The 124029-nt window shown below is 32.5% G+C and overlaps 11 protein-coding genes across 19 annotated transcripts; 4 read left to right on the top strand and 7 right to left on the bottom strand.

Annotated features, from left to right (window-relative positions):
* Nucleotides 1–20839: 20839 nt before the first annotated feature.
* Nucleotides 20840–22514, bottom strand: LOC101262614 (uncharacterized). The gene has a single exon (XM_004238135.4). The coding sequence runs from the start codon at nt 22267–22269 to the stop codon at nt 21316–21318; it is 954 nt and encodes a 317-aa protein (XP_004238183.2). The 5' UTR covers nt 22270–22514; the 3' UTR covers nt 20840–21315.
* An 8144-nt stretch (nt 22515–30658) lies between these two features.
* On the bottom strand, nt 30659–34475 carry LOC101262306 (uncharacterized). 3 transcript variants are annotated; one of them, XM_004238134.5, is made up of 11 exons: nt 33949–34475; nt 33469–33570; nt 33261–33377; nt 32867–33122; nt 32589–32743; nt 32145–32506; nt 31953–32052; nt 31779–31838; nt 31557–31640; nt 31347–31463; nt 30659–31132 (listed from the first exon to the last, which is right to left on the bottom strand). In XM_004238134.5, the coding sequence occupies exons 1-11, from the start codon at nt 34006–34008 to the stop codon at nt 30827–30829; spliced, it is 1719 nt and encodes a 572-aa protein (XP_004238182.2). In that variant the 5' UTR covers nt 34009–34475; the 3' UTR covers nt 30659–30826. The 3 variants fall into 3 exon arrangements, with proteins under 3 accessions (XP_004238182.2, XP_010320356.2, XP_025886640.2); XM_010322054.4 differs by having other exon boundaries at nt 33469–33567; XM_026030855.2 differs by having other exon boundaries at nt 33469–33563.
* Nucleotides 34476–46019: 11544 nt separating this feature from the next.
* Nucleotides 46020–50891, bottom strand: LOC101262716 (putative serine carboxypeptidase-like 23). Of its 2 annotated transcripts, XM_069296476.1 has the most exons (9): nt 50792–50891; nt 48669–50268; nt 48372–48476; nt 47997–48277; nt 47652–47897; nt 47427–47545; nt 47217–47312; nt 46866–46971; nt 46020–46451 (listed from the first exon to the last, which is right to left on the bottom strand). In XM_069296476.1, the coding sequence occupies exons 2-9, from the start codon at nt 49021–49023 to the stop codon at nt 46308–46310; spliced, it is 1452 nt and encodes a 483-aa protein (XP_069152577.1). In that variant the 5' UTR covers nt 49024–50268; nt 50792–50891; the 3' UTR covers nt 46020–46307. The 2 variants fall into 2 exon arrangements, with proteins under 2 accessions (XP_069152577.1, XP_004238587.2); XM_004238539.5 differs by lacking the exon at nt 50792–50891 and having other exon boundaries at nt 48669–50383.
* LOC101262008 (uroporphyrinogen-III synthase, chloroplastic) lies at nt 50524–64279 on the bottom strand. 4 transcript variants are annotated; one of them, XM_010322052.4, is made up of 10 exons: nt 63957–64279; nt 62660–62747; nt 55922–55988; nt 54492–54610; nt 54201–54296; nt 53760–53815; nt 53442–53527; nt 53032–53163; nt 51149–51238; nt 50524–51031 (listed from the first exon to the last, which is right to left on the bottom strand). In XM_010322052.4, exons 1-9 carry the CDS (start codon nt 64161–64163, stop codon nt 51181–51183), a joined length of 909 nt encoding a protein of 302 aa, XP_010320354.2. In that variant the 5' UTR covers nt 64164–64279; the 3' UTR covers nt 50524–51031; nt 51149–51180. The 4 variants fall into 4 exon arrangements, with proteins under 4 accessions (XP_010320354.2, XP_010320355.2, XP_069152579.1 ...); XM_010322053.4 differs by having other exon boundaries at nt 51159–51238; XM_069296478.1 differs by having other exon boundaries at nt 51149–51251; nt 63957–64264.
* A 5987-nt stretch (nt 64280–70266) lies between these two features.
* On the bottom strand, nt 70267–75630 carry LOC101261707 (polyadenylate-binding protein RBP47). The gene is made up of 6 exons (XM_004238132.4): nt 75056–75630; nt 73239–73719; nt 71964–72028; nt 71755–71885; nt 71569–71665; nt 70267–70715 (listed from the first exon to the last, which is right to left on the bottom strand). Exons 1-6 carry the CDS (start codon nt 75473–75475, stop codon nt 70554–70556), a joined length of 1356 nt encoding a protein of 451 aa, XP_004238180.2. The 5' UTR covers nt 75476–75630; the 3' UTR covers nt 70267–70553.
* An 8271-nt stretch (nt 75631–83901) lies between these two features.
* Nucleotides 83902–93066, top strand: LOC101261408 (uncharacterized). Its single transcript, XM_004238131.5, has 16 exons — nt 83902–84317; nt 85039–85417; nt 85509–85734; nt 85813–86058; nt 86160–86275; nt 86907–87005; nt 87121–87208; nt 87534–87763; nt 88211–88395; nt 88521–88720; nt 90519–90851; nt 90969–91070; nt 91244–91541; nt 91953–92101; nt 92198–92482; nt 92674–93066. The coding sequence occupies exons 2-16, from the start codon at nt 85119–85121 to the stop codon at nt 92848–92850; spliced, it is 3033 nt and encodes a 1010-aa protein (XP_004238179.2). The 5' UTR covers nt 83902–84317; nt 85039–85118; the 3' UTR covers nt 92851–93066.
* A 256-nt stretch (nt 93067–93322) lies between these two features.
* On the bottom strand, nt 93323–97026 carry HO2 (heme oxygenase 2). Of its 2 annotated transcripts, none has more exon segments than NM_001247602.2 (5): nt 93323–93821; nt 94419–94551; nt 94635–94742; nt 95548–95771; nt 96157–96825. In NM_001247602.2, coding segments are annotated over 4 exon segments (1083 nt in total). In that variant the 5' UTR covers nt 96815–96825; the 3' UTR covers nt 93323–93821; nt 94419–94458.
* Nucleotides 97027–97432: 406 nt separating this feature from the next.
* LOC101262413 (uncharacterized) lies at nt 97433–104358 on the bottom strand. 2 transcript variants are annotated; one of them, XR_011220919.1, is made up of 10 exons: nt 103390–104358; nt 101819–102967; nt 100544–101692; nt 100412–100448; nt 99669–99745; nt 99099–99183; nt 98914–98997; nt 98627–98728; nt 98437–98535; nt 97433–97911 (listed from the first exon to the last, which is right to left on the bottom strand). XR_011220919.1 is itself a non-coding variant. In XM_004238538.5 (10 exons), the coding sequence occupies exons 1-10, from the start codon at nt 104119–104121 to the stop codon at nt 97798–97800; spliced, it is 3633 nt and encodes a 1210-aa protein (XP_004238586.2). In that variant the 5' UTR covers nt 104122–104358; the 3' UTR covers nt 97433–97797. The 2 variants fall into 2 exon arrangements, 1 of the variants encoding a protein (XP_004238586.2); XM_004238538.5 differs by having other exon boundaries at nt 100412–100453.
* A 1884-nt stretch (nt 104359–106242) lies between these two features.
* LOC101261115 (uncharacterized) lies at nt 106243–111566 on the top strand. Its single transcript, XM_004238130.5, has 4 exons — nt 106243–106844; nt 109517–110002; nt 110352–110867; nt 111255–111566. Exons 1-4 carry the CDS (start codon nt 106353–106355, stop codon nt 111336–111338), a joined length of 1578 nt encoding a protein of 525 aa, XP_004238178.2. The 5' UTR covers nt 106243–106352; the 3' UTR covers nt 111339–111566.
* A 3285-nt stretch (nt 111567–114851) lies between these two features.
* Nucleotides 114852–117439, top strand: LOC101260814 (patatin-like protein 2). The gene is made up of 7 exons (XM_004238129.5): nt 114852–115105; nt 115324–115508; nt 115598–115784; nt 115888–116049; nt 116131–116433; nt 116592–116767; nt 117136–117439. The coding sequence occupies exons 1-7, from the start codon at nt 114974–114976 to the stop codon at nt 117209–117211; spliced, it is 1221 nt and encodes a 406-aa protein (XP_004238177.2). The 5' UTR covers nt 114852–114973; the 3' UTR covers nt 117212–117439.
* A 2688-nt stretch (nt 117440–120127) lies between these two features.
* On the top strand, nt 120128–122287 carry LOC101260531 (patatin-like protein 2). The gene is made up of 7 exons (XM_004238128.5): nt 120128–120368; nt 120485–120669; nt 120772–120958; nt 121043–121204; nt 121279–121581; nt 121722–121897; nt 122017–122287. Exons 1-7 carry the CDS (start codon nt 120237–120239, stop codon nt 122087–122089), a joined length of 1218 nt encoding a protein of 405 aa, XP_004238176.2. The 5' UTR covers nt 120128–120236; the 3' UTR covers nt 122090–122287.
* The last annotated feature ends 1742 nt before the right edge of the window (nt 122288–124029 follow it).

Below are 124029 nucleotides of genomic sequence, written 5' to 3'. Positions count from 1 at the left end.
GCTATATAAAGGTGCCACATCACCTCCTTTATGGTCCTCATTTATATATATACTAGTAAACTTAGCCGCGCTACACGCGGTGTCTAAAAGTTTTCATTTTTATTTAATTTTTAAATTCAAATAGATTAGTTAATAAATTTTATCATTTAGCTTTGTAATTTCAACTCAATACATGAATTAATTTTATCAAAAAATAAATATCTGTACGGTCAAATATCTATACTTTTTTTTGGTTGAATAGTACCTATTATTTTATGTTAGTTATAATATATAATTAAGAATTTATGACTTCATTATCCATTTGAATGAGTTCTCAAAATTAAATATGGTTGACTTTGATGTTTTGTTAAAAATTTAAAGTGAGATTTTTAGTCTTTTAAATTTTTTAAAAAATATCAAAAGAATTAAAATAGTAATAAATTCAAAAACAGACTTAGAAATATGAAAAATTATTCGTAATAGATAAGCTGCCTATAATTTGAAGACTTAAAAAAGTAATTCAATATTTATATACTAAGATATAAAGTTCTCTGTATATTGATTCTTTGAAAGAAAATGGGTGATACATAATTTTAGTTCGATAAAATAATTTTTAGTGATATAGAATTAACATAAAAATAATATATTATTGTTAAAATGCATAGTAAAATAAGTAATAAATGAACAATTATAGATGAATGATAAAAGGTTTTATGTTAAGATTAAAAAAGAACTTATATATCTACTAAAAACTTATAATTAGAGTCTTGAATTTTTTCTGAATAAAGTAAACATAAAAAAACTGTTCACAAATAATATGAATATTTATAATTATTAACGATAAATAATATTTTCTTATAATTTATCTGTATTAACGATGAATGGTTAAGTAATAAGTATATTTGAAATGATTATCTGTATTAATTTTTTCCTTGATAAATTTTCTTCAATAATTCTAAGTTTTTTAAAAAAAATTATTTCAACGCTATTTTTAGTCTCCCTTTTTTCTTTTTTTCTTTTTTATTTTTTAGTCTTTGCTTATTTAATTCTATTAAGAAAACATAAACAATTAGCATCGTAATTAAGAGAATGAAGTTTGCTCGTCTTTAGTATTTTTACTAATTTATATATATTTTTGTAAAACAATGACAATTAGCATCAAATCTTAACATAATCAAGTTAGCTTGTCTTAAGCTTTTTATTAATTTAAGCAAAATGTTTAAATGAATTCTCTTAATTAATTTTTATTATATTTTTCATGATTCATATTTTATTTAAAATTTAAAAATAACTTCATAATAATTTTGATTATCTCCCGCCGCTAAGCGTATCTACAAATACATTTTAATGTTTTCAAGAATTGTTTTTGTCTTACTTTTAGTAATGATCTTGCTCTTATAATTTCATGCAAAAAAATAAATCAAATTATTCTCTTTTATATATCTTATTTTCATATTTTGTATCATTCTTATTAGAAGTAAAAATAATTATACAAAGAAGTCTTTGTCGATAGATTTTGCATTACAAGATTAAAGTAGAGGACAATTAAGCTAAACATAAATATATTTGGTTAAAAATATTTTTTGATGTGATTTTAAGATGTCACAAATTTAAACATTAAGTAATTTGGGGTTATGAAGGTATATAGTTGGAAGTTATAGGTATTACTAATAAGTATTAATTAAGTATAGAGGTTTTGAAAGATGAAGAGGTGTGATTTATGATAAAAATTAAATTAAAAATAAATATATAAAAATAAGAGAAAAAGGTAATGTGACATATTTTTTAATAAACAAAAATATGTTTAAGTAAAATCCTCCACCATTTTTATGACTTATTTTACTATATGACATATTTTCTTTTTACCTCATTTTAGAAATTTCAAATTATTAAAAGTCTCCAAATATGCTTCTAATAATAAACATTATTTTTATAATTACTATTATTTTGAACAATATATACTTTTTCTCTTATTTTATATTATAGGAGAGATATCTATTAAGAGAAAAATTAATTAAAAATAAATTTAAAAAGGGACACAGAATTAAAAAGTTAATCAAAAGGAATATAATTTTTTTTGAAATTATCAAAAAAAAAGTAACGTACGAATGTTTTAAAATAAAATTAAAAAATATTTAATTTTTTGCTGATTAAATTCTCAAAATTGTGAAACATTTGGCCGATAAATAATAATTATATATGAATAATATAAAAAATAATGCAACGTTAAAATTATGTATTTTTACCATATCATTGTTATGTGATCGTGAGATACGAAACTATAACAGGAATCGATTTATTTGATTCTTAGCTATATAATATTTGAATTTAATATTTAATATTTTATTTACTTTATATTGAGATATGATATATTACTTTTTTTATTACTTATATTTATTATATATTTGTATAACATTTTTATAGCTAGTGAGGAGGATGATATTGTTAGACGAAAGCAGAAATAAGATATATTGGTGTTTTTTCAATTAACTAATTAATCTGATAAGAAACCAATCAACTCTTGTTACATCAGTGGTTTAACCGGAGAACTATAAACAATCCATACAATAATACCAACAAACATACATAAAATTAATTAACTAATCAAGCAAAAATATTTAAAATATACGATTCTTCAAATTTACAAAGTGAATAAAGACAATCAGTGTCGGTAGAAACTACAAGATTAAGAAAAAAAATCTCAAAAAACTACAAAGAGAAGCAAAAAAAAAAAGAAGAACAAATTGTTTTTTCTATAAAAGAATCATGATTTGTATCATCAATAACCCAACCTAATAATATCAAATATATATGTAATTACAATAGAACAAAGTGATAATGATAATTAGAAATATTAAATCATTTTACCTCACAAAATCAAAATATGCAAAATATATAACATTTTTCATTATACATCCCTTTCCTGCAAAAATCAGATAAAGAAGACAGAAAAAAAAAATCAACAAATCAAAGGTATAAAAAATGAAGAATAAAGAAAATAAAAATAAAATGACCATCATGGAATATCTCAAAGTGGGTTTTTATAGGGGTAATATTTAGGAGTTATAATTTTTATATTAAATATTTTGAAGGTTATGAATATGAAAGGTTAGGAGTTAGGAGGTGTAATGCTCATTAACTAATTTATTAATAGCAATATATATATATATATATATATATATATATATATATATATATATATATATATATATATATATATATATATACACATAATATTATTGTGTAAAAAGAAATAATCTAAAAAACTCTTTTTTTAAAAATAAAAATATATATTTTTCTCATCATTGAGGCATGCCACATATGCTGATTGAAGATTCTCATTTATATATATATATTGATTCTGATGACATTAAGAAAGTTACAGTGTTTAAGTGAAAAGACTTTTTCATACTATCAGAGTGTATATATGCACTTTGAAAGCATCATTAGTGCTTCAATGAATAAAAACAAGAAAACAATCAGATTAATAGTTTAAATTGTACGTCCAATCTGGTTAAATATATTAGATCTGGTTCAATTTGTGTAGTTTTCTCTAAGAGGACACATCAAACGGGCGTCCTTGGGAAACATTCCTCATTAAGTTTCTTCAAATTTTTCATAACCCCTTTTCTTTGATTTGCTTCAAAAACATGTTTTTTAGGTTTCGAACTTCTAAAAACATATTATTATAAGAAAAATATTAAACTTAAAAGATAAACGTGTCACGATCCAAAACGGGTCGTGAGTGGCACCCACACTTACCTTCCTATGTGAGCGAACCAACCAATCTAAACCCCGACATTTCAATCATAATAAACAGAAATATAATGCGGAAGACTTAAAACTCATTAACGAAATCAATAAATAACTTCTAAAACTCAAAACTTATTATTATCCCCAAAATCTGGAAGTCATCACCACAAGAACATTTTATCCTCAAATTACTAAATCTAAGAGTGTCTAGGAAGCTAAAATAAGAAACAAATGGTCCATTTACGAACTTCAAGGACATCAAGACATGAATGAGAGAGAATCTAGTCCGAGCTAGGAACAATAGCTCACCCTGAAATCTGACGTGATGAAGACTGGCTAGAGTTGTGGTTGAGTTGAAGACGACGGTACGTTTGCTGCACTCCACAAATAACAAAGAGAAAAACATACAAGTAGGGGTCAGTACAAAACACAAGTACTGAGTAGGTATCATCGGTCAACTCAAATTAGAAAGCAATATACATCAGATAATAACATAAAATCAACCAAATACTTAACAGGTGACAACAACAAGTACCATAACCATTGGCCACAACCCAAGCACATCTATGAGGACTCAAGCCTCCACACCATACTCATTTGGGAAATAGGTTCTTTACATTGAGTATATTAACATAATTCAAGATTCATTCTCTTTACTATCCTGGTGTCGGAACGTGACACTCTGATCCCCTCAATATTCATTCATCTTACTATCCTGGTGTCGGAACGTGACACTTCGATCCATACTATCCTGGTGCCGGAACGTGACACCCGATCCATACTATCCTGGTGCCGGAACGTGACACTCCGATCCCTTACTATCCTGGTGTCGGAACGTGACACCCGATCCATACTATCCTGGTGTCGGAACGTGACACCCGATCTCCTAATCTCATTCTTTCAATTCATCAAGCCTTCTTTTATACCAAGGCATCATCATTAACAAGGAGGTTTTAAGGTTTAAGATTCAATAGCCTCATCATGCTAATTCATCACAATTATATAATCACATCATGCCAGCACACAATTAAGCATATAGAAGACTTTACAAAATTACCCAATACATATCAATCGCTATTTAGAGTTTACTACGGAATAGCATAAACCATAACCTACCTCCACCGAAGAATTCGTGATCACGCAAGCTACTCCTCAAGGTCTTTGCTTTCCTCTTCGTTCTCTCTTCTCTCGCTCGTTCGTCCCCCTCTTCTGTTCTTTCTATTTTTCCTTATTCAAACTCTTTTTCTTTTACCCTAATTACCATATAATTAAGTATAAAAGATGACAAAAGTAACCCACTATCTATTTCAAGGTTATCACCTTTAACCCCCAAGTAATTGAATTAACATTAAACCACTAACTTTAAAATCATAAGCAGGAATAGTCCAAAACACCCCTTAAAACATTTAACAGAAATTCGACCCAATCAGGGTTACGCTGCATGTGACGGTCCGTCGTGCCTGCGACGGTCCGTCCTGTTGAGTCGTCACAGAGTTCAGAGACTCAATTTCATTTAAGACCCTGTGACGGTCCGTCGTGCCTACGACGGTCCGTGCTGCTCTTCCGTCGCGGAGTTCAGAGAGTGGATCTCAGTACCCAAATTTCCAGAATCTAAGTGTTTTGGAACGAGACCCCCTCGACGGCCCGTCGTGCCCATGACGGTCCGTCGTGGGATCCGTCGACCCAGACAGTTATTACCAGAATAAACTCTTCTGCTCAAAACGACTAAACAGGTCGTTACAAAACGATGACTCGAAAATTCTTTAGTCATGGATTTGAACCTACATGCGTTCTTGAATTATCAAAAATTTTACTATAAAAATTTATATATACATATCTTCAGAAACATTAATATAATTAAATTGATCCATAAAGATGACCCTTTTCTCTCTCTCAATATTTTAGTCTTGTTAAATTGACCATTTCAACTTATAAAACAATACAGAGAAGTTCCAGCTCATTAACAATTAATTTTTAGAGAATTATTAATTTTTGGATCACTAATAAACTTTCAGCATCAAATAGTACATTATCTTTTGATATTTTTTTTACCATTTATAGGGGGGAAAAAACTTTAACTTAGCTTTATTCACAAGATAATTTATAAGGTTCTCTTCATCCGTACAAAAATACTACATTAGTCTTAGTACAATGTACCAATTGATACTCTGACAAAAAAATCTTTGCACATTTAGTCCTCCTTTAATTCCATTTTCTATCAATTGTCTCCTAATTTTGGTACAATCTTGCTGCTTTTAGATATGCAAATGGATTGAGCATACTCAAAAAAACAAATAAATTAGAATGTCATTGCTAAGAAGGTTCCACTAGGTATGGGCAACTCGATTATTTTATCTATTTTTACCCGATTCAATTTTTATTTGTTCATGTACGATTCGATCTAGTCATTTGCCCCACAAAGCATTACTTTGGAGTTATTTTGGATGTACATTGTTTATAATGGTTACATTGTTAAAAATATTTCTAAATTACTGAATAAAGGTTAATTTTACTTTTGTTGTGCTTTTGGCATAAAAATATCCTCGACGTTTATTAACTAGCTCAAAAATATTACTATATCACTCTAATAATTTAAATTTTATCTTTTTCGCTAGAGAAAAATTAAATCGATCTTGCTCTTCAATTATTTGAAATGGACAATTTTGTTTATATGGCATATAATAAGTGGAGTACAAAATGTTGTCCTTTATCTCTTATTCCTAGTCAATAAAATAGGTTATGGTAGGAAGTTCATAGATGTAAGTTATATTTTATTTTATTTTTTTGTTTCAATCTAATAGTTGGCAATTTACTTTCTTTGGCTAGTTTTTTCTTAGGCCCGTGATGAAGTCGGGTCAACATAAGAACCGACAAACTATTAAATTGGGAAAAACATTTATCATTTTACGAGATATATTAGTTTAATACATTATTACATGATATATCAGAACATACACGAAGTATCAGAGTGTTGTATTGAGGCGTCGAATGTTGTATCCTAGTCTGAGAAGTGATGTATCGCGATGTTGAAGGATGCATTCGAAACTGGAATACAACGTATCAAGATGTTATGGAATATATTCGGATTCTATCAAATTTAATGAATTTTTATAATTAGAAAAAAATAAAAATAAAATGTAATTAACTCTTTAAACTATAAAATTTGCTTATAATTTCCTTAAATTATGATATGTTAGACAAATCTCCTATTAAACATACGTGTTATATATACTTTGAGTTATGATACCTTATATAAATATAGATTATTTTAATACGACTTTTGTTCATAGGTAATATTTGGAATATGTTATGATATCAATTAAAATATTTCTTAATACAATCTGATTCATATAACTTCAAAGCCGAGAATATGAAATTAAAAAAAAGTGAATCGATAAATATTTCTAAGTAAAATAATAATTTTTACATAGATTCTTTTAATTATTATTCCTAATTAGATTAGTGAATAGAAAAGTAATGTACAAAACTTGAACTTGGAATATTTTCCTCCTTAATCAAAATATTATCCAAAACACCTAGTAGACATATTGTCTCTATCGTCGATGAGTTGTTGGGACAAAAAGTCTTTAGGGTCAATTTTGATTATTATATATTTTTACATATATATGTTCCAAAACTCTCTAATTGAAGGACCACAAACATATCTTTTTTAAGAATATTCACTTTTATGACTATTTGATTATTCTTTCTTCTCTTTTGTGATTGAAAACGTGTTAATTAATTTTACTATATAGTACTAGTAGAACATTATTGATGTACGTAATTATTAGCATATTTTTTCGAAATGACAAAAAGTTACTAGATAGTGTCAGCCTTAAGGTTAAAAACTTTATTTGAAATTTCGTATGAAGGAGGTGAAAAGTGAAAATAAGGTGAATTTGCTCATATGAACTAATTAAACTTATGATATAAAACAAGAATTTAAGGAAAAATTAAAAAAAAAATATATATTCTATAGGAGTCGAAATTAAATTTAAGAATAGCTGAGTCGTTGAACATATTATAATTCTTTTTTTTTATCACTATATGTCACGACCCAAAACCGATCGCGACTGGCGCCCACATTTACCCTCCTATGTGAGCGAACCAACCAATCTAAACCTTAACATTTCAATATAATATCAACAGAAAGTAATGCGGAAGACTTAACTCATTAATAAAAACCAAATCAATAACTATTATTCCCCAAAATCTGGAAGTCATCACCACAAGAACATCTACGATCAAATGACTAAACTAAGAGTATTCTAAAAGCTAAAAATACATAAGAAGCTAGTCCATGCCGGAAGTTCAAGGCATCTAGACTTGAAGAAGAAGATCCAGTCCAAGCTAGAAGCATTAGCTCACCCTGAAGATCCGGTGTGACGAAGACTGGCTAGAATTACTGTTGAGTTGAAGACGACGGCACGTTTGCTGCACTCCACAAATAAACAAGAAGAAAACATAAAAGTAGGGGTCAGTACAAAACACGGGTACTGAGTAGATATCATCGGCCAACTCAAAATAGAAAACAGTATATATTAAGCAATATCATAAAATCAACTAATATCCTTAGCATGCAGCATTTACAGTTACCATAACCCTTGGTTACAACACCAAGCACATCGATGAGGACTCACGCCTCCTCATCATACTTATTTGGGAATTAGGTTCATTAGATTTGAATATATTATCATCTTTCAAGATTTATTATCTTTATTCCCTTCGTGTCGGTACGTGACACTCCGCTCCTCATATTCTATCCTGGTGTCGGAACGTGACACTCCGATCCTCATTCTATCCTGGTGTCGGAACGTGACACCCGATCCATATTCTATCCTGGTACCGGAACGTGGCACCCGATCCATATACTATCCTGGTGTCGGAACGTGACACTCCGATCCTCATATTCTATCCTGGTACCGGAACGTGGCACCCGATCCATATACTATCCTGGTGTCGGAACGTGACACTCCGATCCTCATATTCTATCCTGGTACCGGAACGTGGCACCCGATCCATATACTATCCTGGTGTCGGAACGTGACACTCCGATCCTCATATACTATCCTGGTACCGGAACGTGGCACCCGATCCCCTAATCTCACTACTTTCGTTCATCAAGCCTTCTTTTATACCAAGGCATCATCATTAACAAAGTAGATTAGGGTTTCTTTTCAAGATTCAGGATTCAATAGCTTCATCATGCTTATTATATCATAATTACATAATCACATCATTCATGCAAGCATACAATTAAGCATATAGAAGGGTTTACAATACTACTAACACATATCATTCGCTATTAAGAGTTTACTACGAATAGCATGAAAATAACCATAACCTACCTCCACCAAGGATTAGTGATCAAGCAAGCAAATTTTCTCCAAAGCTTTGTGTTTCCCCTTCTCGATCGACCCTCTCTCTCTCTTCTTGTTCTTTCTATTTTCTTTATTCAAACCCTCTTTCTTTTACCCTAATTAGTATATAATTAAGAATAAAAGATGGCAATAATACCCCACTAATTAACTTAAGGTTAACTCTTTTAACCCCCAAGTAATTAGACTTATTAACATTAACCCACTAACTTTATAATTAAGGCAGGAATAGTCAAAAACGTCCCTTAAAACGTATAAAGAAATCTGACCCGAACTGGGATTACGCAGCCTGTGACGGTCCGTCCTGCTGCCCGTCACAGAGTTCAGAGACTCAATTTCTCTGAAGAGTCTGTGACGGTCCGTCACACCTGTGACGGTCCGTCCTGCCATTCCGTCACGAAGTTCAGAGAGTCGATTTTCAGTACCCAATTTCAGATTTTCTAAGTGTTTTGAAATGAGACCTTGCGACGGTCCGTCGTGCCCATGACGGACCGTCGTGGGGTCCGTTGCTTCTGCCAGTTTTTCCAGAATTGAAGTCTGCTACTCAAAACGACTAAACAGGTCGTTACAATAGATACCAATTTACCCATCGTTCGTCCCCGAACGATCACAAAAAGGAAAACAAGGGCGAAAAGGAGTACCTGAATCTGTAAACAGGTGTGGGTATCTTTCTCGCATATCGACCTCCTTCTCCCAAGTTGCTTCTTCAACCGGCCGATTCTTCCATTGCACCTTGATGGATGCAATCTCCCTTGATCTCAACTTGCGAATTTCCCTATCTAGAATGGCAACAGGTTCCTCCTCATAAGACAAATTCTCGTCAAGCAAAACTGAATCCCAACGAATAATATAGTTTCCATCCCCATGGTATCTTTTCAACATTGACACATGGAATACCGGATGTACTCCGGACAGCCCTGGAGGCAAGGCTAACTCATAAGCCACCTCCCCTACTCGCTTAAGTACTTCAAAGGGACCAATGTACGTTGGGCTTAGCTTGCCTCTTTTACCAAACCGCATCACCCCTTTCATTGGCGAAACTTTCAACAAGACTTGTTCACCCTCCATGAACTCTAAGTCTCTAACCTTTCGATCTGCATATTCTTTTTGCCTACTTTGCGCCGCTAGAAGCTTTTCTTGAATAGATTTCACTTTCTCTATCGAATCCCGCAAAAGATCAGTACCCCAAGGTCTAACCTCGAATGCATCAAACCAACCAATGGGAGACCTACATCTCCTCCCATACAATGCTTCAAATAGAGCCATATCAATACTTGAGTGATAGCTATTATTGTATGAAAACTCCGCTAAGGGTAAAAAGCTATCCCAATGGCCACCAAACTCTATCACACATGCACGAAGCATATCCTCCAATACTTGAATCGTTCGCTCAGACTGACCATCGGTCTGAGGATGGAACGCAGTACTAAGGTCCAACCTAGTACCCAATTCCGCATGCAATGTTTTCCAAAACTTAGAAGTAAACTGCGTACCTCTATCTGATATAATGGAGAGTGGAACCCCATGCAATCGCACCACTTCCGAGATGTAAAGTTTTGCTAACTTCTCTGCATTGTAAGTCACCTTGACCGGAATGAAGTGGGCAGACTTTGTTAACCTATCAACAATTACCCAAATAGAATCATACTTACCCATTGTCTTTGGAAGACCAACCACGAAGTCCATTGCGATTCTCTCCCACTTCCATTCCGGAATGGGCATTCTCTGAAGTGTTCCTCCGGGCCTTTGGTGTTCATATTTTACTTGTTGACAGTTTGGACATTTGGCAATAAAATCCACAATATCCTGCTTCATTCTACTCCACCAAAAGTGTTGCTTTAGGTCACGATACATCTTGGTTGCACCCGGATGTATCGAATACCTTGAACTATGAGCCTCTGTCAGAATAATGTTGATCAAATCATCGACGCGGGGTACACATACCCTTCCCTTAATCCTCAAAACACCTTCCTCATCGATTGTTGCTTCCTTAGCCTCTCCTCGCAACACCTTATCTTGGATTCTGCTTAGTTTCTCGTCATCAAACCGTTTTCCCTTAATCTTGTCAAGGAAGGAAGATCTTGCCTCCACACAAGCTAAAAATCCTCCCTTCTCATTTACTTCTAATCTCATAAGGTCGTTAGCCAGAATCTGAACTTCTCTAGCCAATGGGCGTCTAGAAGCTTGCAAGTGAGCTAGACTTCCCATGCTTCCCACCTTTCTACTTAAAGCATCCGCTACAACATTCGCCTTCCCCGGATGATACAAAATAGTGATGTCGTAGTCCTTCAGTAGTTCCATCCATCTCCTCTGTCTCAAGTTCAAATCTTTCTGAGTAAAGACATACTGAAGGCTACGATGATCCGTGTAGACCTCACACTTAACCCCATATAGATAGTGTCTCCATTGCTTTAATGCAAACACTACCGCGGCCAATTCCAAATCATGAGTTGGGTAGTTACGTTCATGCACTTTTAATTGTCTTGAAGCATAAGCAATCACATTCTTCTCTTGCATTAACACTGCACCCAAACCCGAATAGGATGCATCACAATAGACAATGAAATTCTTACCTTCCACTGGCAAGGTGAGAATTGGTGCAGTAGTCAATAGAGTCTTGAGCTTCTGAAATCTTTCTTCACACTCATCCGACCATACAAATGGAACATTTTGCTTAGTCAAGTTCGTCAGTTGGGAAGCAATAGAAGAGAATCCCTTGACAAATCGGCGGTAGTAGCTAGCTAACCCAACAAAGCTCCTTATTTCTGACACATTAGTAGGTCTTACCCAATTCTTTACTGTCTCAATCTTAGAAGGATCCACCATCACTCCATCCTTAGAAACCACGTGCCCCAAGAAGGACACTGCATCTAGCCAAAACTCACACTTAGAGAACTTGGCATAAAGCTTTTTCTCCCTCAACATTTCCAATACCATTCTCAAATGATCCTCATGTTCTTTCTTGCTCTTTGAGTATATCAGTATATCATCAATAAATACGATCACGAAGAGGTCCAAATATGGCTTAAAAATCCCGTTCATCAAGCTCATGAACGCAGCAAGGGCATTCGTAAGACCAAAAGACATCACTACAAATTCGTAATGCCCATACCTCGTTCGAAAAGCAGTCTTTGGCACATCCGTTGCCCGTATTTTCAATTGATGATAACCGGATCTCAAGTCAATCTTAGAGAAGACACAAGCACCTTGTAACTGATCGAACAAGTCATCAATGCGAGGAAGAGGATACTTGTTCTTTATGGTTACCTTGTTTAGTTGTCTGTAGTCTATACACATTCAAAAACTCCCATCCTTCTTCTTTACAAACAAAACCGGAGCACCCCAAGGCGATGCACTTGGTCTAATGAAGCCCTTGCTCAACAACTCTTGAAGTTGGGCTTTTAACTCTCTTAACTCCGCGGGAGCCATTCTATAAGGGGGTATAGAAATGGGGCGAGTACCCGGTTCAAGATCAATACAGAAATCGATATCCCTATCTGGTGGCATACCAGGAAGATCTGCAGGGAACACATCTAGAAACTCATGGACCACTGAAACCGACTCAATCGAAGGTATTTGGGTAGTGTCATCCTTGAGATGTGCCAAGAAAGCTAAACACCCTTTACTAACCATTTTCTTAGCACGAAGAAAGGAGATGATACACACCGGATTGGAAGTGTAGTCACCCTCCCACACTAACGGATCTGTCCCAGGCTTGGCTAACGTCACGGTTTTAGCATTACAATCCAAGATCGCAAATTGCGGAGAAAGCCAAGTCATACCCAGAATTACATCAAAATCATCCATTTCTAAGATAACCAAATCTACATAAGTGTTGCTCCCCACAAAGTTCACCAAACAAGACCTATATACCTTTTCAACTATCACAGACTCACCCATCGGAGTAGAAACACGAATAGGCATGTAAAGTAATTCACAATGTAAATTAAGACCATTAGCAAATGAGGAAGATACATAAGAAAATGTGGATCCGGGATCAAACAATACAGAAGCCATGCAATCACAAACCAAAAGCTTACCTGTGATGACAGCATCAGATGCCTCCGCTTTATACCGCCCAGGGAAAGCGTAACAATGGGCCCTATCGTTTGTCTGTCCGTTGCCCCTACCATGTTGTGTTGTAGTGGCTCAAGTTTGCCCATCACCTCTGCCGTTTTGGTGACCACCATTACCTCGACCACCACGTCCTCCAGAATAACGGCCTCTTCCATAACCCCCTTTACCTCTAGCTATTGGGGGCCGATAACTCTGTTTTGGACAATATCTCTTAATATGTCCAATCTCCCCACATCCATAGCACTCTCGGGGTTCATGCATAGGTCTCTCAGAGAAGTGTTGGCCGGTCTGAGGTGGACCCCCAACTACAGTCTGTAGTGAAGACTGAATGGGTCGAACTGAGTAACCTCCGGAACTCTGTCCTCTAGAGTGGGAACCATTAAACTCACCCCCCTTTCGAAACCTTTTTGATGTCGATGTCGAGGTGAAGTCATCGGGCTTCACTCCTTCCACCTCTATCACGAAGTCTACCACTTCTTGGAAGGATTTTGCTGTAGCCGCTACCTGTAAGGCCGAAATCCGCAACTCTGATCTCAACCCTTTCACAAACCGGCGAATCCTCTCTTGTGGACTGAAACAAAGTTGCGTGGCATATCTGGATAGTGCGCGAAACCTAGCCTCGTAAGCATTAACCGACATCCTACCTTGCTCTAGGCTCAAGAACTTATCCCTTTTCCTATCCCTCAAAGTCCGGGGGATATACTTCTCCATAAACAAGCTAGAGAATGAGGCCCAAGTCATAGGTGGTGCCTCTGTCGGTTGACACTCAACATGTGATCGCCACCACATTTTGGCGTTCCTTTGAAACTGATAACTCACGAACTCAACACCAAACCGTTCTACTATACCCATCTTGTGTAGTAGCTCATGACAGTCAACCAGAAAATCGTAGGCATCCTCCGATTCAGCACCCTTGAAGACTGGAGGTTTCAATTTCAAGAACTTACTGAAAAGTTCATGCTGATCATTTGTCATTACAGGCCCTGTAGTCAGACGAGGAAATGTGCTTATTTCCAATGGAACATCCATGCGGGGAGCCATAGTAGCCGCATGTTGTACCTCCGGAGCCTGAGGTGCTGGTGCAGAAAACACTGGGGGTGTCTGGCCCTGATCAGATAACCCGCTAAGATAAGCCAGAACCTGATTGATCATCTCTGGGGTAGGTTGGGGTGGCATTTCCTCATTCTGCACTTGTTCATTCTCCCCATCCTCCCCTTCTCTTACTACCTCCTCAGTCGGTGGAGGAGTCACCGCCCTAGCATCAGATGGACTAGGTGATCGTCCTCTTCCTCTAGAGGACGTCCTCCCACGACCTCTACCACGGCCTCTTGCCGTTGCTCTTCCTCGAGCCACAGCCCCAGTGGCTGGCTCAGACGTTTCTTGTCTTGCCGGTGTTGGTGTTGGCGCGGTCGTTGTTCTGGTTCTAACCATCTGCGAAATAGAGTGAAGATGGTCAGATACTAATTTGTATCACCTAGATACCAATTGGATTCAAGTAGTAGCACGAAAGAAAGAATGAAAGAATGGAATTTTCCTAAAGTCTTATAGCCTCTCAAGGAAAAGTAAAGGCGTCCCCCTACCGTTCCTTAAGACTCTACTAGACTCGTTCTTGTGTGATGAGACCAACGAACCTAATGCTCTGATACCAAGTTTGTCACGACCCAAAACCGATCGCGACTGGCGCCCACATTTACCCTCCTATGTGAGCGAACCAACCAATCTAAACCTTAACATTTCAATATAATATCAACAGAAAGTAATGCGGAAGACTTAACTCATTAATAAAAACCAAATCAATAACTATTATTCCCCAAAATCTGGAAGTCATCACCACAAGAACATCTACGATCAAATGACTAAACTAAGAGTATTCTAAAAGCTAAAAATACATAAGAAGCTAGTCCATGCCGGAAGTTCAAGGCATCTAGACTTGAAGAAGAAGATCCAGTCCAAGCTAGAAGCATTAGCTCACCCTGAAGATCCGGTGTGACGAAGACTGGCTAGAATTACTGTTGAGTTGAAGACGACGGCACGTTTGCTGCACTCCACAAATAAACAAGAAGAAAACATAAAAGTAGGGGTCAGTACAAAACACGGGTACTGAGTAGATATCATCGGCCAACTCAAAATAGAAAACAGTATATATTAAGCAATATCATAAAATCAACTAATATCCTTAGCATGCAGCATTTACAGTTACCATAACCCTTGGTTACAACACCAAGCACATCGATGAGGACTCACGCCTCCTCATCATACTTATTTGGGAATTAGGTTCATTAGATTTGAATATATTATCATCTTTCAAGATTTATTATCTTTATTCCCCTCGTGTCGGTACGTGACACTCCGCTCCTCATATTCTATCCTGGTGTCGGAACGTGACACTCCGATCCTCATTCTATCCTGGTGTCGGAACGTGACACCTGATCCATATTCTATCCTGGTACCGGAACGTGGCACCCGATCCATATACCATCCTGGTGTCGGAACGTAACACTCCGATCTCATATTCTATCCTGGTACCGGAACGTGGCACCCGATCCATATACTATCCTGGTGTCGGAACGTGACACTCCGATCCTCATATTCTATCCTGGTACCGGAACGTGGCACCCGATCCATATACTATCCTGGTGTCGGAACGTGACACTCCGATCCTCATATACTATCCTGGTACCGGAACGTGGCACCCGATCCCCTAATCTCACTACTTTCGTTCATCAAGCCTTCTTTTATACCAAGGCATCATCATTAACAAAGTAGATTAGGGTTTCTTTTCAAGATTCAGGATTCAATAGCTTCATCATGCTTATTATATCATAATTACATAATCACATCATTCATGCAAGCATACAATTAAGCATATAGAAGGGTTTACAATACTACTAACACATATCATTCGCTATTAAGAGTTTACTACGAATAGCATGAAAATAACCATAACCTACCTCCACCAAGGATTAGTGATCAAGCAAGCAAATTTTCTCCAAAGCTTTGTGTTTCCCCTTCTCGATCGACCCTCTCTCTCTCTTCTTGTTCTTTCTATTTTCTTTATTCAAACCCTCTTTCTTTTACCCTAATTAGTATATAATTAAGAATAAAAGATGGCAATAATACCCCACTAATTAACTTAAGGTTAACTCTTTTAACCCCCAAGTAATTAGACTTATTAACATTAACCCACTAACTTTATAATTAAGGCAGGAATAGTCAAAAACGTCCCTTAAAACGTATAAAGAAATCCGACCCGAACTGGAATTACGCAGCCTGTGACGGCCCGTCGTGCCTGCGACGGTCCGTCCTGCTGCCCGTCACAGAGTTCAGAGACTCAATTTCTCTGAAGAGTCTGTGACGGTCCGTCACACCTGTGACGGTCCGTCCTGCCATTCCGTCACGAAGTTCAGAGAGTCGATTTTCAGTACCCAATTTCAGATTTTCTAAGTGTTTTGAAACGAGACCCTGCGACGGTCCGTCGTGCCCATGACGGTCCGTCGTGGGGTCTGTTGCTTCTGCCAGTTTTTCCAGAATTGAAGTCTGCTAATCAAAACGACTAAACAGGTCGTTACACTATATTTGTGAAGTATCATGATATAACAGTACATTATGAAAACTTTAAAATATTTTACCATTTATAAGTAGTGTTTACATTAGCTTTATTCACATAGACAATAATCTTTAAGGTTCCCTTCATCCTATACAAAGTCTTAGTACAATGTACCCATATATATTGATACATATTAATTTGGCCACATAAGATCTTCACAAATATTTATTCTTCTTTTTTATTCCCATTTTCTATAAAAATGTCACCTAATTTTGATACAATTCTGCTGCTTGTAGATACGCTAATGGATTAAATATGCTTGTAAAATGAAAAGAGAATCAAACAAGATATGAACTATGGGAAAAAGTATATATAAAAACTGCAAATAGGATGAGATAATAATACATTACACATGCCAATTGGAAACAATAAATACTGGAAAAAAAAAATATTTGAAATGTCATTACTCATTACCAAGAAAGTTCAAGCTAGTAATTGCCTTATTTCATTTAGTGACATGACAAAATTTTCGACCCGTTTGGCCATAAATATTATTCACTTTTTCTTCCGAAATAATTTTTACTTTATTTAAAAATCGATACTTGTATCTGACAAATTCAAATATTAATTCTTGAAAATGCTAACATTTGAGGTCTAGGACATTAGGTTTTAAGAAATTTCTCCACCATATGAAGTATAAATCATGGGATAAATAACCTCAAGAACTAACTAGTATACCTAACTATAAGCACAATAAAAATAATTACGTGTTTTATTTTTTATCACTCGTATCGAACGATCGATTACAATTTATTGGGCATTGCTTGCTGATTCATTCATTTGAAAACCGTACTGGGCTTTGAGAATTGGACTGTAGTCCAAATTGAGCAGTGGGCTATAATAATTCATTGGGCTGATTATTTTTTCAAATAAATGCAAATTACAAATCCAGTTTTAACTATTTTGAGGCCCACCAAATAAGGCCCATGACTTCTGGTATATGTTGGTCCAAAATCTCTTGCAGGTAATGGAAGAGGCCCATTTTCGATTCAATAGAAGGGACGACTTTATCTCTTGAGAAGAAGAATAGCCCCACTCTTTAACCGACTGATCTCAATGATCATATAATTGGGAGGGAAGGTGTCACATTAGAGGTGTCCTCTTATTACAATGACGAGGTTGGTCCCTCTTTTAGTAGACTCAACTATGAATATTCATTTCGAAAATGAATGTCAGTTAATCCTATTTTGAACATGGTGAAATTTTGTGTTTCGATAAAAATCTAAAAATACAGTGTGAACTATCCATGGTATTTATAACAAACCAACTAATTTTATGTTAGTTAAAATTAAATTGAGAATAACTATTGAGTGACAAAATATGTGTATTAAAGGTTTTGTAGTGATTTGATCTAAACACTACATGTGATAAGTTTTATTTTATCGTTTATAAAATTATATATATCCTATCTTCTTCTACAATTTAAAAAATATCGGAGAACAAGTTAAGCAAATTTTGTCCATTTTAATATTATATTATTACAATCCTGTCTATTGATGTCTATTATTTAACCAAAAAAATGATGGCATAAGGAGAAAATACAAAAAAAGAATGATTTGGATTAGGAAACTTTGAGCAAATAGACAAAATGAGCAAATATGATATAATTAGTTAAACAGTAAATTAATATACTTGCTTCAAAATTATATTGTAGTGTAGTATTTTGGTGTTGATATTGATTTAGGAGACCTATAGGTCTCTGATTTTAGCGAAAGCAGATACGTATACGACTCGTGTTATTAGGTCATCGATAATACTTACGAAACTTATGAATTTTCTTTGTCCATGATTTAAATATACTCTGTATGATAAAAAAAAATTATCACCTTTCTAATAACATATTTATACGTTTATAAATAAAGATTAGGAGAAAATAAGCTGATGAAATAACTATTTTTAACATCATTTAGAAGAGACCCTAAACACATGTAAAAACGTGTTTTAATTTATCAACATTTAACTTTTAACATCATTTAGAAGAGACCCTAAACACATGCAAGATTTACAAATTTGACCATTTCTTATGAAGTTGGGATGTTGCATAATATAATTTTTCTCGAAAGTGAGATTTTTTCAATATAATTTTAAATTTAATTAAATATTAATTCAAATATTAAATACTGATTAAAAAATCAAATAAAGAATTTCATATACATTACGAGCGCATGATTATTTCCCTTTTAATTCTTTTTATTTATTCTAACAAAACAAACAATATGTTATGTTACACTGATAAAAATTTAAGAGATAAAGAACCTCATTCCATAGATAATACATTTTACCAATAATCAAAATATATATCAACCAAATAAATAGATAATAAAATGATTATGGACCATTAGGCCAAACTAATACAAAAATCAGCTGGTTTAGTAGAGAGAAGTTCAAAAAATATTGATGGTACGTCTGGTAGACTAATTTTTAATTGTTTTTTCTAATCAAACTCAATGAATAAGTAAGATACTCAATGAATAAGTAAGATACCGGTCATATTCAGTTTTCTTTGCTCTGTTCTATTCTTTTTATTTATTTATTTATTTATATACGTGTGGATAGAAATTTAGCTCTTCTAGAAGTTCAAAAGAAAAAAAAATCTTCACAGCCAATTAAATATAACTATAACAGAATAATCATACACATCAAGTTGCATCAAATAAATACGAAAATAATAAAAATTCACTACTTTTCAAAAGTGGCCTTCTGTCAAATTCGTCATTTATAGGCGTAACACAGCATATTTTGTTGACACACAATACCTTACCTTAATTCACCTTTATTTCTACTTTAAATTTAAAAAAAATGTATTAATGTTTGATTACAGTATATAATTTACAAAGATCTAGATGATTGATTGATATGTATTAAATAATATTGTCTCTACAAAAAAAGTTAATGAAATAGAATGGCATGAAGAATAATTTCAATAATTTAGTGGCGTGTTATATTTAGAAAATAATATTTACACTAGTAAAAAAAAATATGACCATTAAATTCAATTTCTTTTAAAGTAATTAGTAAAAATAATATCGAATAACATATTTGTGTCGATTGAAATCAATTTAAGATAGATTTGAAGAGGAATAAAACAGAAATATTCTTCAAATTTAATATCATTATAAAAAAAATTATACTTTGATAGTAGTTGATATTATTATGATTATTGAGTGACTAGAAAACGAAAAAAAAAATAGACATCTCAACTAACAAGACATGAGAAAAACGAATTGCAATATATGATATTTAATTAAATGCCAAAAGCTTATCATAAATTGATGGATCCATATTTGTCATTTATTAAGGGTTGAGAATTGTCAAAAGAATACTGCACGTATTGTTGACTAAATTGTACCACTTATATATTTTGTCTTCAAAATTGCACATGCTCATGTTTTTCCCTTTGATAATTCATTTTTTCATGCTAGGAGAATGTTTACGAAAGATAAATTTTCAATTATTGTGATTTGCATATTATTATATTATAAATAAAATTATTTTAAGACATTGATTGTGAATTTTATAACATGTATGACAATTTTAAAATGTAAATAGTTTTATGCGTTAAAGGTGTGAAAAATATTCATATAATCGAATGTCCGAATCAATGGTAAATTAAAGATGTGAAAAATATTTATATAACTGAATGTCCAAATTAATGGTGAAGTGTTAGAGGTAAGCCTCTAAAATTACTATAAGTGAAATAAAAATAGCAATAACTAATGTTCTATATAGGTTAAATTATCTTCTTATCACACTTTTTCTTTATATTTGATGGATTAAAAAATGGTTAAATATTACATATACTCGTTTAAATGTAATAGATAATGATAATGATCGAAATATGATGTCTATTTGAATCATAGGAGCTAATAGTCATTGATTGCCCGTATTGTGACATTATTGTTATTACAATTTAATAAAGAACGAAGTAATAAATATATAAAAAAAGAAAAGTAATTAAAATTTTACTTGCTCAAACCTATAAGAATTTAAACGTAATAATAGAATAATATTGTTGTAATTGTTATTGACGCCTGAAAAATCTGAGATCTAATTTTTACTAAAAATTATTATTAGTATATATATAGTATATTAAAGTTAAATCCCTTGTGAAAAAAAAAAAGGATTTATTCATCTAAAATCTAGCTTACCAAAGTAAAACTTACATAGGAATATGGATATGTCACTACTTTTTTGTTTTTTTAGACAATAACCACTCCTTTTACTCGTAAACAAAATAACTAAGATTACATAAACAAAGAAAAAAAAAAGAAATATAAGACTAGTATTGTTTATAAAAAAAAAAGAGAAATAAACAAATGAAATTAATAACAAAGTTTGGCGTACGAAATATTTCGTGTTCTGCTAGATTCTGAAAACGTTGCACCTCATCTCACCCCTTGAGATTTAAAATCACCCCTTGAGATTTAAAATCTTTCGTATTTTCATAGATTCTGAAAAAAAGTTTCCCCTTATCTAATCGAGATTTGAGCGATTGATTTCACGGCTCGAAAAGTAAAATATTTATTTTCTTGATAATCCAAAGCCATTAGCCAATGCATGAACAGCAGGATTAACAGCCAATTGCCCCAAAATTCCCTGTTTATAAGGCAAAAAAGTCTTCTTTTTCAAATCTGATGAAAGTGCTCTGTTTACTGTGTAATGCAATTCATGAGCTGAAACTTTTCCCTTTTTTGTTCTAACAATTGATTTTGATGGAGAAGAAACAGAGCTTCCATTTCCCCGAGAAGTCGAATTTTTTCCTTCTCTGTAACCAGCAGCTGTATATTTCTTCAATGGATCTTTATCTGATGCTCTTCCTTCAGATGCACTCCTAAACAAGAAAAAATCTTTGAATCTCCATTTTTTACTTCCTTTAGATGATGATGATGACAAGATTAAACATGTAGACGCGTTCGATTTCGAAGATTGACTTTTCATTTCTTCATCTTCTTCTTCTTCCCATAGATACTGTGAAATTCTCATAGGTGAAAGTGACCTTGCTGATCTTCTGCTCGATGAATTCGACAACCCATTCGACGAACCTCTCTGTTTTCCCCTGCTTTCCCTCTCTGTTACACTACTTTTTCTTAAATACTCTGTTTCTTGAACTTTTTTGTTTTTCGCAGAAACTCCTACTCTGTTTTTCTTCTGAGTTTGTAAAACAGGGGATGGTTTAATCATACCACCATCAAACAATTCTTCAGCTGAAACAGAGCCAATTTCCAATTCTTGACTAACATCGAAAGCGAATTCATCAACATGGCTAGTAATTTCACCCTTATCATCCGCATCAGTAACGAATAAACTTTCAAATTCGCTATAAAATTGAGAGAGATGAGTTGGGCTTGGAGGAGCACTGAAGAAAAAATCTCCATTAAAAGGCTTTGGTGTTGATGGTGGACTAGTAAATGGGGTTGATCTTGCACTATTGAAATCGAAATTATCCATATCGTTAAATGGAATCATAACTTCCATTTTCAATTGAAACTTTTTTGCAGTTTCTTGTTTGTGATAAACAGAGAAATGGTGTTTCTAAAGATGTTTATATAAAGAATGAAACTGGAGAAGACAAGATTATAGAAAGAAGAAAGAAAAGAGGAGAGCTAAATATTATTGACTAATGTGGGGTTTAATGAGTTTAAATTTCTAATGAAGAAAAGAGCCGCCTTTTTACTACATTTCTACCAAATTTATTTGTCATATTTTCTTGGGACACATGTTATGTCGATGCGCGATTCAGAATTTTAAATTTATGATATTTTTTAAAAGATTTTGAAAATATTTTAAATGTCTGGTTGATATAAATTATTAGTTTTACTTTTAAGTAATTGATAATTTTAAAAATATTTTTCTACTTGATTAATGAAATTTAAATACAGTTTTGATCTATCACATAACATGACAAATAATCTCAAATTATAGGAGTGTGAGACTCAAAATAAAAAAGTTTAGAGAAATATCGAAAACATCTTTAAACTAGATGAAAAATCAGAGATGTATTTGTACATGTGGTAAGATTATGGTTAGTAGCGGAGTCAGAAATTTCATAAAGGTTATCCAGAAATAGCAGTTGTTATGTTAAGGGTGTCCAAAATATGATATTTAATTATTTTGTGTATCATTTTATTTGTATATATGCTATTTTTTTCCGGTAAAGGGTGTCTATGTGGCTACACCACTGATTATGGTGTATTTAAGTTTAATTAATCAAGTAGATGAGTATTTTTAAAATTGTCATAGTTCGATAAAGAAACTAATTATTCATGTCAAGTTTAAGAGTGTTTTCAATTTTTTTCAAATGTTTTATAAAAAAAAATATAGTATTTTATCGTGATTTAAATAAATTTAATGCATACATTTTATAAAAGAGTAATAAAATTATAATCTTTTTAATTAAAATTATTGAATTTTATTACTCTAACTCCACATTTAAAGGCAGCGCGAAGCCACTTATAAGCTAGAGGTTTTTGATGAAACCTCATTGATGAAAAACTAAATTATTCATACATGATTAATAGTCCATGTTGAATTCTCTTCAAATATTTCATATATTTTAAACCTGTCATTAGTCGTATATGATGATTAAATGACTCACAATTATATAAATTTTGGATTGTCCTTCAAGTAAAAGTTAAAGATACTTGGAAAATGACATGGAAGAATTACATATAATTGAATAAAGTAGAGCCATGCGTAATGAGCTTCATCATCTTGTATAATTACCAAAACACCCTATAGTTTTGTTTTAATTGAGTGTTCAATTAAATATTCAACTGATTTAACTTTACATCGATAAATTTATATTGAGATAAAATATCGTTATCAACGATGGCTCCTTATTATTAAAGTATGAGTATATAATCGTTGTGACCAAAGTTATCTATTAGTCTATAACTTGTTGGAGAATTAAAAGGCGATGAAGTTTTAAAAATTAAAATACTAAAAATCTATTAATGAAGAATAATTTACTTCTTCAAATAAAAGGCCGCATAAATTCATCAAAGTTTGAGATCTTTTTAAAAAAAGAAACTTGATAGTACAAATCATATTGGATTAATTGCATAAATAAGGGATGCTTTTAAAAAGAAAAAATTAATTAAAGATAAATGTTCTAGTGATATTCTAACTATATACTAGTAGGTTGGCTAATGTGAAGACAAATTGATTACAAGTGAGATAATTAGAATAATAAAAGATAAGTTTATGATTATATTTTTTTTATTATACTATATAATTAACGTGGGAAGCAAGATTATTAGTGGTAATATAATAAGGGAAAACGAGGCTTCAAAATTACTACTGCTCAGTAATTAACATAACAAAAAGTAATTCTGCCTTTTCAACAACTACGTTTTTCCTTTGACTAATTGTTGTTTTGTGTTGAATTAATTTGCATCATTGCATGCAAATGGAAAGGTTTATTGATATCAATAATTTCACATTTGCAACATATAGGAATGATTAAAAGTTTAAAATGCTTTTTATTAAGAAATTTTAAATTTAAGATCTTTAATTATAAGTGAATTAATTAGTGATTTTTATTTTATTATTTAGTGCGAAGTTAAAATATTTATAAAAAAGTTTTTTGCTAAAAAACTATATACGTACATAAAACAAAAATTTAATCAATGCATATTATAATTTTTTTATAAAAAGGTGAAGACCCTTTCTTCTTTTAATAATAATAATAATAATAATAATAACGACAAAAGATGTCTACATTTTCAAAAGTTTTTCTCAAGGTGTAAAAAGTTTGAATTTTTGTAAAAAATATCATTCACTTACGCTCTATTGAATGGTCAATTAATTTTATTTAAAGAGATATTGTAATGAAATAATTTAATAAAGTAAAATTAAAATTAATTAACCATAGTTAAGTACTAAATTTCTACATTTGCAAATTCAATACAATATGCATTTCCGATATGATATAAATACCGAAAATAAATTTTTACAATACTTAAACTAATTGGTGAACTCAGTTCAAATTAATGTGAGATTAATTAATTACCCAGAGAAGTTAACAACCAAAAGTCAAACTAATTCAAGATTGAAATTCCTAATTTGTGCAGTTAACTATACCTAATGTCAAACTAATTCTAGATTGAAAATTCTAATTTTCTTTTAAACAATCCTTCACCAACCAACCTACAAGAAAATTCCTTCTATTTATTAGATGAATTGCATTTATTAATCCTCTAATTTTGGAACCATACTACCCCTACAGCTGTTATTCTACTTTGACATTTTTATTTAATTGAATTAATTGTTCAAATATTAGGTCGTTCATGACTAGTTCATAGCTTCTAGATAGGCTTTTATATCGATTAATTTATTTATTCTAATTTATGTGGCACCTTTTAGATATTGAAATTTTAATAAATTTATTTTTATCTCAAAAAATTTAAAATTTTCATAATTAAATTTAAGTTATGTATATCTTAAAATTTAAATTATGACACGTAAATTAAGACGATCGTAACATGAGATATGTTTGGCTCAAGCTATGATATTGACTTAGATTGTGGTTACTGGTTAGCAAATCATATAGCCCTACATGGACCCCCAATATGTAATTTACTACAAACCCCTTCCATAATTAGCAATTTAGCATACCACCACTAGATCTACTTACAACAATTAGAGTATTAAAGGTTAGATCTAGAAATTTATTAGATGTTTGTATTTTGGTTCGTTTAAAATTTTATAGCCTTTAATTTTATTTTATCTTATTTTTTAAAAATAAAGTCGTTATCATGCTTTCTTTAATCTTTAATGCCATATTAATTTGTCATAAAATAGATTTAGATAATTATTAAATCAAGATATTTGCTACATGTTTCTATTTTTGGTTCACTTAGAGTTTTATAGGATGTAAATTTCTCTTAACACGAAGTCGTTATCATGCCTTATTTAATTTCAAATTAACTATCTTTAAATTAAATGTAGCTATTTTTTATATATCTGACACTTAAAGTCTTACAGCCTCAAATTTACTCTAAAAATGAAGTCGTTATCATTCCTTCTCTAATTTCAAATTAATCAACTATCTCCGTCAATAGCTTTAAGCACTTCTTAAAAGCATAACATAACATATAATAATACCGAAATTTATATGGTTAGTAATTAACAAACAATATAAACTATAACCTACGGGATCTAAATAACATCTCAATTAGTGTTTTTTTCCTTTACGGTATTGTAATTTAAAGAGAGAAAAAATAAGCACCCCTAATATTAGAAGACATTAATTATTTAGTTATTGAATTAATTTTTCCCCAAAATAGATATTAGACATCGAAGATATTTGATAAATTTGGTAAAATTTAATAATTTTTCTAACCCCAAAGTAATGTATGAGTATGACAATAATTGCAGAAGTCTCACGACTTTAATTTCTAGTTTACTACCACAAAAAATGTTTTGTCTTTTAAAGTCACCTTCTAGAACGCAAGAATACGTAACAGCTTTACCAAAGTTTGTAGAAAAAATAAAATAAAATAAACCATATAAGATATGGTATCTAATGAAATAATATTATATCTGAACATTAAAAATACAACTAATAAAAAATTATCCAACTCGTGCAAGTGTGGTTGGGATGGTTATTTAGACTTCTTTTCACTGCCGTTCAATATTAAGTGTTCATTATTGATTTAATTCACTTTTTAAAAGAATTATAAATAGAAGAATAATATTATTATATTACTCCTTAAATATAATGTCTTGAAAAATATAACAAAAAAATAATTATAATTAATAATAAAGATAAATTAAAAACTAAATGTAAAATTATTCATTAATTTCATAAATTGAACAAGTATTATTGGATACCTCAAAATAATATAGTTATCCCTCCATCCGGTATTGTTTGTCGTGCTGCGCTTTTCGAAAAGTCAATTTGACTAATTTTCAAAGTTAAATTATACTACATTAATTCGATATTTTAAACAAAAAAATTAGATATTCTAAAACCATATGAAAAATACTATAAATTGCAATTTTTCGCACATTAATATGATAAAAAAATATATCTTAAAATGTTAGTCAAAGTTTTTTTCAATTTAACTCTAAATATAGAAACCATGACAAACAATACTGAACGAAGACAGTAAATTGTTACACAGAGAAACTAATAATTCCAATTTAATGCATGAGAAGAACCTAATTTTAATTGGTATTTATAGAATAAAAAAATGTGGTAAAATAATTTTGTGATCGAGCTCAAACAATTAAATGAAGTGATTTATTATGTGAATCAAAATTATTTGTGCCTACATCGAGTATCAAATGGAAATTGAAAACAATAAAATACTCTCAATCTTGTCCACTAACTTCAAAGATGTTTAGAATCTAAACTAAACTTTAGGGATCAGTCAAATTTTCCTTTTAATTAAAGAGAATAAAAGTTGGGGTATTTTTTAGGTGGCAAATTAATTCTAACTTAAATTGATACTACTATAATCTAATAGGACACATTGGAAAATATAGTTAGTTTCAGAATAATTATTTCGTATATAACCAATAAAAAGCTATAAAATAAATAAAACTATCTCTAAATTTCATGGCTCGATTATATTTTTTAGCTTGTGAGTTTAATCGAGAAATTTAAAGAAAAAAAAAGAGAAAAAAAAATTTAATCATTAAATTGAGAAATACTTCATTGGGCCTAAATGAAATTTTATGGGCTTGTAACTATTAGGATGGCCTTGTGGGAAAAAGACTAATGGGCCACCATGATGCACAAACAACGATTGGACCAGCTAATGACAAGCCCAGTTATTGGCCATTTTTTATCGGGTCATTTGCGCTTGTGGTCTTATTATGTGTTGGCAGTGGCAGAGCCAGGATTTTCAATAAGAGGGTTAAAAATTCGTAAAAATAGATATATAAAGTAGCCGAAGGGGGTTCGACATCTACTATATATAAATAAAATATTAGTTTAACCATGTATAAATAGTAGAATTTTCCGTCGAAGGGGTTTGTACCAAGGTGGCTCCACCCATGTGTATTGGTCTTTAATTTTTATCCCTTCGACAATTTTTTATCGGGTCATTTGTACTTATTGTTTTTCTTAACACTTTAACCATCACCGTAGCTTGTTATGAAAATTGTTTAGAATGATTTGACGGGTTGCTTTTGCCATGATTGTCTTCATTTCCTTCTCTATACTACTTTAAGACTCTTTTTTCTTGAGAGATAGATATATCGAAAATAGTCTCTCTACCTCTAATGTATAGACAAAGTCTGTGTACACTCTATCCTCATCAATCCTACTACATGAAATCACACTGGATATATTATTATTGTTACTGTAATATTCCGTACGTTATGCCTCGTGCCCTTAAATTAATGATTAGCCTATTCAAAGGGTAAATATTATTATCTCTAAAAAAGAAACTTGCAATTCTACATCTATAATTATAGATAAACTTTTTAATGTCAGCAACGTGTGCTGATATTTATGACTTGCCTGCAAGAAATTCAGAAGCTTGCAAATATAATGGGCCTTCGAAATGTACAAGACCAGGCCCATTTTTGTCTGGATATGGATAGAGTTTAGCTTTTGTTACTGGATATCTCTGTAACTATCCACTTTAGGGGAAAAGGCATTTTGTTCTTTACTTCAAAATGATGACCCGGCCCACATGAAAATGACTTGTTAACTTGAGGACCACAAAGTTTTTATTATGTCTAATTAAGGACTTTACTTTTTTGGTGGAGCTAGGGACAAAATTGGATTCTGAATTAACATGTGAAGTCCTTTTCTGAACAAGCATGTGTGTTTTTCTTCAATCATACTCTTGCCCTTTCCCTAAAAGTAAAAAATAGACGGAACTAAAAATTTTACAAGATTAAAAAAAAAAAGACATAAATATATAAAGAGTAAAGAGATTCGGATGAACTCCCTTTCAATATCGTGGCTCCTTCATGATGAGAGGGTTGTTGACACTTGTATCTCTAACAAGTAAATGTCCAATTACATCCCTTCAATGTTTAGTAAAATTTATTGGAGATCAAGTTTTAAAGTGATTAATTAGATGCCTATATGGAGCTCTACTGGTAGCTTAATTATCGTTAGCAAGTAATTGATGATATAATCGAGATATGTGAAAATTGGATCATACACTAATAGAATGAAGCTAGCCCATATTAACCAAAAAGAATTGTTTCCATTATGTCATGAAGTAGACACACATTTATAGTTAGTTCTCTATTTTTGAATACTTGTTAGATTTCATTTATAAAAAGAATCAAATTAAGCACTTTTTTGGGGCTAGTTTTGAGGGCCTTATAAGCTTATAGAATGAAGATTCACTTTCTATTGAATAAATATATACAATTATCAAGGACAATAACAATATTTCCTGTGCGACGGAAAAGTATCCTGCATTGCAAAAGTAGAGAGACTAGTTCTGATAGATCCTTGTTTCAAGTAAAACAAATCAAAAGTCAAGTATTTAAAGGAGACAATAGCAAAATAGAACAATAGAGACTATAAATAATACGATAACCGTAAATAATAATAATAATAATAATAATAATAATAATAATAATAATAATAATAATAATGGATAAACTCGCAACTATCTAATATAGTCTTAGTCTTAATGATGCATTAATATGGTGCAATTAACAACCAACTATCTAACGTGGTCTGTTCTCTAAATTATTATAATAACCAAATATCTCATAGCAAACTATGCCATATAGGAACAATCTCATCCTAATTTTTGTTTAGATAATATACATATATATATATATATATATATATATATATATTCTAAATTACAAAAACTTTTTATTGTTTTGATTTTTCATTTGGTGTTCGATATCTACACTAAAGTTCAATTAAGTACGAATTCGCATCAGAAAGTTTCACATTAGGGAAGGGAGTAAATCACTTTCTAATAAAGACGATTTTGTATTCAGAAAGACTTGAACCCAAAACCTCTAATAAAAAATGAACGCTTTTATAAAGTCAAAATGTAAATAATTGATGAAACAAATCTGTGACCTAAGTCACTATCCAATACATGGTTTGCACATTATTAACAGCCTAGCATCATCTGGCATGTTCCATAACTATGTGCACAAAATGCCACCCAACTCAGCCAATCCCACTCAACCTTCTTATATTCCTAATAGTAACCTCATTTTCTTTCACACTTTTAAGGATAAAGTCTACTCTTCCATAAGTATTTAAGCACTTTCAATAACTTAAAATCTTTAGGATTGTGAATAAATAGAAGTCAAACTAAATCAATATTGTGCCAAAACCTAACATTAAAACATATCAAAGTGATTTCTTTTGCACGTGAAATAATTAAGATGCGCACAGATAAATTATAAAAAAAATTACACTCTTTTCGATGATTATACTATTTTTTTAAGAATTCAATATGTACATGTCATCATTTTTTAAATGTCCGAAGAAATAGTGCTACATAGAACATAATTTAATGGCAATTGGGATTCTAGTAGTGTCTATATTTGTCTCTAGTAGACATTATGGAGGAAGATCCAGCTACATATCTCCTTCAAATAATATTAGTAACAAATCCAATTTAATTCAATGTAATGGTGTGTCTCCATTCACACAATCTGCTTGATGCCACTTTCTATTATAATAAAATAATATACAGTTGGCCATCTTTTCAGTTCTTGGACATAAAAATAAAAAATTCTTATTGTTTATACTAAAACTCAAGAGCTGTTATCTTGCCATGTTTTTGGAAGGATACATTTTTCATAAAAGAAATTGAGCCAAAAAGATTTTGGTGTTTTCATATACAAAATCAGTTAAAATAAAACCAAAAACCAAAAAAACAGAAAGAAAGCCCAATCAAGAACTCAATCCACATTGTTTCTGTGATGTAAATCAAATAGAAATCTATAAATAATTACTCCTCACAAGTGTCAAAATTTACTTACAGAATATACACTTAAAACTTAAACTATGTATCTGTATCCCCCCTCTATACCACCAAAAACCTTTTTTAAGTCTAGTTTGGTTATTGAGAAACAAAACTTACATGTGTAGAAGGTACCGGAAACTAAATTCATAAGGCACTATCTGAAGAACGTTGGAGAGAGGCTCGTTGTTCTTTCTCTCGAGACAGTTGATTGCTTCTTTTCCGTGTTCGTTTGGAAGTTGAAGACATATCCAATCAAGTAGTGACTCTAGATCCTTGGCAAAATCTAGCAGATACCAGTCCAACAGCTTTGGTATTGCTACCAACTTCTTTGATGTTGAAACGCCAACAGATGCCTGCAAATACTCCTTCTTTGCTACTTGAAGCTCATTTTCAATATTTGCTGCTGTGTATACTCTCACCTATTTAAGACGGCTCCAGAATTAGCATTGTTGTGTACACAGAAATGTTGAAAACTGGATAAAGTTACACTTTTTGTGGAAAATATGAAGATTCAGGTTGGTCATTTGTGTTGTATACAAGTCGAAAATTATGCAACACAATTGGGATTGTTACAGTGATCTAAACTCTAAAGTATCAGATGTTAGATATAAATAAATAAAACGTGTAACTTACAGCAGGAGAGGAAAAACTTCCACAAGAGAGCGCAAATGTCACCAATGGTTCGGAAAGCTCCAAGCCAAAAATGCTGCGTGCAGTCATCTCGTCATTCTTTACACCCTTAGCAAAAGTCTGGTGAGAGCATGCAAACATAGTAGACTTGTAAGTTAAACTCGAGAAGCATGAAAAGGACAAAAGGTAATTCCCTAAGTTGAAAAGACTTACAAATTTTGAGTGATAAGGCAACCTCAAAATGAAATGCTCAATGGTTATGGCATTAAGCAAGTGTCCACTAACATTTATTGTTGCCTGTAAAAGATGGAACTTCACCAATTAAAAAGCAAAGAAAATGCGTCATATCATTATCAACTGATTGAATTATCAGGATCATCGAATGAGACAGTACAATTGATTTTGCACGGATGGGATAGGACACCGAAGCATTACCTTTTGCATCAATGCCACAACCATTTCAGGGTTCTCAGGTAGGCCATACTCCAGGAAGGCCTGAAATGTTAACCGAATGACGGAATGAGTAATATTTAAAGCAGAATTCAGAAAGTGGCGTATTCATAATTCAGTATACACAGAACACGCTAAACTGTTGGAATCTAATCTTACATTCATCATGCATGAATTGTAAATGTTGATCCAGAAAGCCAGCTTTTCTTGGTGGCTAAGGCCCTGTAAGTTCGCTGACGCAAGTTTCTCAAGCAGAAGTCTAAAAAGAGGACTATGTATGTGAGAAAATATCCTAATAAGATATCTTGAAATATTATATAATCTCACTAAGCTATATATTTACTAACTTACTTCAGTCGACGAACTAGGAATACAGATATTGTTGTTCGATTTGGATTGACAGAAGAAGCTTCAACTGCATATAAATGCTTATATGGACCGATATCTCTCTTTTCAAACTTTGAACATATTCCATAAGGATCTCCAAACTCATTTTTCTCAATGCTCTCGCATGAATTATATCCTGTCAATGAAGGCAATGTATCTGCTGTAGTCCTGCCCTTCTTAGAGCTCATTCTGAGGAAAATATTCGACAAGCATTTCAAAATATTTTCCGAGATTGTGTTTGGACTTTCATCTGGTGATGGTTTTCTATCTTGAATAACAAAAATTCTCTCCTCCAGACTCCCATGGTACATTACTTGATCCTCCAGCTGCAATCGTAAAAAATTCTATATCTGTTATGCTGCCCAAGATTCTTAGTTTGGAAAAAATGAATTTCACCGAATTATCAACCTGCAATTTCTGAGGATCTACGCGCTTTTCTGCTAATCTGTTCTCAGCAGGAAGCTTCTTAACAGGTGTTCTGGCAGTTTTCACTTTCGCATTTACTGATCGATGCTTGCTTTTCGTGGAAGACAATGAGTGATTCTCTTTTAAGCAGCTGTCATCTGAATAAATATGAACTTCATTACGATAAAACTCACTCTCTTACTTCATTACCTTTGACAAGCATGAATATCATTTTCCTTTTACAATTGAAATAACAATGAATTCCAGTTCCAAGAGATTACCAGAGAGAGAAGGCAAATGTCTTCCCGAGAATGAAGCTGAATTCGATTCTAGTTGGGGCGATAGCTTCGTTTGCTTCTGCTTCGGACTCTTTACTTGATTTTGCTCAATAGTATCAGTCACATTATCCATATTCCTCTTGGAGGACGAAATATACACAGCTTCATGATACAACCCTTGCCTGAAATGCACAACTTTCTCTTCGAGCCTAACGACTTCCTCCTCCAAAACAGCTACCTCAGCAAGAAGCTCCAGTGTCTATGAATTTCCAATTACATAATATCACTTAGAATTGCAAGAAAATCTCATCTTCAAACTTATAACAACATCAATTGTATTCAAGTTACTCTGAATTATACATTGCAACAACATCATTGGAAAACAATTAATACTAACATTTGGAGGAAGATAAGGAGGAAGACGAGGAAGTGCACCGAGAGGTCGAGTAAACGCCCTTTCAAGAGCTCTATGCACATTTTCCTCATGCCTGAGTTTCTTCTTCAACTTATCAACCTACAATTTACACATAACAATAACAAGTTAAACACCAATTACAGATTCAGTGCAAAGCTAAACAATTCAAGAATCAAATGTGTTCACACACATCTTGTAACAATGCCATCTTTCTCTCCCTGATTGCTTTTCGTCTATTTATCGGTGTTTTCTCAGTACTCATTTTCCTGTTCCCTTGCATTTCCACTTTCTCCTTCAAACAAGAAAACAAACTCAGCTTCCACAAAAAAGGAATTATAGATGTAACGGAAAAAGCATAAAGCACAAACATCCAGATAAAAAGGAGGAAAAAAGCAAACAACAATATGAAACTGATGTGGATAAGTATCAAATCAAAAACTCACATTTTTTTATTTCACATTAAATAATTCTGTAAAAACACAAATAACAAACCCAAATCTACCTTAAGCTAATTAGATCATCTAAACTTCAACAAGACAATAAAGATTCATTTTTTATAACAATATTTCATTGGGCAAGAAACAATTTTTTTGGGTAATTTCCAGAATATAAACAAAAACAAATCAGCACCCAGAAATTATCTACTCATAAATTTCAGTAAAAATCTCACCTTTACATTCTTTGATGGAGTTTTCATAGATTGCAGACTGGTTCTAACTCTAGCATTCATCTTTTTAACTTTCTTTTTTACAAACCCCAGAAGGAAAATACACAAAGTTTCAGAGGAATGAATTCATTACAGCAGAGCAGAGTAGAGCAGATGCAGAACAAGCGGGAAAAAATGGTGAAATAAATTGAATTTCAATTCAAGAAAGAAGTAAAACTGAAGACCCAATAGGCTAAAAAGGACAAAAAAATGTTGAGTTGGATCCTAGCATTTTCTTGATCCGCGTGAAGTCAATAGCACCAACCCACCATTTCATCTTCTGCAATAATCCGTACTCACCATTTCTCAAGAACAAACATTATTTGATACAATAGGACCTGCATATGTATATATATAATGTATTGTTTCATATATCTATATATATACATATAGAGAGTGAGATGGAGTGGGGTTGAAGGGTGGGGGTGAAGGAGGAAAATGGAAATAGTGACTGTAATTTGTTCTACTTTTGTTGTGCTAATAAAGTGTGTATTTATTATCTATATTCCCTTTGTGGTTAAGCAGAGAGGCGGAGCGTGAACAAGACATCTTGAGTTTGAGTTTTGTATATAAAATATTTTTGTTTGAAGCATTAATTTTGGTTCATTGTAACTCGTAAATTTTGGACGTCGAATGAAAAAAAAAAAGTAGAGAGGCGGGGAATGAACTTACTTGATTAAATATTAATTGGTTCACTCAAAAACAAATTTAAAATATAAATTTAATGATTTTTTATGTATAGAATTATACAATTTGAGATATTGAACTATTCAAATTATATATTTATTATATTATTTTATAATTTAAATAAAAATATAGTACATATCAGAAAAATATTAAATTCAATTGAAATGATAATAATATAATATTACTTTCACCGTTAATGTTGATATAATACATGATTTATTCAAAGAATTCATTGTTGAGTTCAAAACTATGATATGAGACTCAAATTCATTGTACTATTAATTTAACTAATTGTGGATCATTATGTTGTATTATTCATGTTACGTTTTCAAATTATGTGAGGAGGTATTATAATTATCTCGCATTGGTTGAAGAAATGCATTGTTATTTTTCAATTTAATTTTGAGTATTAATCAACTAATTGAATATATTTTCTAAAATTGAGTTAGTTAGAATTAAGAATTTTGTATATTTATTTTTTAAAAAAGTATATATTTATGTTAAGTTTAACACTCTTTTATCACGAAAATTAATTATTTAGTGTCACTCGATTACGTATTCGTTAATTAAAATTTCTAAATTGGTTTTAACTTTAATATAATATGTTTCGTGGAGAAAGAGTGAAGAGCATTGAAAGGTAAATTTAGTTTGCTTTGTAAAAAAGCAAGCTAAAATGCGCATCTAATAAGTGCATCTTAGTGCCGTACGCTACCAGACAACCCATCTTTCTGTAACATCATAAATTAACGTGCGCCATTATCTTTTTTTATTTAAATTGTTCGCTCAATATCCTATATATATTTTGAAATCTAATTAATTTAAGTTCCAAATAAGAAGTTCCATTTTGAAGGTAAAATGACTCTTGTTAAAATTAATTTTATACTTCAAATATAAATTCAAAATTTCCAAATAAAAATAATAAAATACTTATCACTTTGTCATAATTTTCGTATGACCCGTTTGTCTGATTTTTTTTCTCTCTCTTTTATTTATTTCTTTTTTGGAGAAATGTCAATTTTAAGTTTCAAACTCATCATGAATTTTATTGATAAACATCTTCCCTTCATTATTTCCATAAATGTTAGTATGTCCATATAATTTTGTACCACTTAGAATATTTTGCTTGGGTAGAAATAAGAAAACTCAAGGTTATATTCTTGATTTTTTGGAGTAATAGAAGGCAAAGTATCTAGAGGGAAGAGTATAATTTGTGACAACACACTATTCTTTTTTATTTAATTATCTTATGTTTAAAATTCAGGTTTTATAGGATATATTTTTAAAAAATATATTTTTTTCTTTTTTTTTTATCATTGTCAAGGCTCGAGTCTAAGACTATCACTGAGAATTGTGAGTTGTCATCCATCTGGTTATATACTTGAGTGATACGGATAACTGATTAGTTAACAATCAATCTGTATCATAACTTATGACTATGAAGTATGATACGATAAAGTAATTTATTTATTTTAACAGAAGATGTCGAATTTAAATTATAAAAATAGGAAACTATGATGCTAGCTTCCTCTGTATGAATCATATCTGATATAAAAAAAAAAATTAAAGTTAATCGGATTAAGGAATTTTTCCTAGAAAAGTTATACTAGAAAAGAATAATTTGGTTTGTTGAATGTGGATAATACTATATTCTTTCATTTTCAAAAATAAAATAAAATAATAGGGATGCTTATACAATTGGTTGTTAATTTAATTGTCATCTAATTGTCAGTATTTTTTTATAAAACTACAGTACTTCTTTTTCTGTACCAGATAAATTAATATCATAGAGAATTTTTAAAATAAAGAATGTGGCCATAATTAATAATTCATTTTATTTTTTTAAAATCTCGTATTTAAATAGAAAGTCGTAAATCACAGATAAAACTGTTATCTCACATTCAAAATATAATGTTTTTTTTATAAAAAAAAATCACTCTCCTCTCACCAGCTTTTTTTAAAAAAATAAAAATAAAATAATTGTCTTTTTTTGAGCTCCAAAGAGAGAGAAAAAAAACTAGTATCTGATAAAACTTGAACAAAAAGGATTAACTACAAGAATTGCGATGAAATCGATAAGATTTCTTTATTTTTAATTAAAATTTTAAGTTAATATTTAAAATATGAAAATAAATTATTTTTATATCACATAAATTTAAATTAAAGCCTGAACAAGAAAATAAATAATCAATCTTATATGATACAAATTTAAATTAATTATTTAAATCAGAAAATAAATTATTAATCTTACGTGATATGAATTTAAATTATCGGATACCATCTGATAAAAGAGAAGAATGGAAAAGGCTGATAAAATCACATGGCTGTCTATTAAAGTGCTTTAAACTTGAAAGGGACTTATAAGGCAACCAAATAAATGAGAGTAATTGCCTTTTTCAATACTTGGATTTCACTCATTCGTTTTATACTTTTTTTTTAAAAAAAAAACAATAATATAAAAAGTTGGATGATCAATTAATTAATAATATGGTCTCTTAAAAGTTTAGTTATTAATTTAAAAAGCTTTATACATTTAGCTAATCAAGTTAGGAACCCCAATTAAAAGCTTGTGATGTAAAGTTATACTTTGTCAATTAATCTACTTATAACACATTTTCATAATTATTTGATACTCAATTTCATCACACTAGAAAATGAACATGAAGTTTATTAATAGGTAGAACCATATTTGGAAAAATGATTTAATTTATATACACTTGATCAAACAATAATAATATACCAATTAATTAATACTTTATTTATAACAAAACTAATTCACATTCATTTTGAACGACTGGTTATAATAGTTATCTCTATCACCTCATTATCAAGATGTCGGAATTTCATCAAAGGCCATTACAAGTTTACTTTTATAACTGAAGTATGAAGAAGCTATAATATATGCAAATTGCAATAGCAAAAAAAAACATCTTCAAAATTATTTCTGATAGATTATCAAAAAGATCAGTAGTAAATCTAATATTTGAAAATATAATTCTATATTCGTGTTATTTACTTTTTAAAGTTATTAATTACTCACATTCATCTAACACAAATTAAAAGACACTTAATTGAAGAATAAATTATTATTATTATATTACCAAAAAGGAATAATTATTAATTTTTTATTTTATATTATATATAATAATAATTATTAAAAGAAGGTGATCATCATGATAAATACACATGGAGAGGTGGGTAACATTATTAGGGGGTGCTGACAGACTGAGAAGTGATATATATGGACATACCACGCTCCCACCACGTGACTTACTCCAAATTAATCCACTAATAATATTTCATTAAGCTTTCTAATTTAATATTTTTGTCAATTAATTCGATAATTAAGCCATTTTTCATGAATATATATATGAGACATCAAATCTGAAATGACAGTTTCTTTGAAGAGTGAATTGGATTCTAATTTATCCCTTTTGTTTGAGTTAATACGATGAAAAAAATATTAAATAAATTTGATGATTAATTAATAAATCAATTGTTTAATATGAACAATAAATCACGATTTAAAAGGAGTTGATTTAAAGATAATATTCTATTATTTGTATATGATAATGTTAGCGTACGTAACTAGCTATGGGAATTAATTGGATTAATTAATATAATGTATATTGAAGTAGAATTATAATTCAAGAAGATTAATGAACTATATTTTTTTTTTCTAATAATAAAATATACAAGGGAAAACATCATTGTCTCCGTGCACGCTAAGTTTTTGGGGGACAAAAGCACATTTTTTAATTAAAATTAAACAACTCCCAATAAATTAACCTTGCTTAAGCGGCTGTCTAAAATATTGTTTCTTAAAAGAAAATTAAAAAAATGATTTTTAACTTATACAAGTGACAATTATAAGATCGATTATATTATAAAATGGGGAATGTTAAACTGTTAAACATTAGCATATAGTTACAAAATGAGTAATGTGAAAGACGTAGATGTTAAGATCAATGAATATTCGATTGGATAAAAGTAGAAATGACTACATTCGTTGTAAGGTGCTTTTGAGATGGTTTGAACATGTTATGTATCGATTTATAGATACATTATTTGAATATGTAAAACTATACGTAGTAAGTGAAGGTATTAAAAGAGAATAATACATCCGTAAAAGAAAATAATTTTAAATACCTTTGAATATTTGATAGCAATACAAACTTAGCTAAAGATAAAAATACATTAAAACAAGAAAATTCATATCGATAATAAATAACTACTGGTCAAGGATAAATTTAAACTATTAGAACTTGTACAATCTTGTTAACTATTTTGTACATAGAGCAATTAATTATGATGTACAATATATCAAAATTTCAATTTTCAAACAAATCAAAGTGTTCTTATATATAATGTTCTACTATTTTCCTATTTCTATTTTATCTTAGATCTCAAAACTTTGGGGACCAGATTCATAATTAATTTATACTAGATGCATACAAAAATTATAAAGACACTTGGGATACAGGAACCTTCATTGATTTACTAATTATTTTATGTATACATACAACATTTATTTAACTCCTAATTGATAATATTCGTATATGACAAATCTCATGTTTGACCAAAATAAAAAATGTTATTGTCATGCACTAATAGACATTGATGAATATGGATACTCTTTTTGTGTATTATGGGAGAAAATAAATTATGTCTACTCCAATACAAACAAATTAAATCCCCAATATTTTAATGCTTACTTCTTAAAATGTACTAATTATTAATCCACTTCTTTAAGAATTAGATTCTGTATCTCATAGGAACTAGACAAATTTAATATCTTTTATTTTGTAGTGGTTCAAGTGTTCAAAATTCCTAACTATGTCCTTCATATTTTCGAATAAATTTATAACATGTATTATTCATTTTGGCTCAATAAATTTTATTAATTTATCTTTTAACTATGTTATTATCGAGTTGAAAAATCAGTACTTTATAAAATATACGTATTCAAAAACTTGACAATCTAAAGTTTATCAATTTCTCCTTGAACCACCCTCTAGTAAAGTCATAAATAGTCCACAAAAATATTTTTTGTATTAGGAAACAAACCACGATCAAACATTATACAATAATCTTTTTTCTTTTTTTTTGGTGTTATAAGTACTTGGTTTTGTCAACTCATGACTCATATTTTGACTAAGTAAAGATATAATTAGAATAAGTTGATTAAGATTAGATTACTAATGAACAATAATAATTATGATTGTAGATGAATCTTGATCTCATCTTTTCAATAGTTTTTTTTTATTAAATAGTCACAAACAATAATAATGATTTATAGAGTAACAACACATGTTACTGTCTTAATTTGATTGAATGCTATATCATTTATCCCACAAAATAAACATAAAAAGACAGTTGATTGATAATCAATATGACCAGCTAGCATGTTTTATTACTAGTAATTATTATTTTGTGTGGCTCTGCGTGTTGTAGGAGGATTGCATAAAATTTTGTAAATTTAATCACTTCAAAATCAACTTCAAATTAATATTTATCAAAATTACAAAATTCACTATGAAATTTAACAAACAAACTTCCTAACATATTAGGCAATTGGAGTTGTTTTGCTAAGATCAAACTTGATATTTTTTAAATTTGATTCGAAGTCTTTAATATAGAAGACTTCGAATCAAAGTAATTTAATTCACTCGAAAGGATAATAGCGTTAGACAGTCTTAATTTAGCTTCGGAGGATTTCTAAAACGTAAGGTAAGCTAAAACTATTAAGTCTATTTTTAGAATAACTCACATAATGCTTTTAGAAATTTCAACAGAAAATAAGATAAAAGAATAATATAGCCAAAAAAAGTAAGCCCCATTTCATTAAATTAGAGATTTTCGAAAGTATCAAAGAGTATTAATTATAATATCAATGAAATAATTTCGACGATTAAAAAAGAAAATTAATATGCAACAAACTCAGAAATAATTGTCTCATGAGAAGAAGGAAGGCCAAGTACGATATTTCTTTATTGTTATTTTTATTACAAAGAAGTATTGTATTTAATTTGTCCTAGAATTGTAGGCTCAGCTCATAACAACTAAAAGAAAAGGTACAATTAACAGAATGATAAATTCGTCCTCATGCAAAGATTATTAATTATAGAATAGTTGTCTAAATTGACATTTCACCTAAGTGTCATCATAGGGTACTATATTTTTTATTTAATTGACTTTAGAATTTAATAGTATATAGTATATGATCTTAAGTACAAATGTTATGATTTCATAAACATACGGATAAATAATAATAAATATATGTTGTTATATAGGGTTCACATTTCCAAAAGGACCATACAATTGCACCCCACCATTTGTTTGCTAAATAATGAATCGTTGTCCACTATGGGAGTTAATATCGCAATAATTAAAAACATATCGAATTTAAAATTTGATAATATTTTATTCACTAACTGTGAGATTTTATAAAACAAATTTTAAGATATAATCGAGATCTTAATCTATATTCAATATCAGATGAAAAATAAATAAAAATATTACAAAAGTTTTTTTTCCTTTAAGAACTAAAGGTGAAATTTCTTTTTAATAACTTTTTTGGAATTTTGATTTCTGTTGATCAAATTAATTTAAATTTATGTTATATAAATTTAAAAGCCTATTAATGAAGTAAACACTGTATATCATTTTTTTTAAAAAAAAACTGTAATAAGAATTTGAATTCGAAATCGCAGATTAAAACTAGAAAGATAGTTCTACCATCATTAGAAATTAATAAATGTGTTTTCTTATCACGAATCAATAGAAAAATTGAGATATCAAACATGAATTTTCTATTAATTTTTTTACCAAACAAGGTTACATGGAAAACTCATGGTTATAAAAATATTTTCCCTTGAAATATTGTTCTTACTGATTTAATCAAAATGTCTATAGAAATATTCATAAAATATTATTTAGTAAAATTTCATTGAAAAATAATAATGCTTTTTCTAATGCACTCTTTCAAATGATTCGTTTATAATTAAATATAATTACTAAATATTTCTCGTTCAATAAAATATACGAATAATATTTTTTTTCTAGTGCACTCTATCAAACAATTCGTTAGTGATCAAGGTGGTGACTTACTGGACTTTAGTGTTCTTAGTATTAACAGTAATATAATTTATTTTGGTGATTGTATATCATATGTATCCATACTAATTGACCATAATTTCCCATCATAAAAAAATATTGTACCTCCCTTATATTAAAGCTTCGTTTTTTTTTGTTAATTTCACTACTTTATCAGCCTTATTTGTCCTTTAGCCACTTCACGTCTTTTCTCCTTTCAGCAAAGTATATAATTGATTAGAAAAGAAAAGTTAAAGATGTTGGACCATTGTCAAAAACTTTCTACACACAAAAAAAATATATTGGAAAATGGTATATAACAACAAATTATTAATTCAAATTAAATGCTATAAATATAATTTGATTTAATTGTATTTCACAGCATACTATTGCTATTTCGCCTCTCTCCAAGTGAATCTCGTTCGCCACTCTCGTTTTCTCCCTCATTTCTTTTGCTTTATACGAACGCAAATGTACAAAATGCATTTTTGTTTGTGTAAAGCGAGAGAAATTTGTAGCTATACATATATTTTCGTTCTCCTCTTCCAGATTTCGCTCGTCACTCTCCCAGATCTTGCTCGTCAATCTCTCCCTCGCCTCTCTCGCTTATACAAAAAGAAATATATAAATAATGTTTCTGTTTGTATATAGCGAGAGAAAATTATATATATATATATACATGCAAATACATATATTTTCGTCCTATACACTTATAATTATACAATACAAAATACAAATATTCCCTTGCCCAGTTCTATTATGCCTTTCTTTCTTTCTCGCTTTATACAAATACAGATTGTATAGCGACATATACATATTTATGTTTGCTACGGAGTGTGATTATGCAAACTATAATTACAACATACAAATATGATTTTTGTGTTTGCTATATGTGAAAATTGTTCTAAAACTATTAGTTATTTTACTTCACTCCTTGGTCCAATTTAGAAAACATTAAGAACATAATATGTAGTAAAAATCTCTCATACTACAATTAAGACATTAAAATTAGTTGTGATATCAAAAGGCCAATTATTTTACTGTAGATTTTGGTCAAAATAGCTTAGTAATTTTAATCATTCAAGTAAAATATTTTTGGTAAGTCGATTTTACGATGTGGGAGTCGAATCGGAATTTGGGTTGTGGCATCAAACTGCAAGCTAACTTAGATCCCACAAAAGGTATTTGTTAGGTCATGACTCATGAGTAATCACGAAAATACAAGTTTATAGGTCAAATATGATTTTTGCGCTAATAATAATTGTACTTCAATACAATTTGAAGCAATTGAGAGAAATAACTTAGTAATTAAGTCGGGTTACGATCAACATGCAAGAACTTAAAATTTCTTCAAAGGGTATTGATAGATTAAGACACCAAGTTATGAAAGTCAAATTTTACTAAAAGAAGTGTATAACAACTCATCACCTACCGAATCAATTAATTTCTTTAAAAAATAATGTATAAGCGCTTAAGCGTGCAACTACTTACATGCACCCGACCGTTGAGGCAAGTGTCAGTCCCTGATGAGTTGAAGGGACCACAAAAAATATAGCAAATTCAAGATGAAATATGAGAAAATTCAAGTAAAAAACAAGAGATGGGAAAAAAAGGACTCATAGTCACACTAGTCACTTGTAATGAAAGTCAAAATAAGTAGTACTAATTGGTAAGTGTGGTCCTTACTATATTTAGAGGTCCCAATTAATGTCCTTTCATCTTCATGAGTTTCTGGAGAATTTTAACTTTATAATAATTTATAGAAATAAGACATACAATAGAAGAAGAAAAAAATTAGAAAAAAAAAGAACAGTGACATTGCACTGTTGTTGTCATCATAAAAGGTCAAATATCAACCACATGCTAAAAAGCTATGCCTTTTTTCATTTATGTGGTACAATCAAAAGCCATGTACTTTTTATCCAACTTGGGAATTTGTACCTTTACCCAACACGTTAGAGTCTGATTAAATTTGAATTACACAAAATAAATTTACATTAAAATTAAAATGCTTCCTAGTAAAAGGCGCCTCCATATGCAGAAATACTCAAATGCGAGACCTCTAATTAAGAATAAAAGAGTACTTAAGACTCCGCCACACGACCTTATTAATACCTATAGCTTTATCTTAATCAACATCAACTCTTAGTTATCTTAATAATGTTTATATAATTCTTGATTTTTGATAAAAACATTTAAGAATTTTAAGGAATCTAATGAGACTCATACATTATATGGAGAGTTTTTAAAGACATAATCATAGTTTTTTGATGGGGAAAATGAAGTTTCTACATTCAACAATAATGAAATGCAACATGTGAATGACTATGATTAAGTGCTTCTGGGCACTATTGTGCAACAAGTCACATATGTATATTCAAAAACATGATGATATGGTTGATTAATTAAATTGAAAACATTTCAATGTGTTGATAGTTTAAAATTGATAAAGAAAAAAATACTAGATAATCTTTTTTCGTATGTTATAATTATTAAAAAGTAGAGTAACCTGATATCTGTACAAACGAAAAGTAATAAGTACTTAACAAGTTAGTCGTCGAGGTGTGTAGAGACGGAATATTAATAGTTTTTAGGTTTTTTGGATAATAATCTTTTTTGCTTTTTGAAATTTAGATTAATCATATATATATATATATATATATATATATATATATAATAATAATAATAATAATAATAATAATAAATTTGTTAATATAAATATAGAGTTTGAAAAACTATTATATACCAAACCCTTTGCTTTAAAGATTTTGGCGTTTGCACATAAGTCAGCTCAAACACCATCGTTGTTAGAGATGAAGGGAGACGTTAGCGGAGTCAAAATTTTCAATAAAGAGGTTCAAAATTTAAAGGAGTAAATATATGAATTAATCGAAGGGGGTTCGACATCTATTATATACATCTAAAAAAAAATTTTAATCATGTATATATAATAATATTTTCTGCCGAAGGGGGTTCGGATGAACCCTCTAATGACACCGCTCCTAGAGGGAGAGTGTGTCCACAAACTCAATAACTTTGATTTAAACTCTGTAATTATTTTAAAATTTTATTAAATATTTCTAAATTCTATATTCAATTTCATTAACTTTAAATTTTACCGCGATAGTTATAAAATGAAAATAATTATATTAAAAACTCTCAAAAACATATATTCACCTTTGTAAAAGAGAGAATTGTACGTACTCCAGACTCAATAGAGCCAGAAATTGACTTGATTTATGGGTCACATTTCCAAATTTTGCAGAATTATATAAATTTTGGTAAATAACTTTTGGGAGACCATTTTTTTTGTACGAATTGACTTGTTCTGACACTTCCATTTTAGATATTTCCACTTCACTAATTTAACTGTCAAATATAACAAATATATTGAACGTAATTTTATAAAATAAATTTAACATGATACTATTTACGTTATTTTATTTATATTTTATAAAAATAAAAAATTATTTACGATAAACATTCAACTCATGTTATATTAAGATGGGATGTTGATTATATATCTTAAATAGTGTTGTGTGGTCCAATATAAAGAAAAAAAAGGAAAAAAGTTAAAGAAAAGAAAAAGTTAAAAATAAAGTAAGAAAGGTAACAAAAGTATTGTGGGGATCCATGCCTAATTATAGCGACAGTACTCAAAAGAAATCACAAGGGCATCCATCTTCATGCATGTGCTTTTTTTTTTTTTATATCGTGATATTCAGATTAGTTTACGCATAATTTAATTAATTTTAAATAATTTATAATTTTTATTAACATACTATATTAATATTATAAAAGAATTTATATGGTTAATGTAACAAGTAAATGTTAGATCCGAAGTACCTTTCGTATAAATCACGATAGTGTCTCAAAGTAAAAAGGATGTTATACTCAAATATCTTTTGAAGAGAAAAACAAGAAATGAAACAAGAAGTTAAAAATTTGAGACATATCGAATCAAGGAAAATATTTTTCAAAAAATGTTTCTAACTTTTACATGTTCAGTTAATCAAAATATTGTTATTAACAAAAACAATTCCCTTAAAAATGGAAAAAATGACTTTGCTGGTAAAAATCAAGAAAACAAGTTCGACAACTGATATTTCATATTAATTCTATCTTTTCCACCCTCCAACAGTAACAAAATACATAGTACATTAATCTCACTGATGAGATTTAAAGAGAATAGAATATACGCATAACATGAGATAATACTAATATATTTTACTTGCGTACCAAACATAAAAAAACAGATAAAAAAAGAGAGTTAAATCCCTCTTATATTCCTTGGGCTAACAAACATAGGCCTGTATGTGATTAAGAAGCCCAACAAATCGAAGTATTTCAGCCCCCAACTGGGTGATCTTAGGCCCAAATGATCCACGTGTCTTACCAATTCAATCAAAATATTAAATTTCGATGGAAAAATAGTGATTCTTTTAGAAACGTCTATTTTAGAATATTGTTTGTTGTTGTGCAGAAAAAAAATAATATATATATATATATATATTATATTCTTCCATTGTAATAATGTTGTTATACTACTTTTTAGGGGGAGGGTTTCCACTAAGAAAATGGGAGAAAAAAGCCAAAGCTCGATTTGGTTGATATGTTGGAACAAAATGACCTGCTCCTCTTATTGTCACAAATGTCAAGTTTTCATACTCCTCTACATATCCACCAACCTGCACATAGAGGCGTATGTAGAATTTTTCGTAAGCAGTGTCAACATTTGAACAAATGAATCACTATAATGACGAGCATAAAAAAAAAAGCAAAAGCTTATCTGATCGATCTCAAGTTGGATGACAACAAGGCTAACCAACCCTTTGGGGAAAGGAAACTATGACTAATTAGACCGTTTTTTAGCCACCAAATAACAATAAGAAGGTAAGATACAAGACAAAAGCAGGATAGTGCTAATTCTGTATCCGCAACTATTTTAGCTCATTCTGAAGAACATCCATCAAAATGTCGTTTCATTCGCTATCTAATTAAGCTTTCACTGTCTCTCCGACCCCTATCTTTAATCTCTCTGATCCCCTTAAACGCGATAATTAAAAATGAAAAAATAATTTTTTCAAAATATGAGTTTTTACCTCTCCTTGTAAGTACCAAGGGTACCAAGATGTCTTAACTGATAAATTTAACTTTTTAATAGCATATCTTGTATCTGTCACTGGCACTACAACATCCATGTCACCACTGCAAAATATACATTTTCATACCACATTATGTTATCTTGAATAATGCATGATAAACTAGGTAATGAATGAAATCGTATACTCATGCTGTCTCAATTTATACGGCACATTTCAAATTTCAAGAGTCAAACTTTTTAATTTTGACCGTGAATTCAAACATGACAGATACATGTATAAAAAAACACGGTCACAGAAAAGTTGTTTGGATCTCGAAATCTGAAAGGTACAACACAAATAAATACTTACCTACACAGCCATATCCTTAATCCACTCTTCATCAACTGATGTAAAAGTGGCAAAACACTCAATGGTCTATCTTTCCAGTTGAGATTAAGTGTGTTACTGTTCTCAATAAAAAGAAAATTTATGATTAGTGTTACAATTATGCTTAGAAATGAATACTATAACAAAATTTTAAGTTTTTTTTTTTTTTTCACTAAATCAAGAGCCATATACTTGCAACTTTCCCATGGATAAGGAAGATTTGTAACATTCGCGTGCATCGCCTTCTGAACTTCTGGTATGTTGAAGTAAGACTGAATATAACTCGGAAGGCATGGATCAACATCCGATATCTATTTATAAACAAGAATAAAACACCGCGAAAAGTTTAGTTTAAATCAACATTTCACTAGTTTTTTCGAGACATTGAGGATTAAAAATGATGTAGCATTTACTTACTGAGGTACTTGAGGGTGATCTGTTGGTGCACAATGGCGCGTAGACGTTGTAGATGAAGATATTTCCAATTTCTTCATCGATTTGATCCAAATACGCGTTGCATTTCTTGGAGACAGATGATGGAGTAGAAAAATTACAGGTTAATATGATTTTGTGGTATAATTCCTCTGAAATTAGTGCATGAGACCAGTAATACTCTGTTGTTCCTTTCATGTTGGCTTCGAAATCAACATAGGCATTGCCAATCTGACATGTGAATTCAATCAAAAGAACTAATATATCGCTAAATAGCTAACTTTTTGATAATTTTGTTCGTATAGATGTTGATCAGATGAGAAAACTTACAGCGATTCCTTTCAAGTTTATAGTACTAATCGTCTCGTCTGAGTTGTTGTTGTGAAGAAGTATAAGCTGAGCAAGTTGAGGGATGTAATGTCCCGCGTAGCTCTCTCCAATAAGGTAAAAGTCACTAGGTTTATATTCTGGAAAACATTCGAGCCAATAGACTAGAAAGGTGTAAGAATCACGAGCTGTTGTTCTGTCTCCGCTAAAATTGAAGTCAGAACTTGTGTTTGTATATGAAAATCCAACGCCAGCAGGTGATTCGAGAAATATTATGTTGGCCTCTGATGAATGAAATGTTAAATTTTCATTAGTACTACTAGTTTGTGTGTAGTAAAAACAATGACTTTAAATTTGAACTTCTTTTGATTGACTCACCAGATATCCATGAAAATTGATTCCTCTGTAGAGTTCCATCTTTGTTAACTCTAAATGGACCAAGTTCACCAAATGCTCCTCCTCCAAGTGAGGAACAACCTGGCCCTGCTTGTAACAAAATGTTTATTAAATGATCAACAACGATATACTCTGTGTTATCTTACAAGTGAGATCTTGGGAAGGTCGTGCGTATGCAGACCTTATCACAGATAAAAACCCGACATAAGATACATTCCATTTTACCACTATATGAAATTACTAAATAGTACTTCAAAAAATACAAAAAAAGAAGCTAACCTCCATTGAGCCATAAGACAAGAGGCTTAGAAGCAGAATGTGAAGGCGATTCGACGAAATAATAAAACAAAGCTCTTCCAGCACTTGAATCAACTGTAACATATCCTGAATACTGGTTAAAATCTACATCTTCAGGTTCACCAGGCAATTTTTCAATTTTATCACTCTCTTTGAGTGAGTTTTGATGTACTGGTGAAGTCCTTTGTGACACACTTCTACTACTAGTAGTTTTTTCTATGTTTTGTTTGAAATAATGAGAAATTGGTTTTAGGCTTTTAGGTTTATAACAATGCACTAAATTAGATAAAGCTAATAAGGTTAGGAAAAACAAGTGGAAATATGGTGTTTTAACCATTTTTAATTTGTGTGAGAAATGATTGATAACAAGTATAAATATTCATATTGACACATTTAAATAAATGACTAAGGTTTTTAAATTTTGTGTCCGGCCAATATTATTAAATATTAATATTAATGATCGTTTTGTTCTTGTTTATTTGGAAATCTCTAAGCTCACTATTTTGTTTTGTTTATAATGTACTCCCTGAATTAGTTGAATATTTCTTAGGCATTTTGATGCAGTGGACGGCTCAATAATATTTTTTAGTGTTAGAATTACAACGATTAGTGACATCGTCCGTTCTAAACCCCACGTTACTAAAAATAATTATACAAAACTATTAATTTTTCTTGTCGTATATATTTTTTTCAAAGGCAGTTATATTCCCTGTAATCAGTCTGTAAACTTTGTCATTTTTTTTGTAAGCCATATTTCTTTTTGTTTATTGACGTAAAAAGTTGAAAACGTCTTTGTAATTAGTATTTTTGTTGTTTGGAGGAGTTTATCATCCCAATATGGAGTTTGATGATGCGTAGTTTTGGATAATCTGTCTCCATATTTTGAATTTAATTATTATTAATAAAGTTTTGTATAATTTAATACACACTATTTTTTTAATCTCCAAAAAGTTGAATATTATGTCTGAATCAACATTGAAAACAAGATAGTTTAACCCTTGTGCTTTGAATCTCAGTACATAAAACAGTAACTGAGAAAATGAAGGACGATGCTTCACTCTGTGGATTTAGTACCACTAATTATCATTTTAATATGATTTCAACTAATTACGAAATATTATACTCACAAGTAGAGGGAATTAGAGCAATTTGGAGCTAAACAAATCTCACACTCTCCCACCCCACCAACAATTAAAGTAGCCCAATTCTAGCTCAAGAAGAATTTCAACCTACAAAGAATAAATTGGCATGGGGATGCAGACCAAACAAACAATAAATTAATATTAACACACTACTGTTAGCGTGCAGTACTCGCCATGATCTTTATTGTTTTTAAATAACAAAAGGTGTGAGGTCAGCTTTCACACCTTAGATTAGTTCCACAGATATCTGTTGCCGCCCACCAGATACACAACTATAGGTATCATAAAAGATAGGACATATGAAAAGAAATCACCTAGTGTTTTTGGTTGAACTTGAGACTCAATGTTCTCAAGCTGATTAATTCATTTGCCACTGGGCCACACCCTCGCGCGTGGTACTCGCCATGATTTCATTGTTGCAAAGGCAAATTTCTCAATCTCTGCAGCTTCAGAAAAATGGGAGCTAACAACTATGGTTTACAACTTCAAAGCATTATGCAACAAGTGAACGTGTGGGTTGGTCAATATTAATCCCATATTATTTAGGATCTGAACCATAAAAAGAACTGAGACATTAATAACAGAAGATGCTTGGATGAGTTAGCCCTCCTTCCATAGAGCTGTTTATGTTAGTATGGTGCAAAATTATGAGCTGCCATCACATTCCATGCAGATAGTTTAAATGGAGCATGGGATTTCAGTAAAAGAACACAAAAATCAACACATTATGCACTATAAGGAATATGGCTAATATTAGATAAATACAAGTAGCCTTGATGTTGCTCTTCGAGGAAATTTGTGTTGGGAGTATGAACCGGGAGGGGACCGGCTTTTGTCAATTCTGAAGACAATAGGCTTCAAGCCATGTAAATATTACAGAAAATATAAAGCAAAAATAAGGGGATATATCTACATATGGAACAATTACAGTGGAAAGATCCTATGCTAGGAAGACAGCCTTACCTCACAAGAAATGTTGGCTAGACAAGTGGGTAATACCTCCCCACGACAAAAGCCGTCTTCTCATAAGCTGTGTCAGTTAGATCCCACACTTATACGCTTCTACACGGAAATGCCACAAAGATCTCAAAGTACTTCACAGTGTTGAAAATGCAAGTATGAAAAGCTCTTAATTAGCTTTGTCATAGCAAAGATGCCAATGGAAACCAGAGCTTAGCCAAGCGTGTGAAGATGCAGCTATTACTGTAAGTAACATATAAACTATATTAGAGAGACATGCACATCAATCATTTTAAACATGTCTGTCTTTATGTGTTATGGACTATGATGAAAAATATGAACTTGGAAAACCTTTTTTACCAGAAAATACCAGGAGTCATACTGCAAAATCTTTAGACTTTTTGGACTTGCTCGTGAACTTCTAATGCTTCCAGAACGCTGCTTACCCACCTGCACCACGTGACTTCATAGCATCAAGTAGATCAAAATGTAAGCGTAACTGACAAACACATAATGGGAAGTGGAAACAAATATATAGTCCCTGCCTCCAATATATCTCACTACATCCCTAAAAGAGTCAGCAGGAGAGGTAATACTCCCATGGGTCAATGAGCAAATCAGCAGATGGTCTTTGCCCCAATTAAGAATCGGGTCCTATCACAAGTACTCATACTTAGCAGTTAGAAAAAAACAAAGAACCTAACACTTGAAATCTGGTGCTTGACAAGAAAGATTATCCACCACATTCTGCATGATCATTCACCAAGCCACTCAACCCTAGCTCCTAAATGCTTAAGCTTCCTTAATGGAATAACTTCAGTGCTAACATTTGGCTAAAATTTAGTCTGATTTTTATTTGATAGAAGGATGAAACACAAATATTCAAATTGTACTTGTACTTTCCAATTCACAACATCACCAATTTACTCAGCACATACCCTACTAATAAGATGGGAGTTTAGATTGCCAAGACAAGGGGCATAAGAAAAAGAGGATAGATACCAGCAGTGCCTTGCCCTTCATAGACAAGAATGTGATAAAGAGATACATGGAACGAGAATTTAGAATGTATCGCTTGATCATTCTCCTGAGCAATTGAGTGTTTATACAGACATCTAGTCAAAATTAGGGACATAACTACAAATAAATAATATGCGTAATTGATTCTATCTAATATACACTATTCTCATAGAGAGTCGAACAAGGAGAAAATAGTCTCTTTTAAAGTTAATAGAATGTTATCCTTCACTAAAAGCTACTTACTAAAATATTAACTTACAAAATAGTAGCAGTAGTAGCAGTAATTACCAACATATCAACTGTAATCCCACAATCGGGGTCTGGGAGGGTGGTGTGCACGCAGCCTTACCCCTACCTTGCGAAAGTAGAGAGACTGTCCCCAATAGACCCTTTACTCCAATAAAGCATTATCAAAACCAATAAGGAAAGGAAATACCATAGTGAAGCAACCATATAGAAATAATGGAGAAAAGAAATGGTAGCAACAACAAACAGTACAATAACCAAGGCAAAAAAAACATGTAAGGATAATATCGAAGCATAAGAAGTAGTAATTACCAATTTAATGAAGTACTATGGCATATTATGAGCCACTATTAAGACAGAAGAAAAATGTAGAAATAGGTAAGAATACAAAAGGATGGGTATCTTAGAACTTCTGTAGAGTTTTGAAGGTGAGCTCTTGAAAGAAGTGAGTCTCATTTAACATTGAGCTCCATAATATTGAAAAGGTTGAACAAATAACATTATGAATGGTTACAGGAAGGTTAAAATTTCTAAGAGACAACCCTATGCAGAGGAAAGCTAAGTCTTACGAATGGTATCTGGGATAATTCTCACTGGTTTATTGTATAATGTAAATAGAAATTACACAGAAAGGGACAAACAAATAATATATGATCCTTATTCCGTAGATACTACTTTTGAAGAAAGAAAATACAAGGACAAGGACCAGAATAAAGTATAGTTTTCCATTTGCTGCTTTATACTCTTCTCACAGCCAACTCCTTCCATATGACAGTGAATAGTCACTTCACAGCAAAAGAGATCATACCAATTACATGAGGCAAACATAGATGCTGAAATAGCAGTTTTTGTATTGGAAGTAGCACTGTTCTTCTTGCAGAACAGAGTCAAAGTATCTTATAATATTAGGGACAACCAGAAAGGAAGAAAAGTCACAATCAGAAAAGCAGAATAAAAGACTTAGATCAACAAGTTACCCTTCAAGACCAGGACTTGTTGGATGGTATATATTTCTGAACCCAAGTTTTTTAGCTGCAGAAGCTGTTGTCTCCCCAATACATGCAACAGCATTGTCCCACTGTTTCGATGCAGTAAGATTAGCCCATACCCTGTCAAATAACCCAGCAGAAGGAAAAAGGAATGAGAAAGGAGAAAGAGAATAAACCCTCTAAAAATATAAGGTAGAAGGATGAAGAACATAAGGATACAATTCTGTTCCCTGGCTCAATGAACAATGTCTGAAAACATCTGTCTAATATTTTCTAGCATGTTGGTGGAATTACAGTCATCAGCTATAGAATTAGTGCACTTGCTTAAGCCAATATTAGATATCAACCTGTCATCCATCTACTTTTGCTATAAAAATGAATAATTTGGAATATCGTACCTGAGGGCAGAAGGAGATGCTACAGTAACAACGGGAACAGAGAGTGCTAGTTCAAGAAGATATTGATCAACGTGATTGACTGGTGCCTGCAAGAAATGGAAAGGTCATAGGCAGCAGGATGAAATCTAATTAGTTTTCTCTCAAGAGAAGGATCCAAGATGTGGTGCTCTATCTGAACTTTGACCAAATGTCAGGAAAAGATGACAAGTGACCCTCTTTTTCAGGGCAAGTGTGTTTTATCAAATTTGCAAGCACGGTGGTCTCTTGTGAGTAAAAATGAATTTTCTTCTCCAATTTGGCAATAGAGAAATATCATACCGTTGTGTAAGTGTTCAGCCGAGTAACCTCGAATCCCCGCCCAGAAAGTCCTTCCTCTGAAATGACGGAGCCATATGTCAGTTTAAAACTACTCAAAATACTTCTATATTCCGAGGAAAATTTGCATACTAAACATGAACTATCAAGGTGAGACAGTTGCAAAATATCGGATGAATGAGAATCTTAAACAGATTATGACCATGAGGAAAGATAATGAGCTAAGACTTTTGTGGTTAATCTGTTTCTTTTGTTCTTCCTTTTCAATTTTTTTCTGAATAATGGTTTACAATAGAAAAGGCACCTCCACGGAAACTATAGATCCCTACAGAACCAGAAAAAATCAGAACGAGAATACAAGGAAAAAAATCTCTGTACGAAATCAGATAGATGGGAGAATTAGGAGAGACAGAAACATAAAGAGATGGAGTAATATGCACACACCGATGTCAGTGCTGGCTTTTGCTGAAGCAGGATAGAGAACAGTGCACTTGTCATTTCCATTCTTTGGAAGCTCTAAAGCTAAAACCTTGCCAGTTGCTAAAAATGCAAATAGAATGAAATTTTCAGTCACTCAGGCAATAACATAACGTCAGTCAATTTTTTACTGCAGAACAGTTTGCAAGGAAAAAAGGTATTTAAATGAATGACAAATGCAGTGTCATCCCTGATGCACATGTGTGCCTTATGCTATTTCTAAATGTCAAAAGAGCAAGTGGGAAGTTTACTGAATACCCTTCGATGGTGCAAATGCTATATCAAGATACTGCTTTGAAGACTGAACAGCTTCATCAAATATGCTGGCTGTACCAGATCCAACAACTCCTACTCTGACAGATGGGGTCCCAGCAGCTCTAAGTGATAAATTGGAATAAGTATGAGGGACCAGAGACAGCAAAAGTAAATATAGATCATCTAGACAGCTTGAAGAATTTGAGGCTTCTTTCAACCAATAAACAGTAATGAAAAACATATATAGTAATACTTCATATTTTGGGGAATTAATTATTGTACCATCTTTAGTTCAATATTTCATTTGACAACATAAGTACACACATAACAGGACACACTCTAATGACTCTCGCTTTTTGTGTATGCTGACAATCAACTGAGAGTCTTTTATACAAGTTTCAATGCTTCATTTAGGAAAAAGTATACAGTTGATGGATGGAAGGTTCAACCAGAACTTGGGGTTGATGATAGTATGTTATGATCCTATTGCAATTGAGTCTCACATTGGTTAAATGGGGAAGCTGATGTAGGACTTATATAGCTTTGGATTTCTCACCGAAAAACTAGCTTTAGGGTGTGGTTCTCCCTAGGTTGTACCCACTGCCCTTCGTGCCTTGGATGGTGATGCCAATATTGTAGTGTTGCCCAGGGTTAGAAATGGTCTAGCGCACACAGCCGTCGAGGACGACCAATGCAGAGCGTGGTGGTTTGTTATGATTCTATAGCAAGGTATGGGACTTGAGTCCCACACCGGTTTAATAGGGAGTTGAAGTGGGACTTGTATAGCTTTGTGTTCTCCCACCTCAATAAATACTTTCTTGGGTGTGAATCTCCCTAAGTTGTATCGTAATGCTTAGCAGGTGCTATTTGTCACATAAACACATCAATTCAGTGGATAATCGAACTTAATATGCCAATAACCATATAATATAGGAAGTATTTGTACCTCAGGACAATTGGTCTTTCTCAAACTTGTGAAAGTCAAATGAAAAATCTTCAACGAGTAGATAAGATTCTCAAACATGCAGAGAAGTGAGAACATAGTTTTAAAACCCGATTTGTCTACACAAGCAAGCAACAACGTTTTTAAACACTGCAATGACTTGTTTTACTGACAAGTCCAACACAAAATGACTAAATTTAACATCAGATCTTGTAACTTTCTCGGCATTTTTTTATATTTTTAAAGCCAACTTCACAGATATATTCTCCAACCAGCTATCCATAATATCAAATAAATCATTTTCGTCTTTGGTAAAACTTACCAATGACTATAGCCTAATAGCCTATAGTCAAAGTGATCCTCCTATTCAACTAACAAAGGAATTGTACTAAAGACTAGTCAAGAAGATAGTTTAGTTATTTAAAATCAGAAGGTGAAGAACGTCAGACAAAATTAACCCTCTTTACTGGTTAATTCAACCTAAACTTACTTCCAAGCATCAAGAAAAACCTTTCCCGCCTCTGGTGAAGTAATGATAATCCAGTCGAACGTGGCCTCTGTTATCACAAGAAGAAATGGGGAAAAACATTAGAGACAGCAGATAACATGTTAAGCTGTTGGTTTCACCAAATCTGGTGAGGACTTTCAAGGGTGTAGAACTGATCAATCATAAAAAGTTTGCTGATATAAGTTGTGATCGAAGACCACTAAATAGTTATTTACAACAGAAGGACAGAAGTGTGCAAATACTCAAACCAAGCTTCCCTGTTACTGTCTCTGCTTCATTGTAGCACGAACGTCCGCTCTTGCAATCGACTACAATATGTTGATAGCAAGAAGGAACAGTTTCTATATGTAGTCCTCTGTATAATGCTTTTAGATCCTAACTGCGTAAGTCTTCTATTATGGTATCTTCATCTACTTTTACTTAATATGCTGGCTGGTGCTGGCTTACACACTTTATGTACCTAATATTAGTAGTAAGTCATGGTGTTCTCATGTTATTCCAATTATTAATTCTCGTTTACTTTGTTATGAATCCATCAATTGCTTTAAATGTGAACTGTGAGATTTATCCAATTGTCTCCGTTTTAACCGCGAGAGCAATACCATAATGAATGGTATTACATTCTAATGTTTGTATTTAAATCTCAAATTATTTCTTTAAACAAAGATCTGTTCATGGTTTGACAATTTAGAATTCAACTATTTTTTTAATTAATCCAAGTGAGAGGAATACGATAACCATTAGATGGTTTTGAATATTAATCACATCATAGGCACTAGGTCCTTATTGGAAAGAATTTGTAAGGCCTGCAGCATATAAGAGAAATCAAAGAGCAACTTAAGGCCTGCAGCAATTAAGAGAAATCAAAGAGCAACTCTCCTTTTTGTTTGTCTTATAACACTGTTCATATTTTATTGATTTTTTTTTCTATTAAGCCAAAATACATAATTTTACTGAATACAAATGTTACTCTTATATATCATCAAGCACAATTACGTAGTAACTAATAGTGTAGGTCGTTGTCTTTCAGGAAATAAAACCCACCTCAACTTTTAGAAACTTAAGCGTAACTGAAAAATTAGAACTGCATATACTCTAGAGTAGGTAAGGACTCATGCAACGCACATCGTGATTGCTGACGCACTCAAGCTTGTGTCCACATCACATTCGTTGTATTTCACAAGGAGGGAGTAATAAAGGTGATATTAGTACTCTTCTCAGCAATCACTCTAGTAACGAAGTAATGCATGGAAATGCAAATAAACAAAATAATTACTATAGCCTTGGGCATTACATAAATGACTGTATGGTTTATACTTATAATAGCAATAAAAAGAGAAGTAATGGAAGTACTTGGCTTGTTTGCATATATATGCAATGCTAATATCTCAAAGCAATGACCTTGATATGCTATTGTTCAGAAAATGTCATCTCCATAGTCTATAATTTTTCGTGAAGCCAACATAAAAAAGAAGGCCACAAAGGTGGTAATGTGTAACACCTATTTATATTAAGTTTGAGTTCTGGGTCAACTTCAAACAATCATAACTCCTAGCTCAGGATGAGTAAAGTGTGCTATAAGATACCGTAGGAAAGATCTTTGAATTGTCTTTCCAACACCACCGAGTTTGCTCAATTTCGAGTTCTTATGGGGGAGATATGCCCATTTGAAGTTGCGCTGTCTAGTCTAGATAAGAAAAGTCAAAACTGAATTTTAGGAGGGTATTATGGTCTTTTCATTACCCAATAAAATCATTTCATATTTAGTAAGTTATTTGGGGTCTAAACTGAGTTAGTTCAGTTTACACAATTAAGAAATACACTAGGCCTTTGAGAGAAGAGAAAGGTCAAGTGTTCTTGCAGATTTCTTGCGGAATCGAAGTCATTTCGCCAAGGATTGATCCCTAAAGAGGTATGTGAGACTTTCATAGCATTGGGTTCTTTCACCCATGCGCAAATCATGTTTGTTTCAGCGAAATTCATTCTAGAAAGTTGAAAGTATGATGTTTCTTGAATTATGTTCTTGAAATTGGCTTTAGTTCTTGAGATTTGGTGGGATTGTTGAGTTCTTGAAGGAATGTGTCGATTTTAGAGTTGTTATGAGTTAGGATCGTGTGTACATATTGTAACATCTCGTAACTCAAAATAAATAGGAATAAGCAAAGAAACTAAGAATAATCATTGTTGGAAAGAAAAGAGTGAATCTGAAAATTTTCTAAGTTCAAGAAGTGAGTTTTGATCATTTTCAAATGGAAATAACTTCTAGCTCGAGGAGTTAGAGGTAGTTCTGGGATTGTTTACAAGATCTTTTAAACGGCGCCAAGTTTGCACGATTTTGATATCGTATGAGGATATATGCCTTTTGAAAGATGGGTTGTTGAAGCAAAGAAAGTCCAATGCGGATTTAAAGAAGGGAAAACTACTCTTTTTACCATTTATTTCCTAATACATTTTAAGGGTTTAATTGGGGTAAAAATAAGTTTTAGTTTAGATGAGAAAAGTTCTTTTACGCTTAGGGCTTGGGAGATAAGTGAAGAGAAGAAGGATAAAAGAGAGAGATAAAGGTTTCGCCAAGAACACCAAGGGATTTTGAGTGGAATTCGTCGGGGGTGATTCCTATCAACGTATGTGAGCTCTTTCGTGTTGGGATAATTCATCCGCACACCAATCTTGTTTAAGTTCAGAAGTTTTAGAATTGATTACATGACTAGAAGTGAGTTTCGGTTCAAAAGTTTTAGAATTGATCACATGACTAGAAGTGAATTCTTGATAATCTCGTCGAATCCCTTTGGTTGAGTTGATTGCATGCCCATTGATGTTGGTTAGTAGTTTCCGATGTGATTTTTGAGTTAAATCTGATGGGTATTGAAGGTATTGATGATCCTAGGGGTTTGGGGATGAAACCATGGAGGTTTAGGTGATTTAGGGCCAACAAGCAAGTTGAAAAATTCATCAGACGCACCTGGGCAAGACCAAGCAAGTTGCGCCTACATTGCACCAAAAGAGGGTTTCAGTCAACTTGGGCCTGGTGCGGCGCACAACCAGTGCGCCAGAACCAAGCCTTAGTCAATTGAGGCTGGCGCGGCACGCCACTAGTGCACCCGAATCGGCAATTTTTGCCCAGTTTTCATAGTTATAACCCTTTTAAGTCCTTCTAAGGTACATTAACACCTTTCGATTATTCTAATTACTTCAAATGATTTCTAAACACACTAAAGAACGCAAGTCATAACCTTGAATCCACAATCTAATTCAAGGAAAATTAAGATCAAAGTCGAAGGATTTAAGAGTTAAGTCTTGAAGTTAAGAAGCAAGTCAAAGTAAAGTTTCTAAAGATTTTCAAGAGTCTTTATTAAATGTTTTAACTTCTTTTGAAGGCTCAAGTTTCAAGTCAGAGTAAAAAGTAAAAGTTGAAGTCTTTCCTTTCAGAAATATAACGGAACTAAGAATTCCCTAAGAGTTGAGTAGGGTCAAGAGTTTCAAGTCAAGCAAAGAGTAAAGAGTAGAGTTCAATTCTCAAAGTTATAAGAGAACTAAGTATTCCATGAAAGTTTATAAATGTTTTCACATTTAAGTTAAGAACAGAAACAGAGATTTTCAAAGAGCTTTCGAGTTAGTTTTCAAAAAAGAGTAATCACTTTCTAAATAAAGCAAGAGAGGAAACTGAGATTTTCAAGATAGCATTTAAGCTAAGTTTTGAGCACTAATCTCAAATCACAGAAGTCAGTATGTTTTTAAAAACATAAGAGCTAATATAATGATATTTTTGGGAGCAGTAGTGAGCACTGATATGGGGGAGAGTTCTAATTACTTTCGGCCCCCATAAATCATGTAGCCACTATTGGTACAAAAGGGTCATACTTTTTAGTTGATTCCTTTAGTGCTATTTAGCATAGACTAGTAGATCCATTAGGCAGTTCAAGTTCTATATCGACGGCAAGGTATAGGACAGACCTGGCAGCGTGAGGTGAGGCAAAACACTATATCATCACTCTAGCTCTTACATGATAGTTGCCGGTTAGAGAAACTTCCACAGAAGTTAAATATATTTATATATATACAACAGTTAATTGTATTTTACATACATCTTAGAGTTATTCGTACCCTTATACACATCTAGAATTGCCAGTATGTTTTCAAATAGTTTTTCTTTATATTGCAGTTGTGTTTAAATTGCTTTATATTGAAAAAAGTCAGTAATGTTAAGTTGAGTCAGGTAAGTTCTTCAGTTTCTTTCCGACTATTTCTAGCCTATGTTGTGTAGCATTCCAACTCGCATACTCGTACATTCAATGTACAAATGTCAGTTTGCCTGCATCATCTTATGATACAGACGGAAGTACCCAGGATCGGCATCCAGCGCCTCGTTGATTCAGTTTGAGCACTCGGAGTCTGGTGAGCCTCCTTGCATTTCGAAGACTCTTTTATATTTTTCTAGTCCTTTCAATTATAGTATGTTGCGTGATTTGTCCCAACATTCATCTAAGTATTATAGAGGCATCATAGATAGATAGTCAGTCAGTCAGACAGTTTAGATTTGAGTCTCCATTTATTTACATTTCAGATGTTTTATCATGAGACTTAAGTGTCATTTTGTCTAAGACAGTTATTTTAAGTATTTCTTATGAGAATGTTTTCTCGTTTATATTGAGTTATGTATTTCACTGAGTTAAGTGAGCTAGGCCAAGGATTCACTCAAGGCCAACAATGGTCATTGGGTGCCGGTCACGTCCGAGGTGTAGGCTTGGGGCACGACACATATATTAGGTATCTGAATCTAAAGAGGAAATTTAGAAAAAAAATCTAGCTTAGGCTAATTGGGGTGAGAAAACGAAGAAGGAAAAAGTTGAGCAGGTTTCAACACAAAAGTCCGCGGACTTGCTCCCCCAGTGCAAAAAATCACCTCCGCGTCACGGAGGAGACGCGGACTCCTTTGTTTCAAAAATAAATTTCGCGATCAAATATTTAAATGCATCTCTATTTCGCGTACTTGTTTCCAAACGGTAATTTCTTGATCGCTTCTCATGTTTAACTATCTAAAAAAACTTCTAACATCATGAGATCTTTCCTATCGCAAATCACAATCTTACATTCATAAATTCAAATTCAAGGAAAGTTAAGAGCTAAGTCAAGAGAGTTTTAGAGTCCTTTCAAAAAGTCTTTTGGAAATGTTTTAAACTTGTTTTCAAGACTTGAGTTTTGAGATAAGTATAACAAATGAAGTTCATTTCTTCAAAAAGAGTATATGAGAACTAAGTATTCCCATAGATTAAGTGTTTTTACATTTAAATAAGAAAGAAAACACAGATGTCAAAGAGAGCCTTTCAGCTAGTTTTTGAGTAATATCTCAAACCACAGAAAGAATTTTGTTTTTAAACATATGAGTTGAGTATTTTGGAAGTAGTATTGAACACCGATATGGAAATGAGTTTATAATAACTCAAGTCTCCATAAACCATGTAGCCATCATGGATAGAAAAGGTCATACTTTTTAGATGATTCTTTAGTGCTTTTTATCATAGACTAGAGGATACTATATCCCAACAAGTTATTGGACAGTTCTGGCAGCGTGGGCGAGACGTTGTATCATCGCATAACTCATAATGATGGTTGTTGGCTAGGGAGTTCTCCCACCGAATTGTATTACTGTATATATAAATTAAGTTGTTATTATAGTTGTTTTAAATACATTGTATTGTTTAAATGTTTTATATAAACTGCATTTTTACTGTTGTTTATTTTTGCGTTGAGTTAAGTATCCATGAGTTAAGTAAAGATGAGGCAAGTGTTTCTTTCAAAATTTAGTTCAAGCTTATGTTATGTTTAGTTTTCCCCTCGCATGCTCGTACATTCAATATAATGATACCATTTGACCTGCATCGTTTTATAATGCATATACAGGTAATCAAGATCAGCATCCAGCGCCTCGTTGATCCAGTTGAGCACTCAAAGTCAGTTGGTGAGCCTCTTTGCTTTCCGGAGGATCCCTTTGGTTATGTTTGCTTTATTGATTTTGATTATTTCGGTTGTTAGGATGATCGGGGGTATTATCCCGACCTCTTAGTATCTAAAGGCTTCATAGACATTTAGATATGAGTTCTTTAATATGATATTTTAGTTGTTTGATATTGAGACTTGAGTTGCCATTTTGGCTAGTTGAATGTTTCTTTTGAGATATTCTAAGTTTATTTCATGAGTTTATCTTTTGAGACTGTTTCAAGTTATTTAAGCTTCCTCTAAGTGTTAGCCAGGCCAAGGTTCGCTTGGGGCCTCTCAAGTGCCAGTTTCAGCCAGGGTGTAGGCTTGGGGCTTAACATATTGTATCCACCCCAAACAAACAAAAAGCAAAGAAAATATTAATGCTCATAACAATTTCAATTTTGCAATTTCAATAATTGAGTAACCATACATATACTTGAAAAAAATTTCATTTGACCTTGAAATCTTGGGAAATTGTATTTAAAAGAAAGAGCAACTATCTGTTTTGTTTAGAATTCTAGTATAGAGCACCAATCTAACCTTTAAAACAAATTGTCTGTAGGTAGGATATTTTGTGACAAAGGAAATCAAAGGCCATTAGAAGAAATGAGCTAGAATTCATACAATGAAGGGAAATGAATAACTCCATAGAGATAAATATACAGATGCTCAACAATGAGTCTCAGGCAAGCAAATATGAACCATGATTTCCAAACCAAAGCACAAATTGCAAGAGCCTACCAGTTAATAAAGAAGTGAGCCTGTCTAGATCAGGTAAGTGCATATGCTGAATGAGAGGAAGCTCAAGAGAATCAATCCCATGTCTGACCTGTTAAGCATGAAAAAGAGGGAAAACATAATTGACGAAGATGCAAAATTTACAACTTTCTAGAGAGAAATCCCAGATAAAAAGTTGTGTCCCCACGTTTACTAAGTCTAGATCACCTTGACCTTTGGTGTTAGAAACTTGGTCCCATTAAAAAAGTTGTTTGTTCTCATTCATGGTGATTTCTTATATATCTTGTACGTGATTCAGGAAAAGAATATGAAATTCCTGTCACGTGTTTGCTTCTTTTCTTCCCAAGTAGAAAGTGAACAAAGATGTATTGCCAACAAGACAGTGATTTTTATGAACTTGTGTGCTTGCTTTGACATAAGACATTTACCAAAAAATAAGTCAGATTTTGAGGAACTTTTTGTTGAGGATAACACTTTCATGATTTTTTTGAGTACTAACGTGATAATAACTTGTAACTTTTTATTGGAAAAGATCTGAAATTAAGAGTTGAGAAATGGAGAAATATTTCTGGCAACAAAACATCAGAAAATGACTAATTCTCATAATTTTTCCGAAGATATCTCCTTCATACCGAGCACACCATGTTGAAAATCCAGGATGCAAGAAATGAATCTATAATAAATAGGCATGAACATGATTTAGTGCTCTTCACTACATCCTTATTTAAGACTTTGTTGAATCAAATCCACAAAATACAATCTTTTAAGCTATGCGTCTAAATTCATGCCTAATATCCTTCACAGTGCCGCTAAACCAAATGCTTCCTGATCTCAAGACTAGTTATCATTTCACTCTTCCCTTTCTCCACCATATCCAGGGGAAAAGGTAGACCGTTGGCTACAGGTTCTGCCAAACCCAGTAATTTGATTCAAAAACACAAAATTTGTCTTAAAAACTCATTATATATCTCTAGATATTATTCGTTTAGAATCTAGAACGCATAAACTTCAAATCCTGGTTTCTCCTCTATCATATCATTTTATCATCCTAGAAATGCAAGTGATCAGCAACTACAAAGTTAAACTTACTTAAGCATTTGATCAAACATTTAATGTGCTACTTCCTTTATACCAATGTAGCTACAAAAAAAAAAAAGAAGCCAAAATTCTCTCTAATATATCACTAACGAGCACTGAACCACCACGAAACAACCACAAAACCTCTAGAACTTCGAGATAATAACATAAAATTCCAATTAAAACTCGAAATTGAAGAACCAGCAAATAATTGATTGAGTACCAGAGCATTGATGAGCTTGCCGTTCTTCCCGCGTTCTCTGGTTACAACAACTTTCGGCTCCTTCGTCGAACACGAAACGGTGATCCATGAAAGTGAAACGCAAGCGCCGCCCCTGAATGAACGACGTCCACAACTCCGCCGCTGCAGCGTGGTGGAAGACGACGACGTCGTCAACGGAGGAGGAGAGAAGGAGGAGAGAGAAGACATTTTGTGGAACGCGTAACTGCCAGCTGTAATCCTGTAACCGATTTTAAACTGTAACTTTTTTAATCATTAGTCATTAGTCAGCACATCCCCTAGTTAAGTAATCTCTAATCTCAAAATCTTTAATTTAATTAAAGTATTAGTATTCGTATTAATTAATTTTCAGCAGGACAGATGTCAAAGCTGGATGGATAAGAAATTGTGCTACTGATACGTGTCCCGATAGTGGGGCCCGTTATCTGCTGTGACCTATCGCCATTATACGCAATGATGGTGTTCTACTTTACAGTAGTGATCAGGTGTTCTGCGAGGATAGAAAGATCTTAATCCAATCCGTTAATTTGAATGAAGCGACAATTAGAAGGCAAATCAACGGTTGTGATAAGGATGTGGCTTTGGTAGGAACAGTGTCTTAGGTGTGTATCCCATGATGCAACATATTAAAATAAATAATTAAATTTGATTTCTTTTTGGGTCTTATTACCAATAATGTGGGGGAGTTAATTAATTAACAAAGGATGTTTTTTTTTTTTCAATAAAGTGATTCTAGTATCATTTTTTCCTCTTTTAGTGAGGCAAAAGTCATGTTTGGAATTGTTTAATCTTTGCTCATCATAATCACACCCAATTTAGTTAGTTTTTTTTTTACCGAAAAGTTTGGATATGTATGTTTAAACTTAACAAAATTACATATTTAGCCCTCTAAGTTTGGAATGTTGCTATAAAAATTTTAAATTTGAATAGTCTATTTAAAGAGAATATTTTTTTTTATGTGAATTTAAATTTAATTTAGGCTCAATGTGACAACCAAATACTTAGAATTATCTACCCTTGTTGGAGTTGGTTTTTCCAATGAAAAATTCAAATTTAATTAAGTCACGATATGTTAAACACTTGAATAATTTAGCCTTGTTATAGTTAGTTTTAAGGAAAGATCAAATTAAATTAAGCCTCGATATGTTAAAAAATCAAAATCGATTTAAGAAAAGATCTTTTCGGTTCAATAAAAAAGATAAATTCTCAGATTATCAAATTCAAGGTCAACACATCATATTGTAGTGGTTGTTAAAATATTGAGACATGGTTTATAAATGATCGAGAAAATGCCCAACCCCCCCCCCCCCTCCAATCTATAGCCGGATTTCCAACTACACACTCATATTTTACGGAGATCTTATCACCCTTTTAAATTTTATAAAACTGAAACTATTACCTCCCTGAACGCTTAGCTGGCAAAATGGGTGTATCTCACTCTCTTTGAGAGAGTGAGCACAAAAATTTAATATTAAAATTTTATTTTTAATATCTATTTTTAAGAATATATGTTTTTATTTATTTATTTATTGTCTTCTCCATAGCAATAAAGATCAAATTTCTCCACCATTCACCATCTCTAAACCATCATTGCCACCACCATTTTCACCGGATTCACCATGGTTGATTTCACACAAGCTCCTAAAATCTCATGTAAGAATTTTTTATAAATCATTTAAATCAATTAAAAGTAAAATGAGATCTATTTATATCACCTAAAAATGAGATTTGGATCATATTAGGGAAAAAAATCAATTTAGGTTTACATCAAACTCAATTGAACTCTCAAATAAGATTTTTATTTTATTTTATAGATCTTTTAATTATCAATCTCAAATCTCAAAGCAACCAATTACAAGTTTCTTCCTCATTTTTTTCGAAGAGAATTTGCACTTGCTCTTCCTCTCTATTTTGCTCCCCTCATTTTTTTAGTTTTCCTCTCCCACTGCTACCAGTTAAAAGCTATCATTGTTGCTTCCTCCGACGAAACTTCACCATTGTCGCTGCCTCCGACAAAACGCCACCATTTTCACTGTCTTCGACGAAACGCCACTGCTGCCTCCGGCGAAACTCAAAACACCAGTAAAAACCCTCCCGCACCTCCTTTCATCTCTCTCTTGTTCGTCATAATCCAATTTTGATGGACTTTGGTGTTTAAAGTAATGGTGAAATTACTTTAGAAATTTGAAGGAATTGGGAAAGAAATTGCTTTATAATTTGAAGAAATTGGAGGAGTATAGGAAAAACGAAAAGGGATTATAAGAAAATTAAAAAAAATAATTAAATAATTAAATTTTCACGTGTCGAATGCGTGAAATTCACAGATCAATATAGATATGGTTATGACTTTTCAAGGATATAACTTTTTTAGTTTTAAACAGTTCAGAGGGGTGATAGGACCCTCATAAAGTATGAGTGTGTAATTGAAAATTCGGCTATAGATTAAGGGGCTTTTGACCATTTTCTCTAAATGATCGTTGTGGTGTTGCTAACTAATTTATTTTCCTCTTTTGTCCCATAAAAATAAAAGTTTTTTTTTCATAGGATGAAGCTCATCACATTATATCGTATTTCTTTGGGGGGTTTTACTTCGTACTGGTTTATGAGGCTTGACTAGTTTGAATTCATATTGAAAAATTATACTTCAAAATAAAACCTTTCTTACTAAAGGCGACTTCATTTTTAGGGAAATCTGAAAACTCTAGTTAGTTAAAGATGAAAGAATCTTTACTACTCTATACAATGCAGATATCAAATAATATATCGAAGATAAAATTAAAAATATAGGCATAATAAACAAACATAACCCTTAATTTGGCGTCAGTTGGCAACTACGGCCCTTAACTTTAGATGTGTACAGGTAGGCACTTAAACTTGTATAAAATTGAACAAATTGATGCATTCATACTACATGGCACCCTACATGAAAAATTTGTGTCATATGTGACGTCCTACGTATATCATGCCATGCAGAACACGTGTATCTAGTTGTTTCATGATACCACATTGTGGTGACTACTAGTCCGTTGCCGCTGTCAAAATATTAGTCAATTAATATATAACTTATCGCTTTGGTATTTGTTTGAGCAGTATTTATTTTTAGTAGTCGATTATAAAGTCTTTTTTCGTCTGATGAAGTTATGATATTTAATTAATTCGAATTCACATTAGAAGATTTGGCTTAATTCAATACTAAAATCGATTTTATTTTTTAAAATATTTGAAAACACTAATTGATTATAAATAATGCAGTACTTAGACCATCTCCAACTCACCTCTATTTTACTCTCCATTCTCTAAATTTGGAGAGTAAGATAGAGAATGCCCTCTCCAACCGACCTCCAAATTACCCTCTATTCTCTATTCTCTATTTTACTTTTTCAATATTTTATTATTATTTTCTTTACTTTCCAATTAACATATTATTTTACATATAGTTTCATTAGTTAAATATCTAATATTCATAAGTCATTTTAAATGTATATAATATTTTAAAAAATATATTATTTAATATTTGCTACTTTAGTTTCAAATTAATATATTCTTTTATAATTTTCATCAAAATAAAATTTTATTTTATTATTAATTTTCATTATAAAGAATACACAAAATTACAATGATAAGATGAAAATTTTAATTTAAATACAAGATAACAATATAATACATAACTTAATAATTTAAATACAACATAAAATACAATAATAAAATAATAATTAATTCGCGATGAAACAAGAACCATGTTAAAAAGATGATGAACAAGAATTCGAAGTTTTGCAATCATTGCAAGTCCGTCACGTTTCCGGAGAAAGAAAGTGATACATGATATAATGACTACATATATTATACTACACAACGTGATAATTGAGGATGAACGTGATCTTAATGCACTAATTCAAGATATCGTAGAGGCTTCAACTCCAATGACAGAAATAGTGTTAGATGAAAATCTTCGATTCGGATATAATTTTTAGCTAGACATAATAAAAAGGACAAAAATGATCATTTTGAATACAATAATGTATTAATAGAGCATTTATGGGAGTAATCTAATAATTTCAAAAATCAAGTGATTATGTAACGTTTATCTAATCATATTTCAATTTTATTTGAATTTGTTCGTTAAATTTATATATTATATAATATTCTCGTGCAATTTATGCTCTTTAAAATTGGGAAAAGAGACGAATTACTCCTGAACTTTAATAAATGGTACGTATATGTCCTCCATATATTTTGCGTCCATATAAACCCATATTGTCTAATTATAGGTACATATATACCCTTCTCACTAACGGACTCCTAATTTTTTACACGTATCTTAATCCTATTGAACTACCCGTTTGACCCTTTTTTTAACCCATAATCCTACTATCCGCCCCATAACTCAATACCCACCAAATTTCCTCTAAAAGGAATCCAAATTAAAACACCCAATTAGGGTTAAGCCTATATCCTCCGTCAGATGAAAATTTGGGTTATGAAGATCATCTTCATAAACAGCAAGAATTGTACGGCAAAGACGAGGAATAGGTTCAAATTCTTCGTAGATTCAAATATTGTTCTTGCCTCGTTTTTTTTTTGGAGTATAGAGGAGTTTTTCATAATAGCTTTCCCGGAAGAAGTGATAACTAAATCTCAAAATTTTGTGGCCACCAACTATCATAGGTCATTTGCATTGCTCGCATACTCTTCACCCACCAAATTCAAGGCGTGTGTTGAAAAGGAAGAGGAAGGCTTCAAATCCAGTAAGAGCAAGATTCAGAGGAAATTGGGTGGGTATTGGGTTATGGGGCGGATAGTGGAATTATGGGTTAAAAGAAGCGGTCAAACGAGTAGTACAATAGGACTAAGATACGTGTAAAAAATTAGGAGTTCGTTAGTGAGAGGGGTATATAAGTACCTATAATTGGATGGCAAGGGCTTATATGAACGCAAAATATAACGGAGGGCAAATACGTACCATTTATAAAAATTCGTTCCTTTTCCCTTTAAAATTTTTGAGTAAAATATAATATTAAATAAAAAAATTGAAAAAATAATTTTTTGTATCACATGAGAATCATATAAAGTAATAATTGGAGAAAAAGATAGATGATTTATATCATTAAATAAGAAAATAAGAATGAACCAGAAATAATAATATAATATTGAAGAGAAATTTTTTTTTTTTTTAAAGAGTAAAAATAAAAAATTAAATTGAAATTGATTGTCTGAAAAAATAGAAAATTCTATATTCGAAAAGTAAAATAGAGAGTAAAGTTGAATCAATGGGTCATTTCGCATTGTACTCGTGCTTATTCTCTACTTTTTTATGAGTTTTTTTTTTTTTGGTTTCTCGTTACTTATTTCTTTTTTCCCAATAATGTAGGTTTCAAGGGAAAAAAAAATACCTAAGTATTATATATTTTTGATAGTCAAATTATTGAATTACAATAGAAAATATCGAAAGAATTAGTAACTAAGGATAGAGATAAAGAATAGAAATAACAAAACTTAAATTTTAGAAAGATGATTAGAGGAACAAATAAATTCTTCACAATAAGCATCACTCTTTTGTCCCAACTCGTAGTCCCAATTAACCAATTGATGATTGAGTTTAGTTTCCAAATAAAACTCTTCATTATTTTGTTTGACCCAATAATCCCAACTAAATTAACCTTATTCATAAATTCTAACACATAGGTCGTCTTTGGTTCTATGTGAAGTTGGTTGAAGAAAAGAATTGATTTAGTTGCCATAATAAAAGTAATATAATAGTATTATAACTCTTTTAAATTATTCAAAACCAATTATATCGAACTCTAATACGATTATCAAACAAAACTTTGAAGAAATTAGCTGACCTTGATAGTTAGTTATTATCATATTGTTCCTAATGACAGATTTTGCAGCACAAATACAAATTTAGTCTTCGACAGCACTTTGGGTGTGCCAACCAAGAATCATTAATTTTTTTGAAATGCTAGCACTCCCATTATGGGTGTTCATACAACATCTAAATTCATGGCCAACTCACTGCTTATTAGATCCACACTGTCATTACTGGTTTCATCTGCCAAAAACTTGAGCAAGGGGCTCAAAACCCCGAGCCTACGTTGCGATGAAAGAGATGGAAGTATGGTCCTACACATCTTGCACACTAACACTAGACCAAAGCCCAAGAGCTCTGGCTCACACAGAAAAATTCAAGAAACAAAACAAGTTCCAGAAAAAATGGCTATCCAAGTAGAAGAGAGCTTGTGAGAGTGGATCGCCATTACAAATAACACAAAAAGCAGATCAAAAGAATTGATTTGCATCCAGAAAATCTGAATATTTTGCAAGCACCATTTCGCTTTCTGAAGTACATAACATGTACCACAGTGGATGATTATGATTTATTCCATCCAAGAAGTTTCATGTCTAAAGTCCAAACTTCTAAATAAATGTTTAATAGAATCCCTAGGAGACTAACACATCCAGTCAAAATTCAGTTCCACTCCTCATCTGGAGGGATTTGATTAAATTCTACATTCCATGCTTGAAACAAATAAATTAAGCACATTCACTATTCAAGCAGAGGAACTCAGCGCCACACTTTCAGCTTACTTGTTGCTGGTGAGTACCATACACTGGATAAGCCCCATAGGCAGCAGCATACATCCCCGGGTCATGCGGTTGCGGGAATGCATACCCATAACCATCATAGAAATGTCCTCCATAGTATGGCCCAGTCCACTGGTTCCCAAAATCAGATCGTGGCTGCAATATTCCACAGGAAAGAGATTCAGCAATACAAGCATAGATAGTCAATAGAGAGAGACATGTTGAAGAGTATGGCATATAACAGCTTATCAATACCGTCACAACCCCCAATAGTTATTTCACTACCATGGCTTCTCGATATAAATTGCTTATAAATATGAGTGTCATTTCACTCTGTCAATTCATGAAGCTCTTTTTCTTTTGGTATTAATAGATATTCCCACTTCTACCAACAAGCATGACTTAAGAGTTTCTATAATCACAAGCTCCTCCTTACAATTGTTTTGGAAACAGATGCTAGCCAGTGCTCGTAACTATTCTAAGCATTAATCCCACCTGCCTGGGAGATTCATTTTTCCTCCAATAAGTCTTCAAAGAAGCAACAGAAAGGAGACAGGAAATTGATGCAATGCAAGCATAAAAGGAGAACATGTAAAGAACCAGGTGTCTAACTGCATAACTGGAGCAACTTAAAATTTGTCACAGAGAACATATCAATAGGCTACTACCATCGCAGAAAGGGGGGCAGAGGAGCAGATAGTTTGATCACCTTACAGCATAAAATCAGAAGTATGTTATTGTAACACACTAAAGCTTCCTGATAGCTTATGCAGCTTGAGAATAGATATTCCCACTTCTACCAACAAGCATAACTAGGAGTTTCCATAAGTTAAGGAAATGCTGAAAATAGAAAACTATGCGACATGACAGATGCTTTCCACCAGATTTATGACTTGTCCTAAGAATTCACTGGCCTATTCGGAAATTCTTTTTTGTTTTAAAGACACAAACTTCAAAGAAGCGACAGCTGAGAGACAAAGGCATAATGGGAGAAAGAAAGAGAAAACACCTGTTTATTTGCTGGGTTTCGTCCCCAAGAAAGGCGCACCGTTTGCTTGCCAATAGCAGTTCCGGTCAACTTCTGTAAGGCTTCCTCTGCATCATTCCTGCCAGACAAATTATATATATTTGTTACTGAGCATTTACCGTCTAATAAGACACCTAATGACATGAAAAATCATAATTGTCAAGATACCTCTTTGCGAATTGCACAAATCCACATCCTTTCCCAACTGGAATTTTTACAGAAACTATTTCACCATACTGTGCAAAAGGCTGTCTAAGATCTTCATCACTGACATTGGGGTCAAGACCTCCAACAAAAATCTATGACGATATCGGTTAGCCAAGGGGACTCAAAAATTAGAAAAAGAGTAAGATTAAAGAATAGAGTAGTTAACAAACTGTGGTATTTGTAGAATCTGCATCAGGTTGTGATCCTTGAGCTGGTCCACCGTTGGAGTATCCACCTACCAAATGCAGTTCAGAAGCAAGTATTTAAAAATATAAAACAGTCACCTCGACTACCACAACATCCACAGTAATGCTTTGAAATTAATGGACCATTATTTTGATGTTTTCACTATAAATACTGTTTAACCGCAAAAGAAAAACAACTAATGCTAATGAAGTGAAATTGGAAACAAAACCTAATGGTTAAAAAGGAAAGGAACACATTAATTTACTTTATGGACTCAGACAATTTAATATCTATCAAGTTACCACAAATCTCATTCATGCTCACACTTTTAGGTGCCTAATCAAAACCTGATACATACCTGTTGCACGTGAAAATATCAGCTAAAATAAACAGTTACAAGCAAAGATGACAGTTACAAACACAACCTCAAGAAGGCAGCTACATAACAACCAGGTAATTGAATATACCCATTTCTCAGTAGTTACAGGAAAGGGGTTCATTCTCTTTTACCTCCTCTTCTTCAAGAATTAAATTTTGTTAGCTAAACCATGTAGAATGTAAGAGAACATGTATGTGTCAAAGTTGACTTGGAAGAATGAAATTGTTGCTCTTAAGTCCAAGTCGTCATTTCAAAGAATATACAAATATCAAAAGCAAGGCATGAAGATAGTAAGGAAGGCCATAAAAATAAGGCAAGTAGTCTTAACATGCGTACACAATATGGAAATTGAAAATCCTTTCTAGGAAAAACAAAATTTTAACACCCTGCAACAAGAGGACACAGGAGTACTAGGAGTACCATGATACTGCATGTTAAATAGCAAGTCCACAAGTGATAAATTCTCCTCTACAAGAACGCTAATACTACAGGGTAGGGGTGTTTGCACAAGTGTCTCAATAGCAGAAATGGCAGTAGCACCAAAATGTGACACACTTTGAAGTTACTAAATTAGAAAAAGAACAAAGAACTATTCTTTTTACTATATATGCTCAGAAATGATTTTGCAATTAGATCCATTTCTTCCAGTCTCTGTCATTTTTCACCAACTTTACAGCATTCGTGATAGGAAAATCCGTAAGAATAAAGTTCTCATCCTCATTTTTTAATGGAAAAGACTGTGAGGTGTAACTGCTAACAACGCAACTCATTTTTTTTTCCTTCCAAAGGGGTCTGATTGTTTTCTTGTGCAAAAATAAGAAAACTTAGAGCTATCAACAATTAATGCCAGCAAAAATATCTAAATTACAACACTCATTACCTTGAGAAGAATATTGTTGTGGATATCCTGATGATTTCCGTGGTGTGGCGGCACCAATTCGCATAGGTCTGCTTGAACAATACACACCATTCATTTCATTCATAGCTGAAGACCTCTCATTATCATCTCCAAACCTTACAAAACCATATCCTTTAGAACGACCAGTGTTGGCATCAATGACAACCTTAGCAGCTTTAACAGAGGGGTATTTTAGGGAGAAAGTATCAAGCAGTAAGGTATCAGTAACATCTGCAGCTAAATCTCCTACAAAGATGGACAGATCGGAACCATTGTTTGCTCGCTTGTCACCCATACTGAATGTAGCCCAATTCAGACGGAAAGGTTGTTCCGCATTAGGCATTGTCATGCAAGAATATGTCTGCAGAACTTTCTCGGCAGATGCATGTGTGAAGAATTCCACAAAACCATACCCTTCAGAGAAACCAGTCTGTTTATTGCGAATTACCTTGATGGAGGCAACCTGCACAAACAAGAACCATATAAGCTGACAAGAAAATCATGAGGTCAAAGACTTCACTTTTTCCCCATATGGAGAAATCATTTTTGGGTGGGCAATGGGTCAATATTTAACCTCCAAGCACATTCAAGAATTTCAAATGGCCTGAATCATCATGCAAGAGTTTCTCATTCTGCTTCCAACTTAATAAATGTTGAATAGCTACCAGGAGTTTATATGATGTCACTAATTACTTAGTATTTTCTTGTCATTCAATTTGAATACTAGAGAGCCTCAATGTTCACCAACTTGGGTGTGTCATGACATATCATGCTCATTGGCATGGGCAGACATATCATGTTCATTGACATATGCAATACAATTCATGTGTGTTGTGCTGTTAGTACAGAGTAATGTTGTGTGCCAAAAGAATGCAATGGGAGATGCTTTCTCAGAAAGCTCTCAATAACATAACAGTTGCATACTATTAGCAATTTTAATGGTTGTCATCCAATCTCTGCTGAACATCAGAAAGGCAACAATGAAGAGAAAACAGATGTTCTAAGAAAAACTTGTTCTTTTATTTATCTCCACATTAAACTTGCCTACTGCAAAGAGATCAACATCTGAACTTGGAAATTTAATATTAAGATTATTATACTCCAACAAGACCCAAACAATCTCACAGACTATCAAAGAAGTTACTATATATATATCAGAGACGTTACAAGTAGATTACATGACGAATCCATGTTAACCAGAACGTCAAGACTATACCTTTTTAGTAATTCTGAAAGCATGTTACAACATTCAAGGTGGAATATTTAAGGCTGGCATGAGCTTTACAAATCTTAAATTTTGGCTTCGGTAGCAAAAAGTTTCAATCTTTGCACATGTTTTTTTAATAAAAATTCCAAAGCTACTCCCCTCAAGACATACAGAATCTGTACTAGTTAAAGTAGTAAAATTATTGCCTTGCCCCAGTTTCACAATGGAAATAATAACTTACCATTTACAGACTATTTTCCTCTAGAAAAATAGAGAATGAAGACTATCTATTCCCTAATTAAAGCATTGCCTAATCATACAAACTATCTATTCCCAGTCATCAACATTCCATTTTAGGCCTGTCACTGAAAGTACAAAAAGATATTTATGGAAAAAATATAAAAACTTTACTTGTGACGGCGGCTAACTAGTAGCTACCTGCCATCATTCTACCCCATTCAATAAATCCAGATTTTACTGTAATTAATCACATGAAAACATTTATAGAAAAACATAAATCACGTGTTTAAAAAAACAGAGCACCAAATATATATAAATATATGCATGAGCGTAAACTGGTACAGACTTATACCTCATTAGTGGTAGCGAAGCAGCTACGTAGATAATCCTCATCCATCCAATTATGAAGGTCACCCACCCAGATCGTTCGATTTTCATTATTATTAGATCCTCCACCTCCACCTTGTTGATGCGGTGACGGTGAGTGCGGTGGGTGGTGGATAAGGTGGTGGTGATGTTGTGGATGAAACGGCATATAGTGCGGTGGATAATGTGGGGCCGGCATCATTGGATGCTGCATTACCATCGCCGCCGCCGGGTACTGCATCGCCACCCACGGCTGCTGCTGCGCCCCTGCTGGCGCCGCCGCCGCCACGGGTACAACCGCTGCAGCACTCACTCCTTGTTGCGCCGTCGGAGACGTCGCTGCCTGTGACGACGGCGGTGGCGGCTGCTTATTGTCTTGAGATTCAGTACCATTGTTGCTCTGCATCTTTACCTCAAACCCTAGAGTAAACTCTCACACAAAAAAAAACTTTAATTTATACTTACTATAAATAAATAAATATAAATATATAAATAATAATTTATAAAAAGGAAAAAAATATATAGAGATAGATATGGTTGTAAGTATAGGTGAATCTGATTGCAAAAAGAAGATTTATGAGGAGGATGACGGATTCAGTGAAGCCCTGTATCAAATATCAGCCGTTGGATTAAACGGTGCTCTATTAATATCAACCGTTCATTTTGAAGAAATGTTTTCGGATATATACGGATTAAATAATTTACTTAATTCGTATAAATTCGGTCGGCTACAGTTTTTTGAGTAACTTTTTTTTTTTTATTTGTCTTTTTGCACCTTTTAGTTTTTTTTTTTTTTTTTTACAGTTACAGACATACAGTTATTGTATTGATTTTAGTGAAAGTAAGATTTTTTTACGTACAACGCATTTATTTCGATGGGTTTTTCAGTGATAGACGTATGACAAGTAAAGTATTGTGTGCTATTAATTGTACTAGCAATAACAGAATTGTCTCAGCCCAAAAAAAATAAAAAAATTGGATTATGTTGAAAAATTTCATAAACAGAGTGTTGAGAAAAAATCGAATTGCAAAATTACTATAATAAAAACTTATTAAAAATAATTTATGATCATAATATTTAATTTATTCAGACGTTTATTATAAAGTTATCGTGTACTATATCACATAAACTGATCATTGAATTTTAGGCCATGTCTTGTGCAACATTAATTGTTATCGTTTTCCAATGTTATTTAGATAGATACACTTTAGTATTATAAAAATGAAGTTGCAATTACAAATAAATATAAAATAATATTTTACTAATAAATAAAGTATATCCTTCTCCACTTTAATAGTGTTAACACTTCATAAAGAACTAGTTTTCAGGTTTTCGTTTCCAAGTGATCATTTAAGATTATGTAAATATAGAAAAATAGTTAAAAAGAATCAATATTAACAAGTTTTTTCTTTTCCTTAAAAAAAACATATCTTATGTAAACAATGCTAAACAAGATAACTAACAAAAATATTCTATGATTTTTTTTTCCTTTTAAGAGTGTGGTATGGCAATTTCCAATTTAGAGTTCTAAAATTAACATATTCAAAATTTCAGATATAAAATTTAATTAGACGTTGTCTTTCCAAACTAAGATTTCAAATTAATTTGCAAAATCGTTATTAATCTTCTAAATCATCCCATTTGCTTTATACATTAAAGTTTAGATAATTAAAACAAAACTTAAATATATGTAACAAATGACACTTCACAAACCAATAATGTACAATACAAACTTTATATTACATGGTTTACATAATGATAGATCTAAAGCACAATAGAGATATATATGTGACCTATTTTATATATCAAACATGTTAAACTAGGTCACGATAATACTAGTACTATTATCAATGAGTGTGTAGTACTAAAACGGAAAAATATATCTTAGTAGAAAGTGTTTCTCCCTTTAAGACCCTATACAACTCAGACTAGCTAGTAAACTTCGAACAAATATATACTACTACAATATATATCCAACTTCCTTATCCTGTAAATCTAAAGTACAATAATAGTCCTAATCAATCAATTCATGGCTCGGGGTTCACGAGGGATAGATAAGAATTTAAACTTTATGGAATTTGAAATTTAATATTTGTGAATATCATGATACGTATATAAGGTCTGGATCAAAGCTGCAACGTCGGACCCTGCATTCCATCATGGGGGTCCACCTCCATGACCAACACCAGGGCTATGGCCAGGACCTCCTTCTTCTGAAATATTAATATTACCATGCATATTGTTATGATCAATATTGTTGAAGTAGTTATTCTTCACTACCTTTGTATGGCTATTTTCTTCATGATGGCTAAATATTGTGTTGTTGTTCTTTTCTTTTTTTAAAAGTACCCTTCCCTCACTCAACAAAATCCCATAAGAGAAGAAGATTAATGCTAGGGCAAAAGCACAAGTGTACATAATTTTTGGTTGAGCCATTAATTTCCTAAGGGAAAACCAAAGAGTAGTGATAATTATTTCTTTGTACTTGGGTTGGTGGTATGTATGAATATTCTTTAAGGTGATACTTGAGGTATATATAGAGGCAAGATGCTATAGTTTAAGAGCCAAAAGAGCTTTTGGAAAGTATTAAAAAGACAACTTATGAATAGAAGGGGGCAAATAATTAATGGGTTTTGAGTCTACATTTAATGTTGAAATTGCACAAATTACCCTTAAAAAATAAGGAGTCTTACCGGCTTAATTAGTTTGGTTATATGAACTTTCACTTTATTCGATTACTATATCGTAATCTCGTCCCTATTTCTCCTTTTCCGCAAAAAGAACCCTTAAAATGTGTTAGTTTAATTCAATTGATCAAAATAAGTCAATATGAACATACATATCATATTTAACTCAATTACTCGCTTTTCTTGGCAAATTGAGGGCATGTATATAAAGAATTATTACTTATATATAATTTTAAAAATATCCTCAGAAAATGAAATTTTATTTTTATTAAAGGCGAAAAAATGTCAACCAACGTACTAATTTTACATGTGCAAGCTACCTTATTTGATGTTATTTGATTCTATGCATGCACACCGTTCAACTTGACCCAATAATAACCCCCCCACCCCCCACCCCCACCCCACCCCACCCAAATACACACTTATTAAAGAGAAACAATGTTTTGCATATATGTTGATCATTTTAAACAAGTTTTCTATAATTAGTAACCATGTTCAATAATTGAGAACATATTGCTTATTTTAAAGAAACTTTCAATAATGCCAAAGTTGTGGGAGTGAACAATATTTAGGCATTTGGCACTATCGAATAATTAATTAAATAGTCGTCTTTCCAATCGTTAAAATTAAAAAATAGTTAACAAAAGTATAATATATGTAATATATGTATTCAAATGTAAATAGTAAATATTATAAACTATTTGTATATAAAGATTCGAATTTTAAGTAAGTTTTAGACGGTACGTTAAAGTGGAGTTTACTTATACGAAAAAATCACCCACTAACTATTATTGATATAGACATTTCTGGTACAACTCCAATATATGAAATTTTTGCCTGCATAAATAGTACGTCCACCATACTTTGTAGTATAAATTTCCATGTGCATGCTCATATAGTCAACTTTTGGTTCATGCACTCGATGAGTCAAAGAGTCCTTTTAAATGTGTTATTTCTCTTTATAATGTGTTGGTGCGATATTTTAATATTAATAGAAATATATTATATATCATTTTAGTTTTATTGATGGACGTTATATTTGTCTCTCTTTACTCTCATTAATTATAGAAGAAAGTGATCATTGATTTTTAGTTACTTGTGTTATTGACCATCAACTCTTCATTTAATTTCACTCATTATTCTATTAATATATGTTTTGTAAGTTATATACGTAACATTTGAGTCATTTATTTGACAAATTTACTATCTACTATCTTCATATTCATTGCAATAAAGAATTTATTACATATAAACAGTGCGGTCTTTATTTGTGTAAGTATGAAGAAGGAAAAAGAGAGAGATAGATATGAGAAAGAGTGGAAGAAAAGATGAGAAGTATTATATTGTGTACATTGAGTTAGTGCAGTGAAAGAGAGAGTTGAGAAAAAGAAAATATTCTAAGTCTTCAACTATATTCATTATACAGAAGTGAGTAATTATATGTTGAGGGAAGGTATTCTTATGTGGAACTTTGAACTCTTCAACAAATTCGGAGTTGCTTAAGTTACAACGTTGTTGGGCTGTTATATCCTGGACGGGACAAGTCAAGAGTGATACTATTGGATCGGTGTAGATTATGGCCCTGTAAATTTGTATATCCTTAAAGAGAGCGAAATATCAACGCCTCAGCCTAAAAATTTCTTTATTCATTTTTGTTCATTTTATTTCAACTTATATTTGTGATATGTTACACCAACGTAATGTAACAATTTGGCCTTTCACAAGATATTATCGTAACACTAACTCATTAGGCAGAAATCCTTAAAAAAACTCGTAAAAATGATTAAGTTGGTGTAACATGTGATATCTAGCTCATAGGGTAGGTTAAAGATCGATTTCCTGGTTGACGTCTTCTCAACTGTGTTCGTCGCAGCGTACTTACCTAGTTTACATCTAATATATATGATTTGTGAGCTATACACAAAAGCAAATTTACTCCTTATGCGCACCCAAATAATAGTGACGGTGAGTTTTCCATGTTACATACAATTACATTATTTTAAATCACATAATTATAATCATTTCCTTTAATTTACACATAATATCTAAACTCAGGAAAATCATCTAAATTTAATTTAGATTATCACGTAACACCCAAAATTAATTATTATTGACTTAAAAAAAAATAGATTTTGATTCCACTATTAAAGCACTATATAAACAAATATAAGTGGGAGCATCAAGTTGTACTTGCCTATAGTGGAATAAATTCATAGTGGGTACTAGGAGATCACAATTCACAAAGAGGTCAAATATTTTCCCAAAGATTCCCTATTAATTTGAATATTTATAGTTTAAATATTAATTTATTTCCACTTAAAGGAAGATTCTTCAAGAAAAAAAATGGATCTTGCCTAGTTGGCTCCCAAAGTTGGGGAAGTTGATCCAACACTCTAACAACAAAATCCAATTACAACTGTTGAATCCCATAAACAATGGACACTTTTTCTCTATTTTTCCTTTATGTATCTTACATTAAATTCATTCATATCTTTTTTCTGTTTCCATCATGAATTTTGTTGTTGATAAAGATATGCACTTTCCTAGGTAGCATAATTAATACTTCTAGTGTCCGTCAAAATAAACAGTCTGATGCACAAAACATCTCGTATATCAAGACTTGTTTTTATGTCTAAAGATCACATAGAGATAATTTTGTTACTGCAGGCGTTTTTCATTATTATTACTCAAATTTAAAATCTTTAATTAATAACGAAGGGATCTCATTATTTAGTCAGATTAACCCCAAGTGGCCTTGTTTTTTTTTCTTTCTATTTATTTTTTCCTTGGAAGGGGGTGGATTTTGTTGAATTGAAGGTTGAGAAATTAGGTTAAGTTGAATTTTTAGGCAAATAGTCCAATTAGAAGCACTTTGGATGGTTGCTTTAGTACTACTAGTGTCCTCTTACCTTTTAGTTTGAAGATATTTTTGTTTTAAAGTTTAATAATTTTGTTAAACATAATTAATTTTCCTTTTTAGATATATTAATAGATAATTAAAAAAAAATCATTCGATGCTCTTTTCTCCTCTTTCAGCACGAGGCAAGGTGAGGCGAAACAAATGCATAAGTTCAACTTTATGAGTGCACTTGAAATAATAAATTATTACGTTTGAAATTTATCATTTATATATATTTTGTATTTTTAACATTTAATAAGTTCCCTTAAAGCCACAAAAGCACTTAGTTAATTGATCGGAATATTAGTTAGAAGGTTTTCCTCCTTTTGTATCTCGTATTAAATTTTCTTAGCCTGACCCTAACAATTTGTTTTCGATCGGTGCAACAAGTAGTATAATCTGATTCTACTTGACTAAATTCGTGTTCCTCGAAGGAAAAAAGTTTGCTTTTGGTGAGAAAAAATAAAAAAAAAACAAAAAAATAAAGAAAAAACATCTCCGATAACCCGGGTCAAACAAATATGGGCCGGTTTCAAATGCTTAGCTAAATCAACAAGTCATTTGAAATAGTGGACTTAATTCATAAGCCCAATGGGTTTTATTTGTACAATTAATTGGACTAGGCTCAAAATTTCCTCTTCTGACAGGCCCAAAATTTCTCTTTTGCAGAATGTTACTGGAAAACATATTACCTCGAACTTATTAATCCACTTCAAGTATTTTTATAAAATAGGATCAGATTACATTAATACAATTTTGAAATTTTAAAAATATAGAGTTATTTATTTCACTAAATAATAGATACCGAACGCAAAAAAATGGGATCAATTGTTGAAAAAAATCTATTCTATTTGAAATTTTCTTATTTTTTACATCGAAACTATTTCCAACCAAGTTATATTTGTATTGCTAAGTTATTAACTTAAAATTATCTTTTGAAATTACTCTTTTATCTTTTTAGCGAAAAACAAATAAGTGATTTTAACCCGTACAAAAAATGCAAAGTTCTTGTCATGTATAAAATATTATATATATATATATATATATATATATATGCATGTAGATTGAAGAAAACATGAATTATTTCCATATATTGTACCCAATATTAATTTATCATTAAAAGTATTTAATTAGATGCAGTGTGTAGTTTACAAAGAATGCCTATAATAAATATTAGGTAGTTATTTGCCACCAAACATATTTATAGTGTATACTAGATGACTAAACTTAGCAAAAAAACAAATAAATAATTTTTCTTTTGATGTTTCCTTTCTGTTTTACCAATATCGTTTAACCAATTTTGACCTATAATAGGGTTGTAGTAGGATTGTAATACTTTCCTCTTTAATAGAAGTATTGGATTTGAATTATGAATATAGAATTTATTTCTCACATAAATTTTTCATAATAAAAATTTAAATTAATCGATGTATAAGTATCACACATCAGATAAGAAAGAGACTATTAACGTGAGCCTACTTATGAACATTGACTTTGAAAAGTAATGTCAACTCATATCCAATTTGCAAAAATCTACCTTATATGGTCTATGTATTAATTAAGCAAGCTATTATATTTAATGTATGGCTACTTTAGGTTTATTGTTGGTACGTCCAAGTAGCTAGACCTATATGTAGAGTTTTATATGCCTTATATATATGTCAACTGCATTAATAACATACATTACTAGCATTTAATTGCAACATATATGTTCACGTTGACTAACATACATTTAGTAGATTTAAGTTAAAAGGAGCTTATTTATAATAAATATATAATTAGAATTGTCTTTGGCTAAGATTCAAATTTTTCTAAGTATATCACGAAAATTATATAATTTTTCTTCTTATTTCAATATTTATATTCAAACTTGATTAAAGTATGTTAATATCTAAAAAATGACGCTTTTAGAATAATTTTTTTCATTTTCACGAATTAATCACTTTAAGTCTTGAGGAGTTGAAATCTCTAGTTGGTTATGCCAAGAATAGAAAGATCCAAATCTACAAATTACAACACATGTTGATGAGTATATGTTGAGTTCGAATGGACAAAAATATTTTTCTTGCAAAGCATTTTATATAACAACTTATTTTTGGATCATTTTAGTTTTAATCATAGTCGACGTAAATTATTGTGTGTTTCAAATCTTGACATTAAACAAAGTGGAAGTTGTGAAATTAGGTCTTAGGCCTAACTCACACCCCAAAAGCTAGCTCAAAGGGTTGCCCAAGCCTTATAAAGAGTCCACCCATCTCATTAATCACCGATGTGGGACTTTTGTCATTCTTTAACACCCCACCTCACGCCCAGTGCTTAGCATATGGTGCGTGGGCAATTTTAATTTTGGGGACCCCAACATCGAGTGAGACGGGTCCTGCTCTGATACCATGTGAAATTAGGTCTTAGGCCTAACTCACACCCAAAAGCTAGCTCAAAAGGAGGAGGATTGCCCAAGCCTTATAAAGAGTCCACCCATCTCATTAATCACCGATGTGGGACTTTTGTCATTCTTTAACAGAAGTTCAGCTAATCAGCCACCTAATATACTAAGATTTTTCTTTTGCTATTACATATATTTTTAATCATGTGACGATCTTGTTAAACTAAATATTTCTAATTTTATCGAATAAAAATGCCAATTAAACACATGGAAACTAGTTAACCATGTTATAGTTTCCTAACAAATGTTTGCTAATACTAATTAATAACTTTTACCTAAGAATACAAATTTAATCAACTCGAGCAATTGTAAAAAAATTAGCACACATCCAAATTTACCGCTAAGACGAGGGCTACTTTCCATTTCATAATGACAGCTTTCGCTCATTCATTCAATTTGTTCAAAAACTCATTTTATTACTTATAAATGTACGTGTCAAGTTAAACACGAATAAATAGAAATGGACCAAAGAAGTATTTTCTCCGTTCGGTATTATTTGTCATGATTTTTATTTTTAGAGTCAAACTACAAAAATTTTGATTAACATTTTAAAATATATTTTTTCATCATATTAATATGTATATAATTGTAATTTATAGTACTTCTCGTGTACTTTTAGATATTTTTTTAAATATCAAATTAATATAATCTAATTCAACTTTAAAAATTAATTAAATTAACTTTTGAAAAGTTTAACGTGACAAATAATATCGAACGGATCGAGCATTAAAGAGAGTCAACAAAATACAGCAAAGGGAACACGTGTTTTATATCAACTAGTTCTTGAACCATGCGTTAAGCTACGTGGCGCGCTAAAATCCAACAAAGTCTGAAAAAGAAAAAAAAAACCTCAAAAAAAGCAAAAAAGCAAAAAAAACGAAACAACAAAATCTTAAGGATGTTTGGCTGCACAAGTTGCCAATCACAAACCAATCTTTTTGTTTTTTTTTTTGGTCACATCACATATGCACGACAGTCGTTAAAATTTTACAGTTACCAGAAAATTTTCCATTTTGGCTTCTGTGTCTGTACCTAAAAGTGTTAAAGACCGGACCTTTGAGGGACAGGGGTTGTGGGGTTTTGGTTTTTTTGGTTTCTTGATTAAGGAATATGCTCTGATTCCTTACAAGAAAAATGGTTTCTCAAATATGCTGATGTCTGTTCCAAAACTATAAAACAGACCCAAATACTCGCTTTTTGATCTCTTTCATCAATCAGGTAATAAGTTTTTTCTTGTTTTTTAGTTCTTGAAGATAACAATGAAGTTGATGTTGACAGCTTTTGTGATTTGTTGTTTGATTGGTCTTTTCTGTTTCATCTTTTGGTTTAAAGATTTGTTTTTTTCTTTCAGCATCCTCTAGATTTTGTGTTGAATATAGGTTTTGATCAGTTTTTCATTGAATAATTGTCCCCTTTTGCTAAATGTTGAATCTTTATTAGTGTCTGCCTATGTTGTTCATACTCTGTGTGTTGGATCCTCCAAAGTGCATATGAGACTATTTCAAAATTAATACTCCTTTGTTTCAATTTGTTTTGTCTTATGTTTCTTTTTAGTATGTTTCGATAAAAATGTCTCTTTTCTGTTTTTGGCTACACTTTAGTTTCAACTTACCATGTGACAGGCTTTAAGATTATAAGATTAAATAGTATTTTCGTACATTTTATATATATCGTACAAGATTCAAAATTATTCTTTACTTTCTTAAATTCTATATCAAGTTAAAACCATGCAAATAAATTGAAATGGAGGGAGTACTTCACTGAGTAGTTTGCTTTCTGAGTTGTTAAAATTTGGTTCGTTAGAAGATTGTGCACCTGTAATGATTGTACTTTTGATACAGTTTTCAGTGTCAAGTTGATTATGAATTGGGGTTTGGTTAAATTTCGCGTCATAATTATTGGGGCTAAAATGATGTACTGTATTTTCTCTTCTATGCAGTTGGTTCATGTGAATTAGAATTATTCATTGGGAAGAACTTCTATCCAGCAAAGTGGTGGGAATCTAGTACTGCTTGCTGAATGGGGTCTGATAAGCAGTCCAGTGGTCTGCTTGATACTCTAAAAATGGAGACAGTTAGGACGATCTTAACTCATTCTTATCCTTATCCACATGAACATTCGCGGCATTTGGTCATTGCGGTGTTTGTCGGATGCTTATTTTTTATATCATCAGATAACATGCATACACTTATTCAGAAGTTAGATAGCAATATCAAGTGGTGGTCAATGTATGCCTGTCTGCTTGGATTCTTTTACTTCTTTTCATCTCCATTTATAGGGAAGACAATCAAACCAAGTTACTCAAATTTTAGTCGTTGGTAAGTATTTTCTTTCTATCTGGCGTAATAACTAATCCTTTTAGTTAAATAAATTGATGAAACTGGTAATGAGAGGATTGTGTTTTTGCAGGTATATATCTTGGATACTTTTGGCTGCTCTATATCATCTTCCCAGTTTTCTATCTATGGGAGTAGATCTCAGGATGAACCTGTCTTTGTTTCTGACCTTATTTGTCTCATCCATTTTGTTTCTTCTCGTTTTCCATGTTATTTTTCTTGGGCTTTGGTATCTTGGCCTAGTTGCTCGCGTGGCGGGAAAGAGGCCTGAGATCCTGACAATTGTGCAAAATTGTGCTGTAAGTTTTTGGAACACTTTGTAAGATGATATAAAGTAGTTGGGGTCTTTGTGACTTATTTCTTCATCATCTCTGTAGGTTTTAAGCATAGCCTGCTGTGTGTTTTATAGTCACTGTGGCAACCTTGCTGTAGTAAGGGAAAAAACTTTTGGTCGGAGGAATTCTGGTTGGTTTTCATTGTGGAATAAGGAAGAGGGCAACACTTGGCTTACCAAACTCGTTGGCATGACTAAGCTGAAAGATCAAGTCTGCAAATCTTGGTTTGCTCCAGTTGGGTCAGCCAGTGATTACCCCTTTTTGTCCAAATGGGTCATCTATGGAGAGGTATTGTATCTCACAGTTTGTGTTTCACAATTTTCCAACTTGATATACAGGAGGATCTAAGTTGCTGTTGCCTTTTTTTCTTTCTGAATTTTACCTTTCAGTTAACTTGCAACGGGTCATGTGCACAATCATCAAATGAAATTTCTCCGCTATATTCATTGTGGGCCACTTTTATAGGCCTCTACATTGCAAATTACGTTGTGGAAAGGTCATCAGGGTGAGCAACTTGAATATTTGTTCACAGAATAAAGTCCTTTTTTGGTGTTGTCTTGTCTGCAGAACTGCTACAGATATTTAGACAACATTTTGACGTTTGCTGTACAGGGTCCACTTTTGAAAAATGTGGTCGTCTGTGTGAGAACTTTTGAGTGCAGTTTCTTAGATTAACATATGAATCAACAACATATTCTTACTGGATTATTCGATATTAGGATACCTGTCTACTTCGTTACTTAGCTGAGACCCTGCAGATTACAGAATGGATCTAGGGGTTAAGCTTGCCATCGCCATGGCATTAGCTGCTTGCACCTTATTCGTCTTTACGGGAATATCATTGAAGATGAAGTGCTTTTATGTTTTCCTTATGATGGCAAATTTATTAGTGTCATTATAGAAAAGCAAGTCAACCATATTCTGGTTGCTATTATGACTAATGCTTTAAATGGTACCTGGTTGGTTCAATTTGGCGCAGCACCCTATTCAAAATTGGAAAGCTTTCCCTTGAGTAAATTATGAGCATAGTTTTATTACCTGACATTATTCTGATTTTTCCTGCTTGGAGTGAATCGTAAGCACCATTCTGCTAGAGTTTCTTGTCTGCTAACAGTTCACACGATAATGATTAACAGATGGGCTGTTTCACGCCCTTTGTCACTCAAAGAGTTCGAGAAATTGAAGAAAAAGCAAACGAAACCTGAGTTCTTGGATATGGTTCCTTGGTATTCAGGGTATGTTCTTTCTTTATACCTCCTATGTCTCCCCTTTTATCTGTGGGGCCTGTATTCTGTAGTTAAAAAAACTTTATTAATCTTCATACTAGAACACTGATTACTGGAGTTGCAGGACATCTGCTGATTTATTCAAGACAATGTTTGACTTGCTGGTCTCTGTAACTTTGTTTGTTGGACGCTTTGATATGCGAATGATGCAGGTAAATATGATGCTCTTAATTCTTTCAAAGTATATTCTTCTACAGTGAAGTTCCTATTGTAACAACTTACGAGATGCTGCAATCTTTATTTTTGTAAAGATTTTAGAAGGGTCAAGGCTCAAAATGTTTCTCCTTTTGATAAAAACTCTGCACATGTTAATGAAATGACAAGTTTATAATGGATATGTAGTTTTGATGATAAAAGACAACATGCTTGATAAGTAGATTAATTATTTCATGAATTTAATTGATCTGGCTAATTTATTCGTGTGCTTATAATGGACTGGGTTGACCTTACATTATCCTAAAAATCTCCGATGGTTAGGCGGCAATGAGCAGGGTTGAAGATGGGGCTAAGCAGGAGGATCTTTTGTATGATCAGTTTAGTGGGAAGGATGGTCTGTGGTTTGACTTCATGGCTGATACAGGAGATGGTGGAAATTCTTCCTACACTGTGGCTCGGCTTCTTGCTCAACCTTCACTCCGACTCCAAGTTAATGGTTCAATGCGTACTCTGCCACGTGGAGACATGCTTCTTATTGGGGGTGACCTTGCGTAAGATTCTAGTTCTCTGTGTACTAGTAGTTTGTCTTTGCATTGTCCTGAGACATTCTGATAGCCTCATCTTATGTCTCAGAAATTAAGATAGTTCAATTAATTACACCGAAAATTGGACGGGCATCTTCAATGTAGATACTCTAGTACTGGCTATTATATCTAGGAAATCAGTGCGGAAGCAATTTCATTTCTTCAGCACTTACATGCATAAATGTTCAATCCACTCAGTTTTGGGTGTAATATGAAGCAAGCCATCTGTCGTGCTGATACATATACTTTTTGTTCTTTCTTTTTGTGCCAGAGAATTCTGTATGTTTTGCTTCTTTATTCATTTAAAGAAAAACTGTTCTGCCTTTTCACGTCATTTAGAACTAACAACAGCACGACAGTATGCTGTTGCATTTGTTAAACTAATAATTATTTATATTTTCTCGTGTTGTATAGGTATCCTAATCCATCATCATTTACATATGAGAAACGCTTTTTTCGTCCCTTTGAATATGCTCTTCAGCCTCCTTTGTGGTATAAGGAAGAGCATATTGCTGTAAGTAAGCCTGAATTGCCTCCTGAAGTGGATGAACTTAGGCAGTATGATGGACCTCAGTGTTTTGTCATCCCTGGAAACCATGGTCAGTATAGCTTCTTAGCTTGTACCTTGTGAACTTATTATTTCCTTTCGTTTCAGTAAAGCAGCATGGCTTCTTTAATCTTGATGTTCTTTTTATAATAATCGAAGTCCATTTGTGAATTGCAGACTGGTTTGATGGGCTCCAGACGTATATGAGGTACATTTGTCACAAGAGCTGGTTGGGTGGTTGGTTTATGCCTCAAAAGAAAAGCTATTTTGCGCTTCAGCTCCCCAATAGGTGGTGGGTATTTGGTCTTGATCTTGCTCTCCATTGTGATATTGACGTATACCAATTCAAGTTCTTCTCAGAATTAGTGAGAGATAAGGTATATCCTCTCTGCTACGAGCATAGTCGTCATGTTGCTTTTCTGTTATATCTATAATGGTGAATATTGGAACATTGTCCTGGTTTAAATATACTGTGAATATTGGAACATTGTCCTGGTTCAAATATACTGCTATTAGTTTAAAAAGGTGGATGTTTTATGCAGATTGGTGTTAATTGTTTCTGAAGTTCCTAATAAAGAAACTATAATCTTTATTCGTTGTGGAAAAAAATGATTGTCACATTAGTAGGATTAGTAATGACTGATGGTGATCTTTTACGCGTGTACAACTGAGCATGATACTGGTCCAGACTTCTGCGAACTTTTCCCAATAGCATTCTCAATTGATAGGAATAATCTAATATTGTTAAGAGAGACCATTAGCTACCTTCACCCAAGCCACCAACAACCAATTTCCTCCACCACCATTCACTATCACGACCGTCCATCTCTACTACCTTAACCAATTTACCACCAGCCCCACCATTAACCACCTATACCATCAATCATCACCGTTAACAAACCCCCACCACCAGCTTTCGCCGCATATCACAAATAAAAACCACGTCCAACTGTACTACCAACCATCACTGTACAATCATTACTTTGGCCCACATCCACACAACCTCCAGCTGCCATCGCTGCTAGCTTTTAGAACATGCTTCATGATACAAACAGATTTTACAACACGACGTCATTTAAGGTTTTCTCTAATATTCTCATGATATATTTTTCAACTATTATCTTTTAAAATACATCTACATTTGTTATTTTTTTTATAATACAAATTATACACATTGAGATGATTAGATAACAAAAAATCTCAATTTATTTAGCATTCAGATTAAGTGGCAACATATTAGTAATTAGATATTTATTCAGATTCAGACATCTGAATTTTAATAAATATAAATGAAACTGCGTTTGTTTGTGTTGAGGAAATGGTGTCCTGAAAGAGGTTTAGTTCACCGCTGGGAATACTGAAGCAGTATTAGTTGTTGAAAGTATTGAAGTCTGTGATATGGTATAATCGAGATACTTTTTCTCTAGTCGGACTTTAGAATCATGGGATGTGTATCAGTTGTTCTTACTGGGTTATTCTCTTATGATGAGAAGATCTAGAATTGCCTTGTTTCAATTTAACTTTTTATCAATCAAATATAAAGGAAAAAGAAGTTGATCCCCCTCTCCCACCAAATATTCAACTTTTTCATGAGAATGATGTGGGAATGCTTGTAATCTGTCATTTCAGGAGGAAGGCTTCTCAATATTGGTTTTGAGTTACGCATACATTTCTTATGGATTATAATTCCATGCAGTTCTTTCTTGCTGATCAGACCTGAAAATCATTTTGCTAGTGTGTGAATGGTAGCAGTCAGTTAAAAGATCTTAACAGTGAACAAGACCTTGACTAAAGCGTTAATGGTCCTTAGTTCCAGATTCATGTATTTCTCCTGTCTTTTTCTTTAAGCTACTGATTTTCAATATGAAATGAAGATAATCAAGCTTATAACACAATTAGTACTCAGTTTTTTAAGCCCGCAGAGTTGGTTCACAGCTGGTGTGTGGGAATTGTTGACGTAGTTGATTAAGGGATCCAATGCCTATATCATTCCTTGTGTAGGATTTTATATAGTTTTGAAATGTTACCTAAGCTCCTTATTGGTTCTTTCATGCCTTATTTCTGTTTTTATTTATGAAGAGAAAAGAGAGGAGAAGATTTGAGGTTTTTTTTTAAATATGCAAAGGATTTGTTTACGGAAGGTTTTAGGCCTTGCTTAATTGATGCTCTGTTCAGGTCGGGAAAAATGATTCTGTGATCATTATGACGCATGAGCCTAACTGGCTTCTTGATTGGTACTTCAATCATGTGACTGGAAAGAATGTTACCTACTTGATACGCGACCATTTGAAAGAAAGGTGTAGACTACGGATTGCTGGAGATGTGCATCACTATATGCGGCATTCATATGTTCCATCAAATAAGCCTGTTTATGTCCAGCATTTACTTGTCAATGGCTGTGGAGGTGCTTTTTTGCACCCTACACATGTCTTCAAGAATTTCAAAGAAATATATGGAACACCATACGAGACCAAAGCTGCTTACCCAACTTTTGAAGATTCAAGCAGGGTAAGGAGTTTAAAAGTTCCTTTTTGAAGGTTTTCAATCAGATACCTACCCCAAAAAAAAACAAATTTCTGGTCAGATATATTATTCAGGTGCTTACATGCTTATTAACATTTGCAGATTGCATTGGGCAATATATTGAAATTTAGGAAGAAAAACTGGCAATTTGATGTTATTGGTGGCATGATATATTTCATATTGATCTTTTCTATGTTTCCACAGGTAATTTGTATTTTAGATTTTTGATCTGTTCTTTTAGATTTGTTGTAAGCATCAGTTCCCTCGCTGCCTCATGCGATGTCTTTGTCAGCAGTATATAGTGTTTCACTTTTCTAATGAACAGAAGATGTATTGCTGCTGGGCAAGAATGACTAATCATTTCCATCTGCTTCTAGTGTCAGCTAGATCACATTTTAAAGGATGACACCTTCTCGGGTCGCTTGGGAACCTTCTTTGGCACAGTGTGGGATTTGTTTATGTATATGCTGGGATGCTCATATGTATCAGCAGCTGGTGCTATATTACTTTTAACTATTGCAATAGTCTTTGTGCCTTCAATGGTGTCTTGGAAAAAGAGACTACTAATTGGGATTCTTCATGTGTCCGCACACTTGGCTGCTGCCTTGATTCTCATGCTCTTGATGGAATTAGGTGTTGAAATATGTATTCGGCATAAATTACTTGCAACTTCAGGTGAGGTTTTGTTTATTGTCTTCAATGTGTGATTCAGTTGATTTGTCTCCTCTTTAGTCCAGTCCATTGTCGCTATATCTGATTCTTAGTATAAGCTCATTATGACATGGATTTGCACATACGTGACAGCAGAGTGCTTAAAAGTTCTCAGCTAATGCACGGAACTAATTAGACGTCCTCTCACTGTGATGTCCCATCTATTGGATACAACGCATTTATAGTACAACGCGCAAGCAAATAATTTATTTTTTTGACTTCAGAATGATAGTATACCTTTTCATTCTTTGATTGTTCTTTGATAGATAGCTTCTCTGAGCAACTGGTTAAATGGAATTACTGAACTCAGCCTTGGTTTCCTGTTTCTTTGAATCCTATTGTTTTTTTGTTAAACAACGTAACTTTGTAATCCAGGTTATCACACGTTATATCAATGGTACCAGTCTGTGGAGAGTGAGCATTTCCCGGATCCAACTGGCCTTAGGGAACGTATAGAACAATGGACATTTGGCCTTTATCCAGCATGTATCAAGTATCTCATGTCCGGTTTTGACGTTCCTGAGGTAAGAAATCATATGATAGGGGATGCTGCTTCATGAAGATTCAGTTTCTCTGTGATATTTCTGTCCTTCCTCTAATCTCACGCACGCAAATTTCAGGTAATGGCCGTCACCAGGAGTAATATTTGCAAAAATGGGATTGATTCTCTCTCCCGAGGGGGTGCTGTAATATATTATGCATCAGTTTTCCTATATTTTTGGGTCTTATCAACTCCAGTGGTTTCTTTGATACTTGGAAGCTACCTCTACATTTCCATCAATTGGCTTCACATACATTTTGATGAAGCATTTTCATCACTCCGCATTGCAAATTACAAGTCATTTACACGGTTCCATATCAATACCAAAGGCGATCTTGAAGTTTTTACCCTTGCAGTTGATAAGGTGAGCCTATCTTTATCATCCCCAATAAAAAAAGGAACACAAACTCACTGTCTGCTGATCTTCATAGCCGATCCCAGCTAGTTGGGATTGAAGCTTAGTTTCTTGATTGATTTTTGAAGCTCTCTGGAAGAGTACTACTTTTAGGAGAACTGAATATGAGCTATTTACACTTAAAATGTATGATTTTGCAGGTTCCGAAAGAGTGGAAATTGGATCCAAAATGGGATGGGGAGTCGAAACAGCCACAAGAACCAAGTTATCTCCAGAAGTTCCCTAGCAAATGGAGAGCTAAGGCCTCTCAACAGGACCCTGTAAATACTGTGCGAATAATTGATCATTTTGTCATTGAACACAGAGAAAAAACCTGATTCAGAACTGTCGAATGGGTAACTTAGTCAATGAGTTGTTTGATTGCTAACTCATCTAGTGCCATCTTGTACAGATGTTGTAGGGTAAAGTTGCTTAGAGATTAGTTGATATACAGGAAGTTTTCTGGGATAGGAACAGGATTGTAAGAGGCAAATGAAAGATCCATTTGGATCATAGTTTAGTTAAGAAAAGAGAAATATCCTTGTTACTTGTTAGTCATTATACTCATCTTTTAACTGTACCACTATTCTCTTTTAGGCAAATTTGTCTAGCAATTTCACATTATGAGATATTACTAGTATCTTGTGGCTGGTGAAATGAAGAACCTAAGCAGTTCGGACAGATGGAAGAAATTACTCTAGTGTTTTTACCGTTGTTGGAATTTGAAAATCGACTTATATAATCAACTCTTCTACATTACCAATAGTATCAAAGTGAAATGTGATAAGCAACTTGAGACATTAGGAACAGAAAACACAATTATCAGTACTCTTTCTCCATATCAAATGCAAAAAATATTGCATTTGTCAAATAAATGGCTCTAAAATGCTTATGTCTTGGAACTTGATTTCCACTTTCTTGAAACACATACATGAACTCTTGGTGCTCTTCTGTTTATGCATTGAAATGCTTTCATGACTGGATTCTGCACAGCTTTTTTAATAATACATATACCATAAAATTCATTCCACCAAAATCCTACAGGGACCTCTTCTAAAGGAAAATAAAGAGATTCTCGACAAGTACATCTCTCCTTTACGTTTAGAATGTTCCCGAGGCCTCTGCAAGTTAAAACCAGAAGACCAGGGAAAGGAAAGAGCAAAGCTACCTGCCTCTAGATGCAGCCATATTCACTCATCTGCAGCTTGATAAACGTGATCGATGACAATCCTCTAAGTTGTCGATGTATCCTGTTTAGTGCAAAATACGCACAAGAAGTTTGCGACCACGACACTGGTGAGTTAGCTGCCTTGCCATGAAAGGAAATGCCCATTAGGAACAGAGTGAGTTGATAAATGGAATCATAGTATCAGCCAAACTTTCCAGAAGCAATAAAGACATGGACAATGATTAACAGGCCAAAACATTTTAGAGTGCATGAGACTGAGTAGCAGGAGGGTATACAATGATTAACAGGCCAAAACATTTTAGAGTGCATGAGACTGAGTAGCAGGAGGGAATTGCATCACAAATTCAAAGTGAGCTACATTCCTTTAAAGGGTGTTCTGTAGCCCTGAAATCACTACTACTCCTAATTTGGCAATACTACGTACAGTGATGAGTTAAAAATGACCAAAATCGACTGCAACAAGAGAGAATGATTTGCGTAAATAACATGTTCATTGCCCAAGAGAAGACAATAAGAGTGTACAAGTACTATTACTAGATAATCAAACCAAAACATAAATCCCAGTAGACCTGAACAAGATTAGGAAATAATGAGTACTAAGTTACTTTCTAGGCACACCAATCAATATTGATAGAACAGATTCACATGACATGACATGTGGAATGAAATAAACATCGTATAAAAAAAACAATTAGTTTAGGATTGACGTGGTCTAACCATTGAGAAACCAAGTTCGGCCTTTGGATTGGAATGGCTTTTACAGGATGATTAGCCGAACAATTTGACCCATAAACCGGAATGCCTTTGTTACTTCTCTCAGGGACTTATTCTTGTCATCTCTAGACCAATGCTGCAATAAAGATGCAATTGATAGAGTGAGTGGTGATTTTGAAGCATTGAAACAAATCCATGATGCAAAAATGTTACATTTACCTTCGCCAGCATGTTAAAACTATCACGCACATCTCGCAACAACTTTTCTTCATCCCCCTCCCACTTGTAGAATTCCAACTCTTTTTCCTCTAAGAGTCTCTCAAAGGCCTAATAACATTAATACAGTAAATATAGATAACCAAACATATAAATACTGCATTAAAGGAGTTAACATATTGAAAGTCAGAGGCTCAGAGCCACCCTTTTTCCCTTTAATTTGCATCCTTATATTTATCGACTCCTACCTAAGTCTTATACTAGTACTATTTGAGCTTCAGAACTGTTTATGACAAGATAAAAATTAGAGCCACAAAACAATTACTAAAGCTGAACTTACTAACTGTAACAAATTACTTCACCCCTCCCGAAAGAGAAAAGAAATAGTCTTGTTCATTCAATAAGGCGTATATATCCCAAGTAATCTTCAAACATGTCAAGATACCATGTGTTCTTCATGGTTTTTATGAAGAAAAGTTTAGGCTCAAGCTGGAACTCAATGAATTAAAACTCTAGGAATCTAATGATGGAAAAAGGATGCATGGAGGTGTGCTCCTTCCCAAATTTACTTAGCTCATATATTGTTTGTTTGATTATTTCAATCGTAATTTTCTGAGCAGGGTCTTCATTTTCTACATATCAATAGAAACATATGTTATATAAAGAATCTCAACACAAGGCAACATGATACGACACTAAATAAAGCTCACAAATCCCAATGGCCATATATTTTCAGTTCACACATGATCTACCATAGAGCGCTTCCATCCAATATATAATAATCTTTCACTGGAAGCTTCACAAAGATAACATTTGAAGAAAGACATTTGATGAACACGCTTAATTTAATACTCCGACAAATAAAAACTCCACAAAACGTTCAGAGGATAATGACAAACACAGAAGGAAGTTGTACCTTTTTGGCTATGACTTGACCTCCTGCTATGTGTGAGAAATATATGTTGTAGAAGTGACTGAGAAATAAACGAGGAGTCTTTTCTGCCAGTTCCTCCAGATAATTGGCGTAAGTGACTCCAGGAATGCTCGGTTCAGGAATTTCATGACCCTGCTGGCCAAACCATTTTAGGTCTTTCGATATACATTCTGTTCGCTCCAATCCAGTCCTTCTGAAGTAGGCATCTACGTTAAACAAACAGCAAACAGTTTGACATCATTTGAATATCAACAAGTAACATGTTCTAAAAGTTTTGAAGTGTTCCTCTTCTCCTTTTTTCCAATTACCACAAATAGTTTAAATTCAACCCTCACCAACATATAACACTGCTTCTTTTTCCTCTGTCATGAACTTTCAGCACAAACTCAGTTGGATGGCTACCTAAACTTTCACCTTGTTTGTTAGGGTTCGATAATTCAATTCCTTATTCCCCACCTTGTAATCCCCTCCTCATTTCCCCTACCCCTACCCCTAATTCAAAAAGAGAAGAGAAAAACTGAAAGTTGAAAACTTTTTGGTGAATGTAACATAAATTAATCCCAGAGAATTTGAATGTGTAGAACAACTTACAAGAAACATCACTGGACTCATCAACAATGCGTTCAATTGTACTAAAAACAAGCTTGCTATCAACAAGATACTTGAGAAATCCTTCTATACTTGGCTGCCAAGTCGCTTCACCACCACCACTACCACCGCCACCTACATCATCCTCGTCCGACGAAACTGACTCATACCCATCATCTTTCATTTCATCATCACTCTCCGACTTCTTTTTGCCTTTGGAGTTACGAAATTTCATAGCAACAAACCTCATTTCTTCAGTAATACCCTTTTTCTCACCTGGGTATTGTTTTCTGTACCTCCTTCTCTTCCTCTTCCTCTTCACTGGAGGCTTTTCAATTGATATCACCCCATCTCCTCCTCCTCCTCCTTCTTCTTCTTCTTCTTCTTCTTCCTCTTCGTCTTCGTCTTCTTCAGTTTCAGTTTCGGGTTCCGTGTCTAAGTCTGATTCTGAAAGTGTAAATGAGGAGGCTGCATTGAAGTTTGAGCATTGAAGAACTCTGTGTGTCCAGTTTTGGTACTTTGAGGAAATTGATAGGAAAGAAGTAAATTTAGCAAAAAATTGTGGCTTTGGGGTTTTATGGAGCAAGGAAAGTGAAGATTTTGAGGTGGGTTTTGGTATTGGTAGTGAAGAAGATGAGCAATAGCATGTCAATGTTGCCATTTCTCTTCACAGTTATCTCTCAAGAGTCGAGGAATTAGCTCTGTTGCTGCCATTGTTGTTCTGTTTTGTTCAAATATAAATTAAGCCACAAACACCGATTATACCCCAAGTTAAACTAAACTTAAAATTGAACTGATAAACTCAGGTCATAATAATATTTTTGATCCCTAAATTATTGAGTTAAAGTATTTGTTTTTAATATCCTCCGGTTCATTTTTACATTTGTCACTTATTCTTAAAATAAATTTTCATTTATACTAAATATTAATTAACAAGAATAGTATATTAGAATATTTATATCAATAATTATTTTCTCAATAAATGACATGTGTTTCAGCATATTAAGCTTCAATTAGACTGATTACTAATTCCTCTAATCACCCCAAATGAACCATATGCACACAAATCTGAATCATATATACCTACGCTATACAAATCTGAATTAATCGAACCACAATATAAACATCTGGAAAACTAGTAATAGCAACAATAAATGATGATACTATGAATTAGTCGCTTGTGAAAAGACTTGTCACTTTTCAAACAGTCCATCCGAAAAAAGATAAATAATCTTTACAGCTTATTAAACAAGTATTCTCAAAGAAAGGGAAGTCATAATTTCTGGAAAAAATAAAATTATATATAACAGTATATGATACAGACTTTTATTACAGGAAAAAATATTATACAACACTCTCTCATGAATGATCTTATAAGAATCATCTGCTAGAGGAAATCAATCAATGGTTAGTAACTCTCCCTAATGTTCAGCCTAGTAGAAACTATCAATGTACAAGTAAATCTGTAAACTCAACCTATGAAGTTGGTACCTCCATATGAGCCTTGTTTAATAAATCTAGGCCACAAGGAGCTTCCAGTCCCTACTAGAGTATATCAACTACTTACACTATTTGCATGTGAATCATGGAGGAAAAAGGAATGTCAAAACTCCGTTATCCTTGGTTGTGGATTATGTACAGTTATCATCGTTTACTAAGAGCTTTCAATTTGTGCAAGAACTCTAGTGTCTCTTTATAAGAAGGATCGCTGCGACTCAAAGGCTTGCAGGAATTGATATGATCAGTTGACTCCAAAACCTGCATCAAAATGTGGCACAGATGATAAACATCACGTTGTTTACGTAACTCCAGCAGAACAATCTTCATCCATTTTCACAGTCAAAAACAAGTATAAGACGACGCAAGACATTGGGATCAAGTTCTTTCAGGTTTTGTTCGCTACCTACATTGAAAACCTTTTCGGAAAGCTTCACTTCCTCTCACCCAATAAAATTTTAGAAACTTGAGAAATAACATAAAGCGACAACCACTTCAAAAAATGGATTAGATTATCTCCTATTAAAGATGATAATTAACTCCATGTTTCCATTAACATTTATTTATATATGCAACTGTCAGAAAAGTTCACTAGACCCCCAAAAACTGAAAGAAGAATACTTCACTAACATGATCTGCCTTATCAAAGTAAGCTTTTAAGTAGAAGAAAAAACACACTACTATGGTCGCAATGCTCAACCGCACAATGCAAGCAATCAAAAATGATAATTGCAGACTATTACAACAAATTTAGGTGTCCAGTAATCATCAATTTGAGCAACTTACAACTAGTTCTCCAAATCCGGGATATGCAGACTCTAATGGTACAATTTCCATTCGGAAAGCCCAGCCTCCATAGCCTTCAACAATTGGAGTTACCTTTGTCTACAAACGGATCCTCATTATTAGAAAGGCAATGAGAGAAGTGATTTTTTTTTCTAAAGGGAGAACTAAAGGTCAGGAAAAATGTTAGTACCTCGCAGAAACTGAGGACCTCAAGCTTTCCTTTCTTATGAAGCTGTCCCATGAAATCATTTAGCTCAACCAATCTTGGAGATCCACTTCTCAGCTCCCCAATCTAGCAATGGCAAAAGGAAATATTTATAAAATTTCACACCCACAGGCACCCGCAACAAGAATCTCAAATTCAAGTGCATATTTTATTTTGAAAAAAGGAACTGAAGTACTCTTGAAAAAACACACAAATTCAGAAGAGAAATAAGATAACAAGGTAAACAAAGGGAGCAGGTAAGTTTTACTAACAGTGGGTGCAGGGCGGAAAACAAGACCCATTTTCCAGGGCATGTCTGCAAGTTTGCTGCCAAAATGAGGACAGCTGTAGAATACCTGACCGAATTATTTTTAAAAAATTAATAATAAGCAAATTTAACAAGTACGCAATTTGTAGAATGTCTTATAATTTATCTCTGAAAGAGAGCAGGACATACAACTCCAATTGTATTCTTGACAAAGTTATCCTTCTTTTCTGCTTTTGCTTGATACAACATCTGCTTGACAACGAGGCCGCCCATGCTGCCAATTGCAACAAAAAGTGTGTTTATGTCAATACACATGTACAGCTATAGAATATCAGCTTAACTGGATGCTTAAGATCAATTTAAGAAAACGCTGCAAATGGGTTTAGGTGTCATTACTAAGTGTGAAAAATGACCGATTTAGTTCAAATTTGCACTATTAGGAAGTAAAAATAATTACGGTACCATAATTAAAGAACAGTTAATAATGTGTACTATGAGCCAGACTGAACATGTGCAGGGCAAGACAACATTTTTGCGTTGTCTTGCCAATCATAGGTGTAGGATACGAATGTTTCTTGAAAAGAGCAGCAGAGGTGCTACATAACATGAACTAAAACTTCCTGCAAAGGGAGGTGATAAATTTTAAAGCAGCCTAAAAACAGAAGGTCTAATGAAGGTACTTCCAGTTAAGAGTGTGCCGATAATTACAGGCTCCGAGCAATCTAACAGCTTAAAGTACGCGGTTTGATTAGGACCAACCTATGTGAAATGAATACAACTGGTCGATTGCCGATGCCTGCAGCAACAAGCTTCTCCAACAGCATGGCACTTACTTCCTGCGGATTTAAAACAATGAACTGCATATACATCTGATGTCACTGAAATGCATGCACAACAGATTAAACAACCAATTGACCAACAAAACATGCAAGGGGCTCTGCACCAATAACAGTCTTCAAAATGAAGAAAAACCCATTCTAACAATAAAACTTGAAGATATAACTGTCCCAGCATTCACTGTACACTAGAAATCCACAACTTTATGCTGCAGCCCAAATTTTATGCTGCAGTGCAGAACTATAGAGATCGACAACTTTTGGTTACTCGTTGCGAAGTTCAGCGCTTACTTTAGCTACAACACAAAACTGCATCGAAGATTCGTGCTGCAACACAAAAGTGCAACGCAGATGGTTCCACCCATCCGAGGTGATTTGAATTCTGGTCTCCGTGGTCCTTTACAGCTTAATTGAGCGCTCACACCCCCAGATGCAACACTCCTTTGTATTTTTTTCATAAGGTTTTTGGTAAATAATGGTGCAAAATGTCATCTTCCGCTCTCCGGTGGATGGACTATATATGGCAATGGATCTATATTTCTTGAATGTTTTGGAATAGATAAACTAGCCTTTACAATTGATGAAGCATTCCAATGTTTTGCATGATAAAATGAACACAACCTCAACACACAAGATAACTTGAGAAAATTTAAGAAGTAAACAAACCTGAAGAGGTAGGCTTGCCCCGGACCACTGGGTTAGACTGCTCTGCATACAACTCCATGTTTTAAGTCAGAAAACAAGGCAAACCTTTTTTTTTTGACAAATTTTAAAAGGAAAGACAGAGTATGCACCAACCTTGTACTTGACACTAAACAGACGGGCATGAGGAAAATCAGATGGAAGCCATTCACCAGGCCAAAATGTTCCTTCCCTTCCAGCCTCTTCATCAATTTTTTCAACCAAGCCAGATTTGGTTGAAGACTTGTCATCTGACAACCGCCATGTTTTGAAGGGTCCACCACGCAAGCCGTGGATAAAGACAACGTCAACTAAAGGTACTTCAAATTGTGAGATATTCTCTGATTCACTAGCAGATGTCGATGTTATATCAATATTGATATCTTCATTTGTTGTACACTCACTCCCAGCAGAATCATTGGCACCTGGAGATGACCCATCCACTGATTTTACCATTATCTTTTCTACACATTTCCAGTGCGGTAATTCAGGATTTATCAGGAGTATCATATCAGCGTAACGAGGGCAAGTTTGTTCTTTGTTAGAAACATTTCCATGAAGAACATCACCATCTACAGAATCTTCACCAGCTTCGTCATCACAGAATATGTTCAAAAGTGTTGCCCTCGCATAACTTCGAATTTTAGGGTCATTGCAACCAGGAATCCCTCCGTTAGCACATTCTTCAAGCCATTCGCACCACTCTTTATCTCCAACTAGTTCTTTCTTGACTTTTGGAAGAACTGAAAGTACATTTAGCAACCGTGCTGCATGCTTCCGAATATGACCGGTAGGTGGAACACGTAGACTGGATGCATCATTCTGATTCGCAGTAGTAGAAGCTTCACCATGAACAGTTGACACCCGATCCTGTCCCTCCGATGCTCGTGACGCATCATATGCTTCTATAGCAGCCAGTTGTTCATAATCATCATCCAGTAACAAGCGCCTAAGCAAACAGAGGCCTCCATAATCAGCTATTTTGTTCTGACAGAGAGTATCTTCAGCACAGATTTCTGTCAGTGCTTTAATCCCTTTCAGTGTGGCCACTGCAGAATCTGCAGCATTGATCTTAGGCAATTTGTCTTTCTTAAGATTTTTTAGTGGCCCAGCAAAAGGTTCAAGGGAAAGAAGATCTGCCAAGGGATGTGTATCGTCAGCATTGGCAACTATTCCTAGTTGCGTTCCTACTAAATTGACAACTGCTCCAGCCAACTGATTAGCAGTTTGTGTGGCCAAAACTACATTTGCTTGATCAACTTGGGTCTGCAAAATTAAGAATATCCATGAACCACATAGAAACCAAGGAGACACGAGATGTTTTTACTTTCAAGTAAAAAAGACTACTTTCACCGTCCCAAAACAAAAACAAAATAGATTAGTGTGACAAACCTTCACTTTATCACTTTTTGGTTGGTTATTTCCTTTGCTTAATGCTGTTTTCTTGGATTCCAGAACATCACTTAGCATAATAGTTAACCATCCCTGAGAAATTGGTATGGAGGATGGTCCATAATCTTCAAGAATGCGTGTTAGGATTTTTATTGCTGAAGATCTTATAGCATCAGAGGACGACTGTCCAAAGACCCAAGGGAGCAGAACTCCAGACCAATGCTGGCTTTCTTCCAGGGACATATGCCATTCCCTAGCACAGAGCAACTCCAAAGCCTTAGCCAATGCTTCTTGCACCGAAGAATGCTTTGTGGTCTGTTTAGCAGCCTCTCTCATTAAATGAAGACCCTTTTCCACTGCTACCTCCTGTGCTGAAGGGCTACGCTCAAGAGAAATCAAAAACGCAGACAATGCTATCTGAGCTAGTGGGATGTCCTGTGTTTTACTTGCATGTGAAACAGTAGACAGAAGACTAGAAGTCCAATCAGAAACAGAAGTACTTAGCGGCAGATTGTGGTCTTCCAGAAGCAACTTAACCATCAGACTTCCATGCCATTTCACAGATCTCTCGGGTGCTACTAAAGCAGCCATGACCACATATCCCTCTTGATCCAATTCTTGAATATGATACCTATTAACTTCCGAAGCCATTGCCCAATTTGCTAATGCCCAAGCAGCAAAAGGAACGGCGACTTGTTCAGAATGCAAATCATCCCAAAGGCCAGGAACCACAGCAGAAGACATATTTGATCGTGCTGATGAACTATCACTTATGTTGTTAAACAAGAGATTACTAGGCGTGTTTTTCACTGTCTGGCTAGTACTAGGAGGCCCCATTTCTACAAGCCCATTAGTTCTTGAAAGTCCTACGGCAGTCGTGCCTTCAAGAATTTTCATCCCAATACCCTTCATACCTTCTCCGCCATCATCATCCTCCCCGTGTGGCTCATCCCAGTGCATACCACCTTCCTCAATTACTTCAATAGCTGCAGCAATATCTCTCATCTCAGCATTTTTGGGTAGTGTAGGCTTGAATGAAAGCTTGTCTGCACTTTCGCAATGTGAAGTGACAACATCCATAATTGCTGCAACCAGCATGCTCCTACCTTTCAAGGAATCAGAGAGATCGAATGAACTACGTCTTGAATGCTGTTTCCAACCAAAAAATTACATGTCAAACTCCATAATTATAAAATGAGATAACAACAGTTCAATAAATCTCAATTGCCTCACCACAAAGAACTTAATATATCGTGTCCCATTGATAATTTAGGAGTATCTACAAGGGCTTGCTTGAGGTACCATTTAAGTCCTGGAGTTAGGCACCAAAATAGATTACATATTTCACAAAATCTAGCTCGCTTTAGTACTTCCATATTATTATCAATTTTCTTTTTTCCTTCATTTGTGTCATTTTCATTCAATTTCACACTTTAATCGAGTCTTGCATTTAAATACTGATTCAAACAACTATTATCGGCCTTATGAATCCTCAATGTCCATTCTGCTCTATTTGTATTCATTCCATTTCATTCATAAATAAACAAAAAAAATCATGACAAAGGACTCACCTTTTTCGATTGCCGAGGCTGAGCAGAGAAGATAAACCTAAGAAGATATGGCACAGCATGAGGCCTTCCTAAAACATCCTCACACACAATAGGATCAGCAATCAAATAGGCCAAAGCTCTAGCAGCCTCAGCCTGGGTCCAACAATTCTCCCCTGACATCGCCACCGTCTCCAGAAGCCAATCCACCACCCCGCCACCGCCAGCAGCAACAAGCGCCGCCCTCCGACTCTCGCTAGCGGCAGCAATGTCAGCTAACAAAGCCGCAACCCTAAGCTCAAACCCGACCCGAACCTCATGATTCGCCGAAGACATAACAGACCTCAACGACTTCCATAATACAGAAGCTGCTGCCCCTGTCTTCTTCATCCTATCCACAATCCTAATCAACGACTCATTCGATTTCCCTACCACATTCTCAATTTCATCATATATTGTAACACCTTCACCTTTTCCCTCCCTTTTCTCCTCTTCATCATCTCGTGTCAAAACAACAGCACAAGAAGAAACAATGGCGGTAATAAGGGTCGCCGATAAAGCAAAAACAGAGTAACGTGACAGAGAAGTAGGGTGTTGGGGTTGCCGAATTGGAGGGTATTTAGGAGAAGGGACAAGATGGGGGTTATTGATATTGTTAGGGATATCAACGGAATTACGAGAAGAAGAAGAGAGGAAACGACGGCGAGGTAAACGGATACAACACCGGCGGCTTGTTCTGCAAAGAAGTCGAAGCATAATTCGGTTGACTTAGTTGAAGAAAAACGAAAATTAATGTGCTAATTGTTCGTATAAAAGAGTAATTAAGAAGATAAAATTTGTGGATTATGGATAAAGGGTTAGTAGTAAAAGCGAAAATGGTGGAAAGAAAGCGGTGGTTTATGAATTTGGAGTTGCAGGAAGGAAGAAGAATTTGAGAAATGAAAAGAGGGAATTTAAGAGGTAATATGCGGAATCTTGTGATGTTAATTTGTCAAATATAGTCTTAATCACATGACTTTAAATGAGTACTTAGATGGTGAATGAGTAAATAAATTATTATTTGTATTTGACATTTGAGGTTTGATATTCGCATAATTATTTTTATAATTTAATTTTAATATAAATCACTTCATATTAATGACGTTTTTATATTTAGAATTAGAATTTGAGATAAGAATAAGGTATTTTATTATTTTATAGAAAGAGTATGGAAAATTATTAATCCTATCGAACTCAAGGATAGTTACGACATTTTCATCGTGAACAATAGATTTATATATTTTGGTATTCAAAGGTACGTCATTTAGGCTTTTTAATAAATATATAGGGTTGATAGCCCTTATATATTAGTTAGAAAATCTTAGTTAGACACTTAAATACGACGTATTTTAATTAAGTATTTGAAATATGAGATTGTTTCTATTAAAAATTGTTGGCTGAAAATAATTTTAAAAATATTTACTCATATTTTTAAACATCTATTACGTAGATAAGTTAATAATATAATATATGTCATCTCTTTTTAATTATACACGTTAACCTCGATAAGCCGTAAAACTGCATATTCCAAATGATAGTAATGTTTATAATTAAAGGTCAAGACATATTTATCTAGTCATAATGACTCATATTTAACAATAAGATTTAAACTCATGTTCGTGTGAATAAGTTTTAATCATTAAAAAAATTGAATAATTTTTTTGTCCTCGCTCTATCCATAAATCATTAATCATCACAATTTCTTTCATTACAACTACAATTACCATTATCAATATCAACCATCATTATTATCAGTTCACCATAACCATTTCTATCATCACAAACATTATTATTGTCAGTTACTAACAAAATACCACCTCCAACCATCGTTATTTTGTTAACTCCACTACTATAGTCATCACCTCTCCTATTACTATCAACCATTTACCTTTACTGAGATAAATTTCTACTACCAACCATATTTAATTACCATTAACACATCGTCAGTCACAACATATGCTTCATCTATTATAATCATCATCGCCAACTGTTAACATCAATTAATTACATTATCACAACATTCATTATCACTACCAGCCGCTAAATAACACTAACACATCGTCAAAAATCATACATTTTTCAACTATCATGGTCATTATCCTCAATTGATAACGTCAATTAACTCCAATATCAGAGATTTCACCATCATTATCATTATCATTTTTGCGTCAGTCACTACAACATCAACCAGCTCCATTGATACAACTATCATCATTACCATTTCTAGCAAACATATCATTAGCCCCAGCTGATAACATCAATCAACTCCAGTATCAAAGTTTTTACCATCGCTATCAATCGTTATTTTTGCGTTAGTCACTACAACACCAACCACCTTCAATACTACTACTATCATCATCACGACATCACCACTTCTAGCATATATATAAAATATTCATTTATTTTAAATATTTAATTACAATTTTTACGTATTTAAATTGTACGTGTTATTATATTTGAGAACAAATAAATTATGTCTATCTTGATGTTGAAATGCAAACATCATTAATTATTCATTATTTAAACCTAGAGAAAATGTTCCAAATTATTCTAACATACATTCAAATTCATTTTAAATCTTGATTTTAATAAAAACAAATAACGTCCAAATAATAAACACTTGTGAAACAATAAAAATCTTTCTTATGATATAATAAAAAAGTGTTATAAAAAAATAATTTATCATATATTTAAATGCTCAATTATAGTAAATTAAAATTCATTTTTTGTCTAAATAAATTTAAATAATTATCATTTTATTTATCTTGCAAGATTAAAAGAAATAAAAAACAATGGGCACATACATGAATGAGTGTAAAAACCCAAAGAATTTGCAAAACCCCACACCATTTTGCTTTTCCCTTCTAATTTTATTCCCTTTTTTCTTCAAGTCTTCTCTTTTACATAAAAAAAAAAGAGAAAAAACTGTTTCCCCTTTGCAGCCCTGTATGGCTTCCTCAAGCAAAGAGCCGATCTCCAATCCCCCAATCCCCGACGAGGAGGAGGAGGAGGAAGAAGACGATTACGACGAAATCGATGAAGATGATGAAGAAGAAGAAGAGCGAGAGCGAAGGCCAGTAACTGAAGAATCTCGAGTGCGTTCCGATAGGGCTAAAATGGAGAATTTATTCCGGCGGCTGTCGTCTGAGAGAGTGCCAATAAGAGTCCATGATGTGATTATCCAAGGGAATACTAAGACTAAGGAATCACTTATTGAGGCTGAAATGGAAGCCCTAAAAAGTGCGACAACTCTTCAGGAGTTGCTTAAGGCTGCAAGTATTGCAAATGCGAGACTTCAGCAGCTTGATATTTTCGATTCCGTTAAAATTACTTTGGATTCTGGTCCACCTGAGCTGCCTGGGACTACAAATGTGGTTGTTGAGATTGTCGAGAGTGAGAATCCACTTACTGGAAGTGTTGGAGTTTTCTCCAAGCCTGAGGTAAACTATCAATTACTGTATTCTTTTGAGTTTAATGCCTTATGTTTGATTATATGTTTAAACTAACTCAAGCTCTGCTCAGTTGATTGATGTGTGAAATGAGGAAAGATTAAAAACATTGAACATTTAATTGCTTGCACTACTATGAATAATTCCGGAGAAGATTCTGCATTTTAGGTGACAAGTTTTTAGTAGTGTTTCCAATTCAATATTTGCGAATTCGAATTGCCAAACCAACAATTCACAAAGGTTTTGTCTGTCATGGATGTATGAAGATTTGCAAAATTATGTGATATTAGTCTCTCAATTCTATCTCCGATATCCCTATGTTCTATGAGAACTTGTTGCAAATTGTTTTTTTTTTTTTTATAACAAATTAACTAGGTTCAGATTGTTACCCCTTTTCTCTCTCTGAGAAAATGACTTATACTTTTTCCATCTAAAAGAAACCTGACTTATACATTTCGTTTACATGCGTAAGTTTTAGTACACATATTGTCCAATGTGTTCCCGTCTGCACTAACGACCCCCTTAACTTCTCTTTGTCTTTCTTATACTCTTGAAGACCTCCGAGTCTACTGTTAGCGACTTACTACACTCTTGTTTTGCTTTAATAACTCTTTGCATCTCCTTAATGTTGTGGTTGAAATCTTAGGCATCAAAAATACCTAGAACTTCATTTGCTACTTTCCTAATGCAACTTGTCATTTCTTTCCTCAGAATGACTACATTGGCTTCTAAGTTTCATCCTCCTTCATTCAACCTTGTCATGAATTCTATTTGGTTTCTGAATTTTTGCTTTTGCCACCAAATTTTTGGCTCCATGTAGCTCTTCTAACTCTTTCACTTCACATCTACGACCCTCAGGTGGCTAGGGCGTGGCCTAGTATGATTTTGTAGTCCTTATGTGTCTAATCCCTTGTTTCGGTAAGGATGTAGTCTGAGACTATGTGCACTTTTATTTTCAAATACTATTGATTTGATTCTTTCTTCTAAATAAGTGCAAGTTAAAACAAAATCATTTGTTGGAGACCCTCTGAAATAGCCTTCTACCTTTTCATTTCTGGTATCACAACTTTATCTCCATGTGTATGGTCATAATCGTTATATATGCCCTCACAAATCTCTCCTGATAATGCTCTGTTGGTCACTTTTGCATTTCTGGTACCACAACTATATCGCCTTGTGTTTGGTCAAAGCTGTTACTACATTTTTTTTATATGTTCTCGCAGATCCTCTTCCAATAAAGTTAACTTGGAAGAGACTATTTTTAAATTCCCTCAAAGCCATTCTATATTGACTTATTTTAACTGGTCAAGGAGTGTAAGATGTTAACTTGACTAGTTTATTTTTATAAACAACTTGATTTATATAATTTATAGTTGTGAAAGTGGAAAGAAAAATTAAAGTGATAGTTAAAGAGTTGATATGATAGACAAAGCATCACATCAAAATTTCAAGATTTAAATGTTTAGTTAACTATTTTAGGACATCCAAAATGGGTAAGTATGTCAAGCAACAAAAAAAGGAGGATAAAAAAGAGTGAGAGTCTCATAAGAATTGGGGTGTATTAAAGATATTTCATTCACCTGGTATAGTGGTATTAAACTGGAAAAATATTGCTAAATATCTAGAAGAAATCGTTGTGGAAAATAATTAAGCCATAGTTATATTAGGTGGATTTACTATCCATTAAAAGAGTAAAGGTAACACATACTCCTAAGGGGTGAATAAAACGCAAAGCTAGTACTGAAGTTCACCTTGCACTGGCTACATCATGCAAACACACATGAGCGTGGTGTTAAAAGTTTGATATTAGTTGTGAATGTCATCTATATAGAAGTAAAAGTTACAGCTTTAAGTTGGAAAAAGAGAATATGCCTGGAATCTTTCAGCTTGTCTTCAGCTGTGTTTAAAGATAAATTAGGAAAACGGTGGAAATGGAGAGCAGGCTCGGAATATAATAGCTTGAACTGCTTAGGCTCTTTGCACCTAAATAAATAGTAGACACGCAAAAAAATAAGACGCGAAACTTATCGTAGCCTTCTAAGACTTTCTTCTCCAACTCACTCAATCGATAGGTTGAGGCAATCAACTGGAAATCGACCAAAAGGACCTGTCAAGCCTTAGAAGTCAAAGCATGGATCACATATCATCATGCATAGCTTATTAGCTGTAGTAGCTGCATAGGAAACATAAAGCATATAGTACTTTTCTCCATTGTCATGCATCAAATGGCTGTCTCTCCTCTCTCAAAGCAGGCGAGCTTCAAGCTTGGAAGATCAAGAAAAGCGAGAACAGGAACTCCTAGAGCTGCTGGAGAATAGCAAAAGAAAGATCTCAAGGCTCTGGGAATATACCACTCCTGATGCTCTTCTCAGAGGAGAAGATTGGCAGTATGTCATTGAGGCTCTGGAGATGACTAGCTAATTGCAATGACTGTTGAGGATGTGCATACATAGTTGAGTGTGACACTGTGCTATTTAGGGGGAAATTCACTTCAGTTTGCATGCGTAACTAAGAACTAGCATAGACCATGTTTTGTTACCCTGCTATTGGTGAACAATATATTGTGTTCTGTCACATGGCTTCGGATTTATAGAAGCAACATGCTTACATTATTTGCAGTTTTTTCCTTGGATTCTGATTGAAACTTCAATTTGCTTCTGTAGGCTAGAGCTTGGTCACTTGAGGGTTCCTTGAAGTTGAAAAACTTGTTTGGTTATGGTGATATATGGGATGGGTCTTTAGCCTATGGCTTGGACCTGACTTCAGAGGTCAGTGCTGGTGTGTCTCTACCCAGATTCAAAAAATTGATCACCCCTGTGACAGCTCGATTATCTCTTCTTTCCCAAGATTGGCTGAAGTTCTCCTCGTATAAAGAACGAGCTTTGGGACTTTCTCTTGGTCTACTGTCATCCAGAAGCCATGATTTGTCCTACAGTCTCGCTTGGCGAACCTTGGCTGACCCGTCACAAATGTCATCGAGAGCAGTGAGGAGACAGCTTGGGCATAGCTTAATTTCAGCTCTGAAGTATACATTCAAAATTGATAGGAGAAATTCTCCTTTAAGACCAACCCGAGGATATGCCTTTCTGTCGTCTTCTCAAGTTGGTGGCCTCCTACCAGATCATCGGGGGTTACGCTTTCTCCGTCAGGTTCTTACAGTTCACTGTCTTATTTTATGTCTTTCATCCCTTTTTCTCTTTTTTCCTCCCAATAATAGATTTTGCTGTCTCTGTGGCTGTAACCTATTTAAGTTGCTTTTTGAACTTCTGTCAGTAGTGTGATATACAGGTTTATATTGATATTGAGCAGTTAGATTTGTTGCAGTTTTCCTTCTACCCGTTCTGTTTTATTGTTTTAGATGTGATCTGTATCTCACACGTTCTGGCTATCTTGCCTGGTATCTATTTCCCACCATAGCCATATATTTCCCACCAATATGCTTCTGATTTCTGTAATATCAAAATCACTGTATAACAGAGCTTATGGATTTCTGAACAGGAGTTGGACTTCCGCTATGCTTTACCTCTGGGATTTTATAATGCTGCTTTCAACATTGGAATTTCCGCTGGTGTAACTGTTCCATGGGGAAGTGGGTTCTTAAGTCGTCCCACCTATTTACCTGAGAAATTTTTCCTGGGTGGTAATTCTTCTCCAGTTTGTGCACTGGGTGGCCCATCATCTTTGTTGGGCTTTAAGACCAGGGGATTGGGGCCTGCTGAACCTAGAAGGCAAGTTACAGAAAATTCCACTGATGAGAGCTCTGATGCCTCTTCTGCAATAGATTTTGTGGGAGGAGACCTTGCGGTTACTGCCTTTGCAGACCTTTCTTTTGATCTACCACTGCGGGTATTGAGAGAAGCTGGGATTCATGGCCATGCTTTTGCTTGTACCGGAAGCCTGAATAAATTGACGGAAAATGCGTATAAAGATCTATCTTTACAGAAATTCAAAGAATCATTCCGAGCTTCGGCTGGATTTGGTGTCATTGTACCGACCAAGCTCTTCCGAATGGAGGTAAGTAATCCATGTTAAATATCTGCTTGTGGATTTTTTTTCTTCGCTATAAAAGTTGTTCTCGGATGCAAAAATTTCTTCTTCGCCATATATGTTTCTGAACTTTCTTTTAGTTTTTTTACCCATGTGCCATGCATCTATATGCTTTTTATTTGTTCATTTGTGCCTTTGTCCACTAAAGCATGGCTACAATAAGCCCAACATGTTTTGGGGTCTCTATGCTTTTTTCCTTTGGCTCAATGGTTTTCTAAATCTAAAATTGGTGTTCAGACACATAAATGTAGTTTGTTAGATGTCGAAATTACATGATGATAATGGACACAATTATTTTTTGAAAAATGCACACGAGTATCCTGGGCATTTCTGACTATTTGATTCCATCACTAGGTTAATTACTGCTATATAGTGAAGCAGCAAGAGCATGACCGAGGGAAGACTGGTGTGCAGTTCAGCTTCTCCTCATCTTTTTAGAAGCTCAACATTGCATGTTCTGTTCCCAGCGAATTGATACGGCATGGTTTCCTTCCGGTAAAATTAACATAATTTCATCCTCCGTTTCTCTGTTTTGTATGAGATGCAAATTTAGCCGGCCCCAACAAGTGCACTTCAGTTTCAAACTCTGGACAATTTTTCAATCCACTGTTACAGGCAAATAATTGGTGGCAAGTATTAGCATACATTCAATACATTGATTTTCAATCCGCTGCCCCAAAATTCCCCGTTTGTTATTTGGTGATTCATTTCTTATTCTAGTAGTTCAGCTTTGAAATTGATGTGCCTATACCCTTGTATCAAGAGGCTCACTCTATTCAGAGGACCATTAAAAAAATTATAAGGGGCGACCTTACGAGTTGCGATTTACTTGTAGGAGTCCTCAAAGAGAGCTTTGTTCCTTCTGCTTGTGTTCATTTCTGAAGCTTTTGGAAATGATGGTTATCTACTTAAACCCCTTTGAATTAAGTGTGTTTTTATGAAGGAAAATGGTTTTTCGAGAAACAAGCAAGTTTTTTTTACTTATTTTTAAGTGTTCGATAATTATGCAGACAATAATCAATAGTATATGTAATATAGCAAAATCGTATGGGAGTGGAGAGGAGATATAGAACTTGAAATTTCACTTATGAAACGGGCTTGTTTTCCTGCAAAATCATATGGGGGAGTTACATTACTCGTTTTTTATTCTCTCAGTTGGAAATAAAAAGCATTTTTTTTACTATAAGAGTCAAATAATAAGCATTTTCTTTTTATCTTGTAGTAGGAAATTCATGGTGTTTGCAATAGTAATATTATTAGTTAATACTCTGGACATACAATTATTCATTTTCGACGTTGAATTGTAAACTTATTTGTTCGACGTTGAATAGTAAAATTATGCCAAACTTTCTATTCAAACCAATTAAATAATGTAGAAACATTCATCTTCAATGATGAGGGTACCCATAGACTAGTTCTCTTGTTGTATGCAATAAGAAAGTAATTTTTTTTTTTCCTTTTTCAATTTGACCATTTCTTTCACTTCAACTCATTTCTTTCACGATAAGAAATAGTATTAATTTACTCTCAAATAATCGCACAAGGTTGAAATCAAGTCTACTAAAGTGTTCCATAGTTAGAAAGTTGTGATTGCTTTGTTAGAGACGGACTTAGAATCTAAAATTTATGAGTTCTAGTAGCTCTCTGGAGTTATTGATTCTTAGATTATAATTCTTAAATACAATAATAATATCAGTTATATAGATCTTTAATTTTAAAATATCTTTATGCCTCATTTGGCCGTGAGAAAACTTGAGAAGTGGTGTTTGGTCATAGAATTTGACAAATATATTTGTCAAGTATCTCAAGTTCTCAAATACTAGAAAAAAATTAGTATTTGGCTCAAATTCTCAAATATTAGAAAAAATTAGTATTTGTGTGAAGTTATAATATTTTGGAATTTTAAAATATTTATAAATTACTCTGAACTTTTATGTTTTATAAAAAATATTCATTATTTATTAAGTTTAACTAATATTTGTTACTACCTCCTCATAAAAAATTTGAGTTTTAATTTAAGTGATAAAATTGAAAAAAAAGAACGATTTGTTTTAATGAGTTATAATTATAACCTAATCAATGACAAGTTTGAATTATATATTGTTATTTTGTTGTTGTTGATTGTTATCAATACGTTATAAGGTTATCTTTTAGCCTAACATATTCACTATAAATATATTGTATAAATTTGTGGCTATTTTTAATAGTTTAAAATTTAGGGGTATACATCATATTTTTTAAAATAGTAAAATATTCTTGGAAAAACTTGGGGCCAAACACATGGTATAATTTCACCAAAAATTTGACCCAAATATTATTTGCCAAGAATATTTGTTGAGAACTTTGAGCCGTTGTTTTTTTAAAAAAACAAACAAACACTATATCCAGTTTTATTTGACGCGCCCTATGCTTGTGGGACAAAGATAATATTTTTAATAGATCTCAGTTTAAAGCAAAACAATTTAAAGCAGCTCGAAAAATGAAATGATGGAGTAAAGAAGTCATGACAAATACAATACTACTAGGATAACATTATAATATATTTTTGAAATTTTCTTTGTTAATTATAATAAAATAATACGATGATCAAAATAGACAAAATAATACAGAGGTCTTCCTTACATAGCCAACAGGGCGGCTCTTCATGCTTATTAAAAAGACAATTGATTTAGGCCCCCCTAATTTGAGGGGCCTCTATGTTATAAGATTTTTTAACAAAAAAAAAGTTAGTAATATTTGGAGAAATTATAAACTTTTCATATAAGAGTAAATAATTATTGTAAGTTAGATAGATCTAAAATATTATATCTTAAAAAAATTAAAAGGACTTAACTTATAATAAATTTCACACAAAAAAATTAAGATCTACATTTGAATTTGATTTTAGATTACATGAGACGTCTCTGATAATCAAAGTAAAGAAGTCATGGCAAATGAAAACAATAATTTCTATGTATCAAATAATTTTGAGTCACGTCTATACTTGGGAGATAAAGATAATATTTTTCATGGATTTCAATTTAAGGCAAAACAATTCGAAGCAGCTCGAAAAATAAATAATAGAGTAAAGAAGTCATAAGAAAAATAATACTACTAAGATAAACATCATAAAACATTTTTGAAAAAAAAAACATCAATTATAATAAAATAATATGATAATCGAAATAGAGAAAAAAAAAATACACATAACTTTCTTACATAGCTAACAGGGGCGGCTCTACCAGCTTATTGAAAAGACAATTAACTTAGGCCCCTAATTTGAGGGGCCTTATTTTTTTAAAGCAACAATAAATATAAAAAAAAATTAACAAATAAAGTTAGTAATATTTGTAGAAAATATAAACTCTTTCTTATAAGAGGAAATAATTATTAGAACTTAGACAAGTTTAGAATATCATGTCTCGTAAAAAAATTTAAAGGGTTGACTTATAATAAACTTCATAAAAATAAAGTTAAAGTTTCTATTTAAATTTGATTTTAGGATATAAATATATTTAAATTGCTTCCGATAATCAAAGTAAGGAAATCGTAACAAACTAAAACAATGTTCATAGATATCAAGTAAGTGTATTTTATATATATTTAATTTAAATCAAAATTATTTAAATTTATTTTATATATATTTAATCTAAATCAAAATTATTTAATTCTATCGAATCTGATGATTACGTTAAATGATATATCGAGTACAAGTAAAATGAAGTAATACTTTTCGCCGGCTGCTTTAACTTGCGTGCTGAACCTGAAATATATTCACTGCAAGACAAATTTAATAGTATTTTTTTAATTTGTTGTTCTAATCTAAAATCATTTTTTTTAATTGATGAATAAATTAAACACACAATTTTTAACGTGTTAAATTACATTTTAATTTGTCCTTAACCAGAATTTTCTTCATTTGATAAGTCAATCATTGACTCATTAAGTCATCAAGGTCTATAAATAAGCTTCATTGTACATTGCAAATGATATCATAAATAAACTACTTCAATAATATTCTCATAATACGTAATTATTCATTTAGAATAAAGTTTTCTTATACCTTCTTTTGATTATCTATTAAATCATTACAAATGGAGAGAAAAACATCTCAAATCCAACCACCAACTTATGGAGATTTCATCACTATTCTTAGTATTGATGGAGGTGGCATTCGAGGAATTATTCCAGCTACCATCCTCACTTTTCTTGAATCACAACTTCAGGTAAATTATATACATATATGATGATCGCGATCTGTTAGTTAATATCATAAATATTTCTTTTGAAAAAGCCTCACTACCTAGTGTGGTCTACACGTAACAATTAATATGCTATTACCTGTTTACTAAGTGATCTATCTTATAATGCATGCATGCATGCATGCACGCGTTCTTTTTATGACTTTTATAACGATTTCATGCATGTCAAATAAAATTTATAGGAGTTGGATGGAAAAAATGCAAGAATTGCAGATTACTTTGATGTTATTGCTGGAACTAGCACCGGTGGCCTTGTTACGGCCATGTTAACGGCTCCAGATGAAAATCATCGTCCACTTTATGCTGCTAAGGATATTACACCGTTCTATTTAGAGCATTGTCCAAAAATATTTCCACAAAAGAAATGGTACATACATATATATAGTCGTTTAATTTCATTTGTACTATACAGCTAATATTTTTTTTATTGATTTTTTTTATTTTATAAATATGTAGTGGTTTGTTTGCTCCAATTGGGAAGATGGTGCGAGCTTTAATAGGGCCAAAATATGATGGAAAGTATCTACATGAAGTCGTCAAGGAAAAATTGAAAGATATTTGCATTAGTAATACTATTACTAATGTTGTTATTCCAACTTTTGATATCAAAAAGTTGCAACCAACCATTTTCTCCACTTATGAGGTACATATTTCCTATTCTAACAATATTTTTTATGTACGTTCTATCATTTTCAGACTCCAATTGTGAAACTATATATATACTGAATATGTTATTATTGATGCAGACGAAACGATCAACATGTTGTGATGCAAAATTATCGGATATTTGTATTAGTACATCAGCAGCTCCAACTTATCTTCCTGCTCATTATTTCAAAGTTGAAGATGGCAAAGGCAATGTTAAAGAACATCATCTCATAGATGGTGGCGTTGCGGCTAATAATCCGGTACATACTGAAAACACTTTATTAATATTGAAAATTTAACTTATATATACTGACTGACTGACTGACGATACAATATTTTAGGGTTTGATTGCAATATCGGAAGTAAGCAAAGAGATATTCAAGAACAATCCAGATTTCTTCCCTATAAAGCCAATGGATTATGGTCGTTTTCTTGTAATATCATTAGGGACAGGAGCTGCAAAATGTGAACAAAAATATAATTCATTGATGGGAGCAAAATGGGGGATTGTAGATTGGTTAATTCACAAAGGCTCTACACCATTAGTAGAAGTATTCACACAATCAAGTGCTGATATGGTTGATTATCATAATTCTGTTGTTTTTCAAGCTCTTCGTAGTGAAAATAGTTACCTTCGAATTCAAGTAAGTATACAAAATATGAAGTAGATGAACATGTTATATATCATATATTAACTCAGAAGACCTTAATAATACTAGTAGGATAGATGAAAGGATTTTTAGTTGTATAATATGTTGATTAATACTAATAATTTTTTTGGTTGTTAAACCTAATTAAATAGGAGGATGAACTAATTGGAACAGAAGCCTCAGTAGATGTGGCTACAAAGAAAAATTTGGAGAGATTAGTGGAAATTGGAGAAAAATTATTGAAAAAACCACTTTCAAGGGTAAATTTGGAAACAGGTTTATCAGAACCAACTCCTAAAGGAGGCACTAATGAGGAAGCCCTTAAGAGGTATCTATCTCATCATAATAATTTAAATTAGATACTATCTTCGTCATAAATTATTTATCGTGTTTGAGAGATAATTATTTTATCATTATTTCTATCTTAATATACAATTTGTAGTCTTTCATCATATCAAAATTTTAAAATAATAAATAATTCGAGATAACTATTATTACGGATTATTTGATAAGGTGTTTGAAAAGTCCTGCCTTGTACTTTAATGAGTAACATGTTTATATTAATATATTAATTGATCTATTTTTTTTGTATTATCAATGCATGCATAGCTAGTCTTTGCTATTATATGGTCTAAATTGTTAGAATATTTGTATATGTAATAATTTAACTTATGAAAATCTTTAATCTTGTGATAGGTTTGCAAGATTATTGGTAAATGAAAGAAGACTTCGTGAATCAAGATCACCACTTATCAAGAAAGCCTCAAAGTAATGCAGTCATAAAATAAGAATCGATTTATTTAATTAAGTAATATATATTGTCACTATATATAAATTTCCTAGCTAGCTATGTTCCCAATGAAATTTTCAATTTTGGAGGGAATATTATGTATTTTATGAAATTTGATTTACTTGTTGTACTAGTGTAAAAGTGTATTCATTCAATATCATTCCATATAATACCATATATATGGAAAATGAAAATAAATTTGTTGTTAAAGTTGTGAGTTCGATAAATTTTAATTTTTACTTGTTATACATATCAAAGAATTGTTTTTTTTTTTCATATTTTATCTTTAGTACTAATATTTTTTTCCCAAATTATTTTCTAACAATCATTTAATAGGCACAGTTTAATAATATATATATACATACATACATTATATATATATATATATAATTGTTTGTTTAATAAGTATGTTAAAACGTAATTAGTAAAAGTAAACTAAGAGATATTTGGAAATATATAGATACTTAACACCAAATTTAGCAGGACCTATATTTAAGTAACCACTAACTAGTCCTTGTGTAAATATTTTCAAACGAAATAAAACATGTAAGAAATACTTGTTTCCTTTTCATAAAAAGAAATATAAAAAGATATACTACTTGTATTATTTTAAAATTACTCAAACATATGCATGCATCTAAGCTCAATGAATAATATAATGCAATAATTATTAGCAACGGTGGATCACCTTATAATTAGGTGTTCATTTGAATTATTTTTGAAAGAAAATTATATTATTTATATATGGTTAAAATAATTTTTTAGATATATAGTAGATATCAAACTTTCATCAGCTACTTTATATGTCTATTTCTTCATATCTTGAATCTCCTTATAAAAAATTCTAGCTCCACCATGCATTATTAGGGCGTATTTTTACAAAAGGTCAAATCCATCGGTGGCCACTCAAAGTTGGCATTAATTTTCAGTTAGACATTTTAACTGAGCTTTTTTCATTTTAGACACCTTATGTCATGTCCCGCTGCGTCAATTTGACACTTTTTACTGAGATAGCATAGTAAGTGTGAAACACTTATTGGACGCGCGTGAGAGTCTCATTTCACCAAAAAAAAAGAATTTCTTTTTCTTCCCCAATTTTTGGCCATCATTTTCTAAGCTTAAACTTTTTCTATGGTGAAATAAATTGGACGATGACACAAACAAAAAGTAAATTCTGGCATCTAAAAATTTTAAATTTTAATACTTATCCTCAAAATAATTTGAGAAAAAATCAACATAATTTTTAAGAAGAAAAACACACACTCAGAAATGGCAAGAAATTATATTTTCAATTATCAAATTATATATTCATAACAAATAATTTTAGCATTTTAATCCATTTGTATGCATTCTCACATTATAATCACGAAAAAAGTTCACATTAAGACTCCATACTTATATACTAAAGCAACAATTTTTCATTTGCATTGATCCAGAAATTCAGCCTAAAAGGAAGAAAATATCCCCAAAAAGGGTCAAACAAATGTATTACCACATCAAAAAAATCAAACATTCAAATATCAATCTATCACAAAAAAAAATGTTCTTATCTCACGACATTCACAAAGTGACGAAAACAAACAAAAAATGCTTCTTCTTTTGACACATTTGGGTAGGGGAAGGTCGGGGGTGGTGATGGGTGGAGAAGACAATCTTCGTGAAAAAGATTGGTTGGGATTTGAGGTGGGAGTGGAATAACGGAGTAGGCAATTTGGGGTGGAGGCGTGCGAATAATTTTCATAAAATTAAAAGTGGTTAATTTTAAAACAAAATTATTTAGTTAAATAAATGACACATGTCAATGAGTCATTGCTAGTTTTTTTTCCTATTAAAAAATTATTATTTAATAAATTTTTTTCTATATATGCCACTTGTTGTTATTTAATTCGTCACTTTAACAAGCGAGTGTGTTAAATACACCTTACAAATTTGATAGATTATTGAAAAAGTGTTTAAATTACATAGTTAAATATGATATGAAGTGTCTAAAATGAACAAAACCTAATTAAGATGTCTAAGTGAAAATTAATATCAATTTTAAACAGTCACCGATAAATTAATCCGCAAAATAAAGTCAAAATTTCACATTCCAATTTTGTCTTGTCATCCCCCCCCCCCCCCCCCACCCCAAACCAAACCTTCTTTTTTAGAATTAATCTCGAAGGTTCAAATCTCACAATTGCCTTATTGTTGATTTGTTTCTATGGGGTCACCTTGTGTCCTCTCTTGCGTTTTCAATAAAAATGCTAAAAATGTGCCCAGAAGTTTAAAAAGTTTATGATATTTATTTATTTAAAAATAAATTATTTTTTAATTTATTAATCAAAAATGTGATTTAAATTAAAAGAATAAAAAAATTTAAAAATAAAATAACATAAATAAAATATTATGCTAATCAAATTTTCTAGCGAAAAATGATTTTTTTTTCTTTTTCTTTATTTGCTTGGTTCATTCTTCATTTTGACGCGTTGAATTTCCTTATTCTATTATTATTGCCATTAAATTTTGTATAGGTAAATTGTCTCTGTACGATATTTAAATATATTGAATGAGTAATCAATATGAAATACTACCAAACGAGTGAAAAAAATAAAATAATTTCAGTAGAAAAATCAAACCTTTTGAAAAGTGTTCCATATAATAACCACACAAACTTAATGATGTGAGTAGAAGAAAATTCAAATATTTATTGTTGTTCTACGTCCAATTTAATGAATAAACCTACTTTCTAGTCTTATTATTTATTGCTTACATATTTCCTATAATTTTCTTTAATTGAAAATTTCGTCATTTTATAAGTCAACCGTTGACCCATTAAGTCATCACGATGATATATGGACCAAGTCTCTCAAAGGTTGAGGCAAGTGATGCCTATAAATTAATTTCGTGTCCTTTTTTCAAAAATATTCTCATAATACAAACAATTCATAAATTTAACATATCTATTTGTCCAAAAACTTTGTTACGCTCTTTTTTTTATTATTAATATATCAGTTAAATTTAAAAAATGGAGAGAAAAACATCTCAAATTCAACCTCCAACTTATGGAGATTTAATCACTGTTCTTAGCATCGATGGAGGTGGTATTCGAGGAATTATTCCTGCTACTATCCTAAGTTTTCTCGAATCGCAACTTCAGGTCAAATTTTCTTTTATAATATATACACATGCATATTGTATACGTTCCTAGCTAGTTAATACTGTAGTTATTACTAAATCCTAAATCCTGAACCCTGAATCGTATTAAATCTTCAGGAATTGGATGGGAAGGAAGCAAGACTTGCGGATTATTTCGACGTGATTGCCGGAACGAGCACCGGTGGCCTTGTAACGGCCATGCTAACGGCTCCAGATGAAAATAATCGTCCTCTTTATGCTGCCAAGGATATTACACCGTTTTATTTAGAGCATTGTCCAAAAATATTTCCACAAAAGAAATGGTATACATATATATATAAAAAAATATAGTGTTTAATTTTATTAATGATCTAAGTCAAAACAAATATTAATTTTTTTTTTTTTTTGAATTTACAAATATGCAGTGGTTTATTTGCTCCAATTGGGAATATTGTGCAAACTTTAATTGGACCAAAATATGATGGAAAATATTTGCATGAAGTCGTAAAGGAAAAATTGAAAGATACTCGTCTTAGTAATACTATTACTAATGTTGTTATTCCAACTTTTGATATCAAAAAGTTGCAACCAACCATTTTCTCCACTTATGAGGTACATATATATTAATTTGACGATCGATAACTATAATTTATCACGATCTGCTTAATATACTGAGTATGTTATTATTTGTTGTAGACGAAACGAGCAGCATGTTATGATGCAAAGTTATCGGATATTTGTATTAGTACATCAGCAGCTCCAACTTATCTTCCTGCTCATTATTTCAAAGTTGAAGATACCAAAGGCAATTTTAAAGAACATCATCTCATTGACGGTGGTGTTGCGGCTAATAATCCGGTACGTACTAAAAACACTTTATTAATATTAACAATTTAACTTATATATACTGAACTGACGATACAATATTTCAGGGTTTGATTGCTATATCGGAAGTAAGCAAAGAAATTTTCAAGAATAATCCAGATTTCTACCCTATAAAACCAATGGAATATGGTCGTTTTCTTGTAATTTCATTAGGGACAGGAGCTGCAAAATATGAACAAAAATATAATTCATCTATGGCAGCCAAATGGGGGATTGTGGAGTGGTTATTGAACAAAGGTTCTAATCCATTAATAGAAGTATTTACACAATCAAGTGCTGATATGGTTGATTATCATAATTCTGTTGTGTTTCAAGCTCTTCGTAGTGAAGATAGTTACCTTCGAATTCAAGTAAGTTAAAGCAGGACGTTATATTTATGAACGTATATATATTACATATTTACTCAGAAGACCTTGATAATAGATGGAATTAAAAAGGATTTTGATGTGTAATATTTGATTAATAATTTTTTTTTGGTTGTAATTAACAGGAGGATGAACTGAGTGGAACAGAAGCCTCGGTGGATGTGGCTACAAAGGAAAATTTGGAGAGATTAGTGGAAATTGGAGAAAATTTATTGAAAAAACCACTTTCAAGGGTAAATTTGGAAACAGGTTTATCAGAACCAATTCCTAAAGGAGGCACTAATGAGGAAGCCATTAAGAGGTATATATATTATCGTAATTTTAATTCGATACTATCTTCGTAACAAGTTATCTATCATATTTTTTTTACTTTCGATTTGTTATAACTCATAAGTTATGAAATCTTAAATTTTGTGATAGGTTTGCAACATTATTGGTCAATGAAAGAAGACTTCGTGAATCAAGGTCACCACTTATTATCAAGAAAGTCTGATATTTATTGTTATTATAAATTATCTAGCTAATATTTCCGATAAATTGTTCAATCTTAAAACTAATATTAGGTATAGACAGGGTAGTATTTTATGAAATTCGATTTATTTTTCCTTAATTATAGTATTAGTACGTACTAGTGTGAAAATGTATTGATCATCATCATTCTATATTTATAATATATGTTCTTTGATATCTACGTAATTCTTAGTACAAAACTAATGTCTTGTTCATAGATTCTTTATTTTCTGCTTTAACTTTGTTTAAAACAAAGTCAAAAATCAGAAAATATTATTAGTCCGACTTTGAGTGAGTTATTGATCTCCTTATTTACTAACTCAAACTTACAAAATTAAATTGGTACATATATTGATACATGAAAAACGTTATTAAAATGTTTCATGCATATATATTATATACAATTATAATAAAAATAATATATTTCTTATAAGATACTAAAAGATTATAAAAGAAGGAATAAAAAAAATTAGAAAAATTCAATAGAAATTGGACGAATTGAATAATAATACACATTTTAGCTCATTTCAACATAAGTAATTTTTACGCGGCTTAATCATCTTCCTATTTATTAATATAAGATATTTATACATTCAGATTTGATATAATCTGCACATTTGATACCTCTTGATTATATAAATATATCTTTTAACTTGGTTTCGAATCACATTTATATCCTTCAACTTTGGGTGTACACAAGCAAACACTTAACTTGTATAAAATTGAACAAATTGATACACATGTCCTATCTGTCATCCTACATGTCATTTTTTGTCCTATGTGATGTCCTACGTGTGTTCTGTCATGTGTTTATTTATTTAAAAGTTGAATAGTTAAAATACTTGTTTGTGCATTATGAAAGTTGGAGATTAAAATTAAAATTCGAAACCAAATTTATGGTCCCTCGATTAAAATGAAAATGATGATAGATTTTCGTCAAAAAAACAAACAAACAAAGTATTTACCTTAAAATGCTAATTTACTTGGACCCCCAAAATGAATTTTCTTGTACATTTTTTCTGGATTCTGACGTCAGCATATGCAACTATTCTGAGTCAGCGTGACATCAACTACCATATTTTTTCCCAACTTTTAAACAGTAAAATGATGCCAAACTTCCTATTTAACTAATTAAATAATCTTGAAAGGGTCCAATAAATTAGTTCCTTTTGTTGTATGCTAGTACAAATAATTTTTGTTTTTTAAAATTTTGATCATTTCTCTCAATGTAACTATTTCTTTCACGATAAGAAAAGTATTAATTAACTCTAAAATAATAATATTACAAGGCTAAAATTATATCTAACAAAATGCACCATATAGATAGGTGAATGTGGTTCAAAGTGAATTCAAAATTTAAAATTTACGAGTTTTGAGTTTTAGATTTTTAAAGCTATTGAATCTTAAATTTATATTTTTTCTCAAATAATTTATTTGTCTAATTTTAATTATACGTATATAATTTAAGAAACTAAAAAGAATTGGTGATTAATTTTGTGATTTTAAATAGAAGATATGTAAAATTTATCAAAATAATATTTAATCTTGTGATTTTGAATATGACTTGTGAAAAGTTAAAAAAAAATCTTGAAAAAATAGACTGAACAAGAAAGAAAGTGAATAATTTTTCATTTTTGAATTTGACCATTTCTCTTAATTTAACTCATTTCTTTCACGATAAGAAAAATTAATTAACTTTGAAATAATCTCACAAGGTAGAAATCAAATCAAACAAAGTGCTCTATAGTTTTAGATAGATATGATTCATTAGACTCAAATTCAAGATTTAATATTTACAAATTATAAATTATAACTTTTTAAATAAATACAAAATTTGAGTCAAAATCATGTAAATTAATTAAAAAGAATTGTGTTAAATTTTCACTTCTTGATATTCAGTCTTTTTGCTAATACAAGTTTACC

Source organism: Solanum lycopersicum, chromosome 4 (genome assembly GCF_036512215.1).
Source record: "Solanum lycopersicum chromosome 4, SLM_r2.1".
NCBI lineage: Eukaryota > Viridiplantae > Streptophyta > Magnoliopsida > Solanales > Solanaceae > Solanum > Solanum lycopersicum.
Note: the sequence above shows the minus strand (reverse complement) of the source record. Positions and strands in the feature narration are given on the sequence as shown.

Coding starts and splice junctions, on each gene's coding strand:
- LOC101262716 (XM_069296476.1), bottom strand. CDS start 49,023: ATGGTTAAAACACCATATTTCCACTTGTTTTTCCTAACCTTATTAGCT. Junction 48,278..48,371: donor TCAATTTTCATGGATATCTG/GTGAGTCAATCA, acceptor TTCATTCATCAG/AGGCCAACATAATATTTCTC. Junction 47,898..47,996: donor TAAACTTGAAAGGAATCGCT/GTAAGTTTTCTC, acceptor TTCACATGTCAG/ATTGGCAATGCCTATGTTGA.
- LOC101262413 (XM_004238538.5), bottom strand. CDS start 104,121: ATGCTTCGACTTCTTTGCAGAACAAGCCGCCGGTGTTGTATCCGTTTA. Junction 98,998..99,098: donor TCAAGAATACAATTGGAGTT/GTATGTCCTGCT, acceptor TAATTCGGTCAG/GTATTCTACAGCTGTCCTCA. Junction 98,729..98,913: donor TTTTCCGCCCTGCACCCACT/GTTAGTAAAACT, acceptor TGCCATTGCTAG/ATTGGGGAGCTGAGAAGTGG.
- LOC101260531 (XM_004238128.5), top strand. CDS start 120,237: ATGGAGAGAAAAACATCTCAAATTCAACCTCCAACTTATGGAGATTTA. Junction 120,369..120,484: donor TTCTCGAATCGCAACTTCAG/GTCAAATTTTCT, acceptor TTAAATCTTCAG/GAATTGGATGGGAAGGAAGC. Junction 120,670..120,771: donor ATATTTCCACAAAAGAAATG/GTATACATATAT, acceptor ACAAATATGCAG/TGGTTTATTTGCTCCAATTG.
- LOC101262008 (XM_069296477.1), bottom strand. CDS start 64,163: ATGTCTTCTCTCTCCTCCTTCTCTCCTCCTCCGTTGACGACGTCGTCG. Junction 53,528..53,759: donor GGCTGAACACTTACACAACG/GTATGATATTTC, acceptor CATTTCTTGCAG/GCACCAGTCAATCACGTTGA. Junction 51,252..53,031: donor ACAAGTCCTGGTCTTGAAGG/GTAACTTGTTGA, acceptor GATGCTATGAAG/TCACGTGGTGCAGGTGGGTA.
- HO2 (XM_010321755.4), bottom strand. CDS start 96,814: ATGGCAACATTGACATGCTATTGCTCATCTTCTTCACTACCAATACCA. Junction 94,743..95,547: donor GTCAAGTCATAGCCAAAAAG/GTACAACTTCCT, acceptor TAATGTTATTAG/GCCTTTGAGAGACTCTTAGA. Junction 94,552..94,634: donor GTTTTAACATGCTGGCGAAG/GTAAATGTAACA, acceptor TCTTTATTGCAG/CATTGGTCTAGAGATGACAA.
- LOC101260814 (XM_004238129.5), top strand. CDS start 114,974: ATGGAGAGAAAAACATCTCAAATCCAACCACCAACTTATGGAGATTTC. Junction 115,509..115,597: donor ATATTTCCACAAAAGAAATG/GTACATACATAT, acceptor ATAAATATGTAG/TGGTTTGTTTGCTCCAATTG. Junction 116,768..117,135: donor AATGAGGAAGCCCTTAAGAG/GTATCTATCTCA, acceptor ATCTTGTGATAG/GTTTGCAAGATTATTGGTAA.
- LOC101261408 (XM_004238131.5), top strand. CDS start 85,119: ATGGGGTCTGATAAGCAGTCCAGTGGTCTGCTTGATACTCTAAAAATG. Junction 86,276..86,906: donor GTTGTGGAAAGGTCATCAGG/GTGAGCAACTTG, acceptor AATGATTAACAG/ATGGGCTGTTTCACGCCCTT. Junction 92,483..92,673: donor TTACCCTTGCAGTTGATAAG/GTGAGCCTATCT, acceptor ATGATTTTGCAG/GTTCCGAAAGAGTGGAAATT.
- LOC101262614 (XM_004238135.4), bottom strand. CDS start 22,269: ATGGAAGTTATGATTCCATTTAACGATATGGATAATTTCGATTTCAAT.
- LOC101261707 (XM_004238132.4), bottom strand. CDS start 75,475: ATGCAGAGCAACAATGGTACTGAATCTCAAGACAATAAGCAGCCGCCA. Junction 72,029..73,238: donor ACAACAATATTCTTCTCAAG/GTAATGAGTGTT, acceptor TGCATTTGGTAG/GTGGATACTCCAACGGTGGA. Junction 71,886..71,963: donor CAGATTCTACAAATACCACA/GTTTGTTAACTA, acceptor ATATCGTCATAG/ATTTTTGTTGGAGGTCTTGA.
- LOC101261115 (XM_004238130.5), top strand. CDS start 106,353: ATGGCTTCCTCAAGCAAAGAGCCGATCTCCAATCCCCCAATCCCCGAC. Junction 110,003..110,351: donor GGTTACGCTTTCTCCGTCAG/GTTCTTACAGTT, acceptor ATTTCTGAACAG/GAGTTGGACTTCCGCTATGC. Junction 110,868..111,254: donor CCAAGCTCTTCCGAATGGAG/GTAAGTAATCCA, acceptor TTCCATCACTAG/GTTAATTACTGCTATATAGT.
- LOC101262306 (XM_004238134.5), bottom strand. CDS start 34,008: ATGAATGCTAGAGTTAGAACCAGTCTGCAATCTATGAAAACTCCATCA. Junction 33,378..33,468: donor AGATGGCATTGTTACAAGAT/GTGTGTGAACAC, acceptor TGTAAATTGTAG/GTTGATAAGTTGAAGAAGAA. Junction 31,839..31,952: donor ACAATTCATGCATGATGAAT/GTAAGATTAGAT, acceptor TTAACATTTCAG/GCCTTCCTGGAGTATGGCCT.